Genomic DNA, 135233 nt, shown 5'->3' with positions numbered 1-135233 from the left:
ATAGGGTAGGAATGTATGATCTGTTCTGAAAAAGGAACCCTAGCTAATAGGAAATATGCTGATGCTACTTTTAATTTCATGACTCAGATTTGCTGCAAAATTGATGGAAGTCTGTGTTGGAGCTTGGTTATGTTAAAACAGTTCTCTGCTGCTTGGGGGTTTTCCAGTTCTTGTTTCTCGTTTGGGGGAATTATTATTGTAAAATTTATTGGTACTCTGGGAGTTTGCAGATATTATTTGAAAGGACAGGGGAATGGTCTGGCATCCAAAGTAAAGAGGAGATTTTTGCTCCAGAAACCTTCTATATAGAAACCAGTGGCCAAAGCCTTCCCCAAGGGGCTGCTGCAGACCCTGGTCCTGGATGGTCATCCCAGCAGCTCCTCCTGCTCCTTCCACCCACTGTGTCTGTGTCTCCAGCCTTCCTTCTGTTTCCCCTCGGAGCAAATACAAGGGACAAAACAGAAACAAAATAGACTTTAAAAAAGCCGCTGCCATGTAAGTTAAGGAGCACAAAGGCAGCTCATTGCTGCTGGAGGTGTCAGGAGCAGCCCATGCCTTTGGTCGCTACCCAAACCACATTCCTCTGTCAAAGCACATTCCCTCAGGTTTTTCAGTTTTCTTCTGCTTCCCCAACATGGGATCAAGCCTCTACCAACCCCTTTGTCTTCCCTCTGCTGTTTCCTGGCCCAGGCTCCAGTGCTGATGAGTTTATTAGTGTTGCTAATTTTACCTGATGCATATTCCTTCTCTTTGTGACAGGTGATGTTTTTTTGAACTCTCCAGCTGACTGATTGAGCTCTCTTTAATATTCCCCGTTTCACTTTGAATTCTCTTTGTTGGCTGTTGCTTGTTGTGGTTTTGGTTGTTTTTCTTTAATCCTCCCACTGCCTCTTTTTCCCTCGTGGTCCCTCTGATGCTTCTTCAACCTGGAACAAAGCCAGAGACCATCAGGAGGTCATTGAAACACAGACGGCTGTAGGATTTAAATAAGGACTGGGTAATTTTATGACCATTAACAAGACTCGCAGCTATGCCAGCTAAAGTAATAAGGGCAATCATATCTCATGGTTCGGGGAGCAAGATCATTGCTTGTAGGGACTGAGGAGGTAATTCTGCATCCCTGACTCCCCCCAAAATATGATACAGTTGACAAGGTGCACCAGGCAGGTCAAAGGGCAGGAGGATGCACATGCAGGAGAAGGTACCAGGCACAGGGCTTGGCTAGAGGACAAGAGCATTTCCCTTATCATCTCTGTCATCACACTCCATTGATCTGATCAGAAATTTCTGGTATCAGTGTGATGGGAAATGTTCTGCAGGCAGGTGAAAGGCTCTGAAGTTTGGCAGATGGACCTTTTCTCTCTCCATGAGCATCTACTGGGTGACATTTGTGCTGTATGATGGCAGGCACTTCGCCTTGCTGCTGGCTGGTTCATCTGCCAGGCTGCCCCATAACCACTGCCAAGGAGAGGCCTCACTAAAGAGAATTGGAGAGCATGGACATCAGTTGGCTCCTGTGTTTTGGAGGTGCCTCCCACTCCCTGCTGACCATGCAGAGCCACATGCATAATGGGGTGATGGCAAGTCACACTGTCCCTCTTCCACCCCTTCTCCCCTTTGCAGCTCTCCCAGTTCCTCCACATGCACGTGTCTTCCCTCAGCTTGTTTTGGGAGTCACGCTCCAGCCCTTGGGGATGTACGTGATCGGCTCCGGCTCCGATCCCGTTGTTACGAGGCAGAGCCGCCCATGAGTGGCGTGCTCTGAAGTGACAGCTCCTCTCGCCGTGAGTCCTGGGAGGGGAAGGAACAGCCCTGGAGAGGAGACGATGGCAGGGAATGAACCAAATCCACAGGGAACTGGGGCACCCATCCCAGCAGCTGCGCTGAGACAAGGAGGAGTGAGAAAAGCTCCTCAGATAGCACGAATCCCTTGGATGGATCCATCCTGCCAGTGTTGGATGTCTTTGGGTAAGTCTGTAGGTAATGCCAGCACTTCAGTTCAATGATGGAGTCTCCTGCACCAGTATCCTGGATGCTGAGCCCTGGTTCCTGTGGGCAGAGCATCACCTCTGTGCTTCCATCCCAACTGTGGGACTCCTCACCCAAGCCTGCCATGGAGTGCTGCCATCCCTGAGCTGCTTCCCCGAGGTGAGGATTACAGCTCTCACAAGTTGCATGTTAACTTTGCAAACTCTCTAGAAAACAGCAAGTGCAGAATAGACCCCGGGTGTCCTAATGACTGATTTGAAGAGATCACTGTGGTGGTAAACCATAATTAGTAGTCTATAGCATCACTTCTAATTGCATGCTAGTTGTATGGCCAGTCTTCGCAAACGAAGATTTGGGAAGGGTCTTTACCCTTCGAGCCTGCGCAGTGGATTTTTTAGGTGAGACACAGTGTGCGCTGAGCTGAGCCCACCCTTTAATCCTGAGGTTCATCTGCCGGGGCCGAGCAAGCTTGGACGGTGGCAGTGAGGTCCTCAGGATGTAGGTTTGTATAGAGTGACCTTCTCTTAGATGGATGGCTTGATGGGCAAGTTGGGAGCCACCAGCACTGCCCAGCAGGGGAAGTTTGTGTGGTGTAGGCTGAGCTGGTTTGGTTGGCATCTCCCAGCATATGCTGGGCATGGGCATGAGCTATAGGGAGTCACATCCTGTACCTCTATTTGCTTCCCAGTGTGGCTGTGGAGTAGTGGTTTGTAGGTGCCTCTGCAGAGTCAGGTCATTCCCTGTTGGCTTTGCCACCGTGAAGGGAATTGTCAGATAATCTCCCCTCTGCACTCCACACATGGAGAAAGTGCTGTGGGTGGATGGAAATCCCACTGTGTAGGATGCCCAGCCCCGGCCCCTCTGGTTCTACAGGTTACCCTGAAATTCCAACCCCAAGCATGTTCCTGCCCTGTGCAGAGACCCCACGGCAGCTACAACACCCCTCCAGCCTGGCTGCACCTTCTCTTCCTTGCTTCTGTCCTTAGGAGGAGGAGGAGGGTGGCTCATGGGACTGAAGGAGATGTGTTCCCAAGGTGAGGAAGACACTGGGTCCCCCCAAAAGCCACAACCTCCTCACATGTACCTTGTTTCCATCACGGCTCTTTCCTGGCTTCACGGTTAACTCGGGACAGTCCCTAGGTCCTGTAACCGGTGTTAAATGTAATGAATGATCTTGTCCTCCTTGTTTGTCTCCTCTTTAGTGTAACACTGTAATTAGCTTAATTACCAACAGATTCATATTTTTTTTTTGGTAACTTAAAATGGAAATTAAATTTTGCACCAGGTTTTACAGGCTGTTAACGGGAATCGAATAATCAAGCCTGACTCCAAGTCCTTGAAAATGAGTATTAAAAAAGGTCTGAATTTGCATATTCATGTTTTTAATAGGGTTCAGAAGGTATATTTGCAACTGATGAAAAGGATTAATTAAGCCTAATTTGCATAGGAAGAACAGTTTAACCCCTTGCATCCTAACAAGGCAGAGACTGACAGTTTGAATCCCGTGGTTTGATGCTGTCAGGACCACACGGGCACCACAGCACAGGGCTGAGAGCAGCATCCTGCTGAGCACCTTCCTTCCACTCCAGGAGGACAGAACCAGGAGAATCCATGATCCCAGCATTATCCCGGTGCAGTTGGTCCCCCTGCACCCACAGCCACCTCCAGGTTTGGCCTCCATCCCTCTACCACGGTGGTTTGTTACCTGGGTGTCCCATTGGCAATGCCACCACATCAGGCCTCGAGCAAAACATGCTGCTCCTCCTGCCATGAGCTGGGCTGGGCAGCTCTGACACAGATTAAAGGAAATAATTTCTGTGCAGCCAGCTTGGTTCCCTGAGCTGTTCACAGTAGGGCCAGCATGAGGTGGGAGCACCATGGCTGGTAGGCGCACCAAAACCTTCATCTCCTGATCTCTTTCCAGTTTCTTTTTTTTCTCAGTGAAGCTGATGCTAGTCAGGGGCTAAAAGCATCCATGGGACCATCAGACTGGGGTGAGACTTGGTGTGTCCTGTCCTGCTCCTGGCCACCAGTCTGTGGCTGGTCAGGAGGTGACAGCATCCCAAAAGCCTGGGACTTGTGCGGCTTCAGAGAAAGGGACAGAGAGCTGCTTGCACTCTAAATCCTGACTGGCACTCCCAGCACAGAGAAATCAGCAGGGTCTTGCACAACTCTGTCCAGCTGTGATCTGAGAAAAACATATGCCCTGCCCATGCCCGTGGTGAGGGGGTTGGAACTAGATGATCTTTGAGGTCCCTTCCTACCCAAGCCTTTCTATGATTCTATATAACCCCCCCAGTCAACCACCCCTCAGCCTGGAAAGCAGAGTGGGAATGTGACGCTTCCCAGGGCCCTACAAAGCTGAGAAGAGAGCACAGCTTTGAGTCAGTGCCTGAATATTGCTAAAAAGTGGCAAAAAATAAATAAATCAGGCATTCATTTGCTTCAGCAGGTGGTGTGCTGCGTTCCCCCTGTAACGCTTTGGTGGCGTGTGTTGCTAATTATTTTTCGGGTGGAATTTGCTGTGCACAGCGCACGGGGTTCATTAGACAGAGATGGCTTTGAAGTGGCGTTCGGAATTAATGCTGGCATATGTAAATGTTTCTTGTGCCACGGAAAAGCTGGCTATAAATGATGCATGAGGTCCAGCGAGAGAGATGCTGGCTTTGTTTATACACACCCATTGGGCTTCGTTATGCCAAAGGCAGGCAGAGGAAGATCGGCAGTGCCTTCACAGACCACGTATCTGCTGCCTGGCTGTATGTGAGCATTTAGCAGAAGTTAATGTGGCATCCTTAGCACGCCCCATCCCGGATTTCCTCCAGTTAGAAACGTGTTTAAGCAACCCATCAAGGCTGCTGCTGTCCCTGTGCTCAGTGCCTTCCCCGGGTCCCCCAGATGATGAGGAGGACACATCCTGCACTGTAAATCATCGAGGTTCTGACCTGTGTGCCTCACTCAAGAAAAACCTGCCTCGGGGGAGAGGCTTTTAGTGGTAACACTGGTGTCAGGAGTCCCTGCTCACTTCTTCCTGCTCTCACCTGGCTCATCCTCTCAGCACAGGTTCCATAGTCCGTGCTCGCAGCAGAGATGGGGAATGCTTTCAGAGATGATTACTTATGCATCTCTTCTGTAAAGCAGCAGGACCCCTCTTGGATCCCCCAACAGTGAGGTGGAGAAATAGCTCCCCAGCATCTTCTAGGAGTTCTTTGCTGCTGGGTTGGGCAGGCCATGGGTGAACCACGGCTTTCTCCTGGCTGCTGTCCTGACAGCTCTGGGGTGAGCTGGAGACCTCACACAGTCCAGAGATGGCTGGTGGGACCCTTGGGAGACATCCCTCCAGCACAGAGCTGGAACACCTGGAGCCTGTGCCCCAGCAAAGTGGAGTCTGCACCAAAAATAGAGCACTTCTATGAGATGGGCTCATTGTTCACCGTGCTGGGGCTGTACATATGTTGGACTGAATTGCTCCATCCTGAGGAGAGTTTCCTCCTCTTGGCTTCTTCCCTTTGCTTTGACCAGGAGCAGCCTCCAGGCCCTTGGCCACACCCAGACAACTGGGGGCTGTATGTGGGGCAGCCACTCGGGCACTTCACCTCTCCTCTGCTGCTGCTGCCAGGAAAAGAAGCTGGAAATCACCGAGGTGCAACTGTGTCATGTTTTCTCTGCAGTGTTTATGAAATCACTTGCTCATCAAACAAGCTTTTTAAGTAAAACAAATATAAAATACCTGCAGCTTTATTGACATCCAAAAGGCTGCCTTGTTCCCTCAGCCTCTGTGCTTGCCAAGGCCATAGGCAGGGTCTCTCCAAGCCCAAATCACCCACCCCATCCACCCACAAACAAATACCCTGTGGACTCCACATCCCTGCTCATGTTGGCACAGAGGCAGTTCCTGGGCAAGGAACACCAAGTTTTGGAACTGTTGGAGACCTGGAACCGTCCATGATGTCCAGACTTTCAGACAAGCTCCCTGTCAACAGGTCTGGACTGGACAAGCTCAAGGTGAGGAAGGAAGGAACTGAGCATGAAACTGTGACCAAGTGCTGGGGGGATGTTGCTTTTTCCTACTTCCAACTGTTTATTTACCAGCATGCTTGAGAGCAGCAATCACTTCCTCATGCCTTATTGAGAAGCTCAGCTGTGAAATAACTAAATGAACCATCCCCTTTTATTAGCCTTTGGACTTAGCAGAGGAGCAATCAGTTAATGGCTGACCAATTTTTGAAGATGCTAAGCACATTACAAGTGCTAAGTATTATTATTTTCCCTGCAAAGCTTTATTTTTCCCTCTGAATACTCAGTTTAAATAACCCTTCCAATTACATTATTCGGTTTCATGCATTCTGCTCAGATTAAACACAGTGCCACTTACAATTCACCCACCTCAGCGGCTTCCAGGTCTCTGCAAGCTTCATCCTAACCTTTGCCTCTAAACCCTGGGTTAAAGCAGCCTTGGTTCTGGGTCCAGCATCTGCACCAACTCTGCTTTGGCTTCTTAAACTCAAATGCATCCACACCACTTTCCCATGGGCACTTCAACCTCTGGCTCCTTGCTCTTGCATGTTATTTTTCTTTCTTAATAGGGGAACATCTTGCATCCTTTCTCCTTCCTTCCAGCTAAATTAGCTCCCTGGATAAGCTGTCTCCTCCCACTTGCTGGCAGCTTCCTGCAATGCCTTGTGCTGTTTTAATTTCTTCATCTTTAGACGATTTTGTACCCTGGTACCAGCCAAAATACCTCACTGGACCTGGGAATCTCCACCCTTATATGTCTGTGGCTTTGCAGAAGAATGGGACTGGGTCAGACTTCACACTGGTAGGTGAATCCGTCTCCTGACAGCTTCAGAGCAGCGGTGTCTAGGACAGAACTGTGAGATGGTGGGAGAGGAGAAGCCAGCCCACCCCTCAGGTCACTGTCCTCCCTGGCTGCGAGCTCTGCCATGGAAATACATCTGGAGTGGCCAGGCACCTGCCCTCCCTAGCTTCTTCTGGCAATCTCATACCCCAAGCCCCAGTGTCTGCATCTGACTGTCTTCTAGGAGCTGTGATCACCCTGCAAGGCTGGAGGCGGCGGTGGAGCAGCTCAGGGCCTGTCAGCTGTCAGCAGGTGAAGGGTTCCTCATGTGTGGGGCTGCCCGGGATTTCCCAGGCAGAGATGTGCCTGTGCCAGCTCTGTGGTGGGTGGTAGTGTTGTTACAGCCAGAGTGATCTGAAGATATAATTGAGATAAGGTTGTATGGAGAGGTAACAAATTGCAACACCTGAGATGGCTGGTGACAAAGCTCAAAACACAAGAGTTTTTTGTGCACACAAGATTTTTGTCAGCCTAAACAGAGCTGGACACATCTGGGATGATTCAGTTGACAGTGGTGGATGATTTGTGTCGATGTACTCCATGGCCACTTGTCCAGTGGGTTGCTGGCACTGCCAGCCCCTTGGAGTAACTCCCAAGAACTGCTGTACTCCTGTTCCTCCAATCTTACTGCAGCACAGATCCCAGGTGGGGCAGGAGGGCACTTTTGGGAGAAGCAGGCTTTAAGCCCCAACTGCAGAGAGTGGGAACCTTTGTGTCTTGGCTCCAAATGTGGTAGAACATGGTTAATTAATTTAGCTGCATCTCATGAAGAGTGCCAGTGTTTACTTGTGAGACCACAGAGGAGCTTTCACAGTACCCAGAGAGGCCTCCTGCCACTCAGATGGGCTGGGAGCTCTTGACTGCAGAGCTGGAGGTGCCCAAGGAGAGCTCTGCTGTGGAAAATCAGTGCTGAGAGAGAGGAACAGATTTAAGAGGCCACCAGCAGAGACAAGCTGCAGGCACCACACACAGACTTTTTAAGGCATTCCATCACAGCCCTGCAAATCAGGGCAATCCAGCCAGGGGCTCATGCAAGGATGGAGGAGGCTGTCAAGGCTGGATGCTCTGGGGGGATGAGCCAGACTGGAGGGCTGTGAGTAAGGTGAGTGGGGTGGGAGGAAGTTGTGGATGTTGTAGGTGAGGCTGATCATTTCCTTTCACAGCTGGAAACACTAAGGAATATGATAGACCCAGATGAGACCCCAGGAGATGAGCAAGACGACACAGGAGACAGCACTCACATAGCTTAATAGATGAGATGGACCAGAGAGAGGAGCTCATTAGAAAAGGGCATTGCATGGTGCAGAGAGGAGAGGATATAAACCATGAGAAAACTGATAAAAGACAGAAATGGAAATATTTTAGTCCTAAAGAAAGCAAGGATGGAGTACATTAATGAGCCCTTTAATGGCAAGGCAAGTAAAGGTGAGCAGCAAATGGCTGAGTGTGAAAAAAAACAGATGTTGGTGGGATGTGAGAAGTGATTGGCTCATGCAGGAACAACAACACACCCGTGTCATTAACATTCCCACTGAATTATTGAAAAGGCACACATGCAAACTCGGAGACTTGGCAGGCTCCTTTGGTTTTCTGCAGGGACAGGGAAGTTGCAGAGGGAAGGAAACAGCCATGTTCACATCCAATATGAACCAAAAGAAAGGGCAGCAAAGCTAGAGTAAAAGCTGACATCCTGCTTGGCTACTCCCCATTTGATGAAAATCCCCATCTCTGGTACTTCTTTGTCTTTTCATCCCTTGCAGAGAGGAAACTGAGTTCAGAAAACTGGCTTCACTCTGGATCAGATGGTTTCCCTCCATTAAGTCCTGGGCAGGGGGAAGGTGAAAATGAGCAAAACTCTCAAGGAAGTATTTGTGTAATCTCTACCACCCTTCTGGTGGTGCTGGTGAGCTGGCTGAGAGGGGTAAAACAGAGGCTGTGCCACAAATGAGATATGAAAACTTGGAGCCTAAGTAAATTCAAGTGACGCTAAAGTCACTGCTCCAAGCTACAGGGTAGCTGTTGGGTTGGCTTCTCAGCACCACGGGCTGTGCCCATCAGCACCTTCACCGCCTTCAATGCCTTGGACACCACTGGCATCCAAGTGGTGAAGGAAAGGAAATGTGCTATACACCTCTCTGGAGAACAATTTCATCTCTGGACACCTACCTAGAAAAACTGACCTGGGTCCCCACAGTGGAAAGCCTGTGGTGTGTAAATGGGGACGGAGGAGCTGGAGGAGAGGGCTGGGGCTGAGGCCCACACCTGCCTGGCCCCGCTCCGCTCCGTAGAGCCAGGCAGTGTTGCAGCCACACCTGTTCACACCTCCTGCGCATTTAAGGTAGGATCACTGCTTTTCACAAATAACCCCTTCATCCCCTGAGGTCCATCCCCTACCCTCTCCTCTGCTCTGTCTCCATCCTGTGTCCGTGTGCATCCACGTGCTCACAGCTCCAAGCCTCGGGGTGGTGACACTGTCCCCACAGGGCACTGCAGGGGAGAGGCACCGAAGAGGTGCTGAAGCCGAGGTGGGCAGGTCCCAAAATGTGCATCAGGGCGCTGCTACACCCCGGTGGGGTGTTGTTGTTGGTCCTCCCCTGACAAGCACTCACAGATGCAAATAAATTCTGACTTGGGCTCCCAAATTCCTGCTCTGCTGGCTGTGCTAAAAATAGCCCAACGCAGTGCGTGCTGGCTTCAATCACCCTCATCGATCCGTGCTCTTGGGTCTGGTCCAGCCGTGCCGCAGCACACCCGTCCACAGCCTCCCCCAGACCCCTCCTCGCCCAAAGGATTTGTATGATGAGGCCTCCACCACGCTGTCCTCCACCCCTGCTGACCCTCTCTCCTGCAGACAAGGTGATTTATTGCTCCAGAGCCCGACAGGCAGCCAGGCTGTAGCAGGAGCCTGGCCGGGGGCTGTGTTGCTGCTCCTGATTCCTGCAGAGCCACATCCACCACAGGGATGAGTTTGGGGCTCTCGAGCAACGAAGCTTTTGTTTCACCAAGACCTGATTCAGAGAAGGGCTGATCTCCAAGTGGGGCTGGGGGAAGTTGGCTGGGGTCGCTGGAGTGAGGGATCATGAAGGAGCAGGAGCTGGCTGGGCTCCTGAGGTGTGTGCCCAGGGCCCTGCTCTGGCTCTGGCTCTCCAGTGGCCCTGGGCATCACCCGGGTGGGGATGCATGGGCTGACCCATAAGCATCAGTGGGGCTGGAAGAGAGATGGCTCCAGTGGTGCTGGCAGCCCTAGCAGAGGTGCTATCACCCAGCAAGCACCGCTGGTCTCTGGTTTGATTTGAGCAAAGCCAATGCAATCTGGCTGTTGTCACAGTCAGGGTGGTGAACGGGAGCACCTTCTTGCCTTAGGGCCTCCATGCATCCTTGCAGCCCCCTCCCATGGGATCTGTACCTGCTCTCATGGTAGACTCAGCTGAAGACATGAGGAGGCTCCAGTGCTGGCCTGGAGGTGGGTTCACACCTGGAGCCCCTGTGGGCTCCAGGGCTGCCACATTTCCTCTCAAGTGCTTTGCTGCACTGGGGAGGTAGCTGGGCAGGCAGTCACCCTTTGCTCCCCACGTTTCTCTCTGTGAATGTGGCTCTTCCCACAGGCCATGCTTTGGAGCAGATGGACACAACCAGTGTGCACACCAGGGCTGGCAGATGCCCTCCAGAGCGCTGGGCTTAAATGGTGCATGTCTGAGTGGAGGGGTGTTTCTGTCCTAATTTACAAGTTTTTAAATAATATCCAAGCTCTAGGTATCACACAGACTTTGCAACACATGGCAGGGTCCTTTGCTGGCTCTGGACCAGAGTGAGGATTGAGCTGTGGGTAATGTGGGCTTGGATTTATGCTCCAGCAAGAAGCTGTCCTACCTGGGATGCTGGAGGAGGGATCAGAGGACGGATTTTTAGTCCTACCTTGGTTTTACCCTTGAAGACAGGTGGTTTAAATAACAGTAGTTTTGTGGATACTGAAAGGGCATCAGCAGAATGCATTTCCACATGGCCCCAGGGACTGCAGGAAGCAGAGGAGCCCTGGAGCAGGATTCCCATATAGTGGCTATTGGTGGTGGGCAGGCTCACAGGATCAGGGCTGAGAGGGAGCAGTGGCAGGGAGAGGGGTCAAGGGCTGGTGGTGGCAGCCAGCAACAGGGAGTGAAGATCAGGTGCAGAGCTACACAAGTGCCCATAGAGTTTTGGGAGAGCAGAGGCTGTGAAATGGTGATGGGAACCTGAAATCCATGTCAGAGGACACCATCCTGTTGCACATCAGCTGTGTGAGTCCCTTCAGTGCCACAACTGGTGCCTGTGGCAGAGGAAGGCAGAGCTGTGCTTTCTGAGGTGGGTTTGGGTCCGCACGCCCTGTACACACCCTGTGCCTGGCAGGCAGCCCAGGGACCCTGCAGTACAGGAGTGCTTGTTCCCTTGGGGCTCATCAGGGACATCCTTGGAGAGGTGACAGCGGTGAGGGGGCAGCTCAGCATGGCCTTGGGCAGCTGCTTTCCTGGCTTTCCAAGAGCATTTCCCAGAAGCAGACACAGCTCCCTCCACCCTGAGCCAGTGAGGAAATTTCTCAGAGAAGCAATGGGTCCCTCTGCTCCTTTTCTCTGTTTCACTACCACAGGGAAACAACTGCTCACTCTTAAAAAAACTTTCTCTTGGAGCAGCTTTGCTTGATGCCATTGCTGGCCTCTCTGGGGGCTGCTGCCTGTCCTGTGCCAGGCACAGGTGCTCCCACACCTCTGACCTGCACACCCCTCCCTGCCTTTCATCCCTTTCCCTCCCTTCCTTTTCCCTTCCCTTTGTTCCAGTGTCAAAGCCCAGGTTGCTGAAGGAGGGGGATATGGAAACCTCCATAGGCAGTGCCTTTCAATGCTGGTTCCCAGTTCACTGGTCCCCATTGCCCCTTCAGGTGGGGCAAAACGAAGGAGAAATCTTTCCCTTGGCCTCCCCTCCTCCTCACTCCGACATGCCTTTTCCATGCCCCCTCCTTTCTGCTTGCTGAGTGGCCCTCTTGCTTTGGATGGGTTTGGGGTAGCAGGAACAGCCTGACTGGACAAGGTGCCACTTCTCTTTGCATAAGCAGCTTGAGAGCTTTGGTAGTTGGACAGGAGACAAAACAACAAAGAAAAGCACACAATGGGTCACAGTTGGTAAACTTCCCCCTTTGCCCCTGGAGGGGTCTGTAAAGTGACTGCCTTGGAGGGGATGGAAGGTGCTGTGAACAGAGCTCACCAGGCCCCCTGCAGAGGCACTCCTGGAGCTCTGTGGATGGGGTGGTGGCTTTGGGAACAGTGGGACCTCTTCCATTTTCTTGTCTGGCTCTTTTCACAACTCATTTTATGGCATTCTCTGCTGAGGGGTGTGGACCATGGTTGCCAGTACTGCACCCTGTTTAGGAGGGAGAGAAAGGAGGCTGGAAGGTGCTCAGCAGCACGGCCATCACCCCAGGAGCCACCTGGAGACCTGTGGTGAGGCCCCACCAACAATGGGGTACAGGGTGATGCATGTGCTGGTACATCCTTTGGAGATATCTTGGAGATAGAGGGGCCTTGACTTTTTCTAACCCTACTTTTTTTTCAGGCAGTTTGCATGTGGGAAGTGTTTAATTTAGAAAGGCCAGTGCTGCTGTATCACATTCCTGTGTCAGTCTCTGTTGGTTTATGACCAGTGAAATCCTGGTGTGAAAACAGAATCAGGCTTTGATTTCAACTGCTCCTGCTGTTTTATGCCACTAACAACTTTGCATTTCGATAGCAGCTTTTATTCTAGGAGCTAAACGGGCTTCACAGACAGGCAATTAATTAATTGAGCCTCCCCAGCCAGCCTACGCCCTCAACACCACAAGGAAGCATTTTGCAGAGGAGGAAACAGAGGCAGAGGAGCAAAATGGATCGCCCCAGGCAAGGAGCTGAGCTGGCAGCTGCCTCCACAGTGAGGCATCACACTCCACTGGTGTGGCAATGGTCTCAGTGGGGGGAGAGACTGAGGAAGGTCTTTGGGTATTTATCAGTGACTTTCAACACTGACACCTGAGCCCAAATTAACTCATTAACTGCCACCACCTTGGACCACCCCAGCCTCTTGCTGAGGAACCTCCTGAGACCACGAAACAGTGCCCAGAGGCCCCACTAGTGTTTCTATTATCCATCCTTGCTGACCAACTCCTGTTTCTCCAAGATGTGAGCCCTGGTTGGGGCCCTGAGCAACTTGATTTCATGGGTAGCATCCCTGCCCATGGCCAGGGAGTTGGAACTAGATGATTTTTAAGGTCCCTTTCAACCCAAACCATTCTATGGTTTTATGAGGAGGCACTCGGGGTTTTCAAGGGAAGGCTGTCTCAGCTGAAGGATTTGCTTTGGTCCAGGTGCTACAGCTGAGATTTGGGGAAGGACTTGCCGTGATGGCACTGAACAAGAGATGGGTGAACCTCAATTTCCCTCTCCAGGTCCTGTTCACTGCCTGCTAAGCAAGACAGCCCCAGGAAGCTGCATGCTGTGGGCAGTACCTGGGGCACCTGGAGGAGGTGGAGGAATGTGCCTTTGTACAGGCAGAGCAAATCCATTCCAGGGGAAATTGCCTGCCTTTTATTATGAAATCCCGCTAATGGTTTGTTGTCTACACAAATAACCATGGGGAATGAACTCATGCCCTTCCCAGCCTGCTCTGTGTCTTCCTACCTCAGCTCCTTTCTGAACAAACATAACCTTTTGCAAGAATACCTGTCAAAATCGCTTTGAAATATTGAAGTAACAGGATGGGATATGGTTTGCTCCTGGGCCCTAGTGCTCATCCGTCAGGACTCAGGATGTCCATCCAAAGAGACTTGTGAGCAGGATGGAAGGGAAAAACTCTGGCAAGCAGCAGGGCCTCACAGGGCAGCATTTGGGGAGCTTATCACCTCACTCTGCTGGCTCTCTGGGCTCCCACTCACCTGGGAGCAGAGCAGTTCCCGGACCCTTGTGAAGCCCCCACTTTGTGTCGGTCATGGGGTGGGTGAGACATGGGGACCTGTGACTCAGCTGGAGCTGATCAGGGCAAAACTGCATCCTTTGGCCACCGGGGTAGCCTGGGAGTGCCTTCATGGCCTCAACATCTCCCTTCTCCTCCTCACGCCATGAGCAGGGCATCATTTGTAAATATTTTAGAGATGGGGCAAAAAGCTGTGGAATCTTGGACCAGCATTGGAGAGAAATGGTTGAGGGACATGTATGTGCTTGGGTGGACCCAAGACACAGATACAGAGCCTTTCGGTCTCAGAATCCCAAGGGCTGGTCAGGGGTGTTTCAGTAAGGGCAAGCTGTAAATGCTCAGTGTTTTCTCTCTCAGCAAAATCACCCCTCAATAATGTCCTTCTGTGGAGCGCAGCAAGAGGCTTTCTCCTCTAATTCATTGTCACCTCCCCATCTTGAAAGTGAGGGGATAACCCCCACTCAGTGGCTGATCCTGAGGGCCACCACTCCCCGGATACATTCATTTAAGGGGAGAGATCAATACCTTTTAATTTGCAGGAGCAACCCCACCTGCTCAACCAAAAGCCCTTCACTTGTCATCCCCTTCCCAGTTCCTGGTGGTGATGGTCTCCCACCTGGAATAAGGTGAGGGATTCTGCTTTTCCAGGTACATGCCTCTTTTCTTCAATGTACTTGGAAGAGAGAAGGACTCGGACACAGATGATTAGAGGAAGAAATCAAAACCAAACACTTAGAAATCCAAACACTCGCCCCCCACTCCAAAAAATATCCCATCAACCAACCAACCAACAAAAAAATCCTTCAAACAAAACTCCATCTCTTTCTCTAAAATCCATGATTAAAACCTGGTACAAACAGGTGAATATAGATATATATATATATTTTTAGTAGATGTAGTATTGTTTTTTTTTCTCCTCTCTCTTTCTCATTATACAGCAAACATTGCAAATATAGAAATTTTCTCTGTACAATTAACGACTTCGGTTTACAATGCAATGTGTGGTAAAACCTTTCAATGAGTGAAAATGTGAACGGGCCTTCAACCGGGTAAAAGTCTAAACTGGAAGACTCCGTTTGCAAAAACAGCCCAAAAGATGGAGCTCCTTCTGGTCTCTTTTTGGTTTTTGTTGCTGTTTTTGTCGCTGTTGATTTTGGAAGGAAAGGAAGAACACAAACTGTTCACAAAGAATCCACAAAATCACGGAATAGGGACTCATGCAATGCAATATTGGGAAACGCCAGACCTCAGCTCTCTGCCCGCTCTTTCATTTTCATTTTATATTCAATTTTTTCTTTTTTTCTCATTTTTTTTAAAAAATCAAAATGAAACAAAACTTTTTTTTTTTCTTTCACTCCACAGTTTGCTTGTTCTGCAAAGTTCGTGTTCAAATTTGGTGCGTCTCACCAACGTGAGGACATTTTAATATCTCACTTTATATATTATATAGAATATTTATAGATTTTTTCATAATTTGTTCTCTCTTTTATTTTTTTTTTTTTTTTTTTTAAATTTTATTTTGTTTCAAAGACAGTCTGAATAAAAATAGCTGCTGCGGATTTCTTTTGGTCCAGTTAGTGTGTTAAGTCACGAGCTATGTGAGGACTCAGGACTTTTGCTGGGCAGAGACGCCCTTCCAGTAGTCTAAGATGTCGTGGAGATCCTCGTCTTTGGCAAACTGGACCTTTTTGCGTAGGGCATGGCCGGCTGCCATATATTCCTCCTCGTCTTTGTGCCGCTTGCGGTTGAGTTTGAAGCGCTCCCAGATGCTGTGCGATGGTTTGCAGGTGTACTCTGGGCTGGAGGTGTAGCTCAGGTTGTGGTACTGAGGCGAGAGCTGGGAATAGGCCAGGTCTCTGGGGCGAGGGCGGGTCAGAGGCTCCAGGATGGAGGGCTTTCTCCCCCCCATGCTGTCGTGCTGCTCCCCTTGGTGCGAGCTGGGGTACGAGTGCCGGTGTTCGCTGTACTGGCGGATCTTCTCCGCCTCTGCCCGCAGGATGGCCGCGGCCGGTGTCACAGTGAGGATGGTGTCAGTGGTGGGGGATGTCTTCTCGATGTATTTGGCTTCTGATTTGTGGCCCGATCCCTCGGAGCGGTAGGATCTAGGGCTCCGTATGGAGCCACTGGAAGAGGTGCTGGAGCGTTTGGGGGCCGCCTCCATGCTGTGGTGCCGCTGGAGAGGGTGGTTGTAGCTTTCCTTGTAGACAGGGGAAAGGAATCCATGTTTGCTGGGGATCTGCTCTGATAAGAGCACCAGCTGAGGCTCCACCGTGGAGACTGCCCCTGATTTCACCCCTTGGAAGGAGGTGGACTCGGATTTCAAGGCATCAATGCAGTTGTTGATGATCTGGTTCACCTTGTCCACCTCCTTGGCAATGGTGGAGATCTCAGCCACAGAGCCCTGGGAGTCTGGCGGCAGGGACAGCTCACAGTCTCGCCTCTCGGGCTGCTCACCTGTCCTCACCTCCATGTAGTTGCCCTTGGTGGCCTTGGGGGTCTCGCTGCTGTCAATCAGCTTGTACTGCTCGACCTCACCAGCAGAAGGTAGGTAGGGGATGCGGGTCACTGTCTCCCCGCCCAGGATCTGTCCCTGGGAGAGCTGGGTGATGCTGGTGGTCTCCATTTCTGGCCCATATTTCAGCTCGATGATGGTTTTCTTCATGCTGCCGGCAGCCTTTTTGTGCTTCTCCTCCTGCTGGCGCCTCTTCCGGAGACAGTAATACACAACGCCCAGGACAATCACCATGCCGAAGAGACAGCCCAGGATTGTCATGATGTAATGGGTGGCAGTGGAAGGGGTGGGCACCGGCTCCTTGCGGTTGGGTCTGGTGGGTGTGATGGTGACGCAGGTGTGGTTGTACTTGGAGTATTGGTGGACAGAGACTACACAGTAGGTGTAATCTCTTTGTGCTACTAGGTTGCTCACGGTGATGTTCTCCTCCTTCTTCCTGAGCTTGGTGATCATGGAGGAGAAGCCATTTTCAAACTGGGAGAGGATGTACATCTTGCTGAAGGGGTAGGGGATCTGCACGGTGAGGACAGCCGAGTTGTGGTTGAGGTGCTTCACCTGGATGTTGGGGCGCACCTCTGTTTCACCGATGGGCGTGAAGAGGGAGAACTGCGGTGTCGTGCCGTCGCCGGAGGAGCACTCCTCCTCAGAGCAGGGGCTTTCGGAGGGCACCGTGGTCACCTGGTACCTGGGAGGGATAAAACGAGGGATCACAGTGTAGGAGCCACCAGTGCAAAGGGACGAGAGCATGCTCAGAGCATTGCGGTAGCCAGTCCGGCCTTGGCCTAACAAGTAGTAGCCCATGTAGTCAGGTGGGGAGTCGCACTGCATCCGGTCATAGGTGCGTGTCATGTTGGTGAAAGCCTCCAGCCATTGCAGGAAGCCGAGGAGCTCACAGGAGCAGTAGAAGGGGTTACTGTAGAGTTCACAGACAGAGAGCTTGTTTAGGCCCCGAAAAGTGTTGCTGTCGAGTCTCTGGATCCTGTTCATGGACAGGTCAATGTTCACTATGTTGGGGCACTCCCAGAAGGCATTGGGGGTGACGGTCTCGATGAGGTTGGCCTGGAGATAGAGGTACTCCAGCTTCCCCAGGCCCCGGAGGATGCCCTCGGTGAGGTTCCTCAGTCGGTTGTAACCCAGCTGCAGCACCTGGAGGTTGAACTGTCCTGAAAAGGCACCGTCCTCGATGTAGGAGATCTCGTTCTTCGTCAGGTTGAGGTATGTCAGGTTGCCGAAGCGGCTGAGCGAGGCGTACTGCACGCTCTTGATCTTGTTGTCGTTCAGCCGCAAGTCCACGATGGTGCTGTTGATTTGCTGGGGGATGGACTCGTAGGGGGGCTGGTTCTGGCTGCAGATGGCCAACCAGACAAAGCCCTTGTCCCCCTCGATGAGCCAGCAGTCTGCCCGCACCCCGCCGGCATGTAGGAGAGAGACGGCCGCCACGTACATGCAGAGGGCTGACGTCGCGGCCCACCGGCGACCTGCCATCTGGAAGGGCAGCACGGAGAGGGGGCTCCTGGTCTGCTGGAAGCGGGGAACAGGACAGGGGCTGGGAAGACGTGGGCTAGTGCTTCTTCGGCAGCTTCGCTTGCCTCTCCCTTCTCCTCATGGCTTGGAGACGGGAGGGACGCGTCTGTGGAGAAAGAGGACTTCGGTGCCCACGGTACTCGGCAGCCACCAGCCAGGGGCTGCTACCAAGGCCTGGGTGGCTGAGGCTGGTCCCACATCACCAGGTCTCTGGCATCTCGAGGAGGGAGTCATGAAGTTAAGCGCCCGTGCGGAGGAGTCCCTGTGGCTCAGAGACAAGCCTTCCTCTCACTTTTTATAGTACATCTCCTCGTTTTCTTTTTGCTGCCCATAGCGGTGCTGGTCCCCATCTCCATGTGCCTCCGTGGGTTTGGCTTCCCCTGCTCAGTCCCTCGGCTCACCTGCTCAAAACAAAACAGAAGCACAAACTAAATACAAAGAAAAGACAGCATTCAGAGGTGTTGGAGATGCATCCAACTACCCTCTTAAAGTTAGGCACCTGCCTTCTCACTCTGACTATCATCTTTCAAGGAGCCTTTTGTTTATTTGGCTGCCACCGGCAGCACTTGGCAGTTCACTGACCACTGAGGTCATCCTCTGAGCCCCTGTCCAGCATCACATTTTAGGCAGCTGAGAGACCAACACACATCCAGCGCACTGTTAGTCTGACCTATTTAGGTGTCTACCTTAGAAGGAGAGGAGTGATGCCCCAGAAGTGTCTGTTCCTCTCCACTGAGAGCAGATGAAGTCTAGACAACTCGCTCTGATGTAGATTTGATGCTGCAGCGTTTTGCTGAGGGGAATCCTGACTGTCTCGTGTGCTGGTGTGCACAGCAGCAGTGCCCACAGAAGGAGGTGCTGGTTGAGGACACCGTCTCTCTCTGCCTGCACTGCTGGGTGGCATCTGGGATAAAGCCCAGCACCAAGTGCTTGTCCTGCTTCTGGGAACCTGAGCAGTAGTTTCAGGGCACTCTTTGCAAAACACACTGTTGTGATTGTGAACTATCCGGTGTCCTTGCTCCTGGTTGGGGCTTTACTGCCTTTCTCCAATACCTGTTTCCTCCTCCCAGGTGAAATGATGCAGAAAGTGGAAAACCCTCAAGCATTCAGTGGCATAACAAGTGCATTTGCAGAGGATAGGACAAGACCTTCCCTCCTCAGCCAGAAACAGCTGTTTGAAGACTAGGAATAGAGTCTTCACTAGACAGTCTTTGAGGCTGCCGGCAGCCTCACTTCCCACAGAAAAATTCTCATTCCTGGCTCACGTTTTCCTTTTTTTTTTCCTTCATTTTTGACTAAACATCAACATCCATGGACACAAATTCTACTTCCTTTTATAATTTCTTAGGGAAACAGGAAGCTAAAAGTGGAAAAGTGGGAACTGCATGAGCGCCAGCATCTCCTGGGTCTTGCTTTTCCACAGACATTGAAAATATCATCTGTGGATATCTCTGCTGCCAAAGAGATCTCTGGGCTGGTAGGACAGATGCAGTGTGGTGTTATGGCAGAGATGGAGTTACCCACAAATGGGGCCCATCTAGAAAAATCCTTCTTTGAAATTTTGTTGGGAACAGGAGCTCTGGTTATCTGCCGTGTCCAAGCTCAGGCTATACGAGCCAGGGAAGATACCACCAGCTCTCCTTGAAAACACAGATGGTAGGAACTGGAGGTTTCTTGGGAAGTTGTGAAGGAGGCAGGGGTACATGTTACATCTAAATTGTCTTTCCTTGAACCTGGAAAATGGTATAAATCCAGAAAGAGTTTTCCAGACCATTTCCGAGTGCACAGGCAGCGAAGGGACTGTGCTTGGTGCTGCATGCCTGAAAATCATGTAAGGCTGATTGTCAAGAGGCATTTAGAGGCAGATGCCATACTCTTGCCCATGTCCAGAAGAAACCAGCTTCTTTTCCAGCCACAGTACCAGGCAGCAAAGCAGACCATGTTTCACTGCAGAGATCCCTGTTCACCACTCAGTTTATACCTTGGTAAACAGGCCAGTAATAATAAGCAGTAAAACAGTTTATTTGTTCTTTCTGGATTGCGAACAATGAGTCTGTTCCCTGGTGGCACAGTTGGGTTTCTGTTACATGAATAACAAGACCTTCTCTCACGTCACCTCTCTGCACTTGAGACTTTCCAGCCACCTTGTCCTCCATGTGCTATCACTGCCCTGGGACACTTCACCAGTACCTGGAAACCCATTTGGGCACAGCTGAGTCCTTGGAGCCAGTGAGGAAGGGAAGAGGGAGGCTCTCAGGGCTCCCTGGGAGACCGCAGGTGAGCGTCCCCCCTTACCACCTCCCCAGCCGACGGCAAAACACAGACTGCAGTTCCAGACTGAAACACATCTGCTGCTACATCCCTCCTGGTGTTAGACAACTCAATTAACCTCTCTGCACTCCAGTCTCCTCTCTGGTTCCATGAGATAATGATAGCATTTCACAGGGTGGTGGGAGGCTGAGGCAAAGTGCCCTGAGCTCCTCTTGTTGGGATGAAAATCCCAGCACAAGCACTGTGCTGCAGGTGGAGGATTTCTCTCTAGATGGGCCTGCTCTCCTCTGCCACAGGGAACCAGCCTGGTCTCGAGCTCCTCCTGCATCCTGTGAGGATGCACATTGCCCCTTAGGGTGTGTGAGGAGGGTATTGCTGGCCTGCAGAACCACAAGCAATGGCTTGCCCCAGTTGTCACTTCAGTGTGTCATAGAGTGTGCTTTCCTTGCTCTTGGTGCACCCATCTCCCTGTCCTCCTCCATGGGCTTGTAGATTCCAGGGACCTCCTGCAGGCAAGGGAAGCCCTGCCAAACTAAGCCAGCACAGGCAGCAGGGATGGATGCATCTTGGCATATTCTCTTCAGCAAGTACTTATTCTGTCTCCTCTAGCTCCCACTGTGACCGAGCCATCTTCTCTGGGCAAACTTGTGTTTGGGAACGCTCTGCAGAGCCAAACCAGCTTTTTCCTTGCAGAGGAAAGTTCATGTCACTCCACCCTGGGGAAGCTGAGGGCAGCAGCCTGTGTCGGAGGGCATTAGGTAATGGAGTGGCATCATCTGTGAGCAAAGAGCAGACACAGACCCACCACAGATCTTGCCAGGCTGACCCCCTATAGCCTTCCCCTATAGCACCCATGTGCCTCTCCCATCTAATTGTAGGTGCTGGGAATGAAGAAGAGCAACAGTGAACGACTCAAACATATTCAGTAAGGCTCCTGATATGTATTTTCTCTTCTTTCCCATACGTTGCCTATCAGATGAGTCCTTCCTGACAACAGAAAGGAGAAAAGGCATTTTATCAGCAGCCCGAGTTTAATTTCAGCTCATTAAAGCAAGCAATTTGCTGGTTTATTTGCTTTGCAAAGTGTGAATAAAATGATAGCATTAAGGAGATGTGAGAGAGGAAAGAGGGGCTAATCTCCCTTTTTATTAGATTGCCGGGACATGACTGGGGAGTGGAGAAGTGGGTCTTGTTGCTTTGCATGGAAGACGAAATTGTTCATCTTGTTGGCTTCTGAGAGCCTCTTTCCAGCACCGTGGTGTGTGTGGGTGTGTTCCTGAGAGTGTGTGCTGCAACATCAGACAAGAGCTGAGCATCCCGCGAGGCAGGGCGGGAGTAGGGGCAACTCGCTGTGGTTCCCCACTCATTTGCCTGTAACAGCAGACAACAGACCAGACAACAGACATCCAGGAGGTGTCTCCTTCTTCCCTTTTCTACCTTTTACCTCACCTCTAATCTCTCTTTCCTGTTCGTTTCTGCTCCTGAAATCCCACGCCTGATTCTTGCAGGTTAAAAGAGGGCAGCTGGCTGGCTGAGGAGGCTTTGCTTTCCTTGATCTCCTATATCTTGAATATGGTTCTGGAGAGCAGGGGAGAGACCCCCGTGCCTCTTCCCAACAGACTGGATAAAAATCAGTAAGAAAATCCAGTTGTTTAACCCTTCTGCCTGCCTTATTTGTCTTTGCCCAGCTGTCCTGGGTTTACTCTCCTGGTAACCCGATTGCATATCACTTTTCCCAGTCCTCCACAATGCTGCCTAGGAAAACCTGAGAACAAGCCACCTACAACTCTCACATGAAAAACAACAAGGAAAGTGGAGATTTGGGAGCCTCCTTCGCTGTTTGAGAAAAAAAAAAGGGAGGGATGAAGACAGTGTAGAATAACAATTATTTGAAATGATGGATTTAATCTCAATCAGAGATATCTTGAACCGTGGCACCATGACGACGATGACAACAGGCCACATCTGTGGCGAGGCCATGGTACCCACATCCCTGTACCCTGTGCCCTGAAGACCTGGCTGTATTTCCCTTTCCTTCTGCTCTCAGAAGGCAGAGGGGCTTGACCAGCTGAGCAGATGTTGGGCTGACAGAGGCCAGCAAAGGCGCAATGACAACTCCCTCACTCCTTGTTGCTCCTGCATGTTGCCTCTGATATCCAGAATCCCTGTTGGAGCCCAGATCCATGTTTCTCCACACTAATCCTCAGCCCTGACTGCGATATACTCTCCTCCTACCCATTCCTGCTTCTCCATCCCTGGTCCCTGTCAACAGCCCAGTGGCAAAGAGGGACTGCTGGGATTTTGTGATGCCTACGAGTCTGCAGCCTGCACTGGATGAGCAGCAGTGTCCTCGTCCTGGCTGAAAACCCACAAGGGTGGTGGAAGGGAGGTGGAAAGAAAAAGGCAGAGCTGGAGCTCCAAAAACCAGTGCAGGCTGTCTGGGAACTTTTTGCTTCCATTTCCCGACTAATGGCATCTTGGAAAATTAAACCAGAGCAGCAGCTGCAAGGAAGCAAACAAAGCAGCCGTGGGGGCTGGGGAGGGAGAGTGAGCTGGCACTCAGTTCCTAATTTTGTTATTCTACTCAATGAGTTATTTCAAACTGTGGATTACATTTACTGAGGGAAGGCAAGGAGCCAGATTAACATGCGTGTGCGTGTGTGCGTGCGTATACACACATACGCTCACCAGTGCTCCTCTCCTTGGCATTCCTGCACCTCCATAACTTTCTTCTCCCTAGCTGCTCCATCTCCAGCTTCTCTTAGACCCTGTCACAGCCACTTGGGCTGTTTTGTCAAAAAAAATGAAGGATCCCCACTGCAGTGAGAGCCATAGGAAAACGGGAGTGGTACGTCACAAATGATAAATATTCAGCCACCCAAAGAAGTGCAGAGGGAAAATTCAGCTAACAGACACCGAATTTTAAAATGAACCTTGGCTCTTCATTATGCATAAGATAATGTGAGGAGGCAGCTCCAAGATGGCAGATAAAACATTTATTAGTGATGAAATCACCCCCAAATGGCTAATGTCCATCCTGTACACGCCAGGTGGGGAAAGGAGGCATCCAGGCAGGTTTTTCTCCTCAGTCGTATTCCTGGTGTTTAATCCATCACCTCCTGCTAGGTGCTGTTGGTCAGAATCACAACCACCCTGAATAATAAAGAAGCTCAGGCCTGTAAAATTCAAGTTCATTTTATATCCAGAGCTCCTGGTACTAATATTGCCTCCGCTGACAGGGTTTAGGCAGCATTTTGTGCATCCCAACCTTATTCCCAAATGTGTTAGATAATAGAGTTCTCCAGTCAATTCTACTCTCTCTCCTCCTATTATTTATTATTTAAGAAAAACAGGCAAGGGAGAAGAGATATATTTTCCACTGAGGTTTGAAGAGAGATGAAGAAGGAATGAAGCAGAGAGGTAAAGGGGGGGCTGAGAGACAAGTGCTCAGCATCACATACGGGATAGCTTTTACTGAGACTTCAGGAGGTCACAGACTGTATGACAAGTATCCAAATGGGAGGGATGGTGAAGAGATAACTTTTCTGGGAGACACTGGGAGAAACAAAGGGAAATTACATGCTTGGTCTCTATACAGGGACATTAGTAGTACCAGTACATAAACACTCATGGGCTCTCTATGGTGCTAGGAATCACAGAGTTGGGTTGTTCTTATCTAGTAAAAAGTTATTCTGGTGTAAAACACACTTTCTGCAAAATTAAACCCTGGGTGGAAAAGCTGTGATCTTTATTTGAAGTTGATATTCAGGTCAATTTACTTTAACAGTAAACTTGGGTGCTGTAATGTCTGAGAGGATCTCTAGTTCTAAGCCATCGTGCCTCTACCAGGCAGGCTGAGGCCAGAGCTGCAACCTTGGAATGGCCAGAACAGATCTGTTTGATCAAACATTTTTAAGAACCTTTTGTTTTACAGCAAGATAAATGCTAGGTTAAAATGACAATATTTTCAAGACAGGTTAGCTCTTGAGATTTCAGAAAATACAACTCTTCTGCTTTTCAGTCAGTTGCAGTCTGAAGTCATTGACATCCGTCTCATGCTGCTTATTTTCCAGGGTCTGTTGAGATGACAACGCTATCCCACGCTGCTGCAGGCCACTGAGCAGAATCCTCTGCTGAGTTTAAGTAAATGCATAAATGATCTTCATGGTGAACAGCCTCTTAAGCCCAGCTGGGTTACCTGTGCATTATCCCAGCCTTCTGAAATATCAGCACGGGCAGACATGAAATGTCAGCTCCAGCCAGTGACAGCGCAGGTGAGCCCTCAAAGAGCTGAGGAGTGTGATGAGAGGGGCAGAGTTAGAGGAAGGTGAAGAGGAAAAAAGATTTTAAGGGATGAAGAGAAGTAAGAGTAAGATCAGGTACTTAGCAATAAGAAACATTAGCAATAAGAAAGGTGTGTTTCCATGGGAGAAAGCCTCTCTAATACTTGCTTGATGGAATTTTTCCTTAGAAGTAATCAGTCTGAATCACAGCTCCATTATGGGATGGTTATGCTGATGTTAAGCTGGTGAAAAGCAGAGGTCTGCTGTGGAAGCAGGACTCTCACTTTCCCCTGTAAGTAGTGCTGAAGATCAAAGCCTGTTTTTCCAGCACCAATGCAATGGAGGGAGCCAGCCCCGCGCTGGGAAGTGGAGTTGCTGGTGTGCCCTGCCTCTGCTGCACTGTCATCCTCACTCAGACCTTTGCTGCTGTTTGGAAGAGATCTTTGCAGCTGTTTTACTGTTTTCATTCATTAATTCATTTTTGCAGGAGGCTTTTGCATTCCTGACAGGAAAAGCAACTTTTACACAGGATGGTATCTGGTGGTAGGTCTGTGAAATGGTGAGCTTTGTTAGAAATTGTTTTCAGAGGTGGAAGTGTCTCATTTGCTCTGATTTCTTATGGTCGTATATGCAAAAGAACACTTCTCTCTCTGTTCTTCTCTTCCCCTGTGAAGGGATTTGAAGTAACAGTGGGTCTCTGGCCAGTGCCTACATCAGTCACAGTTTCTAAGTGAACTGCACTGCTGAGTGTTGGCAGATGGACAAGAAAATATACATCTTGTGTAGGACTTCATGGTAATGATCTGTGATCTCAGAATTCACATTTTCATGAGCATGTGTCCTGCCCACATGAATTGCTATGGCTGTGCTGTAGGCAAATACCTCTGCTGACCTCTCACTTGCCCACTTTCGAAGCTGGTCCTTCTTCTCTGGTTGGAGACTTCCAATCTAAGTTATCTTGTGGTTGTAATGATCTAGCTCTTATCCTTTGGAGTTGAGGAGCCCAGCTTAAGGCTGGACCCTCTGACTGTCCACTTTCTGAAGGGGGTTTCTGCCCTAATATAGCAATATCTGGCAAGCCCCAGTGCCCTACAAGCCTAATTTTAGCTCAGTGCTGCAGGCTGGCTTCTTGTCATGGGCCAGGAGAAGGTTAATGATTATCTGGGCAGCACTCCAAAACCAATCTAATGTTTATTCAGGATAACAGCATTGCAGAGGAAACCGAGCGTGACCACCTTCCACGCACAGCTTACCCAGCACAGCCCCGCTCCCGCACAGGGCTCTGCTGGAGGAGCTCAGGTTTGTCAACTCCTGGAGGAGAGTCTCTCTTCCCCTTCCCTAGGTCAAGACAGGTCCTCATCAACATTTCCAGCCCTGCCCTCTTAAACCAAACATATGCTGAGTTTCTACATAAAACATTTTACCAAGGCTGTGGGTCTGTTGTTTCAGCAGCGGAAATACGCACTCACTCCTCCTGGTAAATTTTTATAGGACACTCCTCATGGGTCAGATACTCATGCTACAAACAAATATCCCTTTATTTTGAATACCCTGCACCTGTAGGGAGGTGAATACACTGTTTACTTGGGGCTCTCCTTGTGTCCCTCAGGGCTCCATGAAGGGATTCATTATAAGCTGTAAAGCCTGAAGGACTGAGATGTGTTGTGCTGAGGGAAAGACTCTCCTCCAGCAGTGAGTACTCAGAGACATACATGGCCCGGGAGAGCTCTTGATGCTTCCATTGGGGTGCAGGAAAAATTGTAGATAGCAAAAAAGTGTTTTCTGAGAGAACCCTGAGGTGCTGGTACTGGCATCACCATCAACAATCCCAAAATAGCTGGTTCTCACTGCCTTTCCAATCAGACTGAGAGGCATTGTGAGAATTAGTAGGATCTCTGGAGAATGCTGGGAATGCACTTCCTACTACCTGAAATGGTCAGGGAGATGGCTGGGCAGCCAGATGGCCATATGAATGTGGAGTTGATATTAATGTCTCATTTGATTATGCTTACAGCATGATTAAAAGGCTCCTAGATTCCTGAGCAGGTATCTTTATTATATTAAGTCTAAACAGAACAAAAACATGGCTCTTTTGTGGGCTTGGCTGGTTAAACCTGGTGCCAGACAGTGTTTCTCTCAAGGCTACCTGATTTCCCACTGAAGTATGCCCATGCACTGGTGGGAACAAGCAAAGACCATCTTTGTCCATAGAGGATACTCAACTACAGGTATGAGGGGACCACTGGGTCTCCTCTATGGTGCCAACAAGCCTAAAGCCCAACCAAACGCCCTTCTACCCAAAAATGTGTGGGCAGATGGAGAGAAGCTTGGGAAAAAATGGGTCATGCACATGCCAGGCTCCATCCAAAAGAAATTTTTTGTCTTGACACATGGCTAATGCCCAGCTGCTGGTGGAGAAGCAGAAGTGGGAGCTATTGGTGTGTTAGCACACAAAAGCCCTTCCTCAACATCTGCTCCTCAACAGAGTCTGGGGCCATGCTCTGGACCTCTGTATTTCCCTGCTTGTTCAGAGACCTCTGAAAGATATGGACAGTGGAAAGAAACTTTGGAGCCTAAGACAATAGGAGTAGGGAGCTATGCCAGCATTTGGACTGCCCGTCCTTTTCATAAACATTTCCTGTGGAGGTTACCCAAGCTGAAAAAGCAAGTGAACCCAAAACACCCACCCTCTCTGGAGGAATGGAGTTTATCGTTAATAATCTACTGCTAAAAGGGTAACATCTGTTTTGGACAAACTGTAATGAGATTTAAACCCCAGGTGGAAGGAGGACTTCACAGTAATAAATGACTCTCTGTATGTCTAAATAGTTTTAATTTTTTTTCTGGCAGAAATAGCTGCTTTTCACCTCAGGCTTCTTTTTGCCAGCTCTTTTTGTTTAATGATTGCTATTAATTTCCAGGGTGGCAGATGGATTTTAGGCTGGTGTAGTCTGAAATGAGGAAAAACAGTCCATGAAGGTGTGAGCTTGCCATGAATGTGTGCACAGGTCACACATGCTGGTGCGATGCCATGTGGGGGAGTTTGCTTTCCAAGGGAACTATTGCTTCTCAGTAGCTGGGATGTTTGAGCATCTCTCAGTCATAAAGGAAGGTGAATTAAGGTTTTTTGCCACTCCTTGTAGCTCTGCCTGTTTAGACCTTCATTTAATAAATATGCTGATTTCAGCGAGCGTCTGTGAGGAATTGAAACCAACATCAAACGCTTTGCTAAACCCAAGCTGAAGCAAGCTGGAGAGCAGCACATGGTCTCCAGAACATGGAAAGGAGCTCCCTGCCCATGGTTGGATGGTGCCAGGTGATGAGGATTCCTCCTTGGGCATGAAACAAACATTTTTTCAGTGCTTTTCCTGTGTTATTGGGATTCTTTTATTTGAATAGCGTGGGATGCTCCAAACAGACAATCCTTCTCCATGCTCTGGCTGTGGTGATAAGTGGGTGCTGTTGGACCCAACACACTCTGCCAAGATCCTAGGGCCCAAAGGACCACTTTCTTGATCCTCTTTTCCACCACCTCCTTCTCAAGAAGCCCACAGAACTAATCCCAATTAGTGCTACAGTGCTCTGGGGTGACCTCCTTTCTCTTTCCCTGCTGTGGAGCACCTCTGGATTTGACTCAGGATGCAGATGTGAAGGATACATGGGTGGTCAAGTGAGAAGCTGGGTCCAGGAAGTGAGGTTGATGATGGATCACCATGGATCACCAGCACATGGCAGCACTCTGTGGCCAGGCAGCTGTCCCAAGACAAGAGCATGGCAGAGCACAGGGAAAGGAGGGAGGGGTTTAGTTGGCTGGGACTGGGTGAGCCCCAGGGATGGAGGAAAGGGGGTAGAGATAGAAAGTGCAGCATCTCAGGTGATGCAGATAATCTCCTTTAATCTCTTGCTCAAAATAACCCAAAGTCAAGTAAAGGAGGGATTACAGGGCCTAAGCCACTGTTATTGCCAGGGTGTAACAGCCTTAGGTTGCCTCTGAAGGGCTCCTAAGAGGAGCTGTAGAAAATACTGGCCTGCTGGAAATGCCTCCCTGGGGAGGGTGACTGGGTGGGCTGGGGATCCTCCTGAAGTAGCCCAAGGAGAGTGGGGGCTGCAGGGTGGGCAGCTGCCTGCAGGATCACGACCTACACAGGGACCTGGTCCCAGGGGAGTAACTGTCTTAGATGCTCACTTGTCACCTTGTCTTTACTGATGGGTTTATTCTTAGAGCAGGATCCAAAGTGCTTTATAGTCATTAATTATCCTAATGGGGAAGCAGTGCCCATGAAACTCATTTTACAGATGAGAAACAGAGCCCATGAGGAGGTAAATGACATATCAGGTGCTGGGGCAGAGCTAGAGTGAGGTGTGAGTCCCTGCCCTTCTACCTCCTTCCATTTTTAACGGGCCTTTCCTTGGATGAGCATTCCCAGCAGCCATGAGGCACTGGTAGGCTGAAGGCATCTCCTGCCCTTTGCCAAAAAGCTTGGCTGCTGTGCTGCTGCCAGAGAAAACTGAACTGCAGAGCCCTATTCATCAGCTCCTGGCGATGTCTACAAGATATCAGCAGCACAGAGACAGTGTGAAGCAGGATTGCACTGGGGAGGGAGCAGAGCATGTTCATTTTAATGAGCTTGTCCCTGCCTAAAGGAGAGAGAAAGCGAGAGGCCAACCTGGTTTAATAAACTCTAGCATGCGGATTTAATCAGACGGATCATTGTTCCCCAGCACAGGGATGAATATATTAAAAAAATGATTCAAACTTTTCTTCTTTGTTTTTCATTTGTATTATGTGCTGTGGTGTGATAAAACATCCTGGGGCCAACTTGCAAGGCAATAAAAGAGACTGTGGAGGAGAGGAAGACGTTGATCCATGCGAGCAAGCACAAGCACTGTGGGGAGGGAGGCTGCTGGCAGGCAGGGCTGGAAGTGAGGGGCTGCAGCATCCTCAGCCCCCACCAAAGCCCCAGAGAAGATGTGCTTATGGGGGCTGACCTGGTGTCAGCTCCTTTTCAGAGGCTTGAGATGACTAACAGGAGTTTAGGTCCAGTGCTAAAAGCAGTTCTTGGTCAAGTGTGAGACCTCCACCTCTCTACAGAAAGGTCTAAGCACAAGCATATTCCCATGCTCCTACGCCAGGCGGGAAAGAGGGACTTACCAAGTCCTCAGCTTTCTGTAGGGACACCAGTAAGGGTGCTGGTGGTGTTTTCTGGGGCTAAATAGTACTGGCCTTTAAGGGAATGGTGAAAAAGGATAAAGTTTCCTCTGGACTCTTCCCTTCTTCTTACCAGGAGCCACTTCACCAGTGCCTCTCCATTGCACTACGTGTCAGGCAGTGCAGAGTGGCGTCCTGGGTACTGCATATTAATTTAGAGAACTAAACAGCTCTGGCTGCAAAGCAGCAAACTGCATGGCAGGAAGGCAAAAGCTGTATTATGGGGCTCTGCTGCTGCTCCCTGTCTGAAGACCACATCCTCGTGCCTCTGCCTGTCCCTGGGGACAGCAGGCATTGCACCGAGGCACGGGAAGGTCTTGGTCCAGCACAGCAAAGAGTAAACTGGGTCTGCAGGCAGCCCAGGTAGGATTGTGTTGGTGTGAGCCTCGGCAGTGCATGGCTCTGGGCTCACAAGGCTCTTGCTACGTGGGTGTGAATAAAGCCAGCTTAGATAAAATAGTCTTTTGTACTAAATCCTGGACAGACCACCTGGAGCTGTGCTCAAAGACAGACCTCAGGGGCCTCCAAGGTGCCTCCATGGAATTTACCTCCTTTGCCCTGCCCAAGCTCACTGTCCTTGGCTCAGGCTTAAATAACCTCCAGCCCTTGCTTTGCTCACTCTTTTCTGGCCTGTCAGGCTGTGTGCCCCCTGAGACGTAGGGAATTGGCTCTCCCAGGCTGACAGGGCACCCAGCTGGGTTTAATCACTCACTCTAAAGTCAGGGCTGCACTGACGCATGGTGAGACAGCCCTTTGGAAAAGGGACAGCTCCCTGGTAGGTTATGGATGGACATCTAAAGGTAGCCCAGAGGTGTTTTTGGAAAAGGGCTACAGGTCCTCCTGCCATGGAGCAAAGCTGTGCCTGACAGGTTTGCAGCCTGGCTCTGGGTTTGTGGGGAGAACCCAGTGATGGCTCGGTTTTGTTCCCACCTTCCTTCAGGATGGACCACCTCAACCAGCAGCTGCAGGGTTTAGAGGAGGGAAAAGGGATATCTACTTCCTTTGGAAAGATTGCTCTAAATTTTGTATTGACCCACTCACTGAAAAGTCACTTATGGCCACTTGGTGTTAAATATTGCCAGCTTTGGCTTCTAACACACCACTGTGCTACTGCTTCATTACTTTATCCATTACTGCTCATAAACACTAATAAATAATCCTATTTTCATTCCCACCATTGTTTAAGTGGTCATTAATTGTGGTTTATATGCTGTCTTTGTGTATTTGTGTACGATAGCTTCTTCATGATTCCTTGATTAACTGTGATTGATTGTGTATTTTAAAATCAATTAAAAGTTTCAACACTAAAAGGTAGAGTCTTTAGCAGTAATGCTCTGAGACATTGCCATTTATAATGGAGCAATTATAGTGCTGGGATCCATCAGTGTGGCACGACGTGATCTTTATTTTCCAGAGCTGTGCAAATCCATATGTACGTGAGTGTGCACGTGTCTGTGTCTTTTATGCATGAGTTATATGGTGGGAAGAGTGTGTATGGGAAAGAGTCCCAGCTCCTCCCAGAGTTGCTGGACCACATAAGGTGGGCTGGCTTTTGTGGGCAACCAGGTATTACCCACTCCCTTTCTTAAGACACTAATGCAAGGGCTGAGCCCCAGGACTCCATTAATTTCCTTGCTGACATGACAGCACTTTGTGTTTATTTTCTATCTGTAAAGAGGCCAATACCCTCAGCTGAACAGGGCCACAAAGCAGGATGTGTGTCCTTCTGCCTTCTCCCTGTTTCAGGGAAATGTATCTGTGCCTTGGTGGGGTGGAGGTGGGGGATACACGGGAAGATAGAGGTGGCTGTGAAGGCACATGTTTGTGGTGGTCCTGATACAATGCTGATATCATGGAGGAGGAGGAGGGCAGCCACCACCTGGGCACCAGGGCATGTGCTGGAGCACAAATCTCTGCCCTGTATCACGTCATGTCTGTACTTTATCAGTGCTCAGCTCCTCATATTGCTGCTGTGCTGGTAAAATGTCTGTGTCCAGCACAAGAGTAGGAGTTAAATGGGGTTAACACCATGCTCTCGTGCTGCCTTGCCCTGTAAACCTGAATCCTACATGCTTATGCCTCTCTGCACTCCGTGACTCCAAAGCATCTCTGCCTAAGCAGCTTCTTCTGGCCAGTGCAATGAATTAGGGGTGAGTAAACCACTCAAGAGATTTTGTGCAGGTGCTCTGAGGTGGGGAAGCAGATCCCCAAGGACCAGTGGAAAACTGGGCCCTTGTAATTGACCCCCAACTTGTCCTCCATCCTCCTGGATATCTGCCTGCTGCCATGAGCAGGGCCCTCCCAGCCATCTGCCAGCTCAGGCAGAGGATTCCTGTGCGCTAATCTGCTCAGAGACATTTGTCACCCACCCCTCTTCCAGCTGCATGCTGTGAAAAATGCCTCAGTGCCCCCAGTGCAGCTGCTGGGAGCACCCGTTAGGGGAAATCACCAGCCTTGTTAAATGATGGGGGGACCATTTTGTGCAAGCTCTGGAATGGGATCACTCTCTCGTATTAACTCGCCTGCTTGCATTGATGTTAATGAAATAAAGAAATATAATGGTTCCAGACTTTTAAACTTCTTATAGCTCGATTTGCATAATGGCCACCACTACCCTGAACAGGAACTGATCTGTCAAAAAATATTGTTCCAGTCCTCTATCATTCAGCTCAATGGGAGGTGCAGATTGGCCCACAGGAGCTGTTTTTCGCTGATGGAGTGGAGTTTGCCTAGTGCTGAACATAAAAAGCTAATATTAGGATGCAATCCAATATTGTAAAAAAGAAATTGGTTAAAAGTTATAGATCAATAACTGTTAACATGGCTCTATTTTTCAGACAGATCATGTTTACTGCTGCTGGTGATATGGAGGCAGGCTCCCTCCCGCTGGCTGAAGCAACTCCATGGGTCCCCCTCAGAGCAGCCTGTGGCTGCCAGTCATGGCTCAGCTGTCCTGAACAACCCTGTGAGCTTACTATGCTGCATGGAGTTTCCTGTGGAAGTTTGTTCCCCTCTGCCCTGGACTATGAAAGGTTGGTGAGGGCTGCACTCAGCACCCAGGGCTAGACAGTAGTCCTCTGTCCACCTTCCTGCATGACCCTCAGCATCAGGCTGTGAGTCCAGGAGTGATGTCAGAGCTCTGGGAGAGCCCCTGTGAGACAGATCACACCTCGCTCCTCAGTGCCGCAGATCTCCACCCCTTGATGTCCTACAGCAACTCTACTCGATGCCTTAGACTGTCACTCTCTGATTACCTAGACCTCTGCTCCTCCGTGCCCTATATCGATGCTCCTTGATTATCCACATCTCTGTTCTTTGATGCCCTAGATCTCTGCTCCTTGATTACCTACATCTTTGCTCCTCCATGCCCTAGATCTCTTCTCCTTGATTATCCAGATTTCTGCTCTTTGATGCCCTAGATTTTTGCTCATCAGTGCCCTAGATCTCTGCCTGCTGCGAAGATGGTGCCCCTCCCAGCAGATGACTCCTGCAGTTCTTCCAGCTCTTCCAAAGCAACTGGATGGTTTCACCCCTGTGGGGAGCAGGGTGCTGTGTCCCATCTCTAAAGTGAGGTGAGCATCCCTCCTCTCCACTGTGTTTTCAAACCATGCTGCCCATGCAGCACAGACTGTTTCTCCCCAGCAGTGTGTGTTTAGGGTGTGCAGATCCAAATGCTCAGCTATGATGGGGACAGGAGAGTGGGGAGCCAGCTGAGCATCATGAACCAGCATGACAATGGCCCTTCTGCTCCCAGTGACCTTGGACTTGCCTCTGATAGCTCATTACAGCCTGTCTTTGATCACTTGCCTCTTCCCCACTCTTTACTTGGAGATACTGACCAATATAATCAAAAGGACATTTTTACTTCCAAAATATACAACTTAATTAGAACTGCGAAGGGGTAGAGCAGCCAGTCCATAAAAACACTCACTCTGCAACACTCTCTGTCCTGACTCTGCAGGAACTGGGGACAAGAGATGCCTGGTCTTCAGTGGGAACGGAGTGGTTTCCAAAAAATTAGAAATACCACTCAGGTCCTAGCCAAAAAGGGGTTTTTGCACTGCATGAGAAGGTTTTGTGTGGAAATGCCCTCACCTGCAGTCAAACACACTTTGCTGAATCGAGACTGCATGGACTGCATAGCTGCAAACAGCAACACAGAGACCCTCATCTAAACCGCCACCCTGAAAAAGAACCTTCTGATTGAATGGTCAAATATTCCTCTGTCACCCACAGTCCTGCTTACATACTCACTGAACTGGGACCATTTCCAGCTGCAGGCAGTGAGGCAGGTCCATCCCACAGCATGGGAGGAGTGTGTTTGTATCCAGCTGCCTAACAAACAAGGTCCGGTTGTTCCCATCCCTGCAGCTGCCCCATGAAACAGCTGACATCTTAAAAATTGATGGGGTTCATTTCCTGCCTCTGTGCACTTACTTGAAGCACCAGCTCTGCCATTACCAGCAATGTCCACATTAATTACTATCATAACCCAAGTACCTTTGAACGTGCTCCCCTGCCTGCAACGTCTGTCCCAGCAGTGACCTGCGTTTCTCTCCCCTCGAGACCTTTCGCATGACTGGGATTTCCAGCACTGCTGCCTGCAGGAATACAAAGTTGATGCTGGTATAGCCCCAGGGGAGGAGGATGGGCAATCAGACAGGTCTGCTGACAGGTTGGCTCTGGCTCAGGCTCAGATGCTCACCTGGAGCATGGAGGGGCCCTTCCTCTTCTCCTCCCCTTGCCTCACTGAGCAGTGAATCAGTCCCGCCCCATCTCTGGGGCATGGGCTTTTCCACACTGCATAAAAAATTTAAATATTAATTGGAGACTGACTCTGTGGCTGGGTGGTGGAAGTGCTTCCCCTGGGATTGTCTGGAGTCCTCACACTGAGTCCCTTTAGGTCTGAGCCCCAGGGACCAGCCTTCAGCTTTCCACTAGTGAGTCCTTCTGAAGAGAAACCTCCAGTTTCTAAGGGAAAAAGTCAAGTTGTGGAAAACCGCCCAGCTCACTCTAAACACAGGTCCTGGGGGATGGAGACAGGCACTTCAATGCTCTGTTGGCTGTAGAAAATTGAAAATCTCATATATTTTGCATAAAATGCTGATTAACTGGTGCTAAATACAAGCATGTCTTAGACCGTGAAAGGACATGCACAAATGAGATAAAACACTAGAAATTATGAGGCAATGGGAGTCAGCAACTTAAAGAACCATCAATAAAGCTTCTTCAGCACGGACTGAATAGCATCCAACCCAAGTATCACACAGTCAGTCAAAAATCTGACCAAAAGTGTGCTTTGAATGCATGAACAGAGCAGAATAAGGACCGACAAACACAGGAGAACATAACATTCGTTCAGGATGCTTCATTCCTGCCTTTTGCTCAAAATCTCAAAACCTCATGGGAAAAAGCAAACCCACAAGCTGTAGTTCCCCAGAAAAAGGTCTACAAATTATAGCGGGTCACAAGCTGAACATGAAGGATCAGTGTCGCATCAAGAGGCAGACAGTGCCCTGGGATATGAGCTACAGTATGGCCTGCAAGACTCACAAAATCATCTTTCTTATCTGTTCAGGACTGGTGAGGTCTATGCTGGAGTAGATTCTGGTATTGGCAGCTCATATCAAAAAGGAGGTGGCGCTGCTGCAGGCAACGCAGAGGAAACAGGACGATCAGAGGTCTACGAAACATGACCTACAAAGAAAGATTGAAAGAACTGGGTTATTTAGCCTAAAAGAGATGATGGAAGAAGAGATGTGATAACAGTCTTCAAGTGCTTAAAAGGCTGCTGCTAAGGGGAAGAGAATAATCTGTTCTTTATGTCCATGGTGGACAGGACAAGAAATAATCGGCTTAAATTACAGCCAGAGAAATCAGGTTAGACTTCAGGACAGAAACGGCTTGTGGAGCCAGGCAGTGGGTTACCTGGGAGGTGGAGGTGCTCTGTCACTAAAAACACTAATGTTCTTCGGGGACAGGTTGGCAAACATCCACGGGGAGAGGGGCTGTCTTGGGGCAGGGCTGCACCTTCTCCATGCCCCTATGGTGCCTTCAACATGTTGCCTGGGGCTCCTGGATTGCCCAAAGTGAGATCATCCTGCAGCAATCGCTTCAGCTGGCTGGACAAATCCCAGGCATTTCAGCTTGTGAGAACTTTCAGGACAGCAAAATTTGATTTCGTAGCAGATTGGGGGCACAAGTCAACATTTTGGGTTATTTTTCTTGCAGTAAAGAAATACTTCAAAATGGATTTTCTTTTTTCCCCTCATCTTTCAGTCACTCGATTGCAACACAAACGAAGCGGAGCATCGCAGCCACGCCACACAGACAAGCTGAAATGACACAATCCAAATGAAACCTGTTTGATAATGTCCTTGCTGAAAACAACAATGAATCCAATCTCTCCTCTCCAGACAATCGGGTGGGGTTGAATCACCAGTTCTGAGTGAATAGTCTTGCCTTGAGAGGTTTTTCAGCCAGCTCAGAGGATTGTTGCTACCAGAGAGGTAAAAAAAACCCCCAAAAACAGGGACCCTTCCAACCCAGCTGTGCCCACATTGGGCAGCAGCTGGTGTGCCAGTGGCCAGGATGGGGGATTCACCAAGGTGTCCAAGAGCAACTCAATCACTTACACTGCACTGCTGACCCTGCACATTTGGGCTACAGATTAAGAGGTTCTATGTTCTCCTGAGGACTTACTGTTATCCCTGGATTCCAAGAGCAATCCTTTATTTTAAAACCTGCCTCCTAATTCATTTTATATTTACTCATAAAATCTTGGCCAGGGTTTTGGAGAGTTGCGGTTTTTTCGGAAAGGCCAAGTTCTAAATGGCGCTGACTCAGCAGAAGCTGACTCGATTGAAGCAGTGCCTGTTTGAGTTTATTCCACTCCTGGGCAGGGTTGGAAACAAAGCAGCAGAAACTGGACTCTCCCCCAACTTTGTTTTCTCCGCAGGCTCTTGGCTGTGTGCAGCAAACACTACTGCTGACCCACAGAGATGGAACTGGTGAAGTGGAGGAGAGCAGAAGGGAGCCAGCAGACTCCCTGCTGTATATGCCATATTCTGTTGACTTGAAGTTTAATACAGCTGAGATGAGAATCAAATAAAAAGAAGAAAAAGGAGGAATAATGAAAAAAAAATTAAAACCCTGTAAGCGATTAATTTTCAGCCTCACTGCCCAGCATCAGTCTCAAGGAGGAGACTGGAGATGCAACTAATACTTAGTTTATTAGAATACCACTGGTTATCCCCCAGGATGCTTTGGGATAGGCAAGCCCTGCCACGGGGAAGATGGTGCTTGTTCCTTCCCACACTACAACGGGGTCATGCCGGGACCTGGAATCATTTTAATGTAGCCCATGGAGCCAAGCCTGCTTCTGCCTTCCTTTTCCCACACTGCAATCGCCTTAGTTTTGCCTGTGGAACAGCCTGGCTTCTGGACATGATGGTAGCACATCTTGCTTGTTTGAGATGATGGGGCTGTGCTGTCCCAAGCAGGTCTTACTTGGGAGGTGAGTGTCTCCTCCACAGCACCAAAGCACTAAATCCTCATGCTCTCCTCCTCATCCAAGAGCTGGAGCTGGAAGGAGAAGATGGGTCATGGTAGATGGCCAAGCTGCCATGCCAATGTAGCACTGGGGGATGCAGTGGGATCCTGTCCCAGGTGAACCAAGATTCCTTCAAGGAAAAATTCATTTTAGGCTCAAGTGAAAAGCATAAAAGTGCTGAAAGTTGACCATCTTCTCATACCTTGGAAAGTGTCTGCTTCTGATGTCCTCGCTGTTGTGAGGTACTTGAGTGACAGCCAGGCTATGAAATACAGCCAAGGGTTTTTGAATTGACAGCTCATTCCATGCACAAGCAAAGCCTGAAAGACAGTCCAGAGCCGCTTAGCAAGAGCAGGCTAATAGCTAAGTACACAGAGGAGACCTAATGAGAACACTGGTATCTCCTAACTCCAGCTCCATTCAGAAAGCCAAGAATACGGAATTGAGTCACTTTGTGTCCGATAGCCATAATGAATGTGCCAGTGGAGATGCCCAGAAAGAATAATACCATAAATTGGCAAGGTGGCAGCTGCATTTATCAGCTCAAACAAGAGCTGGTCATCCATAAAATCCAGCAGTATCAAAGACCAGTTCTTCAGCTCCAATGTTATTTCCACCTTTAAAATATGAATGGAATTACACTTGAAATTTGCCAGCAGCCCCAACAGATGTGTCACTCCTGCTGAGAGCCAATGCTGGATGGTGATCCAGGGTTTGAAATGCTATTAATTCATTACAGCAAATGCTGAGAAACATCAGGGGATTCAAAATTCCTCAATCCCCACATCCTCTTGAGAAGGCAGCAAATGTGTGCCTGGGGCATGCACCAATAATGGTGATCAGCGACCTGCTGAAGCTGAGCACCCTACATCTGGCCTGGAGGTGGGGGGCAGCTTGCATTAGGCAGTGATTTGGAGACACCTCCAGCACAAGCTGAAATGTGGTGCCTGCTTAGCTCAAGCTGCAGGGACAACACACAGGACCCTGCTGTCTCCTCTGACAGGGTTTGCCTCCAACCTGCAACACGAGCACAAAACCACAAGGCAGCCTGCCAGCTGCCATCCTTCCCCGAGGAGCTGGGAAGGAGGGTGAGAAACGTGCTGCAAGTCCCCAGTAAACTCATGCTCACTCCTGTCTGCTTGCAAGAGCACCCCATCAGCCGTGCCTGTCACCGCGATGGGTTCCCCTCCACCGCGCCGATCCCCGGGGAGAGTTAGTGCCGTGTTATCTTTGCCTGCCACCAGCATCACTGCTGCTGCATTTACCAGGGAGCTATTTGTGCAGGGAGATAACTTCCCTCCAGGATCGCATCCTGCCTTCCCCTGTGCAAAGGGATGGGACTGCCGCTGTCACTGGACTCTGATGTTCTTCCAGGGGGGAATTGCTGGGTGCAGGGGAGGTTTGCTCATCCCAGAGTGGCTCACAACACAGGGAGAGGAGCAGTGAGTCCCTGGTGAGGACTTTTTTTTTCTCCTTTGCAGGAGAATAAGGGTGATTTGAAGCCCATGGGCTTCCAAGAGTTGTGCAGCATTATTTCTGTGACAGCTAATGGAGCTCACTCAATCCATAAAGATTTTAAGTCAAGGGTTTGATGTTAATTATGGACCAAAACATTTAATAGCCCGTTACACTTCCACAAGGCATTTTTTTAATTAAAAAATGATATATTGCACAAAAGGGGGGAAATAGGGAGAGAAATAATTGAAGATTGCTTTATTCCAGAACAACCTGAGGCAGGGAAGGCAGTAAGGAGCCGACGTGTTGGGGAATGGGATGGCAACACCACAAGCCATGAGCTGGTGGTGCAGGAAGTCAGGGAGGGAGCAGCCTCATCCCACTGGATGAACGTGCCCGTGGAAGGGGAGAACAGCCTGGCCAGAGGCAGGTAGGTGGAAATGCAGGTCAGTCTTTTGGCCACCACACTGGCTTACCCTTACCTGTTGAATCTTTATTTTGTGCTGCAGAGGATGTGGTTTCAAATCCCTCTTTTCAACTTTCTGCCACCTGTCTCTCAGGAAAAACAGCTAAACCTCCAGGGTGGAAATTATTCTGGAAGAGGTCAGGGATGAAGAAAATCTGACATGTCTGGCTCTGACGTTACTCTGTTTTTCATTCAATATTAAAGATGCGTAGGAGCAGGGGCTGGCCTGAGATGCATTCAAATAGTCTGTGCAAAGGAAAGGTCTTCAGCAGAGCAAACCAACACTTCCCCTGCCTTGGGCAGTGCCCATCAGCTGGTGGTCTACAGGCAGGGTGGAGCAAAAGATAGCCCAGGAGGGAGCAGCTCCTCGTGGAGGCTGTTATTGGACTAACTCATGGAAGGAGGAAGAGAAGTGGGATGGAAATGTGGCCAGGGGCTGACTAGGAAAAGTTAGTGTGACTGCTTAAAATTTGAAGTAGTAGGAGTATAATACCCAAGTCCCTGGCCATGGATGGACCCAAGTCCTCCCATGTCCTCAGCTCTATGCCTTACTGTTGTGCTCACCCCTCAACTCTACAACGGGAATAATATTATTCCCTCCTCACAGGGTTTTGAGATGCTCAGTTACTATGGTGATGGGGCCATAAAAGTACCAAAGATAGCAAGAACAATAATAATATCAGACATGGTAGGAGCCAAATAATTGCATTTAGGGCACGCACGCAACACAAAAGGGAGAGCCACCTCCATGCACCACGGCTGTCAAACCCCGAAGACAAAACTTTTGTTGTATCAATGGGCTCGCAGCCTACTTAAAGGGCTAACTCCCAATTCCTGCAACATCCACCCAACGAGGTGGCCGTCAACAGCTGCAGCTCCAGGACTGGTCCTACCTCTCCACAATGCCAACCAGGACACAGGGGGAGCAGCGGGGCTGACGGCCCCTTGCCAACACAGAAATCAAACATTCATCTCACCTCTGCTGCAACACAAGGTCCCCGCAGATGTTTGGCTGCTGCATTGTGTGACCAGCTGAGCGTCCTTCACCCGGAGAGGTGACTGTGCCCAGCACAATGCCACTAACAGCTTGCTCCTTTGCCTCTGCTGAGCAAAGCCCTTACCTCATTTTGTTTGGTTGGTTTTGGGTTTTGTTGTTTTTTGTTTTTTTTTTTAATTTATGGGTTTTTAATTGAAAAAAATGTATAACATCTGTGGCTGTTTAACAACACCTGTGCGCTACAAGGCTGCTTTTCAGCAGCGATTGTCACAGTGTTCTCATCTGGGCAATGCTGAGCTGGTGCCATGTGGCCTCCTCTGAGCAGCTCAGGCAAGAATGATGCTTGGAGGGCACGTAATTAACAGGCAATGGAAAACAAGATGTCATGAAAAAAATATGAGAGACATCCCTTCAAACAAGGGGAAAGCTCAGAGATGAGTAGGTGATGAGTTTGCAATGGGTCACCTGAAGAAATGCTGCCGGCACTCACATGGAGAGCTGGGCTGCCAACTCAGCTCTGACTTTATGGCAAGAGGAGGTGTCAAAGGGGATTTGGCCTTTCCATCAGCATTGTGGGCAGTGTTTGCACCCCAGTCCTTGCTGGGCACCCACTCTGTGGCTGCTTCCATCTCTAGCCCAGGAGCTGCCTGCTCTGTGAGGGAGGCACAGGTAAGGCTCGTCCTCTTCTTACAGCAGCTCTTTACAGCAGCACGTGCCACCACAGTGACTTACTGCTCTGGTATTTGCTGAGCCCAAGGGGGCTGTTGGCATCAAGAATACAAACTGCCCTTCTGCCATTTACACAGCTGCTGTGGGGACCTGCCCTGCCCATTCCTGCTCTGACAAACATTTGCACATTTGCAGCATCCCAGATGCAGGTTGGGAGACATCACCACTGGTGCTGTGGCATGAGGCATGGGGAGCTGCCACAGCCCTGGCGTTGCCAGCTGTGGACACAGCAAAAAAAACAAAACCCAGAAGGCAGCAGACACCCCCAGATGTTTGAAAGCCCAGAATCCTTCTCCTTAATCTTAAGGTCTGGAGGTCAGCACCCCCCAGGTAGTTTTTACCATGAGTAAGGGGATCCTTAAGCTCATTGCTCAGTGGCTCATTTGCCACTCAAATCCTCATGGCTTTGACAGCCCTGAGTGCTGAGGCAGCTCCTACCAAAAGCTGCCTCCTTACAGCATCTCCCAGGGCTTGCTGTGCAGGTGCTGGCTGTAACAGTTTGGTTGTTCAGAAAGCAGCCTAGGAGGCTTACAGGTGCCTCTTATGTTTCTACAAGCTCATGACAAGGCTGCTGGTAGCATGAGTGAGCAAGGAGTAGTGGGGACACAGTTTCGGCAATGCACAGGCTGAGGTTTCTTACTTGCAGGAGCCTCCCTGTACAAAGCTGGAGGAGGTTTTATCCACTACTCACAGCTCTGGGAAGCTCAGGCTGCCCTGAAATCCCTCTTCCCACTGTGACTTGGTAAATAAATAAAACCCTGTTCCCTGCTGAGCACGGTAATGGAAACAGGGCTGCTGGGGCTGCAGACAACCAGGGCTGGCAGGTAGCAAGCAGGGGCCGGCTGAGAGGTTTGGATGGGGAATAAAGAAGCAGCAGTGCAAACATTTCCATGTCCTGCCCTTTGTCACTGCAGCTCGGTAACACCCTTGTGTAACACGGGGTGTTTGAGCAGATCCCCTCCTTGCACATCCTCGGTGCAGCCCCTGCCACTCTCCTCTTCAGCACAGCGAGCATCAACGTCCCGCCCCCTCCCTCACTCATACGTTCAGGCTATGAATTCCCCTCGTCCCTCAGAGTACATTAAAAATCAATGTAATTACACAGCAAACATTAATTATGATCAAAAAAGGCAATTGAGAGGTATTGATCTGGAGGAGAGTTGCAGCTAGCCACCAAATTACCAAAAACCCCACCTCAGTGGGGCTGAGGCCATGGGGATATGTGGCTGGTCCAGACAAGCAAAGCATCCTTAGAGATATGTGGCTTGACCATTTCGTTCTCTGGTTTCTTTTATTTGCTTTTTCACTCTGTGTTGTAAGCCAAACAGAGAAGTGGATAAATTTAATGTGTGTTTAAATATATGTAGGTGCCCTGGTATGGTTGGTAAGAGAGCGTGAGATGAGAAAGCAAATTGCTTGTCTCCACCTGGTAATCCCAAGGACAGGGTTAATCCTGCTTGGGGTGAAACTTCATCCCTGTTATGGAGGTGACCTCCATGTAGATGCTTCTTCAGTTGGTTGTTGAAGCTCTCCCAAGGACAGGGCTCCCACACACCCCCTTTACAGCCTGCACAGGCTTTCAGCCAGCCTTGTCCTTAGGAAGCTTTTCCTGAGCATCTAACCCAAGACCTCTTGGCTGCAGCTTAAGCCTATTACAGCTTGTCCAACCCTTGACAAATTGATCACCATCATTTTTCTAACTGCTTTTTTCCACACTGATGAATGTTATACATCCTCCCACCTTCAGTTGTCTCTGTCCTGGAGCACAAACTATCTCCCTCAGTCCATCTTCCTGGGACATGTTTTCCAAACTCTGTGAACTCACTCCATTTGTCTGAATCTCTCTCAGAGTTTTGATGCCAAAACCTGGAGATATATGTTTCCAGCTGATGCCTCACTAGCACTAAATAGAGCCAAATAAATTACTTTGCTGTCTTCCATCTGAAACTATTAATACATCCGTGGGCAAGTTGTGCCTTTGCTCTCCCTTCCCAAAGCACCAGGTTTGCTGCTCAGTTGGAGAGCTGCTCCACCACTCAAGCCTTGGCCACTCTCCTGCTGGCTTACCAGTCCTCCCCCATCTTATATCTGCGATTTTGATATCGCCTTCCTAAGTGCAACACTTTGCACTTGACTTTATTGAATTTCAGTGTATTGATTTCAGGCCATTTCTCCAATTTATCAAGATCATTTTGCTCCGAGGAATCTTGCAGCAGCTTGTCTTATATCTGCTCTGTTGACAAAAGGTCTTTAGACCTCAGGGCTATCAAGCCAGGGCTTTACATTAGTCCTTAAAATAGTCGGAAAAAACTACATGGGAGGCATGGGGACAGTGGGGGGTGGAAGTGACAGGCTGGCTCACACAGAAACAGCCTCATGCTGCCACCTCAGCCAGGCAAGGAGCAGAAACCACAGAAGGAGAAGGAGCAAGGAAGATGGAATGCTAATGGCTCCCCGAGGGTGAGAGCAGGGATACTTGCTGAGAGAAGCTGGGACCCTGCTGCAGCCCTGGGGACAGCCCTGGAGCAGGGGGATGGAGGGGAGATGAGGACTGGGATTTAATGGCCCCCTCTTTCCTTTCATGTGATGAGCATGTGATGAGCTGCCCTGTTCCCACCTGGGGGCTTGCCAGCAGACCAGGAGAAGCCCTGCAGCATCAGGCATTAATGGCACTATTTGGGGACAGCAGAAACTGGAGTAAGATGGACAGAAATCCACCCTGGTGTGCACAAACCAGGTGAGATGGTTTTACTGTTATTGTTGTTATTATTACCCAGAGGTTGGACTGCTCCACTGTTTAGGGCAGAAAAAGGATCTTGGGAAGCTGCTGCTTGTTCTAGGCTGGAAGGAACAACTCCCAACCCTTCTGCTTGGGCACATTGTGAAGAGGCACAAGGCTCTGGACAAACATTATGGATCTGCAACAGCATCCACCTTCCTACCACACTCACCTCCCTCTGCTTCTTCCACAAGATTGCCAACAGCACCTCCCCCTGCCTCCTCCTCCTGCCCCTTAGGAGGGGTGCAAAAGCACCTCCTGCAGAGTTGCTTCCTAATAAGTCCCCTTTTTTATTGTGGAGGGGCAGGGGGGCAGGTGAAACAGCTGAGCTTCAGCTGCTGGCACAGTAGGAGGGCTAGGGAAAGCATCCAGAGAGAGCTGCAAACAAACTTGACAAGGGGGAAAAGCAGAGGTGTGATGGAGGGGCTGGAATAGCTTGGGAGGGGGCAGTGAAAAATGGTTTCCTTGGGAAAAGGCTGGCAAGCCTCAACTGGAAAAGGGACAGCAAGGAAGAGATGGGAGAGCTCCTTCAGGTGTAGAGGTCATGAGGAGAGAAGAGAGGTTTGGGTAAAGCCTTGACAGCCTTAGGAGCTCACCTTGGCCCTTGCCATGGTAATGATGCAGAGACAGACGTGCGATAAGCCCTACTCTGCACACACTTTAAAATCTAAGTAGCTTATGAATAAGTAATAATCCCTTATTCCCAGAACCATAATCTATATTTAATTAAGAAAATAACTAAACGGTGGCAGTAGAAGGGGCTGTTGGGGAAATGGAGACAGGAACACTGTCAGATAAGCTGCAGTAAGAAGGAGAACAAACAGCAGCCTCAGCATGGCAGAGGCAGCAGAGTCATGGCCTCCAGCTTGGCTGCAAACTCAAGGTATCCTGGCCTTCAGAGCACCTGTCTACAGCAAAGTCTGCCACAAGAAGCTTCTTAGGTCAACAGGTGAGCTGCAGGTTGGCCAACATGGACTCATTCACATGCAAGTGAGAATTTTCTCTCCTGTTCAGCCCTGGTGGTGATGCTGGACTGTGCACAGAGAGCACTGCACCCAGGTGCCAAAGCAGTCCACATCCTGTATGGGAGCATTCAACAGCACCCAAAACTTCACCTTCAAGGCTGCTCAACAAGCTGTCTTACGACGTTTCTGTGCTCAGTGTCCAATGCCTCCTAATGTCTGACACTGGCAATTCAAAGCAAGCTCTGCAGCTGGCTAGCACGTAGGGCTGGCAAGCTGTTAGACTGGAAGGGGCCATGCCAACCCAACACCAGGCCAATGCCCAAAACATGTAGAGATGTTCACGTACTGCATGCAAGAGCTTGTCAGCCCAGGCCAGAACCCACGTCAATGTTCTGCTGGATCTCTTAATGCACCCCTGGGACCACTGTCCCTCTCAACATCAGCTTGCACCCATGGGCATCAGCTACTTCTCAGGGGTCTTTGCCAACTTGGAGCCTGTGCCAAAGACTGGAGTCTGGCTTTTCTCCTGGTCTCTGCGCTGACAGTGCTGTGGATGGTGCTGATGTCAGCTCTGATCAACCTCTGATTTGAACAAGAGAGAAAAAAACGGACAGCAGTGTGGCCATAGATAGTCCAACTACTCTGCACCTGTCCAGAGCCCTTCCAACACTCCCAAAAGCACTTCCCAGCTACATCCCCAGACCTTTCCCCCCTGGCATCTTTCACCAGATCCCCAAAACATCACTGCAGCCTTGCTCCATTAACTATGTGTTACTTCTCACTCAACTCATGGAGTCTGCAGGTGACAGTCAACCCTCTGCTTCCTTGCATTGCAGTAGTGGAAATGAGAGCACGTTTTAAAGGCTGGGTTAAAGAGAAGAAAAAAAATCTCAGTCCACATACTATACATTATAAATAGACCGTCTGGTTTTTAAATTGAAAAACAACAATAATCACTGCTAAGAGCCTGCTGAACAAAAACAGCCTTATTACCACTGGGACAAATTCATATTTACCAAAAGAACACAAGTATTTTTCAAGCTGCTCTTGAGCTCCTGAAGTTGCTAATGTCCTGCTGCTTCCCCTCACTGCTGTTCCTGGGAGCAGTGGGAGACGGAGGCGCTGCAGGGATGTGTGGGCAGCACCAAGGGGGGACAATCCCTTTGGCTGTGGGCAGGAGAGAGGGAGGAGATTTGGGGCAGGCTCAGCTAAGCCAGGCTGCAAAGAGAGATACCATCAGTTTTGAGTTGCATTCTTTTCCTCTAACTGCTGTTTTATGGCAGAGTGACAGGAGGCCTGGAGAAGCCCTGGGTGAAGAAACCTGGATATGCCTGGGTGGAGATAAAAAGCAAGGATGGGACAGGTTGTGTTAGAAGGGGCACAGCCATTCAGGTAAGCCTGTCTTTCCATTACTATTAAGGAACAGAAAAAAGCACAACTTCCAGAGAGGACCTGATGTGCACAGAGTACACCAGTGCACAGTGTCCTGTGAAGGTCACCTGTCACTTGTCCCTGTGAAGGTACTGCTGAGAGGTGAAAGTATGATCCAGGGTAGATGGGTGGACCAGAGATGTGCAAGGCATGTGCTGAGGGACCTGGAAGTAGAAGGATGGGATCCCCAAAACTCCCTGCCCTCCACTCTTTGACCAGAACAAGTGACTGGAGCAAGGAGGTGGGTCTGCAGAAATCGCCATGGGGGAGCAGGATGTACCTCAGCAGGATGAAGAACATTGCCACCAGGCATCCAGGCTGTCCAGAGGGTGTAGAGCAGGCTGAGTTCTCATACAGCACAGACATATGAAAGGAAAATTAAATCAGCCCCATGCCAAGGTCCTGAGATCTTTCTTTCCTCTCTTCCCAGGCCATAGTACAGTGAGATCACTAGAAGCCAAGAGCTGGCTGCTAAATCTGATCTGTCATGTACTTTGGGAACAGCACGGTGCCACAGAAGTCATCAGTGAGCTGAGAAGGTGGTTGCCAACCCAGAGCCAGGAGTGTGGCTTGAGCAGCTGGAGGACTGGAGCCGGTGGAGGGAACATTCTTTTATCTGGATTTCAGTCCCTGCATCAGAGGCCTGGACAGCATTAGCCATTACTGATTTGGAGCCAGCATCTGGATGGCTGTAGAAGAAACTCACACTTGCTGGATCCCTGCCTGGGCACTGTTTCAGGCACAGTTGCCAGCGGGCTCATGCAGTTGGCCTGTCCTGTGCAATGATCAGCACAAGTGATGTGGGACTGACATCCCACAGCATCAGTTACTCTGAGCAGAGCTCCGGAGCAGCCATAGCCTTGGAGATGAGGCTAAGAGGGTGTTCTCTCTGCTGGACTCTGGTGTGGCCACTGATGAGGAAGCACAGACTTGTAAGGCTGACCTACCAAGTGATGCCGACTGCTCCATGTTGGAAGTTGTCTTTCTGAGGGCAGCATGAAGGTTCAAATGTTACAGAGAAATAAGAAAGGTGCAGCCTTGGAGATGGAGGAGAAAGGAAAGGAACAAAAACAATTTAATAATGAATATATTATGTAGACATGTCATGCCTCTTGCCTGCTGGCATGGATTAATATCCATAAATCAAAGAGGAAGGGACTGTTTTTAATGCTGGAGATGGATGCTGGTCCTCAGAAAATTGCTAAGGGGGCATTAATGAGCAGAGACATCTGGGAATGGCTCCAGGTGCATTGGCTGCATGCACAGGAAATTCTGCAGAACTACTGTCAGCTAAAAATTGTTCCTGTGCTGTGGATGTGTGTGGTCCATGAGGGCAAAAGTGTGGAAACCACAGGTCCATATGTGGTTGGTCCATATATTGGTCAAGCTTAGGAAGAAGGTAGATGAGCCCTGGGTTCTCTGCTCCACAAGGCAGATCCTTGTCTTCTTGCATGCCAGGAAAGTTGGCCCCATCTTTTGACTCTGCTCTGCAAGAAGGTCCACACAGACTAAGTGACAGGACAACCTCAGCCTGTGAAAGCCAGGAGCCAAAACTAAGGTGAGGTATGCTATTATATCCACCCTGCCTCTGCTGGGCATGCAGATACCTGAGACAGGAACCAGGGACAGTGTCATCTCACAGCCCCCACAATTGCCTTGACCCAGAGGATGAAGAGTGGCACCTCTTCCTGCTGTTTAATTAAGCATTGGATAGGTCAAAAATAAGGATAGCCCCTTGGTACTAGAAAGAGCCCTCCAAATGTGAAAGAAGGAGCTCTGAGGTTATACAGAAGGGACAGAGGGCAGAGGCTCAAAGCATGGAGCGTCTCCCTACAGCATTTCTGGAGCCCCACATGAGGGTGGCTGGTGGGTATCTGGGCAAGAGGCAATTGCCCTGCTCAGTGGGCACAAGCCCTAATACATTGATCAGGGTCTGCCCTCCTTGGGGTATTTCCCTTTCAGCAGCAAAAGACCCCTCCCAGGGGTGGGACCTTTCCCATCCCAGGGGTGGGACCTTTCCCATCCCAGGGAAGGCTCTGTGTGGCAGGGGCTGCTATCAGAAAGGGGGGAGGTCGCTTCTGCTGTCAGCGTTTTTTCTTAAGGAGAGGGTATTGAGTGCCAGGATTTCGTTAATCACATTTCATGTGCATTTTAAAACCCTTGAAACCTTACTTTTTTTTAAGAACATCTCTTGCTCCTCTCCCACCCGCCCTGTTAATCTGGCAGCGGTGGCCTCTCATGCCTGCTCTCCCTCTGCCCTTCCCGGGACCACCTCCTTCCACTCGCGCTGACCCACTTTAGCCGTCAAGATTTCCAGCCAGCGGCTCACCCGGGGAGAGAGGCTGGATTCACAGAACACATTTGCAGAGCCAGGGAGCCAGCCAGGGACGAGGGAGCAGGAACTGGCTCTCCAGGAGACACCCACGCCCGCGTGCACTGGGAGAGGCGAGAAACCCGCCAGGGAGATGACTGGGAGCAAAGAATGCTATGAAAGAACACATCCACAGCATGAATGGATTAGAGGGGGAAAGGGGAACGAAAACAATGCAGGAAGGCAGCAAGAGAGGGAAGGGCAGGACAGAGAGAGGCACAGAGCAGTGGAAGGGAAGGCTCACCAGCCAGGCAAGGGAAGAAAGCCCATCACAGAGCAGCTGCTGCTTTTCAGGTTGCACTGCAAGGGGAATGTGTGATTTGGGAGAAAGCTTAATCTTAGAACAGGGGGAATCTGCTACCCACGAGGGTGACAAGGGTCATGGGTAGGGCAGGACAGGGAAGTTGCTGGCTTGAAGGAGGGAAGGGGGAGGCTCAGAAGATGTTGAGGGCTGCTGGGACTGAGCTGTAGAGAGTAAAAGGAGGGATGGAGGAAGCCAAGCATCTGGAGATGCCTCAGCATTTCAGGGCTTATTTAAAATGAACAGCAAGTTCCTTTGAGGTTCACCTCATCTGATGGAGCAGCCCCAGGTCCTGACAGCAGAGCAGAAGCAGCTGCTGTCCCAGAGTCCCAGCAGAGGGATGTAAAACCCAAGCATGAGATCCAGAGGGCTGCTACAAGCAAATCCATGTGGCAACATCAGAAAGCCACACTGGGGCTGAGCTCAGAGAGCAGGGAATCACTGTCTGTCTCTCTCTCTATTTTCCCTGATTTTATTGTGTTTTGTTTAATTGAATCACACACACACATGCACACAAAGCCCCAACTTGTGGTGTAAAGTCTGTAAGGAAACAAGCAGCAAATTAACGTTCCAGGAGGAGCAATGCTAACCAAGCACATGACACTTTGCACAAGCTGCAAGCAGGAATGAAACAGCAGGAAGAAAGAGGAGAAACTGGCAGAGAGGGAAGAGGGAGCTGCAAAAGGGTTTCCCAAGGGGAAATGGAGCCCCAAAAAGGCAGAACAAGGGAAGGAGGAAAACCTGAGAGGAAAAGGGAGAGCGCAGCATAGATGGTGCTGGTGGTTCCTGTAAGGTCACTGTGCCCAAACTCTGATTGATCCCTGTGTGGAGCAGTTCGGTGCACAGGGAGAGAAAGCTCACACAACTTGGGGCTGAGGCATGGCTGGGCTGAAAGGACATGGCTCAAAGTCCAAGGGATCCTTCAATGCTCCAGGGCACTCCTCCCCAAATAAAAACAAAAGACTCTCTGGACCCAGTACCCAAGTCCACCTAGGCCACTGTCATGACCAGCTTAGCTTCTCCTGGCATGGCAATTGTACCCTTCCCTCAGCTCTCAGCTCAGCTTGGACCCCCACTCCCCTTCCTCTTGTGATGTCTGGTGTACCTCCAGCTCCACAAAGATGCTCATCCTCAAAAAACATTGGATACTGAAGAATGATGGCCATTCTGCAGTGATGGGGTGAGACCACGATATGCTGGGGGATGTGCTCCAGCAGCCCCCAGGCTTCTCATCCCCACGGAGCTGCACCCCAGTGGCACCATCCAAACACAGGATAACCTGTGCAACCCTCAGCCCAGCCCAGTCAGCCAACCAGCAATCTGTGACCATGTGCAGAGGGCAGAGACACCAGAGGGAAAGGAGCAACTCCATGTGCAGACAGGCAGCTCCCTGGCCTCTCCTCACCTTCCAGCTCACTCCAGCTCATGAGGGGCTGGGAGGCAGCACAACACTGATCAGCTGCTCCACAAGGTGTGATGCTCTTCAGCACAAGAGAAGTGCAGGGTTAAAGGACACGAGCATCCTGCCCAGGCTTGCTGTGACAGGCCTCACATGTGTTTAGTCATATCCAGCCATGAAGCCACTCTGGAAACCAAGACATTTATTCAAAGGAGCAGCAGCACTGCACACACATCTGCCTGTGTAAAGGAGAACTTCAAAAGGGCTGACAGTCACAGAGCCCAGCAGTAACCTTTGGCTAATTAGCTGTCTTGATTTCCTTGCAGTTTATTTTTACACTTCTTGGGCTCTGAAATGCATTTACTGTAATGTCAGAAAGGCCATGGTAAATATAAAGCTTTCTAGCAATAACTATACCCACCCCACTGGGCTTTTGGGACTGACAGCTACAGCTTGGCTTAGGCCAGGCTGACAATGCTTTGCTGAGGTTTTTGTCTTGCACAGGACTTACAGAGATTGTGATGGTAGAAATGATAATGGTGCCTGGGGCAAAGCACACAATGAGCACAGAGCAGAGGGCATGTGTATTGGTGTTTTCCTGAGGTCAAATCACAAATAAGCAGGAAAGACAGAGGGGCAAGGAAGCCTGCAGGATGCAAAGCCATGAGCCAGCTCAGGAAGGAGAGGTGAGGTAAAAGAAAGCAGGCAACCTGAAAGGAGTGAGTGATGCTGAACCTGCAGAGAGGAGCAGGTGGGACCCCATTCTAAGCATTAAGGAAATCATTAGCTGGAGTTGTTGCTTGGAGAGCCTGTAGAAGCCACAGAGCCTTCCTGCTCCAGGGTAGATGAGAAGGGAGCTGAGAAAGACACTGTTGTTAGATCTCAAACAAGAAGGGATTTTCAAGCCCCAAGCCCTGTTGAGGTGGAAGATGACAGTGCCTATTGAAGTGGGTCACTCTGCTCCCCATCCCACCTGGGCTTGAAATAAGTCTGTGCTTCACTGCATAGTGCCACAGACACCCTGTGCCCCTTGTCAGAGGGGTTAGGACTGTACTGGCTGACTGACACCCCCTCAGTCCCAGCAGCTCCTGCACTCCACAGACTGGAGCAGGTCTGTATGTCAGCACTGATGAATTCCACTTGGCCAAGGTGTTGGGGTTAAGGTGAGGGTACCCACAGCCTGAGTTACTCCTGCTTCTCTCTGTAGGGACATGCAGTCCCTGCTTGCAGAGCATTTGCCTTCTGCAGGCTCCAACCCTGGTGCTGGGCACAGACACGGGACCTGTCAGAGCTGCACTGTCAGGAAATGGGAAGGGTAAAAAACAGCTTCATTATCTCTGCTGATCTCCAGCATAAACCACTCAACATGGGTCTCCCCCTGGACTGTGCACAGAGAAAATCAGTGGAAAGAAACCAGAGAAGAAACCAATGCATTAATGATCAGAAATGAAGCAAAGCTCCTCTGCCCCCAGATCTGGCAAGGAGACTTCTGTGTACCTACAGATGGGTGGCAGGCACCCAGTACTTCAAACAGCCTCCCCCCTCCTGTCTGGCTGGGTGTCAGTCTCAGGACTGTTCTGGGTAGCAGTTGGGAGAACTCAGTACCAATTAAAATCCAGGCTCTCATATCCTTTGAACTGCAGAGAAACAAAACTTGTGAATTCAACCTTTGCCTTTTTTTTCCCAAATGATGTCAGGAGTTGAGGAGACAGAACAGCTCTGAGTGCAATTGCTGTTGAAAGCTGCTGGCTATTTCAGCATGCTGCTTGAACTCCACTGGTGGAGGCTGTGCTGGCATTGGTAGCTCCAGATCCTTAATTTTAAGGGTCAAATCATTACAGACTCTCTCAGGGAAGTTAATAGGGAGTTTACCTTTGACTCAGCTATGTAAAATCAACAAGAAATTCCCATCTGATTATAGTGATACACTGTCCCAAGCATTCCTTCCTACACATCAAACTCATGTTATATTTTCATTTTTAAGCCCCCTCCTACAATTAGAGCTTGTGCTGCCTGATCAGAACCAAAATGTCTCAGATGACTGGCAACGAGACAAAGAGCTCGATTTAGGGGCTGACTTCAGCCAGCACTCAAATCTGAGTCCCCCCACTTCTGCTGAGGTTCAAGTATTTCAGGACTGAGCTCTCTGCTGGGATAATGCACCTGCAAGGCACAGCATGGCTCTGTTCAGCCCCTGGGTGAGCAGCCAGTTGGGCCCTGACTGCTCCTGAAAAACTCTCTGGCTTTCACCCAAGCACCTTAAAAGCCCTTTGTACCAACAACCTGCACCTGGGTTGCTTTAAATGATGAATACCATGGGCACAGCTTCAAAGCATCTTAAATATCATCAGGTTTGTGAGCAGAGCAAGGCACTTTGGAGCCTACAGTCTTAACAGCCCACACAGGGTGATGGTGAGCAACAAGCACTGAAGGCTTCAGTGACAAGGAAGGAGTTATTACATTGCTCCAAGCAGACAAGGAGAGACATGCAGCACCGAGCCCCCACCCCCATCATCCCTTTTATTGCCCATCCCAATATAACTCGGACAGATGTCTGTGATGCCTGTGCAATCCCAGTCCTCTGGCATGGCCAGAGCCATAGCATGGTACAGGGAACTTTTAAAGGAGTGAATACCATTCAGGAAGGGAGGTCATGCATATATACCTGCATATATATTATTAATACCCTCCACATGACAGCTGCTGGCTGTATCTACAGACTCTCTCCACTGACGCCTCTCTCTGAGTCATGGCTGTGTAAAGTTCCTTGAGAGACCTGGAGGATGAGAGATGTGGTAAAATCCCAAACATGAGTATTGCATCAAAGGTACTGTGATTATCAGAGCACAGATAAATAACAGCTTCCTCACCATTTCAGGGGTGGGGGTAGTGCTAGAGCTGTCTAACCAGCCTCCTGGAGCTTTCATCCCAGTGGGGTGGCAGTGGCACAGACTCCATATCCAGGAACACTGTGTCAGTGCTTGTGGCTCCAAGGCCAGTCTCCAAGATGCTCCATTGGGGTGCAGTGAAGGTGTTTGTCCATGATGCTGGCAGAGGAGCTGGGGAACTCAGCAAGGAGCTGGTGGGTGGACTCGAGTGGGATTTCTCCTGCATGGAGAGCTCTGACAGTCCTCCATGTATGCCTGGCTGTGTAAGTCACTCTTTGTTTAGCTGAGGCTCATGAGAGACTTTTAGTGGCTGTTGCACACTAATGGTGGGAAACTGCCCCATGGGTCTCCACGTATGGACAGAGATGAGCTGGAGCCCGAGGCATTATGCAGTGCAAAATGAAGAGGGATGGCTGAGTCTCCTCTCTCCCAACGATTTTGCTTCTTTTCATTACCATTATTTTCCCTAGGCCTTTCACCTGCTCTAAATCTGCTGCTGCCTCAGCCACCCAAGATGCGGGAAGGATATGTGAGCATCCTGATGGACACAACAGCCACTTCCAACAGCAGGTACTCTGCACTGCAACAGGCATTCACATTTACAACCACTATTCCAACAAGTCCTTGAGGCTGGACAGAAGGTTTTCCACCCATACGATGCTGGAGTTATGCTCTGTGGGATAGCTGTGATCCCAAGGAATCAGGGCCCACATAGAGCCCTGCTCTGCAGCACTGGGCTCCGAGGCATGGGGACCTGCACTGGGAAAAAGACCCCACCCCACTCTGGGAATAGACAAGAAGCAATACACCAGGGAGGATCATTACTTTCATAGTGGGTTTGCTAGCAGAGAACTCTGCTCCTTCCAACTCCATCTCTCTCCAGAGTCAGTGACTCCCCCCACCACATATTGTATTTTATTCTATAAGTGCAAAGCAGTTTCCATTGAGGGTAGGGACACTGAAGCACAGAGAAAGAGGAGCATAATATCTTATCTTTCTTTAATCCCCACCATCCCAAAGGATCCTGGTGCCACTTGCTTTACTTTCTATATGTATGCACAGTTAATTAGCATTACCATAGAACTGCAGGTATTCTCAGACTTAGTAGAGGGAATATCTTGTAATAGAAGGGTAAGCAAATTGTTTCCGCTGTTTCCATTACAGCCAACTTTGATTATCCAGGGTAATGGGATAACAGGGACAAAGCAAAAACACGGATAACATGAGACCTATGCAAATTAAGCTAGGGAAAAAAAAGTGATGCTGAGAGTAATGGAGGAAAAAAAGGTCAGTGATACCGATTAAGGAGCATGCAGATCCCTGCACTAGCACTGCCCTAAGCTCAAGAATCCACACACAGTGGTAGCTGGGCACAGTAGTTATGGAGCAAATCTATAGGATCTGTCACTGTGAAAGGGAAGCAGAGACATCCCCTGCACAGCAAAGCTGAGCTGCAGCTGAAGGAGGCGAATTGCATTAACGCCGAGCATTTCAAAGCCTCTGTGTGAGGGATTTGTCATTAAAATGAATAAGATTTGGGCACTCAACCCACCTCCTCTCTACTTGAGCAGGAAGAAGTCCAATTTAAAGGTCAGCGTCTTAATGGTTTTCGCTGTGTATATAGCAGGATAATTCCTCTCCAAACAGAAATCCAGCACCTCCTCAGTGAGCCACAGCCAGTGTTTGAAGGAGCACAACAAGAACATCCACAGCCGAGGAGGCACAGGAATACAGACAGCTATAGCTTCTATGTTAAAACAAGAGGGGAGAGGCCAAGAGGAGCAAAGAGATGACTTCAACTTCATCTCCTTGCAATATGGCCTGAGCTGAGGGAAGGGAAAACACTTGAGTTCCTCTGTAGTCCCCCATCTCAGAAAAGACCGGATTCACTCTGCTCTGCCAAAGGGGATTTTCAAATCCTCGGCACCAATATCATGGAGGTAGCTCTGAAAAGGCTCTGGTTGTGGGTGGATAAAAAGGGCACCAGTGGAGATGAGACAGAAAGAAGAGAGGGAGGAATCTTAGGGGAAGATGAACCTTCTTAATAGGTTTTATTGATTTAACCCAAAGAGAGAACAGTAGGGGGAAATTCATGCCATTTAAATGCAAACCAGCAATAAAAATAATCATTACAGTCATAATCTCAATCTGTTAGCATTTTATGTAAAAATGATCTTAATGGGAAATATTTTTCGTGTAAACTATTTGCATTTACTTAGTACGAAGGAGCCTCTTAAATATAACTCAATCATTATCACAGATTTTTTTTTTCAGGGGTTGTTTTCAGTCCTCAGTTCTTCCAAGTGCCTGATGATTTCACAGCCCCTATAGAGACTGACTTGGAGAAGTTGCTGGCCCACCCTACCTGGCATCTGCTGTCCCTATCCCTGTGGATGTTCCTGCTTCCATACTGGAAATACGTGTGGATTTCAATGGCAGTTAGAAATCATCACTCTCCACCAAAATTGTGACCAGCCAAGGAGACTGCATCACTTGCTCAGATTTTGGGAGCTTTAATTGAGGAAAAGCCACTTCAAGAGCGTGTTTCCAGGGCCTTCATCTTCCAGACAAGTGAGAACCACCTGACCACCTCTTTTAGCTTTCCCTCTTGTAAAAGAGGAGGAAAAAGGGGTTTTGCCTTTCCAGAGGAGCTGCAGGGCTGGCAGTGAAGATCCTGGGTGGGAAGCCCTTTCCCAGTGCAGGAGGGGAGAATGGATGTGTCCACCTGCATCTCAGAAGGAGCTTTTCTGGTCAGTGCCTTGTCCTCAGGATCAGCCCCTGTGGGGACACGGCGCTGCCCACGTGCAGGTGCTCAGGGGAGGTCACCGTCCCTGTGACTCCCACGCCATGTGCATCTCAGCCACAAAGAAATAAATACCCTCTTCTGCCTGGGGACACCTTTTAATCTTCTTGCTAGATTTTCATACACTAGTCCAAACTCTCAGCTGGGCCAGGCATGATCTCATTTAGCATTCCATCCACAGAGTCTGCTAAACCAAGGCTGCTATTTTTATACCACGTGCTGGTAGGGGCTGGGGCCGCTCTCATTGATGGCATGGGGGGGTTCCCACCACCTATTGCATCCGCCAGTACTTTGCCCCACAGGTGAAAACATCCCATGGAGGTGGCCCCCTGGACCAGCATCCTCAGTGCTGGGAAGCTCACCAGGCCCTTACAGGACACTTGTGGGCAGCAGGTGCCAGAGCAGCAGCAGCTCTCCGGCGACCAGGCAGCTGCCAGGTTGCTGTGCCAGGGGCTGCATCAGCAGAAGCCAGCACAGTCCCTCGAGTGGGTCTGGCCCCATGTCCACAGCCTGTGGAGCTGGTCTGGCCCTGTGTCCACAGCCTGTGGAGCTGGTCTGGCCCCTGATACACTGCTCATCGCCAGGTTTCCAAACGCACACCGGACCTCACGCTGCGCGGGTAATTCAGGCTCGCAAGGGGGTTATTAAAATCCATTCAAAGCTACTGACAGCCTGTTCGGTGTTAATGTCAGTGGCTGAGAGGCACAGCAGGAGCGGGTGGAGAAGGACTTTGATTCCCCCACTCTAATTTCCAAGTGGGGTGGGGTTGGCCGGCAGTGATGGGAAATGAGGAGCGGTGCCGGGTAGGAGCGTGTGGTGCCGTGTCGTGTCTCACACAGCAGACAGGTGGGATTCGCTGTTTAATCCCATCAGCCAAACATTTCACTCCATGTTTTGCTTGACAGCATCTATCCCTTGCTGGCCATTTCAGAGGCATGTTTGCTGCCAGGATCCCAGCAGGTGAGTCTGCCTGAGCAATCAGCTCCGGTGCAGTGGCTGGGAAGGGGCTGTTGGTGCTGCTCCACACCAGACTCCATCGGGTCCTGCAGGTGAATTGGGCATCACACCCAGGCACTTCCCATAGGGTGCATTTGGGTGTTCATATACCTCTTCCCCCTAGTTCAGCCTTGGGTCTGCGCTAGCTTGCAGCCCTACGAACCTGCTAGGGTTGAAAGAGGGGCTGGAATTTGTTCATGTTGGTCAGGTGAGTCCAAACCATCCCCTGGATTTTGAAAAAAGCTGGGTAATTTCAGGATGTGGCTAGCATCATGCAGGCTAAGATAAGAGTAATCGGAGCTCCAGGCCATAAGCCGATTCCTTGCATATGACAGGAAGGAATTAGCCCCATCTCTCCGCCCTGTGCCTCCTGGCAGCATTTGTACACATGGGAGCACACCTGGCAGGAGGCTGAGCCACAGGGACACGCATGTCCAAGCACTTGCCGGAGACAGGGTGACAAAGATCCTGTGCAGGCAGCGCAGAAATCCCACAGGCAGAAGAAGGGGCATGGAAATCTGCTCCAACCATGGTCTGCAGGGCAGGTATTGCCCTACCCCCTTGCACCAGCGGGGTGGTGCTGGGACCCCCAAGGTCTCCTTCCCAGGAGGTTCCTGCCCTGGTTTTCCCCTGGTTTCAGCATCTTTTTGCAGCGAGGATTCCTCCACATTGGCTGAGAAATGCGTTGCAGTCTCTTAATAGCTCATCCTGGCTGGAAGCTTTTCCTTGTGTGTAAATACAATGTGTATAACAGTGGCCTCATTTCGTACTATGGAAATGCATCAGACGCAGCTAAATGTACAGAAGATGGCTTAAATGATCCAAATTTAACATTTGGTTATGTAGGCTGAATATTTCAGTGAGTTTTTAGGTTAGAAGGCGCTGTAATTGGAGTCTGACCTCCTGGATAGTGAATTTTACCCAGGGATTTAGAGCAAGTCTGACCATTAAGCTTCATCCTTCTGACAGACAAAAATTAGTCTGGTTCATAAGCAAGGGGGGCAGCTGCTGGAGGCAGACTGGTTACAAGCCACAAGATCAAAATGTTGAACAACATCTCTGAAGGGCAGCAGGTCCTGGCTGACAAATACTGCCCCAAACCAGGTTATTTTGCTTTAGTTCTGAGGTCAAAGCCAGTGTTCAAAAGCAATATTTGGGGCTGCTGTTTTCACTTAGGAAACTGGTGCTATTCAAAAATCAAGTTTTAGAGAAAAGTGAAACTCTAATAGTTGCCAGCAATCGGCCAGATGGGTCAATGAGGTGTTTTAGGGTGACAGGACCACTGAGGAGATGTGTGGCACCAGCAGACCCAAGTCCCATCCCATGTCTCTGGGGAGAGGGGCCAGGGAGGTGGGAAGGAGCTGCATCTCCCTGCAGCCGGCATCTCGTGCCACGTGGCAGGTTACCAAGCAGCTGAGAGTGGGCAATGATTTCTTTTGCCAGTTTTCTAATTTATCTAATGAGCAAGAAAATAAATCAAGCTGACAGTCACCCAGGTGGTTTTGAGTCTCAGCTCCTCACAGTCCCCTTGTTCTTCCAGCCCATTTTATAACAGGGTTACAACCCGAGGACACAGCACTAACTCCTGCTATAATCTTTTCTTTACTAACGTCACTTAGCAGATGGAGTCATTTAGATGTGCTCACGTTTAAATGAGTGGCTTGCCCTGAAAGGGACAGAGCTGAGGCTGCTGGCAAGGTTTTTGGGATCGTTAGCCTAGAAAATGCTTAGCAGGGGAAGCAGTTGGCAGGCAGATTTCACGGACATGGCACTGCTGTCCTCTGCCAGCAAAATTACAAGGCTGAAATCCTGAAGCTGGATGGGGCCAAACTGTTCACAGCAAACAATTTAATTGATGAATGAAGTGAATTGCCCAGGAGACGGTTTTTAGTCATCTGCTCATTGCATGAAGCTGCTTGGAGACGGGTTTGCGCAGTCGGGTGTCACCAGAGACCTTCCCACACCAGGGATGGATGGGCTGGATGGGGCTCCCCATCATGGGAACCTTCACCAGAGTCACCTGGACACCTGTTCCCTGAATGAGCATGGCTACCCTCAGGCTTGCCAATCCAAAGGTGTTATGCTTCCCTACAGAAGTTAATGTTCTTAAGCCTTCATGACAGGACCAGTGATGGGACCATGCAAAAGATCTCAGCACTTGGTGCTTGAAAGGGAGCTTGCACAATGTAAGGAAGAACAGCACCAAACTAAACAGCGAAACCTACTTTTCAGTTCCTGCAAGACATTCAGTGGCAGTCTCAAAGGTCTCTTCTGTCTAGCTCCCTGACCCCTTGCACAAGGCTACCTCCATAAGCTCCTTTCATTTGGTCTAATAAAGTAAATTAGCTCTCTGGCTCTTCCAAGGAGAATAGCCATGAAAATGTACATTGAGATGAATGCCTACAACTTTTGAAAATACCTCTTGCTTATGAAAAGGCTTCTGAGGAATGAATAGAAGAGACAATAATTACCAAAAAGGAGGAAATATTGTTCATGCTGCCTGGGCAGCATTTGACCCAGCCCTTGCAAAGGCTGGGGAGAAGAAGGAAGAAGAAGGCAGGGAGCTGAGACACTAATGGCAATCATTGCTCTGTGGGGAGCAATATCTCACAGTGTCCATGGAGATCAATCTCAAATTATTCAGCCTAATAGTTCTCAAAACAAACTCTTATTCTGCTCCTTTGTGGCAGGCATGAAGCTTTCTCTGCAAGGCCCGTTTTACATCTTCACTAACTCAGTGCTGGATGGTATAACACTCCATTGTAAAATCCCTGCAGGAGCCTTTGATGCCGGCATCTTCCAGACGAGACACAGAGCTTATCAGCTCAAATAACACAACTGTCTTTTATCCTTTGTGTCCCAAGCCTGCTGTTTTGGCACTTATATTTGTAATTCATTGCCTGGCTCTGGGTCTGGATCCATCAGGACAGGCAAACTGTCTATCTGTCTGCATTGCTGAGATATTTGTGTCTGCCCTGAGGAACCTGAGTACTTAAGCTCTGCTTATCTTCGTTGATGTTTAGGTTCCTAATTGGTTAAAAGTCATTTTGGAAAGGTGGTCTCAAGAGCTGTAGACTTGTAGGTGCTTTCAAATTGACTACCCCCAGGCCAGGCTGTCCATCTTTCCTTCCCTCCCATCAGGGACTGCATCCTCATGGTCTGGTCTGGCTTTCAGGGATGCCCCAGCACCTGCTGTCTGTCCCTTCCAGGCCAGTTCCAACCTACGGACCTGCCTGCCTTTCACCACCACTACATTTTTCTCAAAAAAGGACAAATGAGGTGGAAGAAGAAAAGGTGAAAACATGATAATGGCTGTGGCAAAGGGCCGCTCCTATAGATTTTACAATGCTGGAAATAGAGGCTCAGAGAAAAAGTTTTTCTCCAAAAATTACTCTTTTCAATCTCAACAGAACACTGAAAGGAAGTTTAAGCAGACTTTTTAACACCTTTTGTACTCAAATTCCAAATTCACCTGTCTACCCAAGCAATAACAGAAATAATCTTTTTTTATCCAGCTGCACATTTTGCTACAGAAATTTGTTTCCATTAAGCTATTCCCTTTTGTCCTCTTAAAAAGCATGTTTTAAATAATAACAGTGTAAAAAAAATTATATACTATCCAAAAAACTCAACCTTGTCGACTGTGCACTCTCATACAAAAGTTATCTCCTTCTTTGAATGGATTGATGAAAACCCTTTTCATAATGTCAGGGTGGAGATGAGAAAGACAGAGAAAATTTCTAAGTGCCCAGCACAGCGAGTCATTTCAAAGAAACACGGGGCAAAATCTGGTCTTAGAAAACTGAGTTACAAAACCAACATGAACCTGATTCTCTTTTTCCGCTTTGTAAAACAGAATTTTGTAGAAGTTGGGATGGAGGCACACACTGTACTTCTCATCTGCAGGGAAAAAAATGTGCTTTTTCCACACTCCTTACATCTCAAAAGAAGAATGTGAATCCAGTCTTAAAAAAATAACTATTGAAAATACAACCGTGATGACTTTCACTGCTACCACACTTTCAGGAGTGCAGTAGCTGCAGCTCAGCCACTCAGGGTTTCCCTGGGAAATCCTCAGAGAAGATGGACATCACTCAGAGAAGAGTCCCACCAGGAATCACCCCAAGAACAGCAATGTGAGAAACACAACCCTGGATCACTGTCTCTTCCCTACTGGAAATGAATGCCATGAGGCTCCCCTTTGTCATCTCCTCCTGAGGAGGATTTCCTGGTACTGGAACCCTCAGAAAGACTCACTCCATCCCTGCTGGCTCTCTCCCATGGCCAGCTGTCTCACACCAGCTACTTCTCTCACTTCAGAGATGCCACTGACAAGGTCACCCCTTACCTTTGAGCCTGTGTGTCACTGCTGGTCCTGGCTACAGTCATGAAGGTCTCCTAGATGTTGTCTGCAGGGGCTGGGAGCCACACTGGACACAGCATTTGGGATCCCACGAGGTGGTCACCAAGCCCAGTATTTGAACTGCAAGGAAAAAAGAGAAAATATAAGGGGGAGTTTCACCAGGGGGCATAAAAGATTAATTGATTGATTGATTGATTGATGACTTGATTAACATGAAGCCATCCCAAGGATGGCTTGAGCATGGCTGCTCAAGTTGTGGATTGAACACAGAGACACGGGGACCAGAGGTGAAAGGGAGGAGGACCAAAGGGAGGTCCAAATGAGATCAGCTGCTCAACAGAGTAATGAAAAGGGAAAAGAAATTCACTGGAAGGGGATCTGGGACTGAAGTAAAAAGAATGGGACAAATGCCAGACAGTGATGGAAAAAGATGCAAGGAAGATGGATAGCTCTGGGCGTGCATAGGGCAGATGGTACAAGACATCAATGCCGAGCTCCTGGAGGAGTGAGGAGCCACTGCCACCACCAGCATCAGCCACCCAGCATGGACAGGTTTTAATTAGCTTAATAATCATCCTTACACTGCAGGATTGGTCTCATAAACGTCTTTTTAAATTTTAAGTGTGATTTTATTGCTCTCAGTTGTCACTTCCAACCCCCTCCTTGTTTTTCTATTACTTTTAGATGCCTGGCTGGTCAGGGCTCTCTATGCTTCCCACTGCTGTCAGTTCCTGCTCACCTGTGATGTGAGAAAACCAGTACAGCAAGAAGGAGTGACAGTGAGCGTAACAGTGCTCATCTTCATGGTATTCAATGTCTTGTTTTATTACCATCAACATAATAACAATAATAGCAATATTAGTGACAACCATTTTGTTACTCCTCCTGTTAGTAATATTCAGACATGACCTAAGAGGTATTTCAGAAAGACAACACAAATCCAGTGCAGGATCCAGGAGAACAGGGCAGTTAATTAAATGTCAGAGTGATGGACAGAGCTGGGACAAGCCTGGAACAATATCAGAGAGCTGGACAACCTCTGACAAGCGCAGGGAGATGGATGGATCTGGGACATGTCCCAGACCTCTCCCCCAGCAGAGGCAGAACCCTCCTACCCAAACACATCTTTAAACACAACATCACTCCCTCTCTGTTGCTGTGTCATTGACTTATGCAGGTGAGGAAATTTTCTGGGGAAAGCTGCCTTCTAAGCCATGTCACTGATCACAGCCTGGTCTAGTGACATTTTATTACCTCCAAATGGTGCAAAGGAAATAAAGAGCCCCATTGAGAATGACAGTGTCTTAAAAGTGGTTTTTACCAGCATATGTGTGAACTCACAGCAAGTAGAGCTTTATTTCACAAAAGATTTCTTCTCCTTTTTCCAAAGCAGATATTCATAAGAGAGGCAGAGAGAGGCCAGGGAATGGGGAGGGAGAATGGCAGCTGGAGGGTGTTCCAAAACTCCAAGAATATTAGAGAACAAAAGGAAACCTGGGACAGATACAGGGCAATCTGTAAGTCATCAGAAGAGTGGAGAGCATAATAGACTAATCAATCAGGTAGACAAGGGTGAGAAGTGTCACGGGGAGGCAATAGGTAGTTGGAGGTCAGTTATGAAATATAATCTCTAAATTGGAATGAGAAGGGCAATAGCACAAGAACAGTGACAGGTATTTGAATGCATGTAGGTGAATGTTGGATTGGTGATTTTCAGGAGAGTGAATGTTGGATGGGAATATTATGGGGGTAAGGAAAAATAACCTGGTATTTTAGAGATGGGCACATATTCTGTAAAGTGAAAGGCTGAACTGGCAAGACTTTAAAGTGTTGTTCCATTTCAGAAATTGCTGCTGGAAGACAGACGGTGGGGCTCCCTGATGCTTGTTCCTCTGGGTTTCCAGGCAAAGTTTGTCAGGTTAGGAGCAAAAAAAGCAATGATTTTCCTAAACCTAAGTCCTGCAAATACCAGCTGGAATCTGAAAACCAAACAGTTACTTTCTAGTTTGTGCTTCCTCATCAGTGATCCTGGCATGCGTGATCTCTAATCCATTTAGCTAAGACGCAGGGAAGTTGCATGGTGCCACATATGAGAAGATGGGGATTCTGGAGGTGAATTTAATTATTCCTTCTACTGAGAAAGTGGGAGCCAATAAGACACCACTCACCCTCCATTAGCTACCTGGGCTGCATAGGGCCAACAAGAAGCCAGGCAGCATCATTTACTGCTTTTTCTAAGCTAAGCAGGAACAGAACCATTACACCCAAAGAAAAGCTTGACTTAACATGAAGTAATTTCTACCAACACTTTTCTGACCTTAACTGCGTACTACAAAGGCATCACACAGTCCTTCTAACAACAGCTAGGCCTAAGCAATTAGAGCTGAATGAACAATTCAAAATGAATAATCGGTTTGGCAAACTTCACCTCATCTTATGCTCACAAAATGTTCACATGCAGATTGCAAAGTTCTCACATTTCTTTGTCAATGGATTTAACTCGCCATTTTTTTCTGCTGAGCAAATAGCACTATAACAGTTCACTGAAAATCTATATTCAAATGTAGGCTGGGTGGATGGGTTATACCAGTCATGGAGTGCTGTTCCAGCTCCTCCATTGGATGAAAGACTGAAATGGCCCCAAGAAATGCAAATCAGGAGTGTTACCTCTAGTGTCTGAAATTCTCTTTGTCATATTTGTCAGCACTGGAGCACATTGACCGGACTGAGTATCAGCCATGGATATGGACAACGTGGTCCTCTACAGCTGATGGAGAGGGCCAGGCATCTTCAGAGGCCACTGGAGAGGTGGACACCAAGGACACACTGGAGAACCTGGAGACCCTGAGAGGAAGAGGCTGACTCCTTTAAACAATCTGCTTAACTCTCCATGCCCAGTGCTGGCCAAGGCAGGCCAGAGGCTGTGGAGAAAGGGGCACAGGTGTGCAGCCCAGGAGGGGGAAGCAGCTCGTGGGGCTGGACCAAGGGTGGCAGCCAACCTGCTGGTGGCTAATGAAGCTGAGAACAATGTGTGCTCTATCACACTGAGACACGCAGGGAGATAAGAGAGTGAGGGACAATAAATCAGGTTTTCAAAGCAGAGCATATTAGGAGATCAATGGGACAGATATTAGACCAAAGGAGCAAAAACCGGAGAGACAGGAGCAATTCTGTTCCTCCTCCTTCTCTCCCGTTGCTAAGGATTTTTTTTTTCCCATTTAATAACATCCTCATTGTTTTTAAATGAGCAGCAAAGCCAGTGGGTTCCACGTGGCATTAGCAATGTGTTTGTGAAAGGGAAAGTGACTGGCTCCTAGCAGGATTTGATAAAAGCCTCTCCAAGCTCTCAGTGATTTACAGCTCGAGAAAACAAACACAGACTGATACAAATGCAGAGAGAGGCAGAGCCGGCACCGACATCCAGGTACACTCAATTACCAATTCATCAGCCCAAGCGAACTTGAAGGGCTTTTCAAACTCTACACGGCTCTAAATTAAAGGAAATCTTTAGATGGATAGCGTTCTGCAATGGGGGAGAAGAAGACTAATTTGTTGATCTTCAGCTCAGGAGCCCTCGCTTTTCCTGGGCAAAGAGCCATGGGCAAGGGGGGGCAGGCAGCAGCTCCTACTCCCCACATGGGACCAGGGAATGGACCAACCATCAGGATGCTGTTCACACACTGTTGCAAAGCTGCCAGTACACAGGTCTCCCTCCCCCCTCACCATGCCAGTCCCCAAACAGACTTTTTTTAACCTGTCTCTACTAAAAACTTTGCTTTCACCTACCCTGGAGGTATTCATGGCAAAGCTGTGAAAATAACTGATTTTTTGGATCATTGGCTGAACTCAAAAAAAAAAAAAAAAAAAAAAAAAAAAAAAAAAAAAGAGAGAAGGAAAAAAGATCACTTCACAATGACCTCAAATTGGAATTGTCCAGGCTCTCCATGGAAAAATATATATAGAAAAAAACATAGCTATGGTTGACCAATTGTTTAATTTAATCTGAAACTAACTCATGGGGAATGTCATTTTTCCCTTCATCTCCTGCCTAGAAAATCATTTTTTTACAAGAAGAGATGATTTACAGCTTCCCAGCTCCACGCTCCAGTGGCACTGACACCAACACAGTGTTTCATATCTTCCCCTGCTCCATGAAGCTCCTCCGTGGTGGAGGACAGGGGCCTTCAGTGCTATTCTGTTAAAAACTCAGAGGCAGCTGGGAGTAGCAACAGCACCACAGGAATGGAGGGAGTCCGGCTGCTGAGAGACTGCAGGAAACTCTTTGTTAATTGTTCATGCAGAAACTGTTTTGATTTCAGTGCCAAACTGATATCTTGGGGAAATGGCATCTTTGGAAAAGGCAGCGCATCCTCCCCAGACCCCACCTCTGTGTGCTCAGGAGAGGGGCCCCATGCTGCCAGTGCTGGTAGAGTGACTTACTGTCCCCAAGGCTGTGTTGCTGTCCCCATTCCCCTGCTCCATGTCCTCATCTCACGGGTTTGGAGAGCTGAACCTGCATGAGAGCCCTGGGGCAGCTGGAAGGATGGGTGCTGATCTCCACTGCTGCTCAAACCTTTGGCAGAGAGGAAACTTAGGAGACTTTTGTGCCAAGATGCCTGTTCATCAGCAAGGAGAGCTGTGTCAGCCTCCAGTCTCACTCAGGAGTAGGGACTGCCTGCATTCCTGTGGAAGCTGCCAGCATCATCCCTCCTCCTGCCAGAAGCAGTATCAAGCCCTTAATTTTCCACTGGATATCAGCCCTCCTCTTTCCTCCAGCCTCCTCCAAAGACAGCAGCCATTGCTCACACATGCAGCTCCAAGGCTGGCTCTGAACTGTTTAAAAGCACAGCAGGTGTTTTAATTATTCACGTCAAGCGCGCTTTGCTTGCTAACGACTCTCTGAAGCTGTCATAGCTGCTCGGGGTGGAGCAGAGCCCTGCCAGCAGCTTCCCATGGCCCAACCTCAGGGCAAAGCCTGGGGCTGCAAAACAGCCATGATCCGGTGTTGTCACCAAGGGCAGAGGTGGCACAGGGACACTTGGCAGATCTGCCCGGTCTCATGCGCATTTGCCCACCCAACCCATCATCCGACCTCCTGCCCAGCCTGCCTGGCACCTCATACCCTCCAGGGTGGCGGGATCTGCTGAGTGTTCTGCTCTTACCGTGAGCTGCTGTGCCCCACGCTGATAGATTAGCTCTTATAATATTTTAAGGGCACTGGAATTACCAAAATGCAAGGAAACAGAGGGGTACTTATACAGCACAGCTGGGCGGCTTCGGATGAAGACACCAGTGGGGATGACACACTTCCTTGCTGCCTTGAGCTGCTCCCAGGGTTCGATGCAAGGAGCTGCTTTGGAAATCAAGCCCTTGCTGCCCTGCAGCAATATCTTTATTTGCTTCTTCCTTCCTGGTACCATCAAAAATATTTGCTGCGATAGCATCACTCTTCTCAGAGATTTCAGGAAAAGGGTGTTCAGGCACTGGAACAGGCTCCCTAGGGAAGTGGTCATGGCACCAAGCCTACCAAAGTTCAAAAAAAGTTTGCACAATGCCCTCAGGTGCATGGTGTGATTCTTGGGGTTGGTTGTCCTGTACAGGGCCAGGAGCTGGACTCGATGATCCTTGTGGGTCCCTTCCAACTATGGGTATTCCATAATGCTGTGATTCTGACTCACATCCCTCCTGGGGGCCTGGCATTGAGGGCTCAAGGCAGAACAAGCTCAGCTTTTTCAAGGTGAAATAGGGGCAGAAAGAAGGATGGTGTCCCACCTTCATGGCTGGAAGAAAGATATCTTGTGTTGAAGGGAGCCAGACTCGCCCCAGGCTCACAGAGGCTTTTCTCAGCTCTAGGGTGCAGGTATGGGACAGAGACAGGCACTTTCAAAAGGATCAGGGCTGTGGGTTCCTTCATTTTTACCCCACTGAACCTCAATTAATGTGAGCTTTCTTTTTGGGACCTCAGGATTTCCATCTGAGGTTGATCCTTTCTCCTGGAAGTTGTTCTTGGTTATTTCTCTTATTTCTGATAATTATTAAGTGGCTCTTCTTCCCCGCCTTTGCTCACCATTGCCCCAGTGTATATTTGGAGGATTTCCAAGAATATTCAGGACTTGCCTTCCCCCACCTCTACATGAGCAAGAGCCTCATCATGGGTAACCCTGAGGTTCAGGGTTCCTCTCTATCAGCAACACCCCGTGGGCAAAGCCCGAGAGCAGAGACTGCCCCACAAAAGCACATCCCCTGGTTGAAGAGCCAGGCTCTTCAAGCCTCCTGGACCACCAGAGCCAGCCCCTCTCTTTTTAACCTGCATGTTTTTAGTGCTAATTTCCACCACATGCCCGATTCGAAGCTCTAATAATGAACAACTGCTTTCTTCCTTTCCTTCTGATTTCATATTCATGAGTCAGGGTTTCCTGGCACTAAACGTAAATGCTAAACGGAAATCGCTGCACAGTGACACGTCTGTGAAGCTTCAGTGTCCATTTATTTGCCTTTTCAAAGAGCTGCTGTGTTAAGCAAACGTCTCTGCCTGGATCCTATCTGGAGGAGTTTGTCTGGTACGGCGTGGTGCCTGCCGGGGTGGGGGAAGTGACTCGGTGTGATGGAGTCTCACGGATCTGTTTTTGCTTGAGGGTATTTCTTGTACAATAGTTTGAGCTCGGTGAAAACCTGAACCTTTTCTTGAATATTTGCTCGAATCTCGGCAGGCTGTGTTCAGCGCTGACACAGCAGGGGATGAAGCAGGGAAGTCCTAGAGAGAAACCCATCCATTGCCTCAGCCTGGACTCCATCGAGGGCTTCTGTAGGCAGCAGTGGGTAGATGTCTTGGTAGGGGAGCCAAGGAGACACCTGTAGCATCACTGGGCAAATTATTTTTCCTGGCAACTAGAAAATTCACATACACATGCAAAAAAACCCCAAACATTTCATGATTCATCCAAACTTACTGCCATCTCCCTTAAGAGAGAGACAAAAGACATTTTGAAAAAGGGAATGTTTTCCATTAACCATATTGGTCGATAAGTTTCAGTATTTTCCTCCAAGACTGTACTTCCACATTGAATTGAATTTTTTTAAAACAGCAAGGGAAAAATATAATGTATAAGCAAAAGTCAAAGGAGTTAAATCTTCATGTATTTCAAGGTGAGCTGAGATGTTCTTCTCTGCAGAGATGCCAAAGGTGCATAGTCTGCAAACCTTCTAATATACCTGGGCTAGAAGCTTTAGACACATAAATTGGCACCATGAAGTCTCCTCTCCACCAGTTCACCCCACCCGTGGAGCAACACATCTGCTCACCTCTGCTGGTGAACCATTTGTCCCATTGGAGACATCATCATCCTCATCTGTCTGCTCTGCAATCAAACAGGAACAAGTATCACCCCCTGGGAGCAGGGACAAGGCCTGGGGCTGGAGCTGGGCTGTGCTTGCCTCTGCTCACTGTCTGGTCTCTTCATGGGAGCACCAGCTGGAGCTGGCTTTGCTCAAAGACATGGGCTGGAAAGGGGAGCAGCCAACATCCAAGCGCCCTGGACTGCTCAGCCAGCTTTGCTCCTGCAGTGGTCATCTCCAAGGGACAAGGTGGGCAGTGAGGAACTGCAGCAGTGGATATGGGAGCCCTTTGGTTGTCCAGTGCTGGAAGCTTTCTCTCCTCTCAGCTGCCTCCACTGTGGTCTCCACCGAGGCTTCATGGATGCTCCTTAATGTCTTGCTACTCTGTTGCCCTCTGCAGTCATCCATTGCCTTTCCCTGCCTGCCTTTCCCCAAAAGCCTTAACAATCGAGCTCATGGGAAAGCAAGAGTGAGGATGAGAGATGAATTTGAGACCATGAGAAATGAACTCCCAAATGCGAGCGTTTGCAACTACCAGCTGAAGAGCTGTGCTCCTGCTCATGGCAGACATCGTGTGTGGCGTGTTCAATCAAAGTAATCAATGGGGACCACGTTTTGAGTATTATCTACATGCAACAGACTCCTCATGAGGAAATTATGCAGCAACACTTAATGGTGGCAATGATTCAGCAAGTAATAGAAAGAAATATTTCTCAAACCATCATCAGCTTCTCATGGATAACTCCCAGATGGGACTGAGGGTAAAAACCCTTTCATTAAAAAGCTATTCAGTTATGGTAAAACTGCCATATGTGGCTCACTGAGATTCTGATTGTCGGTGACTCCAGCTTGAAAGCTGCTGTGAAATCAGAAAGCTACTTCACATTTGAACAGGGGGGTTGAAATCTGTCTTTAGGGACCTGAAAGCACAGCTAGATCTCACGCAGCTGAAGGTGGCTTACAGCTGGGTGTCTAGGTTAAGGTAATTGTCTAGACTTCTTTTATCATCAGTGAACAGAGAGATGTGCACCAACCCCCAGAGAGTGATTCATTCTTCCTGTCTTAGACGTCTATTTTTGGATGGGATGAATTACATTCTGGAGGTGTTCAACTTTCTTCACCAACTATGGAGGAGTCTAAATGAACTTAGCCTAAACACCTCACCTTCCTAATGCTAAAACAGGCAGTGCTTGACTGGTGAAAGCAACCCAAGTTGTGGCAATACAGTGATGGTAGGTTGGGAGCACTTGGCCAACACCTACAGTGAACAGACACAAGAAGAGCAGTTTCCTCAGCAGACAGGAGACGGGGGAGGAGAAATCATCACAAGCACACACTGTGGTGATCTCAGTATTTAACTAAGACCTGAGGCCATGCTGGTGCCTGATCATTTCATCTAGCTCGTTTATGTCATGCAAAAGGTACACATTACACCCAATCACTTCCAGAGTGTGACCTGAAAGTTGTAATTTTGCAGTTCTGGGAGGAAAGCAAGGACTGGTCTCTCAGCAGAGTGCAGCCTCTAAAAGGTCAAGCCTTTTACTGAGCCTGGGTTTTCCCGAGTTTAGCAGTTCCAAACTTCTACAAATCAACAATTTAGTTCTGAGATATCAGCTGTATTCTTGTACCCACACCTAGTTTTGAACAGCCATGTCTTGCAATTTTAAGGGTTTGGTTACAACCTTAAGAGCTGTTTCATAGACAAAAAGTTTTATGTCTCAGTTTTGCCACAGTCCAGGGTCAATGCTAATAACTCGCTCTGCAAAAATAATCCTACTGTCTTCTAGGAGGCTTCTTGCGATGAGTCTATCAGAAATAAATGAGATTACTACTTCCATGACTTCAGTGGAAGCCAGTTTCAGTCCTCTCAGAAGACCAAGACCTTAGTACCATCTAAGATCTTAGGTCTTAGAGCCCTCTAAGCCACCTCTTATAGACATCATGCCCAAACCTCTCCAGACTTGACTCCTGCAATATACCATGGAACAGGTTATCTGTGCAAAACCCAGGACTGGGAACCCAGAAACTCTACAGAACAACCAGACATCGCAATTTCAAAGACCAACATGAGAAATTCAAATAGGAAAATAAATGGAAGGAGAAGTCACCAGAGGAAGGTCAGCCTGCCACCCATAAACATTTTCTAAAAGAAAATGTTCTGAGCAGGGCAGCTAAATTACGAAAAGCATGTCAGGACCCTTCTCCAAAACCAACAAATGTGCAGGAAGACTGGGAATAAAATTCATGAGGCTAAAGATAAAAATGAAGGATTTTTAACTACACAGAATTGTGAGCTTTAATTCACAGGGAGAAAGATTTGTGCTCTTTCCTGGGGCGTACTACTGCCAGAAACAGAATGCAGCTGACGACAGAAAGCCAATGGCTGGAAGCCAGGGGGCTCCTTAGGGGCCAGGGAAATACCTTAGAGACTTTGGTTCTCCATACCAATTGGCTTACACCTGTCAGAAAAAAATTCCCAGTGTTTTTTCCTGACTCATCCAGAAAATCAAGATGGATCATACGTATTTAAGAGGCTGTTCATGATGCTTTTGGGACTGTGTTCAAGACAGGGTTGAGCAAGACCTTCCGTTCGCACTGATACCAAAAGTAACGCAGACATGCAAAGGGTGCATCTGTCTGTCTGTCAGGGAACATGGAACACACAGGCTCCTTAGGGCCTGGTGGCAGAAATTAGACTCCTGTGAACTGAACAGATTTACTTAATGATAAGACAGTCCAGCAGGACAGGTACAATACCCTTGGTTTTCTCCTTTTTGACTTGGTTTCTCTTTTCCTGCCTGCTTCAGCCACTGAGCTACCTGGGAAAAGTTTCTGCAGCTGTGCCTCAATTTTCCTCTGTTTAAAAACAGACTAATATGACTGTGAAGTGTTGGATATCTCTCAAGGAAGGCCACTGCATGAGAGATTTTTCTATTTTAAATCCTGAAAAGCGCTAGCCAAATGCTAGGTCTTAAATACAGCTGGTGAATATATAAGGAAAATTGATTTTTGCAGAAGACTACATCATTTAAGTGAAAAGTCAAGTCATCTTCCCTACTAGCATTTAAATATCTGAGCAAAAACATTCAGATGACGATATCCTTTGGTTCAGATTGTTCACTGGAAAGAAGGGAAAATACAGTATTAGACTCAAATACTGTGTTGACAGAGAACACAAATGTCAGCTTGACCATCTTAGAAAAGATATTTTAGAATTAAATGACTCAGGATTACTCATGATCTTATATGAAGGAGCAAAAATTCTTATATCAGGAAAATTCTTGGAATTGCTAACAATGTAAAGAAAATACAGATATAAAAAACATGCCTCCCTTGATAAAGAACTACAGAGACAACAGGCTCCAAAGATGAACAGAGTAACCCAAAAGCAAGACAGAATACTAAAGAGTCTAACAGAAATCTCAACACATAATCAAGGGAAAAGACAAAATCACAAATAAAAATGGCCAAATGAGATTTCCATGAAATAGGCAGTAAGATAAAAGGGTTTGCCTTGCCTTATTACAAGGGAGTTTATATATAAGTACAAAAATATGGAAATTTTTCAGAACAAATGCAAAATAAGAAGATGTAGCTCAGTTGGGAAAAAAGACAGAAAACAAAAAGTCCAACATTACAGTATCATACCAATGGTCAAAAGCCTAAAAACATTTAATTCCTGGAAAAGGAACCAAATGTGACCAGCTAGCTCTGCAGCCAGGCAGTCCTGGTCAGGTCTTAGTTCACTTCCCCAGCAGAAAGTTGCATTTCGACAAAGCTGAAATTTCTCATGACATTAATTATGGCAAAATCACATTTTAAAAGAATTAGAAATGTTTTGAAAAATCAAACATTTCATTTGTGAGACTTCGGGATAATTTTTCATTTCTATTTTTATCTCATAACAAAACCTTTAAACACTCATATTTAAATGACATTAAAATTAACCTGAAATATATTTTAACAATAACTTAATATTCTATTCAGAATGCAACCAAATGTCAAAATCTTGTATTTTCCTGCAAGATACAAATTATTCCATTATCTCACTGCTAAATTTTCAGGCTTTCCAGGTATTTATTCCAGAACTCGTACTGTAACATAAGAAAAAGGCAGACTCTTGAAACCCTTAGGTATGTTGTTGTTATTGTAACATGAAAAAAAAAGGGGAAATCTATAAACAAACATACTGCAGCTCACAGCATTAGACCAAAATATGAGCATCAGGACTGTAGTCTGCTAAACACCCTCGTGTGCAGTGAACTGCACTCACTCAGCCTCAGTGAAGAAATAGGAATTTAAAAATACTTTTGGGTACAGGAAAAGCACCTGACTGTGTAGAGTGCCCATTCTTTGTGAACTTTCTTTTTTTTTTTTTTCCCTCCTCAGTTTGGTTTATATTTAGCAACGCTATAAATATCTTCTGTTTAATCAAATGAAATAATGTTTTGATAGATCATTCACTCATTTAATCTCCCCGAAAGAAAGGCTGCCGATAAGACTGTCTGTTTTCACTGCATCTGTTCACTTGGCAGGAAAAAATAATTTCAATGGGAACATTGCAAAAACCTACCCTTTCTACCCAGATGCTCTATTTCCATATTTCTGATGCCATCCTGCCTGCAACCACTTCTTTAGATTTACATGAATTAACCAGTGTAGGACAGACACCAGACTACAAAGTATTCAAAAAAAGTAACGATCGCTTTTGATGATGACTTTGGAAGTTTAATACAGAAGCTGTAATCTCCTGTCCATACACAAAAATAAACATTATGGGATGGGTTTAATACACCTGAAAGTTTCATCCCATAAGGCGCTTTTATATAAGTTTCAGAACAAAACTGCAATCTGGAACAAAGTAGGCAGGTTCCAAACAGGCATCATTTGTGTGAACTTCTTCCTTCATCATTTCTACTCATTCTTTGAATTACTTCTGCAACTATGCAAGATTTCTTTGGCACTTGGAAAAATAGTGCAACTGTAACTATATGGGTTTTTTTAATAATAAAACCTATTGAGTCAAGTATGGTTCTTCACAACTGTTTTTAGAGAAAAGCTAAAAATAAAATATTAAGCTTCAAGTACTGACCAGAACAACAAATATTTGGGATGTAAATTAGGAATAACTTGTATCTAATCCAGACTGGAGACTCTTTCAACTTCTTTAGGTCTTTCCATGACCAAGCTAAAGGATCTGATCATCAAGAAAAATCTGTTAGATAATGCCACAAGATAATGTCCTGTTCTGTGCTCACCAAACTGAGTTAATTGTACTGATAGAAAGTTTGTACAAAATATAGAGCATGGGGAAATTAACCCTTTTGATATCAGAGAATGGGCAAAAGAGGCAACAAAATACAATCTTCCACAATTATGATCCTTCTATTTTCTCCTAAAGCACTTATATTAGGAAAACAGCCTTGAAGATTACACAAAGTACTAAGGGTTAGTATGATAATATTGATTATATGGTGCAGCCAGGGAGTAGAATCTTATCTCTTGTTACTGGCCTTAAAAGAGAGGTTCTAACTCCGCAGAAGTTTGATGGTAAATTTACAGTTTTCTAGAGCATGATGGCAGGCAGGAGAGCAAAAGAAAAAAAATATTTGTCACTGTTTCCAACATGACTGGTTTACAACATCAAGTCTTTTATAAACTTCCAGGAACAGATAATAAAAGACAAAAATCAGAAAAACAATTAAAATGAGTAACAACGAAAGGGCCCTTTTCACCAATACCCCTTTTCATGCAACTATGCACTAAAAATCATATTGTAATAAACCAGATGAACAGGATAATTCTGCTGTCATCAGACAAAAACTCTTGGTAAAATCCTTGCAAGGTCTGAATTAAAAAAAATAAGCCATCAAGATAAAAGCAATTGCTTTTCAAATGGACAGGCAAAAACGGATTGATACAACATGATCAAGTAGTTATTGCATGTAATTTGATGGCAAGTCTGTATAAAACTTAATATAGCGTCTATTGTGCCTCTTCCAGATTATGGTCTTGATGTTACTGGCTCATGAGTAGTGCTGGAGAAACTGCAGTGAGAAAAGGAGCTTCCAACATGTAATTTGGTTTTGTCCTAAAATACAGACATATTGTCAGGAAATAGTAACTGTTACCAAAAATACTGCTGGAATGAAAAATACTGTGTTCTTTCCAGTGGAAATAATCTTAGGAGAAGAAAATACCAAAATAGCCGACACTGAAACACGAAGTGCCTGTAAGAAGAACGTGCCCTGATTCAGCAAAACAGGTGAATGTGTGTTTACGTCAAGGGAGTTCTGCCCAGTGGAAATCACCCGTGTGTTACAATTCTAAGCTTGTTTATGCCTCCTTGACGTCAGTTGGAGGATACACAGTACTCCACTAAATTGGGTGGTAGTAGGGAACCTTCACCTCCCCATGGCAGTTTGGATGCTACAGTACAAAGTTGTGGGGGAAAGGGAGACCTAAGAACACAGTTCGTCTGGAAAAAAGCCAAAAGGCTGTAGAACTCTGCAACACCTTTCTCCTGCACAACTCAGAGCAAGAGGGGAGTGGAGAAATGGATCATTTCAGATGGAATTGAAAAGACTGGTAGTCTGCTAGCTTGCAGAGTTGATAACCCGTGGGATGCTCTGGGTCTCTGCAATGTCCTGGTGATGGCAGAGGGGATCAGTCCCTCTCTAGACCCTCCTTGACATCGAAAACTCAAGTGTAGGGACAGAATTTAAAGAATCAATTCTACTCCAACTCATGATCATGTGTAGCCTTGACACAGTTTGAAGGCCCCATCTTCAGACCTAAACTTCCACCGATGGCCTCCATGAGGAGATCATGGATGGAGGCCAGTGTGAGGTGTGTAGTGACTCTCATGCCTCAAGGCAGCCATTTGTGACCCTTCCTCACACAAAAGGAGAACTGCTCTCACAGTGAGTCTCAAATCCAAGGACAGGTCCTCAAATATTTACCTCAGAATCTGGATTCTCATTTTTGGCTCTTTGATCTTTTTTTTTTTTTTTCTCCTCTTTACTCGTTCTTGAGTATTTAGTCCCATCCCACGGCTCCTGAGTGGATGTATTAAGAATAAAATAACAACAAGGGGTGGGATTTTCCAAAGCACTCAGCATCGCCTGACTCTATTCTCTTTGAAGTCTGCAGGAGTTTCATTATCAACTTCAATGGGAGCAGTTAAGCCAATGCTACACATTGTAAACGTGCATATTCATGAAGCAAGTAGGATTTGCTAATGGGACATGGATTCAAAGGGCTGATAAGATTTCAGTGAAATAGCTACTTGAAAAAAACAAGTAGTTCCATGAGCACAAGAACTGTGAAATTCTGCTTTCCTTGAGCCTGATTGACTTGGGCACCAAGAAGGTGCATGTGCTGATTGAAGTCCTTCCTGTGGGTGGGGTGCTGAGATGTGTGCTCTCTCCCAAATGGATTCACTGGCATCAAATAAAGGCTCAGCACAACATGGCAGCTTTTTCCTCAGTAGAAGTAGGGCATCTCTCTTCTACCTCTGCCTGTCTGCTCAAACCTTGAGGGAACTTGCTATTTTTGAGATTGCTCCCCTCTGTCAAATTCAGCTGAAGTTGGATAATGCACTTAAAAGTTGTGAGGCATATACACACAGGTATAAACACGCTCCATGTGAGCATGAAATCCAAGTTTTTGCAGGATCTGCAGGAAGTCATGTTAAGACCTCTCAGAATCAAGTTTTGAGGGAGTGAAAGAGATGGATTCAGAGTAGCTGATCAGCAAACAGCCTCTGACAGGTGAACCACAACCCTCTGAGAATCTCTGCTATGGACAAGGTGCTAAGAAAAGGGCAAGCCTTGAGGAAAGAAGACAAGAATATGGTCCTTCAGTGGAATTATGAAAATGACTGCTGAGATAAAAGCACATTCCAGATAAAAAACTGAAAAATACAAGTGTGGCAAATTTGCTCACAGCACCCAAAATGTCTAAAAAAATACTGGATTTTAAAGGGTGTAGAGATTTTGAGCAACAGAGGCACTGCACTTCTGGAAAGCCAGGGCATTTCCATTCTGGAAAGCCAAAGCATCTTTAGCTGCACAAAGAAAATGAAAGGAAGCGGCAACAGTGACTGGTCCCTTTGGCATCTGGGCTAAAGCAGCCCAAGAGGAAGACAAAGAGTTGGATACAGTCCCCAAACTCCTTTCATATGGGAATCCAGACTCCCAGGAACAAAGCCTGGCAATGGACCTTCCCTGCCAAGAGCAGCCCGTTGCCAGCCCAGGTGCTCACATGCACTGTCACTGCCTTTGGCACCAGGGATGTCCAGAGAAGAGGATCAATTCTTTTTCCACCCCACAATTTCCACACCGCTGACAACTCAGAAAAAAATTCAAGAGGGAATTCAAAGGATCTGTTGAAATTTCAGCTAGGAAATCTGAGTGAGTGAGCATATGTAAATAGAAAGAATGAGTAGCACATAATTACATCAAATTGTTACTTAGCAAGGGAAGTAAATAACCCAAAATATGCAGAGCAAAAAATGGCAATGAATTAGAACTAATTACTTAAGGCTAATTAAAATAAGAATGGCTTGAATTGAAATATGTTAATAGCATTGAACCTGCCACCTATGAGGGAATTTAAATAAAAGTGATAATGTCACTTCAACCTTCACCTGACAGGGGTGGAAAGTTGGGATTTGGAGCTCATGGCTGCTTGGGGGTACTGACCACAGCAATGCATTATTTATGATTACTCTTGGAATGGGCTGGATTTTTCTGGCAGGTGCAGGTCTCCTGGTCACGGGTAGAAAGAGGTTTTCTTAGATAATGGATGTGAAGTGGAGAAAATACTGTGACAGGTAAAAGCTAAATCCCTCGAAGACGAATAGATCCTGAGGTACCTCCCCGTGCCGGGAAGGGCTACGGTTGAAGAGAGCAAAATAGAGAGGCATGGAGATAATGAGATCACAAAGAAGGAAAGAGAAAGAAGGAACAAGAGAGACTGAGGGACCGAGGAATGAAATAGATAGGGAAAGCTTAGAGCCATGACAAATCATCACCAGCTTCAATTACACGAGCCTGCTGGGCTATGAAGTCTGCCAAAGGTCACTGGATTCCTGTCTTTGCAATTAAGAAACAAGTGGCTTTGTTGGTTCCACCCCACAGCCCAACTGTCTGGTGTGTGTGTGTGTCCAGGGACCAGAGGCATCGCTGATGTTGTAGGTACCAGACTGCAGGGCACTAACAAGCTGGTCCAGAGAGCATGGACAGCCCCATTTAGGAGATGAACAGAGCCAGGCACCAACTCGTAGCACTCAGCCAGCATGCCAAAGTGGGACTCCTGTGCCAGCAACTCCTGCCCTGCCAGAAAACAGGGGGAAACCTCAAGCATCAGGAAAGCCTGGCTCAGCATCTTCTCACTGTGCTGCAGCCATGCCACAGGGCCCACCTTGTGCTCCACCACCACCCTGTCTAGGCTTATGCCCCAACCCATCCTCAGCTGTAGCCACTGATCCCAGCAGACTTGGATCCTGATCTTCTGCCACAAACAGTGAGTGCCCTGGTTCTGGGCTCATCCTCGGTGCTGAACTGGGCATGAAGCTCCCCTTGCTCCTTCAGGAGCCAAGCTGGTAGTGGTGTTTACTGTCTCACTCTTTTCAGTTCCTCTGGTTCACACTTAAGGTGAAAACCTCTTAACCCTCTCCCTGGGAGTCACCTGAAAACCACGAGCTCCTCATCCAGTATGCTGTGCAGACAGGGGCCATGGAGGAGATGGAGAGTGGGATATGGCAGTGATGCAGCCTTTCTGCTTTCACTCCAGCTCCTAGGCTGGCTTTTGAGCCATCTGAATGGAAAGCTGGTGCCAGGCTTGCCGCCAGCTGATGAATCCAACTGGATTCATCTTGGAGCTGTGCATCTGAGGAAGCTCTAAAGCCCAAGCACAGTTGAGTTCTGCCCAGCAGGTACGGAATGTTGTGAAATATCGGCAGAGGTGCTGCAGTTCCAGAGGCCCTGCCCTGTCCATAACAGCCTTTCCAGCATGGACCAGCTGTTGAGACTGGAGTGCAAAAGCCACTCAGTACCGAGAGTAAGGACTGACTTCCAGGCAACGGTAACAAGCCTTGGATCGATTGCCTGAACTATAGGCTGTGACCTACTGACAACCATCTCCTCAGAGCTCCATTTATACCAAATGCCATCCAGGACGGGTAACAATGGGACACACCCTTGGAAAACATCACTGTACTGAGTACGAGGGCTCTACTTTGAGCATGCTGGTGGGGTAAATCCATGCCAGGGTGGCTGTAACATAATTTCTATTTCTCCAGTCTCCTGCAGAGGAAAAAACACCTCTTAGAATACCAGAGTTCTTCCTCACCACTCCTCCTGTGCGTGGAGGAGCTGTGGCAGGCCAGGAACAGGTTCCTGTGAGCCTGCTGCCAAGATCCTGACATCGCCAGCACTGCCCTGCCTGACCCTCTGCCTTCCAGGGAGGGAAGCCCTGGCACTGGTGAGGATGCTGCCTCGGCAGACACAAGCAGTCAGCTGAAAGACATTTCCTCTTTGTTTCTCTGCTCGGTGTAATGAATCCTGCCTCCCACTCAGATCTGCTAAGTAAGAGGAGTTACTGTGAGTAATCCCCACTTCGGCATCTTCTGCTGTAATCGCAGAGAAATCACATTAGCTTTTTTTTCTAGGACAAGGAGAAATTCATCAAATTGCAATCCAGAGAGAGCACACGCAAGAGAGAGAAAGCCAACAACACACACATACCCTGCAAAAATCCCAAAGTTGACATTTACATTTCAAACACTTATAACAGCTAAACAAATAACAGTAATTATACTATTTGCATACTTTGTTAAATAATTGTTTGTTAGGTAAAGGCGGCCTCTGTGTGCATGTGTGTGTGCAAGGAGAGGATGCTTGAAGCCTCAGGAAGCAGAACAGCTGCTGCTTCCCTTCCCAGGTGACTTGTTTGCTTTACAAAATGGTGACAAGTGACCCAAAGCATTGCCAGGGTGTACTGATATACAGGGCACAGAGGCATGGGGCAGGAGGCCCTCGGCTGTGCAGGATGAGGACCAGAAGCTGTAATCCTGCTGCCCAGCAGCCACATCACACCCCTCCCCCCCGAGCACACAGAGAAGCTGATTGCTCCAGACATGAGTATCAGTACTTGATGAGGTGAAGATCCCATGCTCTGAGCATGAATTTAGGATTGCAGAAACATCCCCAAGAAGGAGAGCTGCAGAAGAAATCGGAGGAAGGCAGAAAAGCTGGACAGAGGAAGGTTCCCCACTTTGCAGCACCACACTCTGAACACCCCTCTGACGCCGCCACCTGACTCAGAGCCCACAAACCATCTCATGGTTGGCAATTTCCCTTTTCTTCTGCAAAAGCATCTCAGCTTTCATCCCTTCCTGCTCAGCTCCTCGGGCAGACGGCTAACTGAAGGGTTTTTCTTTCATTTCTAGTGCAGAAAGCCCAGTAAATGCCTTTTAATGTGCCCAGCTTTCCTTATGATTGGCTCCGTCTATCCACTCACCACTGCTATCCTTTTTTTTTTTTTTTTTAAAGTAGACTTGAATGATGTAAACTGGTGGAGAGAGGAGAAGCCTTCTGCCTCTCCTCACATGGTCAGAAAAGGTGGAGTGGAGCCAGAGCCACTGCATCTTTTCACACCTGGCTGGAACCAGGTCAGGCAGCTAATGCATTTCTCAGGCTCAGTGGCTACTTGTTGGAGACACACAAATGCTGCTCGGCTGTTTCAGTGCTGGAGGCTGGGAGAAAAAAATTCCAGAGAGAGACATATGTGTCGGAAGGCAGAGAGGGATGTGGTGCCAGGAGAAAGAAAAGTGATGCATACATGGAGTGCTGGGCTCTCTGCAACAGGAAGAGATGCAGATTAAATAAAAGGCTCCATGACTTTGAAACCGACCCTCACACTGTCGGTTAAGACAGGAGGCTTCATTAACTCTGAGAGTGATCACGCCCTGTCCGTGGGTGAAATCCCTGCTCCAGAGGTTAAAACTGGGAGCAAACCCTTTCTAATTCTGCACCCCCATCCAGAGAGTTTGTTCCCCCAAGCAACAGCAGGAAATTCACAGTCCCAAGGAGGAACCCAGGCATTCACTGGCTCTGATCTGTGCAGCTCAGATTTTTAAGTGCACAACTAAGGGCATCCCATGGGGCTGGGGAAGAGAAATGCTCCAAAATAACCATTCTCCCTTCAGAACATTTTCACTGGAAACGTTTATATTTACCCTTCAGACAAAACTTTTTCCTGATTTTTCTTTCTTTAAGTTGAAAGAACATTTTCCAGTTCAACTCTAGTTCTTTCAAGTAGAAATGTTCAGTCTTCTTTAATGACTCCTTTCTCCTTTCTCTCCCACTACTCTGCTTTTTACTTAGAGTTTAAAAAAAAGGAAATAAGGGAAGGAAAACTAACAAAACCAGAGTGAATTTTTTTATACTAGTTTCAAATAACTTGAAAAAAAAATTTTTTTTAAAGTTTTATGAGTGATTTTGAAGGATGCAAAAGCTTTTTTCAAACCTTTTTATGTAGGTCAAAAAACTTTTTCCCAGGATAAAGAAAAGCCTAAACAAAAACCCTTAATGTGGGTGAATCAATGTGGACCAGCTCTATAAATAAGTTGCCACAGCAATAAAAGTTTTACCCCAACTGACTGTGCCTTGGTGTCACCTTCACCTGCCCCAAATGCCTTGTGTTCCTCTCCTGCCTTTCCAGCCTGTAGCTGGAGCTGCACAAGGCACACTGTGTGTGCTACACAACAGGGCTGTGCTACAGTCCATGATGATTTACACTCAGTTTGCACGAGTGCAAATGCCTTCTCTCCATGAATACCTCCTCCACCATGGAATCCTGGTGCCCTGCATCTCTTAACAAAGGCAGGACTTTTGGGCCAGGTGAGAAAGCTCAGTGTCCTACCCATGTGCTGATACATCACCCTTGGTTAAAATAAAATAAAATGAAATACAAATCATAGAATTACAGAATCATAGAATAGTTTGGGTTGGAAGGGACCTTTAAAGGTCATGTAGTCCAATTCCCCTGCTATGGGCAGGGAGATCTTTCACACGGTTGCTCAAAGCCCCATCCAGCCTGGCCTTGAACACTTCCAGGGATGGTGCCAGTGTTTTAACATCCTCATTTCTTCCTTATATCTAGTCTGAATCAACCCTCTTTTAGTTTAAAACCGTCACTCCTTGTCCTATCACAATAGGCCCTGCTAAAATGTCCCCATCTTTTTGGTAAGCCCCTTTTAAGTGCTGAAAGCCTTTGTGCCAGAAACTGGTCTCATTTAGCCAGTCAAATGAGAGACGCTCATTAAAAAAATGTAATGAGCAACTAAGGTAATTTTCTTTCAAAGCCTTTTTGATTAGGTGGACTTGCTGGGGAATGCTGCGCTCAGCATGAGACAACGTGAAGGGAGCAGCAGGTACAGAGGAGATGGGCTGCCAGGGAGAGGGAGTCAGAGCTGAGAGCTGCCCGGGATGGCTGAGTGAGCATCCGAGGGCAGAGGGATGCAGCCGCGCTTTGATGGCATGACCGTGTGTGTGCCCGCATGTCGGCCCGAGCCGCAGCTCTGGGATGCCGCCATCCCAACTCGGTGAAGCAAAGGAGCCCGAGCTGACAAAAACACGTGTAGCAGCGCCGGGAGCCGAGCGGGGACGCGCCTGCAGAACACCGGCACTGCGGAGAGCGGTGCCAGCCCCGAGCAGGGCTAAAAGGGTTGACCCTGACTCTCGGCTCCGGCATCAGCATCCCGAGGGAGGTTTGACAATGTGAGCTGGGTCAAGACACGAGTCAGAGCTCTCCCCGCAGTGCACAGCACAGGGGGAGAGGCTGGCACGTGTCAGCCTTGGGAGGTGTGCATGGGTCTTGGGAAGTATGCATGGGTTTAGGACAAAAAGGCAAAAAATCAGACAGAGAAGAAGTGCGACTCCTGCCTCCCTTTAAATAATAATTACCAAAAAAAAGTTCAAGGAAATGGACAAATTTCGCTTCAAAAGAAATTTAACACTTCATTTTGCTTCATCGCTTTTTGAATAGTTCTTGTAAAACACAAAGGCTTTAAACAAAAGGTCATTAAGAGATAAAGAACTGAAGCCCTTCTCACAAGAATGAAAGGAGAAGGCATCTTGATATTTTTAATGTGGTTTTCCCCCCCCCCTCTTTTCCAAACCGAAAATTAATCAACATTGATTTGATTTCACACACATAAGCCTGTTTTGTGGAAGTGGCATTTGCTGACAGAGAGCTGTTTCAACAAGAAAATTCCAGGCAGAGGAGCACACAATATGCTGCACACCATTAGGGTACATGAGCTACAAGGACACTGGTCTCCCAGGGTTCATAACAAATCCCATCCTTTTTCTGGGTCAAGAATCTCACAGCTGTCTGGAGGTTATGCTAACACGCCAGGGTTTGGGGACTGATGTCAAGATCTGAGGAATTCCTGTTGCCTGGAATAGAAACAATGAAATTGTTCCAAGGCACCATTTATTCCCAGGTGCCTGCAAGCTGTCATTTCTGAGGAAGATGAACAATTTGAGAAGATCTAATGTCTTCAGAAATAATTCAGAAAGACAGAATTCATTCAGCTCCTCAGGTCAGTAATGAATGGGACTCGTGTGAGTCAGAGGAGGATGGAAGGGACCTGACCACCAGCTCTCCCAGATCAGGTGAGTTTATGCAGCCATACAAGAGGCAAAGACAAAGGCTTTGAGCAGCTCAGACTGGAAACCACAAGTGCTCCACAGGGGCTGGGTGGGAGCAGTGAGGACCAAGGGATGCAGTAACCATGGGGCTGGCAGGTAGAGGCAAACAGCAGGATGCTGTTTCACCAGCAGTTAAGAACCAAACCTAGTTCCCCTGCCTTCTGCCTTGTGCTACACCAGCATCGCAGTTCCCCCCAGTAAATGCCTGTTTTACCTTGCCTCGTTTCACATGTCAGACAGTTTTAGTCTAAGGACTAGATATGAATTGGTCTATCTGGGAACAAACAAGCAATGCTATGAACAGTGGGGTATTTGCCAAACAGCTGTGAGACATCCTGAGTGTGCCACAGCCTTTACCTGCAGGGAAGGGTCAGAGGTGGGATGAGGAAAGGACAGCATTGAAAGAATCATAGAATCATTAATGTTGGAAAAGACTCCCATGCCCACCAAACCATATTGCAATGAAGCAACCTGCTTCCCAGTATGACATGATGACACACTGAGCCTGGGTACCAGAACCAGTCCTGCCTCCCTGCAGCACTTCCCTGGCTCTGTGCAGCATGCAGTCCTGGCTGGCATTCCCTTCCCTGACTACACCACTTTAGAATGCTGTGGTTCCCCATATCTATGTCAGGGAGCAGAGAAAATGGCAAGGGAAAAGCAAACAAAGTGAATGGGAAAACCATAACAAAACCAGCAGAAAAGTCTTCCCACGCCACTCTGTGCTTTCAAGTAAATGAAGCTAATTAACTAATTGCCTAAATTATTAGGGCTATTTTTACCCTTGTATGCAGGCTTGGCTTTATTGCCAATTTCTTAAGACTCAGCACTGAACTCTCAACTTATCAGAAAGTTAATGAAGCAAAGACCCTGCAGTGAGGAGCTGGAGGGCAGAGCAGCTGCTGGGCCAGGACTGGGGTTGGGGCTCAAGTGGGCACCACTGCAGCAGGGAGGGAGCATCTGCATCAAAACAGCCCCCCTTGGGTGATGCTGTTTAACAAAGAAGTTCAGTTATTTGCTAGAATCTCACCTGTACCTGAAGCTGCCCCCAGTAAAGGATTTCTCTGTAACTAAGCATCCCCTCTGCTCCATCAGTTTCCCACTGCAGCCAAGGTGATAGGGTTTCACACCTGGGTGAGAAAAGGGGAAGACTGATGGCTACATGCCAGTCCTGGCTCCATGGAAATCCATCCACTTTCATGGGCAGACCCAGAGTAACCTTGGACAACAAGCAGCAAAACCTGCTTGAAAAAGGCTTTTTGGCCACAAGGCACATGCAGCCAAGCTACTAATGACCCATCTAGGGGCAAGCTGGTAAAGTTGGGGATGCAAGTGGGGACTTTAGGTCTGCATCTAAAGGTGGATGGAGCTTGCTGGAGATGGTTTTAACAGCTGTTTGGGGACCTGGTTGGGATTTTAGTTGATGGAGCTTGCTGGCATCTACAGCACTGGGGTGGAGTTATCACACCCCAGCGCTGCCAGCTCGAGTCTCTTGAACCAGCTCACAGCAAAGAACACCCTCTTGGGGCCAGCTGGAGCCTCTGCTCTTCTCAGGGAGGCTGTGGGGCTCTGGGAGCACCAGCACTGGGCTCAGGCCTGTGCACTCTGCACTGCCCCAGGAAACAAATGCTTTTCAAGCCTGGTTTCCCCACTGTCACCTTGGAGAGCAAGTTCAATCCTGCGTGTGCTGCTTCCAGAACTAACTGGGGTTTGCTGGGCTATAGATGCCTGGTGTCTCCACACTTACAGAATGGGATGCAGCCAACTAACCAAAACATGTGTGTCCCTCTCCCTGAGGGGAGCTAACAGCAATGTTGTTTCTGACAGAGGAGTTAGTGGGACTCTCAGGATGTATTTACTGAGATGCACCCGTTGCTCTTTCTCTGGGGACACCCCCGTAGACCAGTCACCACTGCTTTGCACGTCAGCCCCAAAAATCCCCAGACTGAGATACATTCTCTGCAAATAGGGAACTGATGCTACATGGCCCATACACACAAAGTCACCCCTTCATCACATGCACACAAATATCTCCTTCCCAAATTATCCAGATCACTCTCCACAAAAGGAAAGGGCTAATGCATCTGCTGTAGGCTCGACTGACCACACTGTCCCAGGCACGCAGCCTCCATTCAGGTAGGAATCCAACGTGGCAGGAGCTCCCTCCTTTTGCTTTGAGAAAGTGCTGTTTTCTTGGGTTTTGAGGGATTTTCTCCCCAAGGAAAACTAAATGTTTTCTCCTCTTCAGCTAAATGCCAACTTCTTAGCTCTCTGGTGGAAATCTCAGTTAACTCCATTACAATCCCCCAGTCATTCCAGCTGAAGAGCTGGTCCCCTCAGGAACCAGAAGACTGATAGCCCTTCTTTTCTGTAACAAATCTCACTTATCAGCTGTGATGAGGTGACATTTCAAGTCTGGCTCTTCTCTCAACACACAAGTACACAACAGTTTGGGGTGGCAAGTCTCTTCCAGGGATGTCATTGAGGAGAAGGATAGGTGACAGTCCGCTGTCCTTTAGATGCAGGAGGGAGCTCCCCTCTGAGTTATCTCCAAGTCTGTCTTCAGTGTTGGACCAACCAATGTGGCTGAGTCCTGGAGACCTCCAATAATGGAGATCTCACAGCCTCTCTGGCCATATATGCTGGAGTTGTGCCACACTCTTAGTGCACATCTCCTTCCAAATGCCCAGCCTGAACCTCCCAAGCTGCTTGTGTGCCCACTGCACCCCTGTGAGGCTGTCTGCTGCTATTGGGAAGAGTTTGGCTCTATCATCTTTACAAGCTCTGCCCAAGCAGCTGTAGGTGCTTGATGCTGCCCTTCCAACCTGGGTCCTGCTGGCTGGCAGGATGTGGAGTCTCTGGATGCCCTGAAACATTGGTCTGACACTGCTGGTGAAAGGAATGTCAGTATCACATCAAACTGTAAAGCAAGCCACGGACTTTTCCAGGGCAGTTTCCACCCAGTTACTTGTCCCTCCAACAGGGCTCCTTGACCCCTCACGACTGTTTGGGTGAGAATCAGTAAGATGATGATGGTGGACTAGATGGCAACCACTGCTCTACTCAGCAGTGCATGAAGGACACCTCACAACTGGTGAGCAAGGTAATTCAACTCACCACAATCACTGGTATCTGTCTTTCTACCTGCAGATGCTCTCCCCAAACTCTGGCCACCTTGCTTGCTGAAGACCCCATCTCAGTCGGAGCTAGCCAGCTTCTGCTATTGAATAATGCCATGTTTTGAGGTTTGACTAGTCCAGAGTGTAATGTCTGTTAGATCAGGCTCTTTTCTCTTAGAAAAGATGAATACTTTCTACAGTTTTGCCAGCAAAGCACAGGGAGCCATTGTCCCAGAGTTTTGTAGATATAAACCAGAGATTATTGTCCCTGGGGTGATTTGGCAGGAAATGTCACCATTTTCAAGGGCCTTTCTGTGTGTGAAATGGAAAGAGCTACGCTGCCCTGTTTGCAATGTACTTAGAAATTCTTGAGTACCTGGCACAAGACTTGCTGTATTATCTCCTACCTCATCTCCTGTATATAAATCTGGCAGCCTGGTAAGGGAAATTATTCCAGACTTGTGCTGTCCAGAAAACAGCCTGACAAGAAGATTTGCGAGTCACTTCTCCCCGCTCAGTGCCACCTCCTGCCCCATGGCTCAGGAACCCACTAGAGATGATGAAATTAGGGCTCTCCACCCCGGGAGAAGGTTGGCAACCCCAAAGCAGGAACTGGCAGGCAGTTCTCACTGCCTGCTGCCAGCTCTGAGGACTGCTCACTGCCTGTTCCCATCACTCTCAATGTTCCCACTAGGACACCACTAACTCAGCCACTACTGCAGAGAAACCACATCCAATGCTGCCCATTCCACCCACGCTTAGGGACCAGCAGGGAGACTGGGTGGCAATGGGGAGCCCAAGAGAGGTCAGTCCTGCTGCAGTATTTACAATATAGGAGAATATCCTGTTTTTTCATTCCCCTCAAGCCCATAGTGGAAATAGAGAGGACTTTAGAACACTGCTATTTCCCTACTGCCCTAGGGCAGGTCCTGATGGAGGTGTTGGGACAAAAGGAGGAAAAGTCTGATTTCAATTTACCAAGTGCCTCTTCCCAGCACATTTGCAAGTCAAATTCAATTTCTCAGGGTTGCATTCTGCATATTTTATCCACTAACATATTTGCATAGATTTAAATACAATACAAAGCTACAGACACCGTGAAAAGAGGCTAGAGAGGAAAGGGCAGGAGAAGCTTGTCCTTTTCCCTTAGGCTTACAGAAGATTCCATTCTGAGAGGTCAGAGAAGGGGCATTGCAAGGTGGGAGCTGTGAGACCCTCACCTGAACAAGCACTGATTGGAAGAACAGGCACGAGCCATGGGAGACTTCAACAGGTAGGTCCAGGGCATGGATTGGCACTGTTGCCAATCCAACCCATGCCTGTATCTCCTAAGAGAGCAGGATGTCAGCTCAGAACTTGCTACATGGCATCTCTCCAGAAAGTGGAAAAATACCTTGGATAATGCAAAAGTTTCATGGGAATGCCCCACTGGTGAAAGAGGGCATTCCCCAGGAGGTCTCTGCACAGCTACAGGTATGTAACACAAACCTTTAAACACATACTTGACAAAGAAAAGCACCACATTAGATGATTAAACCCCCCATGTACCTGGGGGAAATGAAGAATAAACCCTGCTCACCAGAGCTGTGAAACATATTCACCTGTTGCAGGAATTAATCCTTTTTTTTTTCCCTAACAGCAAGTGGCAGAGCTGTGCCCATGGAAATCCTGTCTGAAATGAATCCCTGATAAAGAGGAAGCCAAGTTAAAAAGCGAGTTTTGCTACCTGCCAAGGCCTTAGGTTTCTTGTAGAATTACTGTATTAGCAGGCTACTATGGGTATAGATATTAAACTGCTATGCACAGCAAGAAAAATCATGGAAGTTTTGAGATGGGAAAGAAACACATGAAAAAATGAGACAAGAAGGTAAGAGGGGGAGCAGTGATGTGTGGAGGGGAGGGAGGCTGGTAAATGATGGAAGAGATAGTGGAAAGGGGGTGAAGAAGAGAGCAATGAGCAGTAGTGTTGGGAGAACAGAGAAAGATAAAAAGAGGAGGAGAAAGGAAAAAAGAGATAAATGAGGGCAAAGACCGACTCATCATTTTGCAATTCCACCCCGGTGGAGAGGAAAATTGATGTCTGGAGCTTTTTTTATGTCCAACCTCCTGGGCATGGGACAAAAGACAAGTTATTACCCAACCCCAGGTCAGGTCTGTAGCCTGCCAGCTGCCCAGACACATTCAGAGAGCCCAGGGGAGCTGTAAATCAAGGGGGCCAAAGAGATCACAGGAAGGCTGGGACCAGGCACAGAGCAGCAGTGAGCTCAGCAGAGGCAATATAATCACAGGAGAGGAGCGAGCCCAGGAGTGACATGGGCAGATGAGGAATGCCCAGCCCACAAGGGCTTTGCTCATCTCTCCTTCACGCCATTCCTAAGGACAGCGTTCCCCCAGAGATGCAAGTCCCCCTGCATTTCCTCCTGATTTCCCTTCCTATTGATTTTCAGGCTCTGAATACCATTTATTTTTGCTTGCTTGATTCACTCATTCATTGAATAAAGGCATCATCACTATTATTATTATTATCCTCGTCATCGGGCTCCTCATCACACATTATATTATTTGCATTGCAGAGCTGGAAGATTTCAGGTTGAGGCAGGAAATTTGTGCGAGTTGTTATTACTGCAATCAGATGAAGTGAGAATTGGATCAGTGGAGGCTGCCAGAGCACAGTTGTCCCAGCAGGACACTGAGGCTCTGCCCAATCAGGGGAAGCTGCTGCTTCAACCTGCAGGTCCCGCCAGCAATTTCAGACCTGCCTTTGGTGTCCCATCTCTCCCTTCCATCCCACCTCCCAGCTCTGCCAGCTGCCAGCAGAGAACGGGGAAACGCATCAGTACAGGAGGGCAAGGAATCAGAAAGGACTTGGCGAGATTGCGCATTTTCTGCCTTGCTGATGGTATTTATTAGACAACAGAAAACAGCTATTTTACCATCTGCCTTGTAAAAAAAAAAAAAAATCCTCATTAAATTAATGGAATGTGCAGCTGCCGAACAGAGTGTTCCTCTCGTGGCCGCCTCCCCATCAGCCCAGCGCTTGCTGGAGCAGGGAATCAGGCTGCCAAAAGTAGCTGCAGCTAACCCGGGCTCGTGTGGTAGGAGAGGATGGACAGATGGACAGACGGCCTCCTGCTCCTCCCAGCCCCGGGTTCTTGCCAGGGGACCTCTGGCTGTGCTGCTGCCGCAGACGAGGCGCGAGGGCTGCCCTGCTCACTGTGCTGTGGAGCAGAGGGCTCGTGCCCTTCCTGCACACACCCCTGCTGAGTCTCAGCTCGTGAAGGGAACTGGATGAGTCTGGTCAGCAGGATGAAAATGCCTCTTTTTGCCTAAGCAGAGAGTGATCCAGACGCCAGCTGGAGGAGGTCAGTGTTGCCCAATGCCATATGTTGAGCATGGCAGGATTTGTGGGCACGTGAAGTCCCAATTTCCATGCTTCTGCCACCTTAATCAATGTGAATGAGTCAATCCATCCCTATCATCCATCTCTACATGTCAAAGTTTTACCTGAGCTGATGTTTGCCCTGTGGAGATGTTCATCTGAGACTGCAAAACCAAGAAGGCCTCGAGCCTAGCTGACTGCACAGCCCAGAGGAGCTCCTACACATAAGCCCTTTTTTTGGCTGAGAACAGACCAGAAATCATGAGCCCAATCCTTTCTCAATCCCAGTAAGACAGGCACACCATAAACCAACAGTGCTGGGTGATCTTAAATGATGCTGACAGAGAGAGGACAGCAGCCAGTGTTACCAATTCATTTCTCCTTGGCACTGAACAGCACTGAAGGGGTTTAAGTGAACCTTTTCTTCTGATATCTGGCAGAGCACGGGCAGTGTTTAATGGGGAAGTGATTGCCAAAATCCCATATTACATGGGGCTTTGAGGAGCCCAGTTTGTATTGCCAAAGTCTCCCGGAGGTACCAGATACCACAACACGCTGCCTTAGCTCATTGTGTCGCCACTGCGTACAAGTAACACTTGAAGAGTGATGTCTAGGACTACTTTGGGTCCAGCAGCTCTTCTCCTAGGGAAATAAAGCCCTTTGTTAGTTGCCTCAGCACTGACGATGTTTCAGGATCACTGCAGTATAATCCACATTTAATCCTCAATTGTGTTTTCTGCTGCTAACCCCTCTGCTAATGCCAGGGAGCTCCAAATGCTTGCACTGCTTCTGTGAAGCTGCAATCTGTTCTCTGTGGCCCTCCTCTTCTCTTTCTAGGAGTCTCTTCCACACAGATTTTTCACCTAGATGAGTTTTTACCTGTCTTTTGAGGGAAATTTGTTCTCTTAAATTTGCTCCTTTAGCATTTATGAAGCAAGTGGGGGGAAGCTGACATTGGCAGACAGGTCCAGCTGCAAAGAGGTTGTTCCCATTGTGTCTGTGGAGGAAGCAGGAGATGGCCTCTTGGATTTCAGCACGCAAAGGAAAGTTGCAGGACTAGAGCATGTCGAATCCCTTCATGCTGAAATAAATCCTGACATAATAAGCCCTAATACCACCAAAGAAACTATTACAGTCACTTACAAAAATAATCCACATTGAAAATCGGTGAAAATACCTCTCCCTGGTGGAATAACATGGCTCCAGAGGATCAGTTCCAGTCAAAGACAATAATTTCATGTTTACCCAACAGATGAGGGCAGCTCCAAAAGTCAAGTGTTTGTTGCCAAAAAAGCTCTGCTTAAGTGAGATTTTGCCACCTCCCATCAAAGAGTCGCTTTTAAAAGCAATGAGCAAGCACAAAAGGGAAGACCGTGAAAGGCAGAGATCAAATCAAAGTCCAGAAGGATGCCATGACTCTCACACCACTGCCTTCAGTCCTATCAATCCTCAATTTGCAGCAGCAAGGGCAGAACGAACACCAACCTGATTGCTTCTCAAGCACAAATTTTCTGGTTTTCAGAGGTTAATGGTAAAATTTCTCACAGCCTTTGCCTACACTGCTGCTGGTCTCGGAGATTTTAAGGCAGAACCATGTCTGCAAGTCACTGACTTTATCTATAGCACCAGTTGGTTGTCTGTTCAGGGCTGTATGAGTATTGCCACGTGTGGATCCTGGCCCTGTGGAGTGTGCAGGCTGCCTCTGGCTGTTGTGGCAGTGTCACTCTCTCAAAGGAACCTGTGAGACAGGACCACCAGGCTGCTGAGCTTCCTCGTGGAGAGGCTTCAAGGTTGGTTTAGAAAGCAAGTTAGCCAGAAAGACATGGCAGAGCAGCAAAAAAACAGGGACAGGCATTTTTCTTCCTTGAAAAAAACATTTGCTTTCTTACAAGAAAAATGGAAACAAACAAACAAACAGACCCCCGCAGTTCCTTTAATTAAAACTTGAAGGCTGTCACAGGGAATTTTGATAAAAACACTGACATTTTGCAAAGTTGCCCTTGGACAAATCATGAGCACTGAAAGCTCTGAGACAGGGACACCGTGGAAGCGCCTGTGCACACGCCAGAGCGTTTGGGAAGGACATTCATCTTCCTGCAGTCAGGTGTGTTGGTAATTCCGAGTTGTTCCTCATGTGTTTGCCCTTCCCGTATCCACGTGCAATCTACGCCGCACGGGAGCTGTGGCAGGACTGTGAGAAGGCCAAGAGAAGGTCGTGTGGTTGCACAGAGGGAAAAACACAGAGTGCCCACGGCAGGGCTGCGCACACACGGCTGTGCAGGCAGGCAGGGCTGTGGGTGCTGCTTGGAAAGGAAGGACTTCGTGCCTGTGTGTCTCCTGCTGTTTGCACAGGCATGGAGCTGCATCACTTCACCAAGCCTGGGACATTTTTACAGCAGTCCAGGATCAGGATTGCTGGTTGAGACAGCAAAGGGTGAAGCACGGCTCCAAGATTTCAGGTTACTCATTTGTTCTGTGGGAATTTGTAAAGCTGCAGCTTGACACGGTGCCCGTAATTCTCCAGGACATCTCCAATGCTCAGGACCTTGTGCAGTAGGATGCTTCCACCTCATGAGTCAGAAATGCTGGTGCCCAGGCTTTCTCCTCTCTATGAGCATTTTTATCCATCACCCCTGGCTCAGGTCTCAGCTGCAGACAGCAGCCCTTCCACAGGCCCTGCTCAGGCAGATACAGACCCATGGCCACCTCCAGTCATCCACAGAGGAAAACAAGAAGAGACAGATAGGGAGGAAGGACCTCATCCTCCAGGTCTGCCCCGGGGCTGATGTACGTGTGAGGAACCACTGCTTTTTAATACCCTGGGTCTCATCTCAGCATCATTTCCCTCTGCTCCATCCCCCTGCTTCTCCCATTTGTGTGGGAGCACTCAGTTCATGCTAACAGATCTGAGCATTCCCAGATGATTAAAGGAAGTGCTGCCTTTTCAATCGCTCTGATTGGGGTTGACGGCTGTGTGGAGTTGGACACTTGGCTCTAATGATGTGTGAAAATCTCCCTGCTGTGACCCATCGTTCCAGCTGTGGAAAATAAGGAGAAAGGCGGAGGAGGGGGGTAAAAAAAAATCCCTTCACGGTCCCTCTGGGGCTCTGCTCAATGCCTGCACGTGGCTGGGAGAGGTGGCCCTTCTTCGTGGAACTGCTGAGGATGTGTGTGAATGTGGCACCAGTGGCAGCAGATGAAGCAGGGTCTCACTCCAGGGCAGGTCACCACGACCAAAACATCTGAGCCATGTTGGAAGCTCAATCCCAGAAAAGGAATGCCTGCCAGTTTCATGGTGTCCTGGCTCTGGCTGGTCCCACCAATATTCTCATGGTGGTGTTGGGGGGATATTATCTGAGACTGGGATGTTCCCGGTGTGCACAGGCTGCCAGGGCACAGCCGTGCTGCTGCTGGAGCACTGCTTCAGTCGAGTCCTGCGAGCCTGTTAAGGAGGGACTGAGCAAGCAAAGCACACGGTCCCTGACACACAGGAGCCACCAGCTGACATCTCCTCAGGTTAGTCTCCATCACTGCTGCTTCCAGGGGACCCACAGTCAGATCCCTGCATGAAGGTAACGTCAACCCAGCCAGTTCACTGCCTTCTTTCCCCACCACCTTCCTCCGCTGTTAGCTCCCTAATGACACCTGAATTCAAAGCAAATCTCGCCATACACAGTCCAATCCTTCCTCTCTGGACCAATGTGCTTCTTAGAGGCCTTCCTAGCTGAGATTCACTGTTCTGTGGCAGACGGGAATGGCCAGGTGGGCTCTGAAAGGAAGGATGAGTTTCCTGAGGCTCGGATGGGGCTAAACAGAGGCACGGGGGGAGGCCGGGCACCAGCCGGAGGTGTCCTGCAGCGAGTGACCCTCAATGTGACATTGATGGTACTTAATTCCTAAGCCTGCTTTGGAAGGATTTCAGTAGATCCTATTTAATCACTGCAGCCTCTTCATCTCCCTTGTCTCAGCTCAGGGTGATATTACGCATTCTCCTCCAACGGCTTCCTCCAAGAACTGGCCACACTCCTCCTCCTTCTCCTCCTCCTCCAGGGGTCCCTGGTGCAGGATGTGCCACCAAGCCCTTCGCCCACTGCACAGCACGGGGCTGCCAGAGCTGCAGCTGCCCTTGTGTGCCTGTTTACCAGCACACAGCTCAAACAGCATTTGCCTAATTTCCCCTGTCCCCGGGAGGGCTCAGTCCCGTGCTAAGGAAGGGCACGGCCCCCTACAGGTGCATAACCACCACCATGTCCCTGCAACTGGGCTGTGCCGTGCATAGCATTAAATATTTAAGCGCTTGTCAAAATGTTGTAACGATTTTTTTGTCTTGTTCCATTAGCTCCATTTCCAAAGGCCACCACTGGAACTACTGAACATTTATTTCTATTGAATCCAGCTTAGAAGTTATGATCTGAGAAACCTGGAGACAGGACAGTATGTTCTGCGGCACCGGCTTTTCCCCATCACCGCTCGGCTGAGACACGTTGGCCTTTGAAATATCATTTTTATTCCTACTTTAGAAAAACTAAAATAAAGAGATTGACTCTTCCGCCTGCTTGATTTGCTTCTGCTGGTTAAATAAGGCACATAAATATCAGTCAGATGGCCGCCCTGTGTAAGTTTTGGGGCTGTGTGTTTAAACGCCCTGCACAGTTTGTGGTACCGGCGGTGGGAGCTGAATTTCCTCCCCAGGTGCAAAATAAAGTGCTGTTATTACATGATTTTCCTGTTGCTAGAGAGGTAGGCACATGAATCTTCCTCCCTCGCTGGCTGTGCATGAACAGCATCTTATTATGCAAATACTATGAGTATTAGACAAAAAGCACTGAAGAAAGCAAGTGGAGAGAGCAGCTTAGACTGGGGGAGAAGCGTGGGCAGGGCGGGCTATAGGGACCTATGGTCCTCAGGTTTGCTTTAGTTCCACTCTATTCCCAAGAAATACAGAGCCACAGGGAGTTGCATAGAGTTGGGGACACCTGCAGCCCCCAGGGACATTGGGGAGATGCCCAACACACCAGACCTTGGCCACAGGATCACACACGAGGGTCACTGCAGGGCTCAGCTCCCCAAGTAAACCTCAAGTTTGCACAAGGGAGCTGGGCTTGCTGCGGGCCAGAGGACGGGACTGCTGGTGGCAGCCTCGCAGTCAACAGCCTCCCCTCCCTCAGGGTACAATAAAGGGAAATCTAAAGCCTTCTTGTAGACTTCCCTGCATTTCAGTTCCTTGCTATTTAAAGACATGTGAAAGCCCAAGAGTTTCAGCTTGGCTGCCTGTGCCTGGATGCTTCGAAAAGTTGTAATCCCTGCTAGTGACATCACAGGCCGTTGCCATGGGGATGTCACAAACTCAGAGCTGTGACTTCACCACGGCAGGGATGGGCAGCAAGGGAGGCCCTGCTTCCCAGCCACCAGTGTCTCTGGTAATTAGCAAACTGGCACGGAAAATGAGGATGAAATGCACAGGATAGGCGCATAAAACCATTTTGCAAGTATGATCTATTGGAAGGCATTCCCTCATGAGAAAGTGCCTCCTTAATGTATCCTGCGCTCTTAAATAACCCGCAAAAGGCAGAGAATAAAATAGAAATTATAGTGATTTGTTTTATTGGGCATTTCACTGAGTAATTAAGAGGATAATTAGGAGGAGGAACATTAAAAGGCGTTACGCTCAGCCCTCATCCTGCTGTAGAGGAGCATCCTCATACTGAATGTGCAGCATCATCCAGTGTTGTCCTGTGCCAACAGGGGGTTCCCTGGGGTGAGGGAGGCATGCATGGATGTGGGAAGGGGTGAAAAACATCTCCTCTGTGGCCTGGCAGGATGCCAGAGCTCTCCCAAGAAATGCAGGGTGGGAACAGTAGGTTGCAGGGAGCAAACCCCACCTTTGCAGCATCTCTTGGCATGTGGTGTCAGGCTTTGGCACTTATGCATTGTGTGTGTCATGTAGGGGAGCCTAAAGGAAAAAACTATCTCTGGGGAGAGCTCACTGTGGTGAAACATGGGCTGATGGAGCACCATAGCCAAGGCAGAAGCGGCAGAAAGCTGGAAAACCAGCTGAAAGCTCAGCACAATGGTCTCCCTGTGACAGGAGGGCAGCTCTGTCACCCACCCCCCTTCTAACACTTATCCCCCATTTTGCTTCCTCACCTTTGGTACATATAAAAGTACCTGTATAACTAACCCAGATAGGACTCAACACCAAGAGCCCTCAGCAGCCACAATGCAATCTAAGCTGCCTCCCTGAGATAGCCGGTATTTCCCACGGATGAGGAAACCTTGGTGCTGCCCAACACATCCTTGAAACACACACATCAATGAAACAAAGACCCATTCAAGTCACAAAATCTGCAGCTCTGACCCCAGCACATCTCACTCCACCCCATTTACCCACCAGCACAGTCACACTCCAATAGAAATGTCAGGACATCAGGTTCCTCTGAACCTTCCTCTGAAGCCCACGTTACAAGCTGGGAACCTCAATGTTCACACACACTGCTACGTCCTAAGAGGCCCCAGGTGAAAGCCAACAACAGCAATCTGTCCACTGCAAGTCCTCAGTGGTCACTACAGGCAGCAAGTGTGGCGATAGGAAAATGTAAATGGGAGTGACAGACACCATGAAAAGAAAGGGCTTGACTGGAATCAGTGACTCCCACTGGAGAAGCATCTACAAACACCAAGATGACAGGCAAGCTAATTCCCATTATTTCCTCAAACCACTTGCACAGGTGGCAAAACACACAACCAACCCAGTCAGGTAAGTGAGAACCCCCAACCTCCAACACGGCAACGCTGAACAGTTGCCAAGAATTAAGTAGTCCTCAGGTCCTTGTTTGCTCCAGAACACATATTGAGGGAAATGTGCTGGAGAAGGCTGGCATGTTTTAAACTGGTCTCTGTGGCTGGAAATCCCTTTTTTTCTCCCTGGAGAGATAGATGTGATGGCTATAATCCAGTTGCCATGCTGGATTTCAGGGGCAGCATCTTGTCTGTGTTGAGCCCAAAGTGTCAAACAAACGTCAGAAAAATCCACATTCAGAAAGTCACCAACCCTCCCTTTTCCTATCCTGGAAACCACAGCTCCCCTCCACTCTCCCCTGCTCAGAGGGAGCAATTTCCATCCTCTTCAAAGGAGAGTAAAACCGGCTTTTTGGCTTGTGTCTGGCTCTTAAAGGCGCGAGAGCAGCTTGCTGGGAGACTCGAGTGCTCAGCACAGCCCTAAAACAAGGCTCCTGCTTGAAGTGCACGGATTGAGGCTGGATTAAGAAAGCCCAGGAGGAGTGCCTAGCTCTGCTCCTGCACTAAAAAGGCTGTTCGGCAGCAGCAGCCAAAGGAGCTTCATCCTGCTCAGCCCTTCCTGTGATCCCCACGAAGCCGCCACGGCGCCGGGGAAGCGGCGATTTCGTATGCGCGGTTCAACGTGACCCGGGGAGCGGGGAATGCAGAGCATGTGCTCTGCTTCCCAATGCTGCTCCTCCCGGGAGGCTGCGGGAGCACCCAGTCCTGCGCTGTTCTCCTCGAGAGGGGCATAATTAACTTCCACAGGGGCAGGGTGAGACCAACAGCAAACACAGGACAGAACACCACCATTAACCACCTCTGCCCGGTCAGGCGGAGCCAACAAAGCCTCCAGAGCCCTGTGCTGCTTGGGCACAGAGACTCATCCGTGTCTTGAGACAAGTTTAGAGAACCCCTTCCAAAGTTTCCCTGTTGCAAACACCTTATTTCCCCCTCTAATCAATGCAACAAGCAGGTTTAGTGCAACACAAACAGGGAACAGAGGATAAAACAATATTCCAGCCCATACCTGAAGGTGCATCCTTCTTTTCTCACCACGCAGCAGGGAGGACGTTGCTCTCTCTTGGTAATTTTCCAACATCCTGTGTTGCAGGTAGATTTATGCACTGATCATAGTTGGAGCTGTTAATAAAAAAGTGCAAAGAAAACGGATTTTACTGTGAAGTGTAGGACTGCTTTTCTCCCAGCTTTGCATTATTATGACTTCCTCCTTTTTTAATCTTTTTTTCTATGATTGACCATGTTTGGGGTTCAAAGCTTTAAAAATAAATCGCGGAGCGTCTTTCATCTACTATGCATGAGAGAGTCAGAATCATTACATGGTTTAAATGGATATTTTGGGAGCAACGCTGGACCAAGCAGTTCCTACTTTAACCGGGAGCCAGAGGGATGAAGCTAATTTGCAAATAATGTTACATGCTGGTTTTATGTGAACTCAGGGAAAGGGCTGCAGCAACTATTTGTCATTCTTTGTGAGAAATCGAACAAAATGGAAATCAGATCACTAGTTAAATTATATATAAATATATATATATATATATATATATATATATATAAAAAAAAATATATAAAAAGTATCTGCAGCAGACCAATTTCTCCTGCACCAGGGGAACATCCCAGGACTGCAATTAAGCTGTGGCTCAGCACGAGCCCTACTGCTGCCTGAGCACTGGGGACAAACAGACCGGTTGTCCTTTTCCTGAGAGCAGATTTTTAACTTGGTGACCTGAGAGCTTTTCTGCAGCTCAATTCGAGCCACTTCTTCCTTACGCAGTTCGAAAGTCAACTTTCCCCTTTAGCATCATTAATACCTTCCCCCAGGAGGGGGGAGCTCTGATATCTGCAGAGCTGCATCTTCACAGCAAATCGCCTATCGATGACTTTGTGGCTAATATATACAGTGGGAAGCAGAGGAGCTAATATAACGTAATTTTCCATGTTTACTTCATTATTACAGTGGTTGAATCTGCTGATTAGTTCCCATTTTTTTGCCATCTCGTCCTGAGCATCCCTTTTATTTTTGCCCTGCTTATCTGCATAGAGTCATTTATCCACACGACTGCTGTAACAGCAAGCAGGGCCAAAGCTATCATTTCTCTTCCCTTTCACATTTTAATCTTACAGACCTCAATCTTTGTGATACCACTATTATTTTGTCCATATCTGATCTAGCAGGAACCAGCCATTATTTTTTTTTTTGCCTTAAAAAAACAAAACTAATCTGAGCAAAAGATCATGGTGGCTGTGGCACTAATGCTCCCTGGCATATCTCCTTGCAATGAATCCGGTGCTAAAACAGAGACTGTTTGTTTCCCTTCTCTCTACAGAACTGCAGGACTGACCCCTCATGCACAGGCAGGTCCCACCAATAAACAACGCTGTCCTGATCTCCCAGGGGATTAATTTCTCTGCCAACTATCTCAGCAGCTCTTCTTATTGTCTTATTTATCCAAACAGTGGAAAAACAACTCAAGTGGAGCCAGACATTCTCCAACAACGTGACTGTTACTGATTTCTTCAGATTTGTTCCCCTACAAGCTAGGAAAGTCTCCTCCCCCAATGGTTAATTGAAAAAGGGGGGGGGGGGGAGCAAAATTTCCTATCATATGAACACAACATCAAAAAAATACATTGCTGTTCCTTGAAGATCATGACATTTTGCCCCCAGCTTCCCTAATCCTCCTCACGTCCCAGCTCTGAGCTAACAGTCACACCAACTGGAGACCATCCGCTGAAGCATCGAGCCAAGATGCTCTGTATATGCCAACCACATCAGCCAGAAAGGATTTACTTGGGAGTGATGAGGAGGCAAATTGAGGAGCCCCTCTACTCCCTTCTCCTGCATCCCAAGGTTTTTCAACAGCGAGTGCGCTCACTCAACCTTCTCACTGCATGGCCACAATCTGCACCATCACTCTGTGGTTTCTACCTATGCCAAGCTCTTCACCTCTTCCTGAAGCCCAAAGACCTCCATGTGTTCCACCTTCCCCCAGGATTATTACAAATAAACCAAGGGCCATGTTCAGCCCTTGGTCTGTGATGCAAGCAGGGATGTGGAGCTGCTTCAAAGGCACATGGCACTGGCAGGACACAGGATCCTGCCTGACCCCTGTCCAAGATTTACACAGGTGAGACTTACAGAAATCAAACCAAGCCCTTCCCCACATCCTCTCCTGAATGGCCCAATATGGGGAATCCCTTGCTCACATCCACACATAGTTCCCAACCACCCAAGCCATAGTGCTGCGGGAACCTGAATGTTCCTTGATCTAGGTACAACCCAGCATGTATTGTATTTATTATTAATGAAAGATTAAATGCTCTAAAGAGCATTATTAATTTTAAAGCTACTAATAATTGTCAGCTGTCCCTCACTTCACCCTGAAAGCCTGAGAGCTGTAACAAAAGAGCAAATTCCAGCTCAGAGCATCCTTAAACGAGGCTGCTGCAATCCACAGCCCAGCTCTGCAGCTCAGGACCCACGGGCATTTTCTGCAAGTAGTGAGGAACCTCAAAGGTCTTCTAATGTGATCAACCACAAAAAGCCAGAAATGGCAGAAAAAGAACTCTCTGTCACCCTTGTCTTTGAAAATAAGGACTCTCACCAACCTCCCAGCTCTGCAACACTGAGAGCTGTCTTCTCTTGTTCCAGTCTGCACCCCTATCATCACAGCAAGAGCAGGTTTGCACAGCGACCTGTGTTGCAGCAGTCATGAGATGGTGATAACCCATTTGACTCCAAGAGAAAGTCCGCATTTCCAAATCTGTTCCTTGCTCTCTTCCTCCTTTGGAAAACGCAGCTCCTTACAGTCTCACAGGAGCATGAGCTGAACAAAAGTCACAATGGGCCCATCCCAAATGAGTCCTCATGGGACAGGACTGTCCATGTGATCAGGTAACACTCAGCTCGCCTCCCAGAAGCAGCATCTGCTCCCATCACAGGTGCTCCATCAGCACCAGGAGCAGGGCTGTTTCTGCCCTGAATCCTCCAGCTCTTCAGCAGAACAAGCAGAGTGGGGAGCCACTGGCTCCAGCAGAGACTCACGTGTCAGAAGGGCACATGTGCAGGCACAAAGCGTCCCTCGCACACCAGCAGCTTTCCCTCTGGCTCGGCACATCAGCACTGGTGGTGAATCACATTTCCTTTGTATTTCACTTGGAGGAACGGGGAGAAAGAGGTATTTCACAGAGGAGAGTCACAAAGAGGCCCACCTTGGAAAATAGGCTATTTTTGGTACTATAATCCCTTTCCTATGGGAAAGAGGGAGGCTCAAGAGACTGATGGAGCTGCTGAAACCCACAGAGGAATCTGGCAGCAGAGCCTGGAGCATAATACAGGTATCAGGGACCAGCAACCAGGGCCAAGATTCATGTCTAAAGACTGTACCAGCCTCAGGACTGAAATCTGTGCTTCACCACCCGCCTGCCCACCAATCCTGCTGTAAGCCATGCCAATACGGGATGCTGCAGAGCAAGAAGGTGACAAGGGACACTGTTTGCTTCCACAGATCTTTCCCGAGCATGCAAAGACCTGGCTCTTCATCTAAGTGCTAATTCTCACCCTTTTTCATCCCATTTTCTTGCAGCTTTTCTACAAATCCAGAATACATTTGAGCGATCAGCACAATGTTTAGTGAGAAAATCGTATGCTACATTTCCGCTTGGCATGATTTGGAAATGGTTAAGCTGTTAAGCCCTGAAAGGGAAGTTTTAAGAATACCGTGAATAAAAGAAGCCAAAAACAAAAATAAACCAGCAGCAGCAAAATTAGAGCATGACATAAAGGAACCGTTTGGATGGATCCTTTTTTCCAGAGAAACAGCTCATGCTGGCTGCTGCTTTCCGATGTCAGGATCTCGGCAGTTGTGTAGCACTGGGACTTTCATTACAACAGCAGAGAAATAAACTTAAAATCAACGCTAGCACACAGGAGAGGGAGGAAGTTTTCCTAAGGCGGGATCAAACCTCTTCCAAGCTTCTCTAAACCGCTGCCTCTGAGGCCTGCTTTGCCCATCTCACTCTGCCCCAGCAAGGGAGATGCTATCAGAGCAGGAAGGGGTTGCTTGACACATCCTTGAGAGCTTGTGCAAGGAGAGACAATGGTCCAGGATGGGGTACTCTGGGAGATACCCTAGAAATGCTTGTATATCCACATTTTCCAGATAAACTCTTCCAAAGAGAAGCAAATCCCGCCCCACTCTGTGGCACCTTCATGCAACCCAACCCCCATGGTACTGGTCCCTCTAAGGACAGTCAGGTTCTGCTTAGAGCATCCAGAGGACAGAGGGGACACCCCACCTTCACCCAGCCAACTTGAGTCACACAACACAGTGACAGCTGTATGGCCCCTCTGTCCCCTGTGTCACTCAGAGGTCCCTCCTGAATTATGCATTACTTTGCTGCTGTGCACACTGACTCGGTGACTTACTTACACAGCCAGCTACTGGGCTGAAGGACACAGCTCCAATCACAACCATTTTACACTGATTTTTGTCATAAAATGTGATACAATGCTGGATCAAAAGACCTCCCAGAATCCATAGATATGACAATGTCCCACTCCAGCAGTGACACAAAGCATTAAGGTAATGACAGTGCCAGTAGCATTCATACCTGCTACTTTTAGGTCCACCCAAACCAGTGCAGCTGAGAGGAACAAGAGCTCTTTTTCTCCCTCTCCAGCCTCCTCTGAAGTTTTTGCTATTCAAAAAGTTCTTGCAAGAGAGCTCTCTCACCTGGGAGGGTCTGGATCAGAGACCAGGTTAGGTCACCAACAAAGGTAATGGGGGGAGAAACCTCGTTTCCCAGCACTTCACATCTGTGCACATCTCTGCAGAGGTCAAGCATGCTCTGGATAGGGCATCTCCTGTCCAGTTCTGTACACTGACCCAGCTTCAGCTGGGCACGATAAAGAAAATGAACAAACAGCCAGACATCCCCTGCAATTTCTCCAGCTCAGATTCTCCTCTGCCTTTCTGAAGTGCCACAGGATCTTGTGCTGGGTCCACAGTCACAGGATGAAACCTGTGACCCCCAAATCCCCCTGCTCCCCCGGGGATGCAGGGACCTGAGCAGTCAACCCACCATCTCCATCCCTCCTGGGAGGCATTCTAAGACTCGTCTAGACCAAGTCAACACCAACCTGGTTCACCACTGGCAAAAGTCCTGCCTCAAGGGAGAAACTGGGCTGCAGAGTTCCAGAAATGCCTTGTGCCAGCATCTCTGAGCCCCACCTTGTGATCTTCTGTGTTTCATCCTCCTTCACAGTCTTGACACTGCAATTCCTTGGGAAAGCTCTCTGTCTCCACAAGCAGAGAATCTCATATGTGAAGTATTAACAAAACCCTGGGATTTCATTTTTATTGAAAAACCAAAGCCTCCTCTGCACACACCCCTTCCCTGATGACAAACAGCATCTCTGTAGCTGCCAGTTACCCCTGAACCACAGCACGGGCAGGAACAGGCCGTGAGATGGGGTAGAGCACGTGGTGACCTGCAGAGGATTTGGGCTGAGAAACCAGCACAACAAATAATTACTTCATTGCAAGTCAAGGGGCAGCACTTCCACAGGGAGGAGAATTTTACTCTGCACTGGTGTTTATATTGCAAATTGCTTCCACAGTGCTGTTTCAAGGAGCCCTTGCTCCTCGTTGGCATTCAGACATCCCCAGCCTCCATCAAGGAGACAGGCCTGGCAGCCTCATCCTAGGGCACTACTTTCAGGCAGGGGGAATAATTCCTTTTGGATAAGGTGAGTAACAGCACAGTGCTGCTCATGCTCAGGGATGCACCCAGACACGGACCGCTAGTGTGTGCGAGCTCAGAGTTCCCTTTTTCTATCAACCTTCCTCCATCCTATTTCCAAGAGACCTAGCGGGATTCATGGGAGCTGGATCTTTAGCTATCACACAGAATAATACCTGAACAAGTACATACCCCCTTCTTCCCTCATCTGAAGTGCCTTGTTATCAAGTGCTAAGTGTCTTTAAAGAAATTACTATGCAAGTGTTCCTATTGCAGCAGCACAAAATAAATGAGCACAGGATTCATCTGTGGGCTCCACTGTGGGTCAGCAGCACGATGAGGAAAAGGCTTGTTTGGGTTGCTGGCGTTAGGCATTTGCAGCAGCATGCCTAGAGCATAGGACAGCCACAGAAAAAAAGCATCTGAGTTAACTTTCATGCCACACACCTTCCTGGATGCCCTACCCATCACAGGCCAGGTGTAAAATCCTCCTACCAGCCCTCTGTGCCATCCCAGCATGGCAGGGCAAGGTGGCAGCACCCAGCTCTGTCCCCAAGGTGGGAAAGGCTCCTATGACACTGCACAAGCCACCGTAGCCCAGAGCAACCCTTTGGCTCCTCTCAAACACATCAAGTATTCAGTCCTCAGCTACAGAGCTGGGAAACACCAGGAGAGCCTGGAAGACAAGCAGTTGTGTTATCAGGCATTCATCATCAGGAATGAGAGCACACAACTCAACACAAGTGTCCTCCACAGGCTTCAAGGGCACACACACATTGAAATTCCCAGTAGATTCAGGGCTCTTGTTTGCACTTCCATCACAGCCACGGCCAGAAAGCTCTGAAGGCTTTCCAGGCAAACCCAGGAGTTCCACTAAGACTGGCAGCCTTGGTTTTCACCTCTGCAGTGCTTTGTGGATGCTCCCGGGAGAGTGATGGATGGATTTTAGCTATTTATGAATTAGAAGAGTAGTTTACATATTTTAAATGAGAAGATAGAGGAGATTTTGCTCAGAACAAGGGTTTTTTTTTTTCTTCTATTTTTTTTGTCTAAGTTGTTCTCCTAATCATCAGTACTTCTTGCCACGATGAACAACTAGACAATTCAGTCATGTTACCTTGGTTGTATCATGGCAGGCAGCTAATCCTGTTGGTCATAAATCACGTCCCTTTCAATCTCCATTATATAAGAAGAGCAAATTTGTTATGATGCATGTGTCATTACACACCAATGCCTTTCCATTATCATATAACTGGATACCCCCAAGGCTCATAATTTGCAGTATAATAGTAATTTTTAAAGAACCATTGGTAATCAATAGCTCTCAGCATCCCTGTCAGGATCATTTGCAAAACAAATAACAACACTGATCTCAACCAACTTTACAGGAGGGATATTTAATCCCCATGAACTGCATTATACGATGGATAAGCGAGGAATCCTACACTATGTATCATGTATTTTCCTTGGATTAAATATCACTTCAATCAATGTTGCTACCAGCTGTACAATGCTGTCTGTGTTTTCACTAAGTAATTCTGAAGTATTGTCTTACAAATTGACATTAGCTACGTGCAGGGCACCAAAACCACATGGCAGCTTTGTGGGGTGTGAGGAGAGGGCAAGGCCGAGGGCAGAGCTGATGTGATGCTCACAGGGAGCACCCAGCAGCAGGCAAAGCTGGGGGCACAGAAGGCTGCTGGGGACCCCAGAAACAGGGCACTGCTGTGCTGAGGGGTCACAGCAAATGTTTAGCATGGCCACGACCATTGCCCATGGCTGGGTGAGCACAGATGGTTCTCAGCCCTGTGCTTGCAGGGGTGATGCTCCTTCCCAGTGTGGGTTTGCTCTGCAGAGCTCTCCAAGGCACAGATCTGCCCTCAATACCAGAATACCCAGCACAGCCTCCACACCAAAATCAAATCACTGGCAGAAGGAGGTGCTGTTCTCAGTCCCTTGTCACTACAGAGCCAGGGTTTAACCAAGTTACTACCTGTGACTCTACAAAAGCACTAGGTAGTATCATCTAATAAGACGTTCAGCCATCCGCCTAATTAGCTGACAGACCTTCAGGACAACAAACAGAGGCTCGATTTTACTTATTGCTTTTCCTTTAACGTGTAGTGACAGAGGACATGTCCTGTGTCCCGGCCATCCCTGCCCTGGCTGAGGTCAGTCTGTCTCAAGTCCATCCCCATTCCAGGCCCTGACAACCTTTAATGCAGCTTTTACATATAAAAATGGAGACAGAAGCAGCTGACCCAGCAGGACCCTGAACTACCAGGACAGGGAGAGGCACTCACAGAGACAGCACCAGCCCCAGGGGATGCACCATAGCCCTGAGACAACCCAGCAGATCCAGCCCAGGGCTGCCTAATGAACATCTCCCAAGTCAGATTAAAGCCACCGTGACTGTGCTTCAGCCGTCTCGCCATTCACTGGCCCGAGTTACCTGTTGCATGGCCAAGAGCTGGCCAGCACCTGCACCTTCCCTTACAGATGGCTTTCCGAGGCATTAAATCCACATTTAAATTTTCTACTCAGTTCTGCCTTTTTGGAGCTCTCCAGAAGAGCCGTATCTCACTCCTTGCAGCTGGAGACACCTTTAGCAAAATCTTCAGCTCCCACTGATGTGGAAAAATTCATGCATTTCCCTCCTTGTGTAAGCACGGGCCTGGCATTCACGGCACTTCCCAGAGATAAGCCCCAAATCACTCATCACTAGAAACCCCAGGCTTTGGTAAGGATGGACAGAATTGGGATAAAAAAACTCCACCCTTGGACCCTAACTAAACACTTCAGCTGCTGGAGATTATGGAATCCTATTTAGCAACACCAGAAAGCATTTTCTGCAGAGGAAACCTCATCAACCTGACTATAAGAAGCCAGTAAAATTAAAAATTTTAGGAGGAAGAAGAAACCCAGGATCTTGCTCAGTTTGGTACGTTTTTAGAGATAAATGCGGTTTAGAATTGGGATTAAATGTGTTTTCCTGGCGCCCCTTCCTGCTCAACAGCACCTCAGCTGGGCTGCACACTCCTGCGAGCTCCTGGCTGCCCCAAGGAAAATGCCATTAAAGAAAATACAGCTATTTTTAAAGCTAGAAGGACAAATTCTCCTCCTAGTTACACTAGTGACCTCGTGAATCTCCACAAGGTTGGGCAGGCACAGCTCTGATTTGGGGCTATTTTGAGCATCCTCCAGGCACCCAGCAGGCAGAAAGCACTGAGGAGCAGGATGAGGCTCTCATCTCCAGATAGTCAGATCCCACCTGTTAAGACAAGGATAATTTTCACCAACTAAAGGGTAAAATATGAATTCCCTGTTTAAATAAAACACTTTAACCAGCACAGCCGCTTTCCCTCATATGCACCTGGGCCCAAGCAGGGCTGCTGCTTGCTGGTGCTCCTGCTGCCATCCCTGCTCATTCATCACACATGCACATGTAGTACAAACTCATTCAGGGCTCTTCTGCAGATGAAATATTTAAATGGTTTATACTTTGCTATCCCTTTTAAATAAGATAGAATCACCATAAACAGACTTGGGCTGACTTGCTCTCTCCACCACTTTTGCTTTAATATTCTCCCTTGCAATCTCATCAGGCTGCATCCAGCATGATCCGAGAGCTTCATGGGTACAATCCAGGCTGGTAAATGGATGGAGACCCCTGGGAAAGTTCAGATGTTGTACAGGGATGAAGAAGAACCTTTCAATTTCCTGAGCAAGCATCAGGGCTACAGCATGGTTGAGGGGATACCACATGTGAAAAGGGATGAAGAGCCTGGACTTTCCCATCTGCATTTGCTGGGATGAACACAACCTGCTTTGCCATTTGTGTCACCCTTTTTTGGGAGCTACTGCTCTTCCCCCAACACAGCTGCCACATTTTAGCTGCTTGTGACACCCGTAAAAGCAAGATCCTGGGCCAGCTCTGGCAGACAAGACATAGCCAACATATAATTCTCTGCCAATATGCTGAGACACCACCAAAACCTCCGAGAACATCAGGCTCAGAGGAATTTCCCAGTTCATGTGGTCTGGGGAGGATCCTACCACAACACTCTGGAGCTTTCCCCCTACTGCCATGCCCAGCTCCCAAGTGTCCCAGGAGGCTGCACACATGCACAGACTTCACTAGCAAACTCAATGGACAGTGACTGAGTTAAACAATCAGGGATTCTACCCAAATTCAGCCCTGTGTTCTCACGCTGGAGACCAGGGCACCCAATGCTGCTGGCCCTGGTGCAAGGGGAGAGGGGACACACCCGTGGGCAGGGAGGGAAGATCTCTCCCTTGGACTGCAGAAGCCTTAAGACAGAAAACACTTACAGCTGTGTACGCATCCATATGCATAAGAGAACAGGCCCTGATCCAGCACACGCTTGCGTCAATCTGCCGTCACCGAGATTTAGGAGAACATTTAAAATTAAACAAAAATTTCCTTGCGCTGCAAAACTAAGGACAAAGAAAAGAAATAAGTCTTGTGGTTAGTGCAGAAGCAGGTGTTGAAGGACCTGGTCCCATCAAGGCTCTGGTAGCAACACCCCAGATAACCCTGGGCACATCACTTCACCTCCAGGTTTACCCACTGAGTGCGTCTGCCAGGTCTCCAGGCATGATCCTGCCGTCAGATACAAGGGGCTCTCAGATGGCCACAGAAAACCTGACCAGCTTTGAAGGGTATTTCCCATCTGGTCCTCGTGGCTGGCTCTCTTCACATAGTTTGCAGAAGGACAGGTTATCTTTAACTCAGCAGCTCCAAGGACCCCAAAAGCCCTGGCTTTGAGGAGCTGGTTACAGTCTAAAGCACAGAAGAAAGTCAACATTTGCAACAACACTTCAGATTTTACCTGCTGAAAATAAAGACAACAGCATTTCAAAATAAATGGGGAGAAAAGCAAGATCAATAAGTGACATACACTTAATTCCCAAGACAGCCTCATTAAAATGAATGTATTACTCTGTTCACCACCACATGGAAGAGCTCCAGTGCAAAAGAGAATGTCTTGGCTATGCAATATGATGCTATTTTATGGCTGTTTTTTTAAGATATGAACTGGAATGAACAAAAAAAATGTAACATGAATTAGTAATGCTTCACTGAGAGAGAGGGGGAAAAGCCACGCAGAAAATTTGGGGCTTTTTCTTAAAGCCAATGTGGAATTAGAGAACCTACAATCTAGTTCAAAACTGGAAAGGACTTTAATACAGATGAGGACTTTTCTGCAAATCCGTTACGGAATCATAGAATCATTTACATTGGAAAATACCTCCAAGATCATCAAGTCCATTCATGAAGCTCAAGATTAACAAACTGACCCACCCAGTAAACAATGAGACAAATATCTCTGAACTTTGATGAGGTCGTGATGTTCACTTTGGTTGTAAAGCATTATGGCTGGAAGTTTATGCCCTTAAGGGTCTTTTCCAACCTAAATGACTAGGTGGTTTCTTATGGAGCTTTAAGAACTGCATCCCACGGATTTATTTCCCCTTTTTTCTTTACACAGGAAGCAGTTACACAAACTCCACAGTTACACAAACTCCACTCTGCTCCTTTGTGAATTGGGGCAGCTGCTGAAACATGTTGATTTATCAAAGTTTTCCTCTTACTCCTCTGTGGCAGATGTTCTCCAGAAACAGTTGCATTATTCCTGAGGCCAGGCTTCAGCATTGCCCCAGACAAGGTGAAAAGGAGCCAGGCCAGGTGGGCAACACCAGAGAGGCTCCGTGTGGTGTCCATCCCTACCCAGCCTGTGTGCACTCTGCAGTTCCAGCCCCACCTGCCTACTCAGGCACAGCTCCATCCCATTCCTGCCTCAGTGTCCTGCTCTGCTGCACAGTTTGCAAAGCACAGCCTGTTCTTAGCACAGGCCAGGTCCCCACAGCCCCTATGGACAAAGGCTCAAACCCAGACAGCAGATAAGTTCAATGGTGCCATAAAACACAAGAGACAGACTTGAACTCCCAGATTTTAAACACAAGGTGATTTCTCCAGCAGCTCTCCATTCCCTTGGGCCACACGCCAGACCTTGCAATTCACTACTCAGCACACCTTCCCCAGGAGAAGGTGGCTGAAGTGACATTACTGCAGTGCCTCTCTCCATCCCAACGAGTCAATCAGCTCAGTGACACCAGCAGTCCCATCCCTCGTGCTGCTGACCTTGATGGATGCCCTGTCTGTCACATTCTTGATGTTGTTTGCCCACAGCCTTTGCCCCTGCTGCACCCTGAGCAGGGGCAGAACCAGCACGACGGTTAAGAGGTTTGCTTTCAAGCCATGTCCTTTGGCAGGAGTAAAGCAGAAGCAGGTATTTTTATACCACAAATCAGATGTTCAATACCTTTTTTTTAATCATTGCCCTTTTTAGCATTGCTTTAACAAATTTACTTTTTTTTTTCCTTCTTTTTATCCCACAATGAAAGCTCAGAAGGGTGAGTGGGAAATGCCCTTTTAGTGCTGCTCCACATACCTCTGCTTTTACTCAAGCAGGGCCAGGGACAAACTTCTCAGCACAGAGATGAAAATAAACTACTTCAACTCCTCAAGTGTCCCAGGCTTTTAACTCATAACAAGATTGACCAGCTGCCCAGCTGGAGAGGGAAGGGTTAATCACAAGACAATTCCTTGGGCCACACAATTACCATCTCCTGCTGGAACACCTTAGTGAACCACCAGCATTAATGGAACCAGCACTGAGCTGAAGTCAGGACATTTATCCTCTGACAATACTCTATTGCAACAACTTTATTTTGATGATAAGGGATGATTAATGCTTACAGCCACTGTCACTTCCTTTGATAGATTTTGGGGCTGTGGAGTGACATTTGCTCAATGCACTGTTCCTGAAAAGCTGCATTCATCGTAGCGTGGAGGAGAGAGATGCTCCACGCATCCAGCCATCAGTAACCTGACTCTGCCAGCTGCAGGTGGCCAGGAGAGATACTGTGAGGAGTGGGGAGACGCTTATGGAAAGCCTTGACTGGAAAAAGGCTGCGGGGTGAGAGGAAGGTTTGTTAAACAGCCAACATTGTAAGAAATGACAAGAGCTTGTCTTTTCCAGTGTAAAGAGAAGAGGCTATTGGTTACGAACACCACAGCCAAGAGCCACAGCAGACTGTGATGTTTTGCCACAAACGTGCTGGAAGATCAGATCCTGAGCTGAGACTCTCCAGGGCTGAGCTGCAGCCATATCGAGCTCTCACAACAGCTCTTGAAGTCAAAACACATCCAGAAATCAGATTGTCTGTGTCTTGTATTACTGATTGATCAAATGCCTTAACTGTAGCCTTCACTAAACGCAAAAACAACCACCCAACTTGGAAACCTTAATCTTAACCTCTGCACCTCCGAGTTCTCCCCACCTGAAACAGGAGGAAAAGAATTATTTCCCTCACCCAGCTGCTGCAAGTTTCTCCTAATCAATCAGCTCATTAATTCATGCAAAGCATTAGACAGGCAGCAGATGGATGGCTTTACACAGTAGTATTTTCTACAGTGAAATATTTCTACTTAATTCTCTGCCAGCACCTGCCTGCCCACTCCCATCTCACCAGCTCACACAGAGACACTCTCGAGGTCCGGAGGAGCGGGGTCTCCTCTGCACCCAAACAGCACCCGGTGCCACATGGGATTCCCTGGCTGGAGACACCCTTTCCACCGGGATTCTTACAGAACTTGATTTTCCTCATATTTAAAAGCTGTCTCAGGAGCGTAATGATTTCAAATTCGCTCCCCGCTGCAGTCAATCAATGGAGCGGCGGCGGCTGCCGGTGCCTCGCGAGCAGGCGGTGATGAATGGGGCTTTCGAGGCTGCACCGCTCGCCTCCGAGCGAGAGGAGAGCGTGGGCAGAGGGTGGGGAAGAGAAGCCAAAGCCAGGAACAAAAATTAAAAGGAAGAAACGGGGCGGTGGGTAGAAAAGCCCAAACTGCTCTCTGCAAAGTTGGGACAAGTGTTGATCTGCTCCTGGAAGGCAGAGCTGGGAGGGAGCAGCCTTGGCTTGCATTAGTCTCCCTGATCTGTTATCATCCTGTCACTTGAATAAATCAGCTAAAACATCTGTTACAGGTGAGTGCTAACCACAAACCTGGCTTGTGCCGAGGACCAGAGCCCTGGCCACCAGCATCTACCCTGCACTCGTGTCCCTGACCCAGCTCTGCTTTCCAGGAGGAGCCGAAGAACAAACGTCCAGGAGCAGCTTTCAGGAGCACATCTTCCCTCTAGACAAAGCAATAAAGGACACAGCACCTAAGGTGTTATTATTGCTCAGCATTTCCCGTGGGGTGACACACAGCACCCTGCGCTTCCTCATCTCTATGCAGCTCCTGGTGCCGGCAGCAGGGAGGAGCAGCCCTGTGTGTTGCTGTCACCCCAGAGGGACAGGGAGCACCCATCCCTGCAAGTATCATGAGTTTCCACAGAGGAAAAAAAAAAATAAATAAATAAAATGCTCAAAAATATCCCCCCTGTTTGGGGGAACCCAAAAGGCCTAATCCTGCCCCAGTGTGCTGCTGCTCTACCAGGAACAGATGCTGCTCAGCATTTGAGAGAAGCTGCTTCACATTTGGGCTCTTTTTTTCCCTCCTCCTCCAATTACAGGGTCCCGTCAGGGCTGTGAGCCCTATCAGCACAAATACAAACAAAAAATCCTAAAATGGAAAACTGGCATTCCCAGAGAAGCTGCAGCTTGTGGCATGAGCATCACAGCTGAATGTTACGAGTCTCGCAAAGCAGAGAGGGGAAAGAGTCAAAAAATGAAACCCACCACACCAGCAAAGTAAAAATATGAGGCAGCAAATTAATGATGTTGCTCCAATTTGAGCAAACACTAATTAAGAATGTGTAATTGAATTAATGCATTATTTAGAAATCCCGGCAAATCCTGAGTGGGGCTATAAATACATTATAGGGTTCCTTTGACATCACGTCTCTCTCATACCTCACTACCCACAGTTTATTTTACTGTCACCAGAATCTCCAGATTTATTCATGTCCTTGTCACTGACCACTGCTTTATATTTATCCTGTATATTGATATCCTCTCCCCTCAATTCCACACACCCAAGTGCTCCATATGGGGCGGTGATGGCCATTTGGTAAGTCATAAATAAGTATAATGAATTAGCTCAGCTTTTCAACTGCTTCTCTTCCTAATGCCTCATAGCCACATACCTAATTTGTTTAGAGCCTAGAAAAACACCAAATACCTCATTGGAAAATAAATCCATCTCCTAGAAATACATTTTTCAGATGTCGGTTTGCTCCACATTACACTGGCAAAGTCCCTGCAGGATCTATTCTGGCCCAGAATAGGTTGAGAAACCAGTATCATCACATCATGAAAATAGAGGAAAACAGTATCTCAGGAAAAAGGGGCAAAAATGTCAGCCCCTCAAAGGTGTCACACCAGATGTTTGTGCCTGTGAAAGGTCCTGAGATAATGCATTTGCAGCTGGGACTACTTAGGAGCGCTATGGGTATTTAGCAAAAGGCTTTATATGCATTATTCTTCCCTCCTTCTGAGCCCTTCACAGTGAGGGTTAGGGTTCTTACTACCATCTCTAGGAAGAGATAAAAGTACACCCAAAAGAAAGAAAGAAATCCAGTGAAATTGTTTAAAACTGCTGAAAACACTTGTCAGGAGAGCAGCACAAGAAAGTAACGCAGGCAAATCTAAGTTCACATGCATACATATAGCTCTAGGAAAGGGAAAAAAGGAGCAGCACTAAAGTGCCTTGTACTTAGATATGAGCATACACTGTAGCAAAATCTGCATGCTGTTTATAAAACATATTGGAAGACTTTTCCCTAAAAGATGCCATAGAGAGTATAAAATTTTATTATCTCTGCCTGTCCATTTTACAAAGATATACACAAACAAGTAGCCAAATCTGCCTGCAGTTTAACTCCATTAAATCCAATGAATGAGTTTGGCCCACAAGAAACTCTGCACTTACTGTAATAAAGCTAAAAGCTGATAGCAGCTGATACAGTAAAACACATACATTTCCATACACTTATTCCTGCAGATTTAAAAATACAAATGAGCTTCAGAGATTGCTCTTGTCCAGCTCATAAAGAAAGGCTGAAATAGGAAAGGAGAAGAAACAGATCTTGGAGATTTTCCCACTGGTTCCCTCTAAGCATGAAGGAGAGAAGGGTGGGGGAAGCCAGCAGCGTTGTGGTCATTTGCTTTTCTGAGAGCCCTGAACACATACAATGTGTGTGTTTGAACAAATGCCTCATGGTTTGCTCCCGAGGTTGGGCAGGACCCCCCACCCAGCAGGAACAGGGATCACAGGTCTGGGCCCCCACTTCTGCCTCACCAGTCCCCAGGCAGGACAAGGAGCTCAGGCTCCCAGGCAGCGATGTGGGATGCTCTGCTCCCTGAGGCAGCTGGCCACAGTTCCATTTGCAGAGGGCTCTCTTCATGAGCAGTGGTTCTCTGGCCATTGGGTCATCTTGACTCTCACACTGCACAGGGGTCTGTGCCAGGTGGTACAGAGGCTGAGCCCAGGTGACAGATTTAAACCTTCCCTGATTTATAGAGTTGGGGTTTTTTGTTTGCTGAGGCATTTTTTTAAACATACACATCTTTCTCTCGGGGTAGTGCCATAACCACATCAACTCCCATCTCCACCTCCCCAGCTTCCAACCATATCTCTCCAGCTCCCTTACCCAGGCTGATACACCCCTTGCAGTGCCACTTTCCCCAAACTCTCCTGTTCCAGCTCCTCAGGGTTGTGCATGGAGGCTCCAGGTCCCCCTCACCTGGAGCTAACTCTCACAGCTCCTTGCTTTGATATTTTTTATTATTTGTTTCTGTTACAGGGATGTGTCAGGGACCTGGATGACCCTTGTGATAGATACACACGCTCACCACTCCAGCAGCCAAACTATACCACATGTATCATTTCACTCTCTTCCTCCTCTTTCTCCACACCGAGCCCCCGTCACTGCTCTGCTGGGGGTTTAGGGGACACAGGACCAAGGCTTAGGGTCTCCAGCCCTTCACCCCCAGGTCCTCACAGCCCTACTGCTTTCACGGCTCTGCCTCCTTCCTCACCTGCAGTTTGGGCCATGCCTGGCTCCACAGCCGTCGCACCGAGCCCCACACAGCCCCTCTCCTCTCCATTAGCCTCCTCTGGACCCAGTTTGCTGCTGATCATCACACATCCATCTCCTCACACCCAGACACTCAATCCCGGTGCTGTCCTGCCATCAGGCTCACTCAAACCCTTCCCAAGCCCTAAGTTTGCAACACCAAGAAAATCCAGCAGCTGTCCCAGATCATGCCAAACACCATCCGAGGCTGTGCTCCCTGCTCATACCCCCCCCATACAACCCCTGCAGTAGTTTCCCCTCTCCTCCACCCTTCACCTCACAGCCTTGCTGGTGACTCCACCAGCTGCCTCCCCACAGCCCCAGCACAGCTCAGAACAGCACAGCCTACCTGCAGGAAGCCCCCAGCCCCACATCCTCTCCTCCTGAAGCTCCTCACTGCCCTGTAGCAGCTCCTTCTCAAGCCCCTCTTCTCCACGTGGCTTCCCAGTGCCCTTTAGTGAGAACTATGTAATCCCAGGCTTTTGCTACACCTGGAGCTAACACCAATTCACAGCCAAGTGCCTGCAGCTGGGACGCTGCAGGCGATGCTGCGCTGCTGTGGCTTTTCTCAGCATGAAATCCTGGCCCTGGAGCAGCCGGCAGGGAAACTCCACCAGGACCAGCTTGGCTGGGATGTGCCTGGCTTGCTGTTTCCCTTGTCCCTCTGGAACACAGGGCGTCACTGATAAAACCCTCACTTGTCCCCAGCACGTGCGTGGGGAAGCAACGATAGGAAAAAAATGCCCAAGGATGGGGCTGAGACTTGACAAACAGAGGGGACAGCTCTGGGCTCTCTAGAGCATGGACCTCTCCATGTCTTGTCCCTATGGCAGTTTCTCCAACCTCAGAGTTACATCCCCAGTGATTCGTAAACCTCCGAAGCACTGACCACGTCCTTCTGTTTGCATGCATTGTGCACTCCTATATTTAGCATATGATGGGAGAACAAAATAAATAATCCACAGCTCGCAGTAACAAACCTGGCGCCCAGAACAAGCCAAAAGCCTGACCTTTCATAGTTAGGCATCCTGATGAGAGGTTAGATCTTGTGTTTTCTGATCATCAAACAGGAAAGCATTAGCCAGACAGAGAGAACAAGCTCTTATCTAGACCTGATTTCTCTCCCCTCCAGGGGATCCTGTAGGATATTTCAGTTCTCTCTTGCTCGCTGTATGACTCTTCCCTCCCCCAGTTGCTTGAAATCAGCCAAATTCACAATCTAATCTGGCCAGGAGTCAAAGGGGAGAAAAATCAAGTCCTAATGCAGTGACTACTTTGAATGGGGAATTGAAGCCAATCAGAAAGGCATTATTGATCCCTGCTCGGAGCACCTCGGTCAGGGAGGGGAAAGCTGCGGGTAGCCGCAGAGCTGCCCACCGCAGCCAGCCTGGGCTGCCCTGCCAGGCCTGCAGCGTTCCCAGCAGAGTTCCCAGCACCCGCCTGGGCTGGGAGCCGGCTCCGTCCGGGACGAGGAGAGCACCCACCACCCCTGTGCCAGCACTGGCGAGCAGTAGCCCATGGCATGCACTAGCCCCTGCCGTGGACCAGTCCACGTGTGTGCGAGAGCGTGACCCGTGTGCTACCGACAGCGCTGTGTTTGTGTGCAAACACTTCCAGGGTGCATCGCTGTGGTGTGGGCCCGTCTGCGGGAGCCGGGCTGCTCCATCGGACGGGGTGTGTGCATCAAGGGCTACGCTCATTCAGGCGGCGTCAGTGTGGGCCAGTTCTGCGGGAGAGCCAAGGGCAGGCGGCAGTGCTGGGGGTGTGTGTGTGTGTGAACGAGTGTACCTGTGCCCCCCAGAACCCGCCTGCGTGACTCCAGCACAGTCCCCGCGGTAGGCAGGGGCAGGCAATGGGTGGCTCAGCCCGGGCAGAGGGACAGGGGCAGCAGAGGATGGGGAGCAGCCAGGCAGGGCTGGGCTCAGCTCTGGGCATCCCAGGGTGCGATCCCGATGATCCGGCCCGCGTCAGCGCTGGCTACGGGTTCCTCTGCCTTATGTAACCGCGGCAGGGACGGAGCGGCAAAGGGGGACGGAGAGCAAGCGGAGAGGAGTTCCCCACTGAACCCAGCAGAAGCTGGATACCCCCGGCAGGGCAACTCTAGATGCCAGGCCGAGTTGCGTTGCCACTGGGCAGGCTGGCCCGGTTCGGGATGCCCCGGTGCGGGGCAGGTCTGGCCGCCGGTGCCAGTCCCCGCCGGGAGCTGCCGCCGGGTTCAGCCAGTGGGGACACGGGGGTACCAGGAGAGGAAAGGAGTCCTGGGAAGTCTGGGGAATCCCACATTTTGCAAAGAAGCAGGAGGGAAATACGTCCCCTAAAAAAAACCCCAAACCTGCACGGGGTCCCTGTAGCTCCTGTCCGCCTTGGGCTGTGCCCCCCAACCTGCCATCCCGGGCACTGCGGGGCCGTGCAGCACCGGCACCCCCTTACCTGCCGGCGTCACGTCTGCTGCTGCCTGCCCTGCTCCGGCTCTTCTTCCTCCTCCTCTCCTCCTTCCTCCTCCTCTCTCCCTCTCCCTGCTGCTTGGGGCTCTTTATGGAGATTCATTCATTCATGCCTTCCCATCGGTCCCTCAGCCTTTCCCTGCCTCCCGGAGGCAGAGCGTGTGACGCCTCGCCCCTTTCCAGCCACTTTCTGCTGTCACAGAGCGGCGCTGCCCCAGCCCAGAGGGGCGGCCGGGCTGGGACACGCGTGGGCAGCGCCGGGCCGGGGGAGCGTCCCCCAGCGCGGGGCGAGGGGGGTGGGCGGGCGTGGGCACGGCACCGACCCGCCCTAGGGGGTACAGACCGTCTCCAGCGCCCATCATCGGGGCGTCGGGTCGCCTCCTTTCCTCTCTGCCCTCCGTTCTCCTCAGCCCCACGCCGGGCGCTGCCCAACGCCGCTGGTTCCCACCGAGCAGCGGCTGCTGCAGAGAGGGCGCGGGTGGGCCCGCACCCCCGGCCGGTCCCCGAGCAACCCTCGCCCCTCCTTTCTCTCTCTCTGCTCGCCCACTCTATCCCATCCCAGCCCGTCCTTCCTCCCCCACTCCCGCTGTCTCCGCACCCGCGCCAGGACCGCATCCCGCTCGGCCGAGCGCTGCCCCATCCACGCCGCTGACAGAAGCGCTGACTCAAGCTCGGAGCGGAGCGGCGGAGCCCGACGTGGGGGACCAAGGCTCCGCAGCTACCAGGCATCGTTCCTCTGGCCGGTCCCATGTCCCCCCCTCCCGCCCCGCCCCGGGGAGGCTGCCCCCATGCCGGGGGCCACTCGCTCCTCCAGGTCACTGGTTAAACTTCACCCCTGCTCCAGCCTTCTCCAGGACGGGGGACCCTGCCTGCCCAGTGCTGCACTTCGGGCAGCTGAGGACACGCTCCCGACCCCCACCGACAGCACTCCGCTTCCCACTGCCCTCCGCTGCAGGGGCAAACCCAGGAGGTCTGGGGTTGGGGGGGGTTTGTGAGCCCTTCAAGGTGCCAGGCAGCACAGCGGGAGGTGCTGAGGGGGGTATTTTAGATGCTAAACTCATGCGGATTGCCTCATATCTGCACAAGCACGAGGTTATTCTTTCCAGCTAGATAGGGCGGAAAAATCCGCTTTTTCCCTTTAAAGACATCGTCGGAAACGTGAAGAGCAGCTCCCGAGTTTGGGCGCTGCCAGAGCCTTCGGAGCAACAAACCCTTAACCTGGGGTGAAACCCTTTAAAAACCCTTCCTGGAGCGCCCCGCCCGCTCCCGCTGAGCCGCGCCGTTCCCATCGTCGGTGCCACCCCCTTTGCATCGATGCCATCAATTTCTATTAACGATCGCTTTATTCACCGCTGCAAACTTCTAAATATTTAATCCAGCGCGAAACGGCGGCGGAACGCGCGGAGCTGACGGGAGGAGGCGAGTCCCCGGCCGGGGAGGCGGGAACGGCGGCTCTGCCCCGGGGGAGCCTGGTGATGCCGGTCTCCCCCTTCCCCTCCCTCCGCGGGGCTTTCCCGGGGCTGTAAATCACGTCCTGGACGTGGGCAGCACCGCAGGTCCCCCCGGCTGCCCGGCCCGGGAAGGCAGGGATGAGTAGCGGTGAGGAGGTTTCTGCCCAGGGAGAGCTGGAGGAGGAAAGGGGGGATGAGGGGAGGCACCCCGACGGGCCGGCATCTCCGCAGCACCGGAACGCGGCTGCCCGTCGGGTCCCGCCACGCACGGAAGGAGCAACCTCGCTCCACAAGGAACGGGACGGAGGCTGGGGACCGCCGGGGGTTTGGGCTGGTTGGAAGGGTCCTGCCCAGGGAGGAAGGGCTGCCCTCCGCTGCCCTGGCATCCCTGGGTACCACGCACCAACCCCCCGCGGCCCCGAGGACCCCCAGCCCCGGCTGAGCTTCATTCAAAACGCAACCAAGAAAATTCTTTGGCAACTCCGGCGGCGGTTCAACACCGGCTGCGCCGACGGGCGAGTGCCCCAGTCCGACGGGCGGGTGTCCCGGTGCTCCGTGCTCTGCCTGCATTCAGGAACTTTACAGCAACATCTGTCATAATTAAAACCGCAACACACCCTCCAGGCAGGAACACGTTCCCGTGTCGTCGTGTGTCCGTTCCCCTCACCCCCCGTCCCCCGCCTTCTCTTAAAAAAAAAACACCAAGCGAAAGCGGCTCAAACTCGCAGGTGGGCACCTGCCCCCGACTCCCCCGAGCCATCAGCGCGACGGCAGCCGCACCCGGCGAGGTCCCGGGGACCGGCCTCCCCCTTCCCCGGAGCACGGACACCCCCCACACCCTCCTCCACTAATTTTCTTTAATTAAAGCTCTATGTGCGGCGCGTTTGGCGAGGACAGAAATAGCCGCTGAAGGAGCGCGTGTGGGGGGAGGCAGGTCCCAACTGCCGGCGTGGGAATGCAGAAGGGATTGGGGGGGCGAGGGCGGCAGAGTTGGGGACCGGGTGTACCACAGCCCCCAGCACAAGACCGGGAACCTCTGGGGTTATTTGGGGTGGTGGGTAAGAGGCTCTCCCGCCCCGAGCGCTCCGCGCGGCGATGTGGCGACCCGGGCGGAAGCCCCTTGCCCCCGGGGGGACACTGCTGCCCGCGGCACCGGCTTTTCCTCCGGAGCACCGGGGCTTCCCGCGGGCAACAGTTGCAGCGGCGGCCGCAGGGGCTTCCCGGGGATGCTCCGGCTTGGGCGCGCCCCGCAGGCGGGGGAAAGACCCCAAAGTGGGGATCCCCCATGGGCGGGGGGGGGGGACATGGGCCGGCGGGGTTCCCGGCTCCGCGTCCCCAGCCCGGCCGTGGGGAGCTGCTCTGGGCCCGATCTCCTCCTCACCCGGGGGAGAAGGGCAGCGGGAGCTGTCCCGGGGGACCCTGGGGACCCCTCGCCCGCCGATGGGAGGGCGCCCCGCTACCCCCGCCGCCGGCCCCGCGGTCCCCTCCCGCCGGAGCCCCAAGCTGGGCTGCAGCCGCCAAAAGTTTGGCGACACGGAGCGGCCACCGCGGGCTGCGCGGGGCTCGCCGGGCACCCGGGGTTGGCTCGCCGGGCACCCGGGGCTGGCTAGCCGGGCACCCGAGGCTCCCGGGCAGCGCGGGGCGCCGCGGCGGGGCGACAGTGGGCGCGGGGCCGGTGCGGAGCAGGGCGGGGGGCTCCGCCCGGGGTCGGGGACGGCGCGGGAGGATCGGGCGGGCTGCGGCGGGGGCTGCGGGCGCACCTACCTGCTCCGGCGGCGGCTCCCGGCGCTCGGCGGCGCGCCCAGCCCCGAGGCGCGGTGATGGGCGGCGGACGCACCCGCGGCTGCGGCTCCCCGCGCCCTTCCAGGCGGGCGGGCCGGGGGCAGGAGGCGGGCAGGGAAACGCAGCCGGAGCCGAGCAAATCCCAGCGCTGGAGCCCGGCCTCCGAGAAGAGAAGGGCTGCAGCTCCTCACTGCGTCAGGCGGAGAGCCCTGCCCGTGCAGGCGGCGCCGGGCAGCGCTGCCAGGCCCGGGGGGCTCCACCGGCACCGCTCGGCACGGCTCGGCTCGACGCGGTTCGGGTGGGATGGGATGGGCACGGCGCGATTCGGCTCGGTGCGGGCCGGGCGAAGGGGTGTGGTGGGGCACTGCTCGGCTCGACTCGGCTCGGCCTAGCACGGTCCGGTTCGGCTCGGTACGGCTTGGCACGGCCGGTTCGGCTCGGTCACGGCTCAGTTCGGCTCAGCACGGCACGGCCCGGTTCGGAGGAGCACAGCTCGCCACGGTCGGTGGGACCCGGCTGGGTCCGACCCCGCTGTCACGGCCCGGAGCGATAAGCGGCTTGGCCGGGGGAGTCGGGCTGGCACCGGAGGGGCGGCGGGGAAGGAGGCTGTGTGTGTGTGACACTGTGTGTGTGTGTGACACAGAGTGTGTGGCACTGTGACACTGTGTGTGACACTGTGTGCACGTGTGACACTGCATGACACTGTGCGGCACTGCGTGTATGCAACATTGACACTGTATTGGTGACACTTGCATGTGTGTGACACTGTGTGACACTGTGACACCGTGTGCAGCACTGTGTGCAGCACTATGTGGGTGACACCTTGTGAGAGTGGGGTTGTGTGTGTGCAGGGTTTGTGAGGTGTGAATGTGCATGTTGGGGACATTGGCCTCTCTGTGTGGGTGTGCCTGTGCCTGTGCATGTGTGTGGTGACACCCCGAGGGAGTGCAGAGATGAGTGTGTCAGGGTGTGTGTCTGTGTGTTGGGATGTACCTAAGCATGTGTGTGTGACAGGCGACAGGGGGAGTGCAGGGGCCAGGGTGTGTCTGTGTGTCTGTATTTACACACACGTGTCTGTCTCTCCGAGCCCGTGTGAACATCTCTGTGTGTCCCCATGTGTGCATGACAGCCACCCCACCCCTCACACCAAATCTGAACCTCTGAGAGCCAAACTGGTGCCAGCTAGGCAGTGCCAGGGGACTCTGGGAGTATGGCTGCCTGGGAGAACTGTGACAGTGACGGGGCTGGACCAGGACCACCACCCACGACTCCCAAAGGTCCCCAGACCCTGTGCTCAGTGCTTCCCAGGCATCTTCCGACCTCAGACCACCCCTTGCCTGTACCAGAGACTGCCATCCTGCCTCCTCATTTTGGGCAGGCTTTTTTATGCTGTTTTAGCAACACAACACACCTCTAATCAGGATGATTAAAGTGTGGCTGGCACTGAGCCAACCCTTGGAACAGAAGTGCTCTTCTCTCTCCCCAAGCACTGTCATTTGAGGTAAAGACTGGCCCATGCATTTCTTGTGATGGCTCGAGGTGTCTCAAGTCATCTGCAAAACCACCTCCAAGCCTGCAAGTTCCTTTTGCAGCCCTGCAAGAAGGTGGCAGGGCAGACGGAGAAGGGTGGGTGCAGGAGAGAAATTTTACTCCTTTCAGTTTAATAGCAACAACACCAACACCACCACAGCCAAAAAACCTGAAGCGTGGAATAATAGAGCTGGGAGACAGCCTGGGAACAGGCAAGCCATGGCCCCTCTCCAAACAGCAGCTGGCAACCTGGCACTGTGCTTGGCTGCATTAGATACACAGTCCAGAGAAAGCACCCATGGAAATGCAGGAGACACCCCTGTATGATGGAGAGGATGGGCAGGGAGAAGGGATCCAGCATTCCCTGTTCCATGGCCATGATCTGGTTCCCAGCCCAGTGAGGAGGCTGTGGGGCTTGGTCTCTGTGCTATCTGGTTGCCCTGGGGTTCTTCCATTTCCCATCCTCATCCCCAGCTGTCTCATGCCCTCAAAGCACAGAAGACCCCTTTCTCCCAGGAGCAGGGATATCCCATTTTGCCATGTCCTATGGGATGCCTCGAAGCCAAGGAGTTCCTATTGAAATTGCTTCGGACTAATAAATCTATAGGCAATAACATGAAATAGTGGGGACCACCATGACAGTGGCTATGGGGTCAAATGTCTTTCTGAGGAGGCTGGAGATAAGAGGTCCCATTCCTCCTCTGCCTTTGCTGGAGAAGGAACAGACTGGCTTCCCTAGGCAGGGAACAGACACTGCCAGGTCCCTGCTGGAGCAGGATGTTGAAGGGTTCAGCCCCCTCATCGGTGCCACACAGATCCTGGGGCAGGCAGAAGTACTGGGGGTTCATGCCAGCCCTGGAGCTGGATCTGTCCCCTGGAAGCTGGAAGAAGACTTACTCAGAAGGGGCATGGACACCACTGGCACTCCGTTGCAGGTCTTTACCCGTGGAGATCAGCAGTGAGGAAAAAAAGATTTGCCAAAGGCTACTTGCAAATTTGCTGCCCGTTGGCACGCAGTGCCCAGCTCCTCAGGGCTGCTTTGGGAAAAGCTGCCCCCCAAACCTCAGGCCTCACCCATGGATCAAGGACAGGCTTTAAGCAGCATCATTCCTACCAGCTGCCAGGTCACTGTGGGGGAAGGGGAGCGGGGGGGGGGGGAGACTTGGTGCTATCAAACAACTTTGCAAACTGAGATAAATTAATAAAAGGAGTAAGTACTTCTGAGCAAGCTGTTCCAGTTCTGGAAGGAAGTGACGCCAGTCCAGACTCTGGCCCCTATATTTAGTAAAAATCTAAACCAGACATTGATAATATTATTAAAGACAGGAAGGAGTAAAAGAAGACGTAGCCATGCTGGGATGACTGATCTATTTACGCGAGACGGCGGGAGGAGTGCTGTGAGAAAGGTGTCTCAGGTCAGGAGAGCCTCTGCAGGCCCTTCCCCTCCACCAGCAGAAGAAGACATCTGACACAGCAGGTTTAAGCAGCCCTAACCCAGTTTAACAAGTGGTACAGGAGGGAGAGGTGGTTAATAAAACATTGGCTGCTTCCCTCAGTGATGTGGAGGGGGTATGGGAATGAGAGCTCTCCTGCTGCCTTTTGGAGCATCACCTAGAAGGAAACTGCTGGCCAAGGGACAGAGCATTGGCTGGGCACTGGTCCATTTGCCCATGCAGAACAGGGAGGCATTGAGTTAGATTAGAAAACACAGTGTGACCTTGGGTGAGTGATGTGTCTTCTTCCTGCTCAGGGAAGGGACTTAGTTGTTCCTGTGTGGTGCCCACAGCAGCAGAGATTGACTCTGGATTCTCCTTCTGTTGCACTGACTGGGATAACCTGGTGTCCTCTGAGAGAGGAAAGCACTCACCAAAATAGGGGAGTTCAGAGGGAAAGGTGGCAATGTGACAGCCACGTGACTGCCTCTGTGCAGAGCCTGGGGGAGAGTCAGAGATTTCCACCCTGCCTGCGTGGGACCCCATGTGGGCAAGGAATGGAGGTCTGGTGTCCTTTGCTTGGTTATACTATTTCTCTCCCCCCAAAAGCAATGGCTTCGAGTGTCTTAAAAATCACAAGCACCTGAACCCTTTCAATGAGACCCATAACACCAACAACCAACCATGCACAGAGGGTGAATGTCCTACCAGCCTGGCTCTACCCAGGGCTCCCACCAGGGCTCTGCTTCCAGCTCCCCTCTGTGCCGTGGGCATGTGCAAAATGCAGCAAAAAAACGGCAAAAAGGGAGGATGATCCTTGTGGGAAGGGCATGATCTTCCCCTTCACATCCCTACAAGGCTGGCTAGTGTCCCTTTGCTTGGTGCCCCGCCATGTGTCCCCATCCAGCAGGACGAGGGGATGCTGCTGTGTGGTTCCCAGTGATGCACCAGAATGGCTGTGGGTGACTTGCCATCCAAGGGATAATGTTTTGCAGCCTGAGATGCTTCTTCACTGTTGTTGTCAAATCCAATCTAAAAATCATCAGACTAATTAGAAAACAAAAAATGACATTTTACGGGCTGTTAGTGCTGTAAGTGGACTAAGGCCTTATGGTATTTAAAGAATGTTTGGAAAACAACAGCGATATTTACATCTGGGAAAGTTACCAGGCAGAAGCTTCATTTCAGAACATTTTTGTTTAACATATTCAGCCTTGGTGATGACAAATATTACTGCACATCATTACCCCAATTTTTCAGGGTGTTAATACCTCATCCATTGCAAATTGTATCTGCTGTAGACTTGGCAGCTTGGATGGGTTTGTATAGGTTCCCATTTGTTCTGAGTTTCTTTCTCATTTTTGACTTTGAAACTCTGAAGAAGTCAATGAAAGTCAGTGAAAGGTGACAGGAGTGGGGATAGGGGACTCCTGACAGCCCACAGCCTAGGTGCAGGGTGGTTGTGCATCATTAATCGCTCTGCTCACCACATGGAGCTGGTGGAGACATCCAGGACTGGTTTGGTCTTCAGTTCTACCTCTACTTGCTGGGCCTGGCAGATAAGGGGATGTCCATGAGGGTGCTGGAGTTGTCATGTCATTGTATTGACCACTGAAGTCTCAAAATGGGCTTCATTTGGTCCCATTCATCCTTGATGATGCTGATCACTGTCTCCCTACTGTGCTTGCATCCCTGTGGAGCATAAGGGATCCCACATCTATGACTTTGAATTCAGTAAAGCACAGGCTGGATGTCCTTTCCCAAGGCCCCAGGGGACATATCCCACTGTTGATGGTTTCTTCTGGCCCCTCTGGATACCTTGACATGCTACTGTAGTGCAGATTACATAGCACCTTCCTCTTGGGACCTCCAAGAAAGTAAACAGAGTGAATAATTCACAATGAGCTATTTCTTTAAAGATTTTTGTCTGTCTTTTTTTTTTTCCCCTCTCGTATGCACATTGTCCATGAAGAAAATTAAATACTCCCGTGCAGTTTTTTGGTGTTATTCACAAAACTCTTTGAAGAATAACTCTTGGCTTGTGCGTGCTTTCAAACCAAAGAGTCTGCCACCAGATCTTCAAATTGCAATTTGCAAAACACACAGTTCAAACCACGCATGCAGGGTAAAATCCACCCTGCTTGCTTAGCCACGTCCAAACACCAGTGGATGGAGAGGAAAGTCTTTGCTCTCCTTGTCACTGCACAAATCCAAGCACACATCGCGATCCCCATATTTACAAGTGGTCACTGATGTGGGGGCCTCATTTCAGACACCATTTCAGACACCAAAGCTGTGCTGTGGGTACCTGAGGTTTAGTCTCCTTTGCGGTGCTGACAGAAGCAAGTCAGTCTGGATCTAAAGGTCTTCAGAGCAAAACTTTTCCTTTGCTGCTGTGCCTTCAGTTCTCCTACACCCCTGATGTCCTAGAGGGTATCTCCAGTGACCCTTTGCTTGGTGAGCCTCACCTTGTCACTCATGAGGGACATCATCTGTCCCTCAAAAGGCAGAGCTAGTCCAAGGCTTGTCGGTGGCACTGGCCAAAACAATTGATGCTATTCCAGGGCTGTCATTAAAATGAAGCCATTCTGCTTTGGCAAAGCCATCCCTGAAGCTGATCCCAGCAAGAAAGGTTGACAGAGAGCATATGCCTGCCTTGGAGACATGTAGATGCAGCATGACTTACTTTTTATTTACAGAGCATCAGATTGCACATTCCCTAAGAGCTCTGATTCATCCCTCTCAAACCCTAGAACAAATATTCTGAAATCAGTCTATGGCATGGGGACAGGCTTTGTTCAGTGCTTTGAAAGAGAGCAGGTAAAGTCATTACCCTCACTTTGCATAGCAAAAAATGATATGCATAAAGCTGCATAGAACAACCCTGCAAAGCTCAAAGGAAACAAATGGGCAACTTGCACCATGAATTTCAATGGGACTTTGTGCCGCCAGGATAATAGCCAGCGAGACAGTGAAATATTGCATGGAGAGACATCGGGCAGTAAAAACATGTTCAACTTGCTAATGTTGTGGAATATCCCACAATATCAAATGGGGGAAGATTGCAGAGCAATTGGGTGGGGACGGGTGGATCAGCCTGAGAGTTAATGGAGCACACACGGGCACAGGACAGGAATCATTTGGGATGGTGACTGCAGGGGTCTTTATAACACAGGGAATTACCCTGTGGCTTCTCTCTGGAGCTGCCCCCCTGGCTTGAAGGACTATTTATCCAGTTGTCTTGGAAGCAGCACCTGGTTTACAGGAAGGTCTCCAGCCAATTTTTCACATGGGTTAGCTACAGTGCTTGAAACATCCGACCTGGGATGGAGATCTGTAGCCAAGTTTCTTATTACTATTCCCAGAAATTGCCTTCACACTGATCCCTGGCTGCTGAACACAGCCCACCTCAGGCTCCCACTGTTCTGATTCCAAGCAGGAGAGACAAGGTAGTTTTCAGGAAAAGGGGCTGGCATCAGACAGATCCCGGCCAGGGCTGCAGCATCCATGGTGGCATCCCAGCTCTATGGGGACAGTGTCCCAAAGTGTCTCTGCCTCCTGTGAGCTTCCTTACAGGATGCCCTGTGGGCCACGGGCTCAGTAAAGTCCCTAAATATGGACTGAGAAAAATCACCCTCCTATTTGACAGCCAGAGAAAAGGAGGCTTTCACATAGCTGGATAACTCGCCCAAGGATGGAGTGAATTAGCATTCTTTAAATTAAAGAGCTTTAAACAGCATCTTCTCCCCAAATTGCCACTATATCCATTTCAATAGTTATAGCAAGTAGACCCAGAGGAAGAGGAAGGAGGAGGGAGAAAGCCAAGACAGAGGATGGGCGATGCTCTGACATGGCAGGGAGGGGGCCAGGAGATGACTCTCTGCACCAGGAGCAGCCGCACTGCTACCAAGGCAAAGGAGTTAAAGTAAGCAATTCCCTAAGGCACCCTACACTTTTATGGATTGCTGATGGTGAAAGCAGTAACTGAAAGGACACCTCTGAGTGAGCACTCATGTATTAAGCAGATTTGGACGTTGTCCCCATGCAAAACAGAGTGTGCCTTTCAAGGCTGCACAACTCCACAGGTGAGGGGTGAGAAATCCGAACAGGGGAAGCTTTATCAGGATCTTCAAGCTGCATTTTCAAGATGTCCACGACAAGGGGAAATGGTAGCACCATGTCTGACTGCCACCATGGAGATTGGCTGCTGGCTCCTGTGTGTGGCCACCTGGTTATTTAAGGGTCATTTGTGTTTTGGGCCAAAGGGAGAAGGGGAGAAAGGACAAACAGCCGAGATCTGTAGGTGAAGCTACAAGACAGGACTGTGGACATCTTAAGTCTTCAGCTCTGAAAAGAAGAAAAAACTGAAGATGGGTGAAAGTGGTGAACAAATCAGAAATTCAGATGGGAATCCAACTATTCAATCCACCAAACCTGGGATTAAGGACACCATCTCAGCTTCTTCTCTTATTTTAAGGTTGGCCAGAGATCCAGTAGAACAGAAGTGCATTCAGGAAGAGAATGGAAATGGGTTCAAAACATCTCCTTTTCCCCAGGATCCCATGAGCAGAGACCTCCAAGTCCTTCTTCTTCTTTAGCTGGCTCCAGGTAGGCTGAGTGCATCCTTGAAATACAAGTGTAGGGAGCCACTCTCCTCCATCCACACCAGCCCAGCGCCAGGACTCCAAAGGCAGCACTCTGGTAACGTCCCTTTCATTGGCACGACATTCAAAACAGCACAGCACCGGGGCTGCTGACTCACAGGTCCCCAGGTAAGGAGGGAGCCGCCAGGGAGGCTCCAAAGCTGCAAGCAGATCCTGCGACGAGACCCGGCCGTGCAGCGACTACAGCCATCCAAAATAACATTTGTCTCCACCGAGACTCACAAGCCCCTTGGGAAGGGAAGGACCAGCTATTCAGCGACGCCGTCAGATCCCGGAGGGAACGTTTTGCTCAGAGAATGGGAGTTCGGAGGATTTCTGCAGCTTCCCCTCCCAGTCTCAATTTACCTCACCGAATTAAAAGCAGTGTGGGCTGGAAACGATGTTAAAAGGAAAAAGATGACAGAAAAATCACACTGAGCGTATTGTTCTGGATAAATAAGACACAGGCGTGTTGCAGAAGGTAGCTAAACCCATCCCACAAACGGTCTTCTCGTGCCAGGAAGATGTGACAAAAATAATTACTTGGTCTATACATAATTATTGTGCTGCTTTGAGCAGCTGCCTGCCCTTGGCACAGTTAAGGGAGCTTTTGCCTGATATTGGTTAATGACATTAACCATTAGCCCCTTAATGTCCTGACCTGCTAAACAGGCTGGAATGTCTCCAATGATGGTGCTGGGCTCCCACCTACGTGTCTGTCCATGCTGATGGGGGAGCACCACGTGCCTGTTGCAGGAGAAATGCTCCCAGGTGCTGTTCCCAGTTGCACCAGTGCCTGGAGATGGCTGGAACCCAGTGCAATCCTGCATCAAGATCTTCACTCAGGAGATACTGGTTTCACTGGCAGGGCCATGTTGGCCACACAGATGCCAGCGGTGGTTTGTGGTATTCATGAGAGGTAGGATCAATGCTGGAAAACAGAGAATTGGTTTGATGATTAAAAAAAGAAAGGGAAGAAGTAATGAAATCACTTTTTTTTTTCCTCCCCTGAGTGGAGAAAGTTCCAAATCTCTCCAGTTTTGGTCCAGCTGCCAGAAAGTGACCTGTTTTGTGGGTCACTTGGGGAATCCTCCATGGAATAAATTAAACGCTCTTCATTTAATTCTCTCAAAGGAGAAATAAGAGTTTTACAACCAGCTGTCAAATGCTCAGCAGCTAAAATATCAACAAAGTATGACAGATGCAAGACCAAAAAAGCCTCTGAGGTTTCCTTTTATTGACTGGAAAGTCTCTGGTTTCTATCTTATTATCTTTCAAACTAAACTGATATGAGCTGAACAATCAGGAAATTGAATAGCATCATTGGCAAAGACAATCCTCTCCCAAAATAGCTGACAGTGATGAATACCCGAGAAGACCGACCCATTGCCTGGGCATGGTGGGATCTAACAAAACAGCATTTGATCTTGTCCCACACAACCCATTTGGCCAGAGCTGATGGAGAGCCAAACGTCCTGCTTCTCCTTTATCTGGGAATAATCTAATGTTTGGGTCACGTGGAGCCGGGTTGCAGATTGATAATCGCATACTTGAAGATCACAGGCTATGAAAATTATTGCTGTGCTGGCTGGAATAAATTATGCAAAGCAATGCGTTATCTGGGAGCCTGCAACGCGCAGGCACACGCGCACACGCACACTTCGGTGATCTATCGCTCTCCATGCAGATGTTCTGCTGCAAAGACACTTTAATTAATACATTGAAAATACGTTTCCTGCCTTGTCTGAGCCGGAGATGAGCAGGGAAATGACGCTGAGTGGGGTAAAGCCCCCACTGCAAAAGAAATGAGGAAGGGAAACGCAGTGATTTAAACCCAGTCAGAACTAAGAGGTGTCTGAGCTGCGGCCCAGTCGTGCATTGAGTTGGTGTTGGCAGGAGAGTGAGTGGCAAGAACTGGAGATGCTCTCCTAGAGGCACTATGGGGCTGTAGCTGTAGCACAACCCCTCAACCCTTATTATTCCTTCTGCTGAGAACATCCCTTCACCCAGTCTTCATCTCTGGCATCCCCACTGCCTTCCTGTGCATCACCAGGGAGGACCCAGGTTAATCCTCAGTGAGTCACTGTTCAAAGCAGAAACCAAACCTAACGCTTGAAAACTTGACTCTTCCAGAAGGGCCATTGAAATGAAAAAGCCCAGTCAAGACACCAACCACACCAGCAACATTTGGATATAAATACCTTTCCAGCCAGAGAAATAACCTGAGAAAGCAATTTCCATCCCTCAATGCAAACTGAAAGGGTGGGACATCTGGCTTAATTAGGAAAAGGATTTTTGCCTTTCATGCTTTTCTCCTTTTCTATTTTATTTTTACTGACTCTCCTGTGTAACCTATGAGACTCTCCTGTACAGACCAGTGAGGGAATGCAGCAATAAATACAAAGGGGCAATGATGTCACAGCTGTCCTCAGTGCCTGCCCTGGTAGGTGCAGCCCAGTGCTCCCATGAGTTATCCCTCCCCTGTGCCACTGCGGGCATTAGAGGTGGCCTCACCCACCACATCACAAGAGGAATCTGAAATCATCCCACCAGAAGGTGAAGAGACCCACAAAAGGATGGGAGAGGAGACTGGGAGGGAGGTCAGCAAGGCATAAACCAAAGAGCAGTGTTAATTCAAGTTTGCATCCTGATGGATCGAGAGAAAATCCCATGGGGAAGAGGAGGCAGAGGGAGGTGGGGCACTGGGGAAGGAGGAAGGAGGAAGGACGAGCCAGATAGCAGCCAGACTCCCCAGAGGACACCACTCAGCAAGCATGTCCTGCCCAGCTCACAGCTGATTTGGCCACATTGGAATTGTTGTAACCATCCCACACGTTCTTCTTGTAAAGTGATTCTTGGCCATAGCCCAGGATTAATCCTGAGTAGGAGAGTGGGAGATTGGAACTGTTTTCCTGTGGGGAGTACCTTGTGCCTGGAGGTGAGTGGGATCTGATGAAAGAAAACAATTTACCACCCCAGGGTCTGTCCTCACCAAGGGGATGCACCAGCAGGTGGGCTGTGGGATGCAGCCCAGCTGGGCACCTCTGTCGTGTTCCATCAGGACTCAAGAAGAGTGATAATCAAAACCCCTGCATGAGTCTAATCAGCATGGAGGGCTCTGGCCTCAAGCAGGGAGAAACCCAGATATATTCCCCGGAGAAAAAAGATGTGAAATTAGCCTTGCCAGGCTAGGGAGTGCTTTTAAATTGCAGCAGAAGTGTTTGAGAGATAGCTCTGCTCTCCACAGGAGCTTCTCCCCATCCTTGGGATTTAAGCCTGTTAAATAGTGGAGTATGATGATATTATCTGTTTGTATTGCACTTTTTATCATAAACAGTTCCCAAAGTGATTTGCTATCATGTCCTTTGAGAGCTGCTGAAAAACACAGGCCCTGGTGGGAAGCAGGAGCAGAGCAGCCACCACCCCACTTACAAGGGAGAGGAAGGGGGAATTTGGACCAAAAAAACCACATCCTCGGTTCCTCAGACCCTCACAAACCAGCAAGGATGTGGGATTTTTGGTCCTACTCAAAAGATCTGTGTACAAGAGAGGCCACTCTGTCTATCTGATGATAGACAGGTGGGATGACAGAGAAAATTCTGAGCTTGGCCAGGTTGGGACCAGAGGCTTCTGGGAAAAGCATTATCTCCAGCCTCAAGCCCAACCCATCCCTCACTGCTCTGCACTGGACCCACATTCCCCTGAGAGAACACAGCCTGTGTTCACCCCAGCTGCCAGGCTTGAACCACCATCCCTGGGCCTCGCTCAAGAACACATGGAAGTGCATTTCTCCAACCCTCCTTGTGGAAAGACAGTCACGCAGCAAAACCTGGGGTTATTTCTGTAACCTCTGCTCAAAAATTGCCTGACCCACCAATATTAGAGCATGGACAGGGGGAAGGTGGTGTTAGAGGGAAAATGAAATGAAAAGTGGAGGGTCAAAGGAGTGGAAGTAGAGAAGGAGTGAAACTAGGAGAGGAAAAGCAAAGGGAAGATTTACCTGGCAACAGCCAGGAAGGGTGGGAGAAGGAGAGATTCATTGCAGCCATGCAGTCCCTGCTGCTGTGCAGTCCCAGAGGATGCATGCTGTGTCTCCCTCTGAGGATTTCTCTCCCTGCAGAAGTTGCAGATGAGATCCCAGCAGCTGACAGTGGCAGCAGAAGAAAATGAAGCAAAACCCTTTTCCAGGTGAGGAAACGGCTGTGTTTCTCACCCTCCCATTGACTCCAAGAAGTTCAGGGGTTGGCATCTGTTCTCCAGCTCCCAGCCTAGAAAAGGGAGGATCAATGGGGTTACGAACTCCAGCGGAAAGCAGAATCTCACTACTGTGTTTAGACATAAAATTGAGCAGTTTTTTCCCAAAGTAACTGTTGGAAGAGCCCAAACTCTGCAGCCTCCAGGCCAAAACCCAAATAATCTGCTCCACCTGCTGGGGTCTAGAGACTCCAGCTGCAGAATTAACCTGGCTGCCCTGACCTTCCCTCTGGCCCTTGCTTGGGGATGCCAGGAGCCACTGGCCAGCTGCATAACTAGGACAAGTATTTCTGTGTGTTTTCCTTTGATATAGGAAGATGGACAGACACTTTGCAGAATCATTTCCTTCCCCAAAAGCCAAGCGCAGTTGCTGTGCCCAATTCTCCTTCCTATGGCCGCCTTTTAATCAGACAAACTGGGCACAGGCACACACAGACCTTCAGAAGCACCGTGGAGCCTGCAGCTCTGTGCTGGGAATATCAGTGGAGATGCAAAGCGATTTCACTCACAGCCACATCGTTGCTTGATTGACACCCTGTAATAAAGAGATTCGCCACATAATTACTGTGCATTTGGGATGCAGCACTGGAGATTATTTTAACCCAGTGACAGCCTTAAACAGTAGTTAAAGGATATGTTTATATTAACGTTATTAGTTATTTTTGTGTCTTTTACACAAAAGGCTTTTCTTTGAAATGGCAATACAGTAAACAACGGCTCAGGCATCTTCCAGAGAAATCTCTACCTCTACTTTTGGGTGAACTGTTGAAGCAAACGGGAGGGGAAGGATCTGAGCTGAGATTAAACAAGTAACAGCTTGACTTGAGGGTAACAAGGGGTGCAGGATCAGATGCCACTGTCAGGAGCCTTTTATCTCTCACTGCTACATGGTAAACACAGGAGCCTGAAAAAAATCTCTTCCATACTTTGTGTCCTGCTGTGGCAGCACCTTACATGCTGCTGGTGACTGAGACCTGACCTCTGTTAGTGCACCTACAGCTGGGCACAGCCAGGATGGGGCACAAGTGCTGTCATATTCAGGTATCTATCCCAACCTTGCCAGAAAAGATGCTAATCTAGACTTATAACAAATGAGAGAAGGAGCTGGGCATTTACTGGTAGAGAATAAGAAATGATGGGTTTTATTAAGAAATATTACCTAGAAAGTTTATTTCTATTCAAGGGCCTCCAACAGCCAGCAATATAATAAAGAGGAAAAAGAAGATGGAAAGGGGAAAATTAGAAAAATGAAGGTGATCAAATAAAAACTCAAGCCTATATATGCCTTAAGTCAATAATACCTACATGTTGCGGTTGGGTTTGTGTTTTCTTGCAATGAAGGAAAGGCCTCATTTCATAAACTGATACAAATTATCTTGGAATCAAAATGAAAACGGGTGCAAAAGAGGTGGTGAAATATTATCAGTCAGCAATGGGAACACCGGTCATTCCATCACTGTCAGAGCAAAGTTGTGGCTCCAGCAGATGTGCAGAGCCTGGTACTGCTCCTGGTAGTGCCCCTACGTGCCATGGGGGTAACACACCACCTGGGAATCCTCCTCTTCTCCTGCATTTGACTTACATCCACTTCTTGCTGTGACACTGAGATGGACACAACAGACCCGTCCTGGGGCTGGGTTGCATCTCTGCAGTGTGGTCACCCACCATTAACTATGTGACTCAGGCATTTTTCCCGAGCTGTTGCTCAGTTCCCAGTCGGTAGCAGAAGTTCTCCTCATTTGCCCTTATGTCTGCGACCTTGCACTGCTGGCACTCTTAGATTTAATCACTTCTACTCGTGTCGAGATCACCCAGGTCTTCTGGTATGACATTACGTGCCTCTTATTGAGGATATTTCACAGCATTGCATCTCCAGAGCATTTCATTAGCATAAGACTAATTTTTATACCAAGGTCATTAATTAAAACATTATATGATGAAAACATTGGTATTCCTGAGACCTGACCTTGAGAAACTTGCTGAACTGTCAGCCCTTCACTCAGTGCTTCCCTGCTCCCCACTGCCCTACCTTTTATTCCACTAATTCCCACCTCCTCTGGTTTAATTAACAGGACACGAGACAGGTGAGGCAGGCAGGCTGTGAAACTGCCCAGGAAGCTCCACAGCAGGACCCTCAGCCCACTCCTGGAGCACCAGAAACCTTACATGAAAGGAACAGCCTTACAGCATTGCCACATCCCAGAGGGATGTCACTGTTAGCACTCACTGCATGTGGATCACCAAAGTTACTGTCTGTGTGGATAACAAAAAGGAGGCTGGCAGGGAGGACACTGAAGTGCAAGGCACAAGAAAGAGAAGGTCCCCAATGGATGGAGGAAGCCACAGTGCCCATAAAGAGCCATTCTGGAGCTCAGACAATGCCCACATCCTCATGGCCCAAAGCCTTTTTAACTCTTCTCTCTGTCTGAGTGGCAGGCAAGAAGTAACCTCAGTGATTGCATTTCTTTGTGTGACCCCATCTAAAACTTTCTGCATCAGATAAACAACTCCCAAGGGTCAATTAACATGTCTTGAGATGATTAGAGTCTGACACTGATGAAACCCAGCAGTAATTAGCAAATTAAAAAAAAAAAAACCTCTTTTGATTAGTACTCAGCATAATTCCCTCCAATTATTCAAAGTTCATGACTACAGGGGGTGGAATATCTCCAGGAATATTTATTTATATCTCTATTTTTTTCCAATCAACTTTGTGAATCTAGTTAATCATCAGCACTTGAACTTGTTAACTTGGAGAGTTTCAGAGCTGTCACTCTGTCTGATTGCTGGAGACAGCCCAGGGAAGAGTTTGGGGAGCACAGAGAATCCAAATTCCTGTCTCAGGCAAAGAAAAGAAAAGAAAAAGAAACAATAAAAAACAAGAAGAAAGAAAAAAACCAACTCTCTGCAGTAGCAGAGAAAATAAAAATACAGTGCTTTCCCTCTCTTTGTTTAGAGTCACAGCTTGGTGCTGGCATGTTTTGCATCAGCCTGTCAGACGGTGCTTTGCAAAGGCAGGCAATACATCTCCTTCTGCACATGGGCAAAATCCTCCCTGAAAAGGTACTCATGCCTGCACAGTCCAAATATCTGGGCAGGAGCAGCCCAGGCAGCCAAGCTTCCCCGAAAATGTGCTCCATGGTAATGCAGGCAAAGAATGGCCTTAAGCTATGAAGCTCCTCGCCTGCAGGTGCAGTAAATCAGCTCCCCAGCCAGCCCCCCGCTGCGGCTGGGGCAGGGCTGACCTGCCCACCACTCACAGGAAGCGAGGGCAAGCCACAAAAAAGCTGGAATTGCTCTGGAAGTCGCTGTTGCCTGCAGCGAAGCTTTGCTAAAGCATTTCATGCCTGCCTTCAGATGGTATGAGAACAGTTTTTCTG

The 135233-nt window shown here is 49.1% G+C and overlaps 1 protein-coding gene and 1 long non-coding RNA gene across 5 annotated transcripts; one reads left to right on the top strand and one right to left on the bottom strand.

Moving 5' to 3' along the window:
* Nucleotides 1-14677: 14677 nt before the first annotated feature.
* On the bottom strand, nucleotides 14678-120065 carry ELFN1 (extracellular leucine rich repeat and fibronectin type III domain containing 1). Of its 4 annotated transcripts, none has more exons than XM_032704388.1 (4): nucleotides 119976-120065; nucleotides 97474-97586; nucleotides 61096-61230; nucleotides 14678-18253 (listed from the first exon to the last, which is right to left on the bottom strand). In XM_032704388.1, exon 4 carries the CDS (start codon nucleotides 17811-17813, stop codon nucleotides 15423-15425), a length of 2391 nt encoding a protein of 796 aa, XP_032560279.1. In that variant the 5' UTR covers nucleotides 17814-18253; nucleotides 61096-61230; nucleotides 97474-97586; nucleotides 119976-120065; the 3' UTR covers nucleotides 14678-15422. The 4 variants fall into 4 exon arrangements, with proteins under 4 accessions (XP_032560279.1, XP_032560282.1, XP_032560278.1 ...); XM_032704391.1 differs by lacking the exon at nucleotides 119976-120065 and adding an exon at nucleotides 117359-117424; XM_032704387.1 differs by lacking the exon at nucleotides 119976-120065 and adding an exon at nucleotides 116747-116991.
* LOC116795060 lies at nucleotides 38913-55482 on the top strand. The gene is made up of 4 exons (XR_004359955.1): nucleotides 38913-39056; nucleotides 43406-43551; nucleotides 53419-53518; nucleotides 55223-55482. It is a non-coding gene; the product is annotated as an uncharacterized LOC116795060 (long non-coding RNA).
* Nucleotides 120066-135233: the final 15168 nt, after the last annotated feature.

Source organism: Chiroxiphia lanceolata, chromosome 16 (assembly GCF_009829145.1).
Source record: "Chiroxiphia lanceolata isolate bChiLan1 chromosome 16, bChiLan1.pri, whole genome shotgun sequence".
NCBI classification, from domain to species: domain Eukaryota; kingdom Metazoa; phylum Chordata; class Aves; order Passeriformes; family Pipridae; genus Chiroxiphia; species Chiroxiphia lanceolata.
The sequence above is the reverse complement of the archived record's forward strand: the minus strand, read 5'-3'. Positions and strand labels throughout refer to the sequence as shown.

Bases quoted from the DNA above. Each gene is read 5' to 3' on its own strand.
- ELFN1 (XM_032704388.1), bottom strand. From the start codon at position 17,813: ATGGCAGGTCGCCGGTGGGCCGCGACGTCAGCCCTCTGCATGTACGTG.